Here is a 144,179-nt window from a genome sequence, read left to right as displayed (position 1 = left end):
CGTTGAGGTCGGTCATCACACAGACTGTGGTCTGGGTGCCCTCTTCACCACATTCCTGTTTAACTAAATCAAAGATGTCTCTAAGGGTATGTTTTTAAAAAAACAATTTGATGATTGAAATAGTTTCCTCAAGCTTAATACAAATAAAACCGTTCTCCGGGCATGTTAAGATCTGAATAACGTGTCGTGGGTAAAAACAAAATTCATTAAATGATCGGCCCCTTAAATATACTCCTCCGAAAAGGGAAACTCATGAGCTGATTTTAGAATGGAGAAAAATAAACATTTAATAAACATATGAACAGTGTCCAATTAGAAGACATGACACAGGTCAAGGCCATGTCCACCGTTAGCTGCTGCCTGTCACCTCCCACCCAGGACGGAAAGAGTAGGGGTCACACGCAGGGGAGTGTGTACACAGTTTGCCTCTATGTATTACTTGTGCAAACTGTTCAGTGGTTAGGTGCAGGATGACGTACCCTGCAATCTGAGTTTGGCTGCATCTTGCTTAACACCGCTCTCTGTAGTATTCCAGCTATATGACGGCGGGCGGTCAATAATCGAGTCTGGGCCAGACAATCCAGTGATTGACTTGAGCATCGATCTACGCAGTTAGGATACGATGACATGCATAAACCAAGTCGGCGAGCCTGACCATCAAATCCCGATCTGATGTTAGTTATATAGGCACATATAGCAAAGATTTGCAAGATTCAGATTATACTTACCATCGATGATGTAATCCTTTGGCACCTGTGCATCCGGGGGACGTTGTGATAAAGCCGTGGTCTACACAGGAATATAGGAAAGTCCATATCAGAAAGATTCGTTCACGATCGACAGACTCTCAACCCTGTGCTGCATGCGGTCAAGTTTCCGCGTGTTTAATTAACTCCACCCATTGAACCACTGCATCTGGAGTGCCATGCATCGCTTCATGTTAAAACAAACAAATAACACGCACTGTCTAAATACGTTTTAATATGATTTGTTTGTTTGTTGATAAGCGCCGCACTCTGCAATATTCCAGCTATATGACGGCGGTCTGTACAAAATCGAGTCTGGACCAGACAATCCAGTGATTGACATGAGCATCTTGAGTGAATGAGTGAGAGAGTTGGGTTAACGCCGCTTTTAACAGTATTCCCGTTATATCGCGGCGTGTCAGCTCAATGTTGGAGGAAAGCCTGAAGTGATGCAGGTCTCGGACGTTTACCACTTTGGTGAGTGAGTGAGTATGGTTTTACGCCGCTTTTAGCAATATTCCAGCAATATCACGGCGGGGGACACCAGAAATGGGCTTCACACATTGTACCCATGTCGGAAATCGAACCTGGGTCTTCGGCGTGACGAGCGAACGCTTTAACCACTAGGCTACCCGACCGCCCCACCACTTTGGTGAAACCCACAGGCATGACCATGGTGATGATAACCCTAGAAACAATCAAAGCGAACCTGGGACCGGAACCCACGAGGAGAGGGTTCAGTGTTGTCTGATGCTGGGCCATCCGTTCCTCATCCTTGATACGTAACACAGTACATGTACACCATGTAATGGTTATCATACCCAAACAATTAAAGTCATATAATACGTTCAACCAAGGATTCAAGGTACGCTATCAAGATGTGTGTTTACAATAATTTTAAGCTTTAAGACGAAGACTCATTTGAATATATTTCATCTGCCTTGCTAAACAGGCATGATGCATTCACATCATTCAAAGCTGTCCTTTTCAAACAGTTATTGTAGTACCGCATAAGAAATACCTGTCTACTTACCAGAAAAACCAGGAGCGCCAAAGCCTCAGAAAAAACAGCCATTTCTGTAGCAAAAAACAATTACCATTCTGGTATGACTAGCATATGCGTGTTCTCCATTCTCAAATACTTTTGACAGAGGTGAGGTGAATTGGGGTTTAACGTCGCGTCCAAGATTATAGTACTTATATAGCGACGTGCATGTATATGTGTGTATACTGACAGTATACCGAGTCCGAGCCGACCAGTCATTGTTTTAGCCCCTTAATGCGGAGCGCCAGACAAGCTAACAAGTACTATCTTTCAGCGCCTTTTGGTATGACGCGGCCGGGGATCGAACCCCGTACCACCCACACTCCGGGCAAACGCTCTACCTCTAGACCACGGAGGCGGTTTACTTTGGCAGAAAAAGTGTTGATGAAGTTGCTTGGGCAATAATGGCGACTTTCGATCATTACATCTTCATTTCTACAGAATCTGTGCTCCGGGTAGATGCCGTATCGGCGTATTGTACGCTTGTACGGATGGACTCTGGTCAAATACGCGGCAAACAATACTACACTCTCACATAAATAATTATTACCGTACCTTGTCTATTCTCAAACACATCAAAACATCGTTAAAATTCCGTTAATAACCCACTCGAATTCTCCCGTCTCTGTAATGTTTACCTTAGTTTGGCACCAAAATCCGAATGAACAACACGAGGTTTTCGAATTTTGGTGGCGCAAAGCAATGCAATACCGGAACACGTCAATTCTACACAAAAAAAGCAGTACAGAGCTTATTGGTTTGAAATATTATGCTTGGTACTCGTCGGTTCTGATAATGATCACTACTGTGCTCACATGGTTGAAAAAGTATCTGGAGCACTGGAATTATAGGTCGACGATGTATAATACCGCACAAATAACCATCCTGGTAGATTCTACTCGAAAGTGATGTTGGGTAAAAACTTTTTTTCTATGAATGACAAGTGAATGACATTTTATAAATGAGTTAATATACTGAGACGAACATGTTTCCTTGTTGAAATATGCTGTTACACATTTCTCATTTAGATATAATCTGAACGTCCATCAATTACAATGTGGTGTAATCGGCGTTTCCTCTATGAAACGCTCGTAAAATCCTTCCAGCGCAAAATATGATAAACGTGACAATCTCGTTCATATAGTGCAAGCTATGCTAAAATGTCAACATTGGTACTATGAGATTAACCATCACCAGATTGGGGATAACTACAACTAATACGTATAATACGTCAATCGTAGTATCACACTCCAAATGACGTATTGAGTATATACCGGTCGGCGGATAAAATCAAAAACACATTGATAGCTTCGATAGCACTATTTCAGGGTTGCGAAAGTAGCCTTTTATACGTGTATATCTTGCACACCCATTCAATTGCGAATTATTTATATAGGGGGTAGGCATTTTCTCGAAACTCGCTGGTTCATGGTGCGGAAGAAGATGCTATATCCCCTCACCCAATCCTCGTTTCATACAAGATTGTTGTTTTGCCTCCACTGGGGGCTACGGAACATCCCGTAAGAAAAGTATGTCAGCGTGTGCTGTTTGATTTACAGCACACCGCTACATCGACTGGCTACAAGTCATAATAAATATTTCTTACATCTTTAAACCAATCCCTTCCTAAAACACTTACCTCCAAATACTAATACTTTATTTCATCGACTGAGAACTTTGAATAAGGGTTCCAGATCGAAAACTAAAACTGGTACGGTTTGGGGAAACATAATGGCGGCCCCTCGAAAACAACACCACTTTGTAATTATTGTTTGTTAAAATCCTGTAATTTTATATATTGAAATAAATAAAATATTTATAAACAATTTAGTTGTATTTTGTAGGTATTCGGGTCAGTAACACACATCACAAGAACCGGAAAGTTTTAATTCATATGTTGGATAAAACATTACGACAAATACGAGATAGACCTCACCTGCCACCTCTGGAGTTGCACGTGGTGCACGTGTTTTGACGTGAGAATGTCACGTGAGATATTAAAGTATTGTCTGCACAACATTTTACAATAATTGTAAAAAGAATATTCGTAATTGTCATAATCTTACTAGTATTCATGTCGTATATCTATTAGACGTTTAAAGCCATACGGGTTTTGAAAAATAGCAGAAAGGGACAGTCCGGCATTTCAATTTATTGACGGCATTATTTAATAACAAAGTTAGTACATTAATATGTTTTCAAGGAAATATTATCGCCTCACTTTCACAATCTGATTCAAATCTGTTGAGAAGTATATGACTATATGACACTGATTATTTATTGTGGTTTGTAATAGAGAATAACGACCAACTTCTATTCAAGAAGACTAATGACGATCTTGGTTCCCAAACAAACACATGTTGTCATTGATAGAAAAATCGAACGTGAATTCAAAAAAGGTGAGGTGAAATGGGGTTTGGCGTCGGGTCTATTGCACATACATAACGACTGTACTAGTCCGGACTGATGCCAATTTAAAAGTGCAAGCCCACTGAGATATTATGCTGCTGTTTAACTTGAATACTTCCTCAGACACAGTATACTGACTCCGAGCCGACCAGTCCTTGTTTTAGCCCCTTAATGCCGAGCGCCAGACAGGGTAACAACAACAGACAAAGATCTACACACACGCAAGACGGCGGCTTGTAAATATTCGTGTCTGCGCCAGACAACCCAGTGACTGATATTTTGAACGCCGATCCACACCGTCGACCGAGCCTGACCACCCGATCCATTTTGATTTCTCGGGACCAATTCTTACATTGAAACTTTGTGAATAAAAAAGATAAACAATATATTATACTTTATATTATTACATTGTTCATGCACTGCGGGGCGGTTGGGTAGTCTAGTGGTTAAATCGTTCGCTCGTCAAGCCGAAGTTTGTTGTTTAACGCAGCACTCAGCAATATTCAAGCTATATGACGGCGGACCAGACAATCCAGTGATTGACATCATGAGCATCGATCCACGCAATTGGTATACGATGACCAAGTCAGCGAGCCTGACCACCTGATCCCGTTAGTCGCCTCTTGCGACAAGCATAGTCGCCTTTTACGGCAGGCATGGGTTCACGCCGAAGACCCGGGTTCGTTTCCCGACTTGGATACAATGTGTGAAGCCCATTTCTTATGCCAGGCAGTTTAGTAACTATCGATGTACAGTCTTCTGTTTCCGTATACAAATTTCAACTTAACAAAGACACAATAATCATGTTGGTTGGTTGGTTGGTTGTTTAAAGCCGCACTCAGCAATATTCCAGCTATATGACGGCGGTCTGTAAATAATCGAGTCTGGACCAGACAATCCAGTGATTGATATCATGAGCATCGATCCACGTAATTGGGATCGATGACCTGCATCAACCAAGTCAGCCAGCCTGACCACCCGATCCCGTTAGTCGCCTTTTACGACAAGCATAGTCGCCTTTTACTGCAAGCATGGGTTGCTGAAGACCTATTCTACCCCGAATCTTCACGGGTCCAATAATCATGTGAAACAAAGATATAATAGTACAGTGAGAATAAACACATCGCTATGTCAGACTCCCAATCTAAAATAATCAGGACCGCCTCCGTGGTCTAGTGGTAGAGCGTCCGCCCGGAGAGCGGAAGTTCCGGGGTTCGATCCAAGGTCGCGTCATACCAAAAGACGTTAAAAGATGGTACTTGTTGCTACCCTGTCTGGAGCTCGACATTAAGGGGCTAAAACAAGGACTGGTCGGCTCGGAGTCAGTATACTGTGTCTGAGTGGGGTATTTGTGCTTAACTGCGGCATGGTATCTCAATGTGCTAGCACTATAAATCGGTATCAGTCCGGACTAGTACAAGCAGCCACACACACACGTGCATGCACGTCGCTATATAAGTGCACTTAATCTTTGACGCGGCGTTAAACCCCATTTCACCCCACCAACCTAAAGTAATCAGGAAACTAACAGTTTGGGAATATAACCTTTTAAAGGCGCTTCATTAACTGCCGACTTCTGACTATTGAAGGACAACTTAAACACCATAAGAATATGCACTGGGATTGCCATTTTCATTCTTTTTCATTCTTGTCAAATAAAACTCACTGAGTCGCGGCAATACGCTGTGCAGAGTTGAGTCCCATGGACACGCCAGGAACCTATGATCGTGGTTTTGCCCGGATTAAGTCTTTAGGTTTGTGGGGACCATACATGTGCTAGTGGGTTTCACCGAAGTGGTAAACGTCTGAGACATGCATCACTTCAGGATTTCCTCCCACATAAAGCTGACACGCCGTGATATAACTGTTAAAATACTGTTAAACACGACGTTAAACACAACCACTCACTTACTCGTATTTCACTGAGCTGTATTTCAGAGGTTACGTTATTTCTCATTTTTCTGAAAAGAGTCAATTTGGATTTGTAGGAGTCCGCAGTAAAGATGTGTGTCAGTTGAATTAACCCATATCGCCAAGGCTAAGTGAAACACGCCCTCAAGAACCAGGCGAGAAGTAGTCACCCATATCGACCTGGATCTATAGCCATATTCGTCGCATTACACGACATGGCTTGAATGTTTTCCACATCATGAATAACCACGTCGAATGTATTTCTTCCATCTTGTATGCTTTCTAATAGCCCGAAATGCTTAAATCTAAACTATTTTAAAAACTCTATATTGTTCCTGAAAGTTGACATAAAGTATGTTTATCACTTTGATATAAGTCCGACAGGCGTTAAGTTGTCGTATTAAATGACGGATTCTGTATCACTTTCTGATTGGTCAGTTGACAACAGAAAAAAGCTAACCAAGAGGAGACTAATATGACTGGTAGTTTCGTTTAGTTCCTGCCTTTCATGACATAGAAATACAATGTTACAACGTCAGGGATGATGATGGGGCAGATCATGATCAGCACCAGTCCTATACCAACGCTCCCTATATATGTGGATTTGACTTGTTTGTTCGACACGCTTATCTTCGTGAGAAGGTACCTTGAGACGTTTTTCCTCTCTAGAAGCAGTTCCTGCTGCAACTTTTGACTCGCAGAACGAGCCATGACCAAATCTCTCGGGATGGACACTCTACATCGACAGATACACATATGAGTTGTGGTTGCATCGTTAAACGTTTTCGCGAGAGGTGGGACGTTGTATTCGGTTGAGGCATGTACTAGCGATGAAACTGGAGAAGTCATGACGGATTTCACAACATCATATATCAAATCTGTTCCCTGAGACACAGGAGACAAACATGACGGTTGATGGTCAGAAGAAAGTGTAGTTAGTACATGACCAGGAGTAGACGAAGGAGACAATTTAGAAGGATCGAGTAAATGGGGATCGACCGAAGGTGTTACTAGGACATCGCCAGGAGTAGACGATGGCGGCACTCTAGAAGGGGTGAGTGACGGTGGGTATCCAGAAGGAGGTGTTACTAGGACATCGCCAGCAGTAGACGATGGCGACACAGAAGAAGGGGTGAGTGACGGTGGGTATCCAGAAGGAAGTGTCACTAGGACATCGCCAGCAGTAGACGATGGCGACACAGTAGAAGGAGTGAGTGACGGTGGGTATCCAGAAGGAGGTGTTACTAGCACATTGCCAGCAGTAGACGATGGCGACACACTAGAAGGAGTGAGTGACGGTGGGTATCCAGAAGGAAGTGTTACTAGGACATCGCCAGCAGTAGACGATAGCGACACAGTAGAAGGAGTGAGTGACGGTGGGTATCCAGAAGGAGGTGTTACTAGGACATCGCCAGGAGTAGACGATGGCGACATTGTAGAAGGGGTGAGTGACGGTGGGTATCCAGAAGGAGGTGTTACTAGGACATCGCCAGCAGTAGACGATGGCGGCATTGTAGAAGGGGTGAGTGACGGTGGGTATCCAGAAGGAGGTGTTACTAGGACATCACCAGTAGTAGACGATGGCGACACACTAGAAGGAGTGAGTGACGGTGGATATCCAGAAGGAGGTGTTACTAGGACATCACCAGGAGTAGACGATGGCGGCACACTAGAAGGGGTGAGTGACGGTGGATATCCAGAAGGAGGTGTTACTAGGACATCACCAGGAGTAGACGATGGCGGCACACTAGAAGGAGTGAGTGACGGTGGATATCCAGAAGGAGGTGTTACTAGGACATCACAAGGAGTAGACGATGGCGGCACACTAGAAGGGGTGAGTGACGGTGGGTATCCAGAAGGAAGTGTTAATAGGACATCGCCAGCAGTAGACGATGGCGACACAGTAGAAGGGGTGAGTGACGGTGGGTATCCAGAAGGAGGTGTTACTAGGACATCACCAGGAGTAGACGATGGCGGCACACTAGAAGGAGTGAGTGACGGTGGGTATCCAGAAGGAGGTGTTACTAGGACATCACCAGGAGTAGACGATGGCGGCACACTTGAAGAAGTGAGTGACGGTGGGTATCCAGAAGGAGGTGTTACTAGGACATCGCCAGGAGTAGACGATGGCGACACAGTAGAAGGAGTGAGTGACGGTGGGTATCCAGAAGGAGGTGTTACTAGGACATCGCCAGCAGTAGACGATGGCGACACAGTAGAAGGAGTGAGTGACGGTGGGTATCCAGAAGGAGGTGTTACTAGGACATCACCAGTAGTAGACGATTGCGACACACTAGAAGGAGTGAGTGACTGTGGGTATCCAGAAGGAGGTGTTACTAGGATATCACCAGTAGTAGACGATGGCGACACACTAGAAGGAGTGAGTGACGGTGGGTATCCAGAAGGAGGTGTTACTAGGACATCACCAGGAGTAGACGATGGCGGCACACTTGAAGAAATGAGTGACGGTAGGTATCTAGAAGGAGGTGTTACAATGACATCACCAGTAGTAGACGATGGCGGCACACTAGAAGGAGTGAATGACGGTGGGTATCCAGAAGGAGTTGTTACTTGGACATCACCAGATGTTGACGATAGTGACACACTAGAAGGAGTGAGTGACTGTGGGTATCCAGAAGGAGGTGTTACTAGGACATCATCAGTAGTAGACGATGGCGACACAGTAGAAGGAGTGAGTGACGGTGGGTATCCAGAAGGAAGTGTTACTAGGACATCACCAGTAGTAGACGATGGCGACACAGTAGAAGGAGTGAATGACGGTGGGTATCCAGAAGGAGGTGTTACTAGGACATCACCAGTAGTAGACGATTGCGACACACTAGAAGGAGTGAATGACGGTGGGTATCCAGAAGGAAGTGTTACTAGGACATCACCAGAAGTAGACGATCGCGACACAGTAGAAGGAGTGAGTGACGGTGGGTATCCAGAAGGAGGTGTTATTTGGACATCACCAGTAGTAGACGATGGCGACACAGTAGAAGGAGTGAGTGACGGTGGGTATCCAGAAGGAGGTGTTACTAGGACATCACCAGTAGTAGACGATGGCGACACACTAGAAGGGGTGAGTGACGGTGGGTATCCAGAAGGAGGTGTTACTAGGACATCACCAGTAGTAGACGATGGCGACACACTAGAAGGAGTGAGTGACGGTGGGTATCCAGAAGGAGGTGTAACTAGGACATCACCAGTAGTAGACGATTGCGACACACTAGAAGGAGTGAGTGACTGTGGGTATCCAGAAGGAGGTGTTACTAGGATATCACCAGTAGTAGACGATGGCGACACACTAGAAGGAGTGAGTGACGGTGGGTATCCAGAAGGAGGTGTTACTAGGACATCACCAGGAGTAGACGATGGCGGCACACTTGAAGAAATGAGTGACGGTAGGTATCTAGAAGGAGGTGTTACAATGACATCACCAGTAGTAGACGATGGCGGCACACTAGAAGGAGTGAATGACGGTGGGTATCCAGAAGGAGTTGTTACTTGGACATCACCAGATGTTGACGATAGTGACACACTAGAAGGAGTGAGTGACTGTGGGTATCCAGAAGGAGGTGTTACTAGGACATCATCAGTAGTAGACGATGGCGACACAGTAGAAGGAGTGAGTGACGGTGGGTATCCAGAAGGAAGTGTTACTAGGACATCACCAGTAGTAGACGATGGCGACACAGTAGAAGGAGTGAATGACGGTGGGTATCCAGAAGGAGGTGTTACTAGGACATCACCAGTAGTAGACGATTGCGACACACTAGAAGGAGTGAATGACGGTGGGTATCCAGAAGGAAGTGTTACTAGGACATCACCAGAAGTAGACGATCGCGACACAGTAGAAGGAGTGAGTGACGGTGGGTATCCAGAAGGAGGTGTTATTTGGACATCACCAGTAGTAGACGATGGCGACACAGTAGAAGGAGTGAGTGACGGTGGGTATCCAGAAGGAGGTGTTACTAGGACATCACCAGTAGTAGACGATGGCGACACACTAGAAGGGGTGAGTGACGGTGGGTATCCAGAAGGAGGTGTTACTAGGACATCACCAGTAGTAGACGATGGCGACACACTAGAAGGAGTGAGTGACGGTGGGTATCCAGAAGGAAGTGTTACTAGGACATCACCAGGAGTAGACGATGGCGACACACTTGAAGAAATGAGTGACGGTGGGTATCTAGAAGGAGGTGTTACTAGGACATCACCAGGAGTAGACGATGGCGGCACACTTGAAGAAATGAGTGACGGTAGGTATCTAGAAGGAGGTGTTACAATAACATCACCAGTAGTAGACGATGGCGGCACACTAGAAGGGGTGAGTGACGGTGGGTATCCAGAAGGAGGTGTTACTAGGACATCACCAGGAGTAGACGATGGCGGCACACTTGGAGAAATGAGTGACGGTAGGTATCTAGAAGGAGGTGTTACAATGACATCACCAGTAGTAGACGATGGCGGCACACTAGAAGGGGTGAGTGACGGTGGGTATCCAGAAGGAGTTGTTACTTGGACATCACCAGATGTTGACGATAGTGACACCCCAGAAGCATCAAGTAATGACAGATCTTCAAAACTGACAGATGATGACAGAACGTCATGGGCCATTGATGAAGGTACGTCAGATGATGGAACACTTGATGGAACATCAGAAGATGGAAACGTTGATAGTTGCAGTTCATGATCAGCAGCAGAAGGTGCACCAGTAGGTAACCACGAGCTTGCCACAGAGGATGCTGGTGTTGGTTGAAAAACAGATGTGGCAGATAATGTGCTGGTTCCACCAGTGACTGCTGCAGTCCTGCTAGAAGCTCCTGGCGAAGTTGGGGCCACTGAAAGAAACATTCAAGCCAGTATGTGAGAGTTCATTCCAAGCATACTATTATACTCTTTAAAAAATAGGGATCATCAAATATAATTTTTTATACTAAGTATTAGAACAAAGATAAGAACTATGCAAGAACGTTTATGTCTGTAAAACTTAACTCCACAACACATCCTCTAGTTTGCATGTGCTACACGCAAGAGCGTCACCCACTCGTAGGCTGTCATTCCTCATTTTGAAACTTCCAAGGGAGGGCGATTAATCTCTCTGGACCATTATTTCTGTCAATCTTATTGATTCTGCTTGTTGTGAAAGATGTGATTTATTTCATTTCCTTCATTGTTTGTGTATGAACTTGCAATGCGGCGTCTGCAACGCGCGGAGCGTCTGCGGGATGTTGGCACGCTGGAGACTGGCGGAAGTCAATGTTTCACAGCCTGTGATTGGCAGACTGTGGAACAGGTACCATCGAATCCAAAATGTTGTCCAGGTCAACGACAAGAGTACAGGATCGATTGATCCGAAACCAAGCTCTACGAATAATAATATTCTCACAATTTAAAAAAAAAAAAAAATCCTGAAGAATATATATTGTGGAGTAAACATAGAACCACACGTGTGTCCCTTGACGAAAATATACAAATTAAGTGAGTAGTTTGGTTAAACGCCGCTTTGAACAGCATCTCAGTCTGCAGTGAAGTCCGCACTCCAGATTATTCAATTCTTTTCTATGATAGTGGGAGCCACACATAGCTTTTCAGGACATCCAGGTGTCCAATGAACGATTTATTTTTTGTTTTAAAATGATCACGTTCTGTGATGTTTTCCGCGTCATAATGCTTAGGCGTCCTCTCTTTAATGACATGTACAACTTAGAGTTGCAAGAGTCGTCGCTTCATTGTGTATAGTGTGGTCCTTCGAAGCAGCATTTCCAAAGTATTTTGTTAAAAGGACTTAATCCCTTTTTAATAACTTCAGTTTTATGGTGAACATTATTGTTTGAGACAAGCCGATTAAAGCTCATTATCATTGTGAATATTCAGTAAGTCAAAATATGATATCACTTCACCAAAAAGGCTTGCGATATGTTGGTTCACTGTTGATAGGCTGTGTGATTGTTCCATATGGCGATTTCGAACTCAATTTTAGAAATATCATCAAAATAATAATACACTCAATTATATCTTTTCGTTTTGAGATGGATAACTTCAGGAAAGTGGATGTGTATGCTCATGACTGTTAAGTTTGATATAATCATAGTCGAGATACAGTCGAGATGTGATAAGGAGGACCTACCTTGACTTTTGCTGAAGATGAACAAAGTCATCATTATAACGACCGCGAACATGCTGATACGTCATATGTTCAGTTGAATGTACATCGACACTGTTCCTTCTGACTGTAAATGTTTGTGTGTTTTGTCAGTTTGTGATTTAGTGCTACAAGGATCTACATGACAATGTCTTGGAAATGCACCAATATATTTGCTTCTAAAAAAATGGCAAAATCAATGTACGCAAATGGACTCTCATGTTTCTCACACATCAGTACCTAGTGACTTCTGTTTTTATGTCTTTGTGGTATGTATCCATAGAATCAGCGTATACATCACTGGTTCTGTGAATAAAGTAGAATTGATATTTTAAGTGTACAATAAACTCGTGTACATGGATAAAACCATTTGATGAGTACTTCAGGAGGGCATCAGAAAATCAATTCGAACAACCTCTGAGAGTAGTGCCGCTGTAGTTCACCTGGATAAATAGTCAACGACTGAACAGATCACTTACTAAACGATTCAAAATCTAGAAAAATGATTTCGAAGAACATGTCTTTCATGTCTTGGTATACACATGCCTCCTTAGAAGATGCTAAAATAAATACACAAGTTCCATCTTTGATGCCTTTTCACAGGTCTTTAGCAACCCATGCTAGCCGTAAAAGGCGACTATGCTTGTCGTAAGAGGCGAAGCGGGTGGTCAAGCTCCCTGACTTTGTTGATGCATAGCATCGATCTCAATTGCTTGGATCGATGTTCATAATGTCAATCACTGGATTGTCTGGTCCAGACTCGATTATTTACAGACCGCCGTCATGTAGCTGGAATATTGCTGATAGCGACGTTAAACAACAAACAAACAAACAAAACACATTGTTGATCCGCTCAGCTTTTCGAGGACACCTGGTGTCATAACTATCTTTAGTGCTCTTGATACATCAGAATCGTACAATCGAGTCTTCTTATAAGCATGGATGTTTTGTGAATATGGAAAGGATTTTGTAGAATTTGTTTATCTGAACAATGGTAATTCCAATCAGCATCTAGTTTCAGCACATATGGGCCTGCAAGTTGAAAACCGAGGTGATGCAGGTTAGCGAAATGCCTCTTCTGAACGCGTGTCCGGCATAGATCTATTTTCCAAAGCGTCCTTGTCCTAGCGAGTTCTCGATCTATATAATCGAATCAGATGACTGTTGTAAATGAACTATTAGATGGGACTTGGAAAAGATTTCAATCCTGAGTATTAAGGGAATGTGTGTGTGAGTAAGTGAGTTGGGTTTAATGCCGCTTTTAACAGTATCCCAGTTATATCACGGCGTGTCAACTTAATGTGCGAGGAAAGCCCGAAGTGATGCAGATCTCAGACGTTTACCACTTTGGTGAAACCCACGAGCACGGGTATAGTGCTGACAAACCTAGAAACATAATCGGGGCGAACCGGGATTCGAACCCACGATCACAGCTTGCTGGCGTTCCCAGGGGACGCAACTCTGTACAGACGCCTGGACGCGTGATTCAAGCGTGTAATATTGTCGGACGTAGTTGTTTGCCTGATGTCATAAGAACCGCACACAGAACAAGGGAAACGTCCAGGGCATTTATCATAATAAAATGGAGATATAATACACCGGATAAACGAGGATGGGTATTGTGCTTACATGAATCATTATCAGAGCCATAGACTTCTGACACCCCTAAAGGACGCAAGACGTCACATTCATTCGCCACATAACATTGGTTCACGCAATTTATGCAGCATATACTCGGTCAAAGAGACGGTGGTCATGTGATAGGCGGTTCCTGAAGCCTATCCGTTTTCCAAAAGTCTTACAGACCCTGCCTATTGTACTGATTTGTCACAGCTAAACAAGTTTTTGTTTGGTATACCTCAAGGACATCACGTAATGTCCACAAACAATTCACTATTACGCAATTCCTTTAACCCTCGTAGGTGTAAGTGAACTGATGTTAGATACAACAGTCCAGTAGCATACAGTATCGACGTCTCGAGAAAGAAATAACATTTATCATCTCGAATTAGTTTTACAAAACGGATATGTCCCACACAAGGAGTTTGCACGTTATGGTCGTGCTTTCAGATCTCAGAGTTTATCAAAAGCACACTTGCAAACATCATGTACTCAACATTGTTTATTTACTTTTAGTTAGGAGATATGTTCTTGTAATTCAAAACATGTCACATGACGGTTCCTCCACTTATGCATCAAACATCGCCATTGTGCCTGCCAACCAACATCAGGTAGATCAAACGATTTCCTATAAAGGGTTTGAGAGGACGATCGCTTGAAGTGAACGATCGCCTGATGGTAAAATCGAAAATCCGGATATCTGACTCTCAGCTCTTAAGTGCAACTGTTACCAGACCGCGGGGCGTACGGCTCCAGGTTCCATGAAGTGCCGGCGGTTGGCGTTGTAGTGTGACAACCGATCCGGGATGAGAGATAGTCTTGGTTTTAGATACCAGATTTCCTATCATGGGTGGGATATAGACCACCCAGTGCGATGACTCTCGTCCATGTACTAAACAGTGAGTGAGTGAGTGAGTATGGTTTTACGCCGCTTTTAGCAATATTCCAGCAATATCACGGCGGGGGACACCAGAAATGGGCTTCACACATTGTACCCATGTCGGGAATCGAACCCGGGTCTTCGGCGTGACGAGCCAACGCTTTAACCACTAGGCTACCCGACCGCCCCCTGTACTAAACAGACAGAAAAGATTCCTTTGGTAAAATATATTAACTGACAACGTAATAACTGTATAATGTAATACCTAAATTTTAATTCTCTAGCCATGGTGGATGTTCCTACAAAATAGTGCGTTGGGGCTCCTTCCTTCGGTGAATACATGATATGTTTTGAAGAGCAGGCAATACTTTAATCGAAGTCCAATATGTTTAAGGCATTATCTGTTATCTAAAGGGTGTAGTAGGTTCACCAGGGCTAACGGCTAACATTCAAACAAACAAAGGTTCCACAAGTACCATATCGACTTATGTATTTATATAATAGTCGAAAGAGCGCTTGAAATATAGACAGCATCAATATATCAGATATGGGTTGGTTACCCGTTGCATGAGTCCACAGATTGGCACCTGCTGAGAAAATAAATATCACTGTAAATATTTCCATTGAGTGTCAGTCAATTTACTTCGAGAAATGCCGAATGATGCTTAGACAGAAGATTCAATACACCAAGAGAAGCAAGCATACCGTTATGATGTACATGTCTCCCAATAACTTGAAGTTCCGCTGATCACAAAGGTTTCCTTCTGATCAGCAAAAGTAGTTGACCATACCTCCGCATATGCCATTTGAAAAGGTGTAATCAGAAAATAAAGCTCCTTTTCAAATGTAGTGAGTGAGTGAGTATGGTTTTACGCCGCTTTTAGCAATATTCCAGCAATATCATGGCGGGGGACACCAGAAATGGGCTTCACACATTGTACCCATGTCGAGAATCGAACCCGGGTCTTTGTCGTGACGAGCGAACGCTTTACCCACTAGGCTACCCGACTGCCAGTTTTTTTCAAATGTAACTTAATGTGTTAAATGATAATATTTATGACGAAACACACCATTTGTGATTGCCAGGTCCTCTAGTATATCAATTACGGTGGCATTTAGTCATCGCGTGTGTAAACAGAATAATGTATAGTCCTCACAATTCGGTTCTCGATATCACTAATTGACTTTGGTCACTGATACTCTGCATTACTGTTATCAACACACAGACGTAGAACCAATTTCTAAGTGGCAGTGGTAAATGTCACGGTCCTCAGTACAAAGACTCAGTTCTAGACTAGCTCTTTGACTAAACCAAGATAAACATTTATTTCAACCTTGATATTACACTATCGATTTGTATATCGATTGTCACATATGTGGAATAGAGCCTGTTGTCGTAGAGAGGTAAATTGTTGCCTCAACGAGCGATATATGTCGTGTTTAGATAAAAAGAAGTTTAACACCCGAGTCGCACCGATGAACATCCTGAGGCCAAACTCTGAACCAGTCGAGCTATCGTAGTCACAGCCATCGTTAGCGGAGTTTTGTTCTTGGTATACTGACAGGTTACGTCAGAACCACCTTTTTCAAATTTGATAGACAGTTTCCTGTAACGTGTTTGGTCGTTTCATTAGAGTGTAAGTCTCATACAGCGGGATATAGACTCAATTCGGAATACAGTCGACAAGTCAACCTCGGGGATCATCATCGAATCCCTTTGCAATTCTGTGCAAAATGTGTTCCGTGAAAGTCCTGGCATTTGTTTGTATGATGATTGGATCAGTTGGATATAGTACAGGGAGGAAGGCGTGTGCAATACATCCTCAAAAGTTGAAGTTATTTAGAAAAGCACGCCGGATGGTATCTCCGGAGCCAATCCAAATTTTTCGAGAAACTGAAGGACCTTTGTCGTGTGTTCTGAAGTGTCTTAACCATCTGGCTTGTCACTCTGTGTCTTACAATCATAGCAACTCGGTGTGTGAGCTGAATGACTCTGTTTTCAATTCATTGACGTCTGGCTATGCAATAGTGGAACCAGTGGAAAGCGTGTGGTATACTGAGATGGCTGCTTGGCCAGATAGGATGGCTGGACCCTGCGCCAGACACAACTGCTTGTTGGATCAGGTGTGTAGTAAAAAGGCAAACACATTTAACTGTGAAAATATCTTGTACTGGAATCGCAAACCTTAACGGTTTCAAGGAATACATATGGCGGATGATAAGATGGTTTATGCAAGGCTTCAAGGCTTGATTTAATTTCAAAGATTTTTTTATCAAGGTTACAACATTCAATGCCACAGCAAATATTTCAAGAGGTTTTATGGAGACATGTGGACGAAATTTCCAAATTTGAGGATGTCCGAATCAATCTTTAATTTGACCTGTACCAAAAGTTCCCGTCTGTTTTCCCTTGAACAGTTGACTTGCCTTCGCATGTGTTTGTGACGGGTGACACCAGTGGGCAGGATACGTTCACCTTTTCGCGAACACCTGGTATCGTCGCTATTTGATACTGGTTCATAAACCAACAAACTTCTCATATAGTCGGATTCGTGCAATGGCTGAGATGTCTTATGGTGATGGAGTCTTCAGCAACCCATGCTTGCCGTGAAAGGCGACTATACTTGTCCTAAGAGCTGACTAACGGGATCGGGTGGTCAGGCTCGCTGACTTCCCAATTGTATGGATCGATGCTCATGATGTCAATCACTGGATTGTCTGGTCCAGACTCAACTATTTACAGAGCGCCGTCATATGACTGGAATATTGCTGAGTGTGGCATGACACAACAAACAAAACTTATGGTGATATAAAATATATATATCATTTTATTTTGAAAGAAACCCTTACCCTTGGGGGATCGAAACTTGATCTTTGGCGTAAAGAGCGAAGGCTTTACCGACTGGGCTACCCCACCGATCCTTTTATGTAGAAATCGTATATATGTACTATCAACCATGCAAAGACCAAACATTTCATGTACTCTGCTTTAAACAGTATTCCAGTTATATCACGATCCTGAGGGGAGATAAAGATTTGATTTGAGGAATTTGATCAAACATTAATTAATATGGATATTGCCGGTTGACATCACGTCTTACAAAGTTTTCAGTTGCTGGTGGATTGTTGAGATAATTGGTGAGTCATTCTCTTCCCGTTTGGGAATAGCTGTCACATATCAATAATACATGTAGTTCACCCTCAAGATTATCAAGGACCCAAGCAGCATAAATAGTGACGTCCTTTAATTTATTATGGGGTCTTTGTACGACGGCAACATTCAACTGCAAGTCTGAAGATATTACACCGAAACATGATTTCCGTTGACAAGGAAGGTCACAGGTTAAATAGGTTTTCACATTTAGTGAATATTAAAACTGAAAATAGTAATTGTATTTTGATGAATCCCAGAGGGAGTGATGATGCCAATATTGAAAGAAGCAGTCATAAAATCCCTGTTTATAGATTACCATAAAGGATATGATGCAACAATGTGTTGAGTCAGCCATGTAAATTCCAAACCAAATTTCAAAATATAGTTTGTATATATACTACTCAAAACAAGTTAAAGAACACCCTATTCTTTCATATCACCGTAGTTAATCTGTCATGTCATGACACAATAACGATGGTCATATGAAAGAATTGGGTGTTCGTTATCTTCTTTTGAGTAGTTTATATGTTTACCATTATCATCAAAAGTTCAGTGGAAGCTGAATCAATCTGCACCAGTCCTTGACTGCCCTTAATGTTTAATGATATTGCAGACTCTGCCACATTCTTCCAGGGCCATACTGTTGTTGGTATAATTGTGAACTCTCAGAAATGGTTTGCAAACATGTCTGAACAATTATCCATGACACGATAGGTGAAAAAACAATATAGCAAGATCTGTACATGTTGGCAACTTTTATTTTTTCCTCATTTAGGAGCCATTTTCATTTCTGCGGAGAGGACAGCACTAAATACCATAATTTTAGTCTTGTTGATATTTACTTTCATTCCAGTTTCTGCCCTAAAATATTCCAAAACAGTCATTTTCTTTTGAAGCTGTAAAGCAGTGTCAAATACAGACGTTACATCACCATCAAAATAATAATGAAAACACATCAGAGATATGAGGACATATAAAACACCTCCCCTACCTTCCCCTCCCAACATTGTAGTAAGCTGTTTGATGAAAATGATGAAGATTTGCGGGCTTAGGATACACCCTTGGGGGGTGCCACTGCTACATTTGAAGTGTGTTTATAAGCCAGAATCAGCTCCCAATAAAGCACACAGTGATGAATGCAAGTCCACAAGAAAGATTTTTCCTTTAACACCAAAGTCTAAGAGGCTTTTGTAATAGTTATTCATTTATACTGTCAAAGGCTTTGGAGAAGGCAATAAAGAGAAAATATTTTGATTGACCTTACATGTTCTTGGCAATATGTGTGTTGATCAAGGCTTGCAATGTAAATATAGGGTCAGTGGTGGGATAATATAATCTATAATAATATAGTTCAGTCCGGGAATTTGTTATTTTATTGTTTTTATCACACCAATGTTGCAATCTACTGTGTATAACTGAAGTCGAAATCTTGCACAGGGAGTTGATCAAAGATATACCTCGAAAGTTGTTTGGGTCTAGTCTGCTGCCAGGTTTATGTAGAAGGCAACTAAAGCTTCTTCCCCAACTCTCACTATTCACAAAAACACATTCTGTTTGTTTCCAAAGTTTAGTGAGTGAGTGATCGTGAGTTGGGTTTAACGACGCTTTTAACAGTATTCCAGTTATATCATGGCGTGTCAGCTAAATGTGGGAGGAAAGCCCGAAGTGATGCAGGTCTCTGACGTTTACCACTTCGGTGAAACACACGAGCACGGGTATGGTGCTGACAAACCTAGAAACATAATCGGGGCGAACCGGGATTCAAACCCACAATCATAGGTTTCTGGCGTGCCCAAGGGACGCAACTCTGCACAGCGAATCGCGGCGCCTTGCGACTAGGCCACCAGTGCCCCCTCCAAAGTTTAGCCATAGCCGACTTTTGCCATACCATTGAGCACTCGTCGATCTATGTCGACTAAGACGAAGTTTGCTTATTTTTTGAAATACCAAAATATTTTAATATATATAGACTTTTGGGTAGTGCTAAGCTGCTTGTGTGGCATGCGACTTTAACCTTCACTTACACATGTGTTGGTCATCGAACATGAGCTATGTCGAACTATTCATATGTTGACTGATCGAATTTTAATGAAATCCCATTGAATCTGTTCACATCAAATTCCGGAAATAGAAGAGACAATAGGCGGATAAATTGTGCATCAACACAAAGGCTTCGCCTGACGGAGATAAGCACAAGACAATCTTTAACTACGAATTTATTAGACTTCCAGTGGTCAAGAAGGCTTCAGTTTGAACAGTGTTTCTGTCTTATCCTGGACCTGCCAGCTTAACTTGATTCTTGCCTAACACTCTAGTGGAGATAACGGAAGAGTACCGACAAACCAAGGATCACAATCACGACGAATCTAGCGAATATTGGATGCCGTTGTACAAAGCGATCTTAGCGCTAAGATGATCGTGAATCCATAGAGAAAGTATTTTTTTAATCCAGACAAGTTGACCCAGTGGCGACTCCGGTGTAGGAATGATCCCCCGTATAGTATGTTTGTTATATGATACGGCTCACCTAAGGATCAGCTTGTTGCAATGTCCTCATCACAGGTCGTGGTCACAGACTGGCATGATGGCACTCTCAAAGGGAGGTGTATAAGCTGGATCTACTTTCAAATTTACAGTCCCGTCCAGATAACACACAACACATCTTCCTTTACAAGTTCCCTCTATGATGCGATGATCCTCAGATACCGTGACGTTAATGGATCCTTCCCCTGAAACAATCCATTCTCCAACAACATCAACAATGAATCCAGTTCCAGAGAGATTGAGCTTGAAGAAACTTCGGCCAACATCACAGGTGGCTTTCTCATTGCTGCAATCCCCAGTGATCAGAGGTGGATATTTACCGTTGCCATCATGAAACATCTTCTTGACATAACTAGATACTTTCATATTAAAAGCAGAAATCTTTGATATATTTTGTTGTCCAGACACAACTGTGCCGGCTTTGTTGGCTTGACATTGGTCTGGAGGTCCTGCCACGACCGAGGTGTAGTTTTCCAACAAACTCACATATGGATTCCATTTCCCAGCATCGTTGAGGCAATACACCTTTACTGTGCTATCCCCATTGTTCCTCATGAATAGCCAGTATTCACCGTCTGTGTAAGAGGAATTGCAGTCAGGTAGTTGTAAACAACTGTATAATTTATTACAACTGAAACCTGACCAGGTTTCATCTTCACGACATTGACGTTTGCCAACAGGTCGATGCCCGTCGTGGCACTTGTACTCCACCACGACACCAACCGAGTAATTCAAAGCGTTGTTTTCTTCGAACAATGGATCAGAATCTTTTACTGAATTTGGGGGTGGGCACTGAGGTGTATAACAACTGTATCCGTTTTCATGAGCCTGACAAATCGTGTCCAGTGGACAATCATGATGAGCACATTCACCAGCCATCCTTTGCGGCCAGGAATTGACGCTACTGAATACGTCACCGTTACCTTGGCCTTCAGCTATTACAGCATCTGACTTGTGGAGAGCACATGTAGCGGTCGTGGTATTGTAGGAGATATTCCCACAATGTGCCCTCAGTAGGCACTCCTTGACACACTTCAAAGGACCAATATCTTCAAATGTTCGAAATGGTTCACTTGCAGCCGTCACATTGTCAGTAAACTGCGGTAAGCGTCTTGGGTCTGTACACACCAAACAAGCCGATGAGACAAAATGACATAAACCAAATATCAAAACTTGAAGGCTTCTTAATTCCATGTTTCCTTATCTTAACTGAGGAAAAGGCAAAGGCGTTTTGTCTTCTGTAGCCAACCCAGTGAGTAAGGTTTCCACTGGAAACTATTCTACACCAATGCGATTTATAGGTGCTCTTGAAGGATAACTGGTATGTATGTAGAGATATTCAGTTTGTTTGTTATGACCGTGGCTCTGGTTACCAAGGAAACGATGCGCAAAATCATTATTTACTTGTTAATACTCGTTTTTTTATACAAAGAACTTTTGTGAAATCGAAAGTGGCCTTATTTGGTGTACAAAAGCAATTATCAAATAATAAACCTAATAATTCAATAATGTTACAATTACTTAATGTTTTTGTCGTTGTTTAAACATTGGCTATCTTACGATCTTTTGTTGGGTCATTACGTAATATTGACTGATTCCTGACAACGTATCGTGATAGATTTTTAATATTTCCGTCGTCAGCGCAGGTCGTAACTGGATAGGTGTTGAACACATAATACCTCTGTACGTTTAGCGTTTATTTGATCAGCTGTTCATGTCATGTGAAAAAAATTCCTGATACTAGACTGAAAGATAACGTCTACTGTATTTGTTAGCTGCAACTTTCCGGTATTGATTGAAACCTATGGAGTCATGTTATCTATTTTGATATTGCCCAGTTGTCACTTTCATCATTCCATTTGAGGCGATCCCTTGAAGGTGAAACTTGTGAGACGGTTAATGTTTTTTCAGCTGCCCTTCATTAAATGAGGATATGCAGAATAATTATACGTATATTTTATTGGATATGGGTTCCAGTTAACGACATTGATCAAATATATAATTAATGGTCATACGGACCAGTAGCCGTTGAAGTACAAGACGACTGGCGCTATGGTTTATGTTATGTTTACACCACACTATTTCAAGTGCCTCCAATTGAGAAATTGTTCTTCCTTAAAAATTGCTTTTATTACCCAAGCTACAATGATTTTGTTACTATTGACTTGCACACTTTGTCAATATCCTAAAAGTCATATCACAAGTTGCCTGTTTTAAATTGATTTATTTCGATTATTGCTTCTTTATAAAACTTCTGAAATACAAAACAGTTTCATGTCATTACTGCAGTCTACCCATTATATTAATATTCATGCTTCTCACGAATACTAAAGCATAAAAAGTCAGCTTCACAGTTTGTATCAGTTTTTAAGGTGTGCGTGCTTGTTAGGACAACTACATTATTTTTTTCGAAACCTCGCTTATTAAGATGTATTTATTGAGGCATGTTTGACTTAAATGGTTGCCGAACAATAGATCAATATTATGCCTGTCAAGTGTGCACTCGAATTGCATTATCAGCTCCCTGTGGAGAATGCAAACCAAGCTGCCTTATATATAAATTAGATTAGAACTGGATGAATTTATGAAGTTGGAAATCACAGCTTGATCGCTTGATCATTACACTTTCGGTGACGAGATTAGTCATCTATAACATTTTTTGGTATTTAGTTTTGTATTACCTGTTTTTCAAGAAGAGGAGATAGTCATAAGAATGTTACTGTGTATATAGTTTAGACTAGGTTAAACTATTTCTTATAACATTGCTTGGGACAGGATACGCTCTTCAGTAATCTTCTAGACCATCAAAAGCATATTTGTTTACACCCTGTTCACAATTACTCAATATCACAATTACTCAATATCACAATTACTCAATATCACAATTACTCAATATCACAATTACTGTCAGTTCAAGTTTCATTTAATCCTCGTAAACTCAAAAAATGTATTTTTCGTTACAAATCCTTTTTTCAGAATTACAAAATTAACATGACAGCTGGTTGTATGGACCATTGTTTTCAACACACACAAAAGTCATTTCGTTAAAATGATAAAAATACATTCGTGATTAACGCTACGACGTTATGTTCATTATGTTATCGATTTTATTGACTGATTGAGCAATATATGGTCAGTAACAGCTGCGAAGCTGTATCAAACGCAGTTGCCATGTTGAGGAAATACATGCGGCAGTGTCTCGTGCTAGAGGTTCACATTGAAAATCTATTTAACTCTACCCACTGCTTTGATGGATAGTATGTGGTGGCAATATAAACCAAAAGGACAAATAGGAATCTCAGAACCAACTCAAATTTGAATACATGTATCTAAAACACACAAGGATTAATGTTATTTTAACAACATATTGGTGCAGATACCATTTAAATAGTCTGTACAAGACAGGCTCCCTGAATGGCTTGGTGGTCGTTTTCGTGACATTTTTATCACTTGGATGTGGAGGAACAAAGAAGATGTGTGAAAAGTGTCCTGAGATCATAATGTCAGCACCCCTGAAACTTTGACATGACAGGACAACATTGGGGACAACGGATGGATTAATTAAAAAAAAGAAGTGAAGTATAATTGAAACATTATCTGGTGGCAACTGACACGATAAAGGATATATGAGTAGCTTTCTGGACACTATATAAAAAGATAATGTCTTCAAGTTATTAGTAATGGGGTTTATTGACTGTTCGCTCTGAATGAACATGACCGAGAAAGACATTTTGGTCCCTCGGTGATGATCTTTTAGAGCGAAAAGGAACAAAATACATGCAACTCCATTAATGATAACTGGAAGACATTACATACTAATATTTAAATAGTGTCCAGAAATGTCAAAGTTACAAGGGTACTGACATTTGATACAAAACCACACTAATGTGCCGGGCAAGACAAAGTATAGTGAGTGAGTGAGTTTGGTTTAACGCCGCTTTTAACAGTATTCCAGTTATATCGCGGCGTGTCAGCTTAACGTCGGAGGAGACCGAAGTGATGCAGGTCTCAGACGTTTACCAATTAGGTGAAGCCCACGGGCACGGGTATGGTGCTGACAAACCTAGAAACATAATCGGGGCGAACCGGGATTCGAACCCACAATCATAGATTTCTGGCGTGCCCAAGGGACGCAACTCTGCACATCGAATCGCGGCGCCTAAGACGACTGGGCCACCCGTGCCCCCAGACAAAGTATAAATGATGGTGGCTAAAATAACACAAACAAGAAATTATTATTAGATTGTGATGTATCGAGGTTTTACACCTTAATATTGCAGTGTTTCAGACACTGTTTTCAGCCTTTTGATAACGTTTGTATATGTTCAGTCAAATTCATTTTTCAAGTGTACACGTTCTTGTTCTCGGAAGTGTATTACTTCTATAATATATCAAAATCATAGGTTGAAGAATATAACTACACTGGTCAGACGTGCCAGAAACTTATGATCGTGAATTGGAATCCAAGATTCGCAGCAATTATGTTCTAGCCTTGTCAGCACCATGTCCAAGCTCGCGGGTTTCACTTGTGGTACCACACAGACCTGCATTTAGCTGAAACGCCGTGATATAACTGAAATATTGTACAAAGCGGTTTTAAACAAAAATCACTCGCTGAACATGCTGAATGCATCTGCTTCTTGTTATATTCCTTAGGACTTCGGAACGGGGTCATACTGGTGCTATTCTGATGTAATAAAAGAAAACCCCAAATATTGTTCACATATATTATATGTTATTGATCGTCGTATTAAGTATGTATGCATCAATATTCATAAGAAAAATATGTTGGTTTTCAGTAGCTACAATAATGTTTTCTATCATACAATGTAACTATTATTGTGTGTTAATTATAACTGTGCTGTTGATGAGGTGTACGTCGGCTGATTATATGGATAAGTGAGTAAACATCTTTACAAAAGCATTCCTCACATTTCTATAGTACTATATATACAATTGTATAAGGCAAAACAAGTTGGCTTCATCACCTTTTATTTGTGGAATTATACAAAGGTATATGTGAACAGTTAACACGAATTACTTTTGGAATTGTACAAAAGAATGTGCAAAGATATACATATCAAAAATATGTCATATGGTACGCAAATCCCCAATATTTCAAATAGTCACATACATTTTGGTGGTGGTGCTTAGCTTCTTGTGCGGCGTGCGCCATCATCATGCGGCCTTTACCCTTCTTTACACATGTGTTGGCCAGTGTATCACCACAAAGGCCTAACCTGAACGAGCTGTTTTTCAGTGTATTTCGGGGTTGAATATCACAGTTCTAAATGATAGAGCTGAAAGTTAGATGACTAAAACAACTGCTTTTTATGTGAGCTATACTTTTTGTCTCAATACAGAGTTTCAATTAATTTAAATATCGCTCGGATGGTGGAGTTTTCCGACACCTGACGTCCGGATAAATGTAAATTGATATTCACTTCATCAGGTTTCAGTGTTAACAACACTGAAACAGTAGTCTATCTGTCTTAAAAATTAATATTTTGCCACGATGAATCCCGTTTTTAATTAATCGAGAACACGTTTGTACTCACCTACAGTTGCCAAGAAGGGCTGATGAAAGTACATTATTACAGTATGCACATTGATAAACAGCTTCTCGTGGTTCAACAAAAAAAAAACATAGACAGAATATTTGTGAACCTTATCACCTACTGTTGTAATATATGCAAACATCCCACTATTGTCCTCATTTAAATGAAAGAGACAAAACCCTTTCCATAAGCAAAAGAAATATCTTCTAAAAACAGAGCCAATTGTGTGCTTCCGACGATATATATCTATATATATATATATATATAGAGAGAGATATAGATATTGATATAGATATATATATCTATATATATATAGATAGATATAGATAGATATATAGATATCTATATCTATATCTATATATATATATATATATATATATATATATATATATATATATAGGCGTATATATATATATATAACGTCAACGCCAGAGAATAACTAGTCGCGTCTACCACCCAAAACAGATTCCGTTAGGTGTAGGCAAAATAGCGGTGAAAATAATATGACTAGATTACTGAAAATCAGTGATAATACCAGGTGTACGCGAAAAGGATAAACACACCCTGCCCTACAGAAAAGCATGTGTTTATGTGAATCACCGTCAGGAGGAACCCGTCATAAAGACAAGTAAAAGGCAAGTATTCAACACGGGAAACATAGTATGGTACAAGTCAAATTTGGACATTGCATCGGACATTTTTTTATACGATACCCATCCATTTATATCTACAGTAAAATTCTTATTTGTCCTGGTTCATTGATTGCCACTCAAACCTTGCTCAATCATCAGTACATATAATGCACATTACAGGAATACATCACCACTTTAAACAGCATGTCTGTCCTTTATCTAGTGTGCCATCTTAATCTGATGCCGGCGTTACATGTTTACCACCAAAGTTAAACCAACGATAATGGAATAGTACTGACAAACAAAGGTTCACAATCAGGACAAATCTGGGATTCGAACATGCGATTAAAGTATCCAAGTATATCAATTACTGTTCACAGTGAATTGCAGTACCTTAGAATACTTGGTGTAGTTGTACAAAGATATTCTACTGCTAAGATCATCGTAATTGCCTTACCTTGACATTGACTTACAACAGTCGTAGCGCTAAGCTGGTTTTGTACAACGGCACCCTGGCCACCAGTGCCCATTCATAAGCCATACAGAACACAAATCGATACAGAAAGTATCCAGACAAGTTGGGGATTCCGGCGACGGAATGATACCCTATACATTATGCCTCCTACAAGAACTTCCTAAAATAAGGATCAGCTTGTTGCAATGTCCGCATCACAGGTCGTGGTCACAGACTGGCATGATGGCACTCTCAAAGGGAGGTGTATAAGCTGGATCTACTTTCAAATTTACAGTCCCGTCCAGATAACACACAACACATCTTCCTTTACAAGTTCCCTCTATGATGCGATGATCCTCAGATACCGTGACGTTAATGGATCCTTCCCCTGAAACAATCCATTCTCCAACAACATCAACAATGAATCCAGTTCCAGAGAGATTGAGCTTGAAGAAACTTCGGCCAACATCACAGATGGCTTTCTCATTGCTGCAATCCCCAGTGATCAGAGGTGGATATTTACTGATGCCATCATGAAACATATTGTTGACACGATTAGATACTTTCATATTAAAAGCAGAAATCTTTGATATATTTTGTTGTCCAGACACAACTGTGCCGGCTTTGTTGGCTTGACATTGGTCTGGAGGTCCTGCCACGACCGAGGTGTAGTTTTCCAACAAACTCACATATGGATTCCATTTCCCAGCTTCGTTGAGGCAATACACCTTTACTGTGCTATCCCCATTGCTCCTCATGTATAGCCAGTATTCACCGTCTGTGTAAGAGGAATTGCAGTCAGGTAGTTGTAAACAACTGTATAATTTATTACAACTGAAACCTGACCAGGTTTCATCCTCACGACATTGACGTTTGCCAACAGGTCGATGCCCGTCGTGGCACTTGTACTCCACCACGTCACCAACCGAGTAATTCAAAGCGTTGTTTTCTTCGAACAATGGATCAGAATCTTTTACTGAAATTGGGGGTGGGCACTGAGGTGTATAACAACTGTATCCGTTTTCATGAGCCTGACAAATCGTGTCCAGTGGACAATCATGATGAGCACATTCACCAGCCATCCTTTGCGGCCAGGAAGTGACGCTACTGAATACTTCACCGTTACCTTGGCCTTCAGCTATTACAGCATCTGACTTGTGGAGAGCACATGTAGCGGTCGTGGTATTGTAGGAGATATTCCCACAATGTGCCCTCAGTAGGCACTCCTTAACACACTTCAAAGGACCAATATCTTCAAATGTTCGAAATGGTTCACTTGCAGCCGTCACATTGTCAGTAAACTGCGGTAAGCGTCTTGGGTCCGTACACACCAAACAAGCCGATGAGACAAAATGACATAAACCAAATATCAAAACTTGAAGGCTTCTTAATTCCATGTTTCCTTATCTTAACTGAGGAAAAGGCAAAGGCGTTTTGTCTTCTGTAGCTAACCCAGTGAATAAGGTTTCCGCTGGAAACTATTCTACACCAATGCGATTTATTGATGCGCTTGATGGATAATTGGTACTTCGGTGGAGGTGATCAATTTGTTTGTTATGATCGTGGCTCTGGTTACCAAGGGGCGATGCGCAAAATCATTAATTTGTTAACCCATGTTTTCAGAACTAAGAGCTTTTGTGAAATCGGTAGTTTAATTTTTTAGTTTTTATTAGTTATTATCAATTAATTGTCGCCTGATTATTCAATAATCTCTTCTTAAATGTCTATAATTTCTTTTGAAAAACAGAGGCTGTAGTACGATCAATAATATTTCAATTGTAAGCGCACGACGTCACTGTAACAAATAATAATTCTGTACACTTTACCTGTCAGTGATCAGTTCCTGATGACAGACTGATGGATGACAACTTCTGTATTTGTTAACTACAGCCTCTCGGTGTTGATTGAAACATATCCAGTCATGTTATCTATTTTAATATTATTCAGTTGTTTCTTATATCATATGCCATTTGAGGTGATCCTTTGCAGGCGAAACTTGTAAGAAGGTTCAGGTGTCCTTGATTAGATGAGTATATGCAGAATAATTAGCTCCTGTTGTTGAAATTATACGAATATTTTATTTGATATGTGTTCTTGTGTACGACATTGCTCAAATATGTATTTTTTTTGTCATACGGATCAGTAGCCTTTGAAGTCTAGGACGACTGCCGCTATTGTCTTTGTTACTACACTATTTTGAGAGTACCTATACTTGAGAAATTTCTCTTCTAAAAAAATGCTTTTATTCACACAATACACAATGACTTTGTTACTTATAACTTGCACTCTAACAATCATGTCACAATTTAGTGCTTTACATCAATTAATTCATTTCGATTATTTAACTGCCTCGAAGTGATACAGCTGAAATACTCCTCAAGCGATGTTAAAACCATCTCACTTATTAAACCAATACACTCACTCACTCACTCACAAATAGGCCGAGTACTTAATAAACATCATACACAAGATAATAATCATAATTTGAGTGAGTGAGAGTGTGTGATTTTACGCCGCTTTTAGTAATATTCTCGCAATATCACGGCGGGGGACACCAGAAATGGGTTCCACACATTTTACCTATGTCGGGAATCGAACCCGGGTCTTCGGCGTGACGAGCGAACGCTTTAACCACTAGGCTACCTCGCCGCCCCCTTTTTCATAATTTGACTGCAGCATACCTAATACATTAATGAAGAAAATTTAGAATACTACTAGTTTTAAAGTTGTTGGTGCTTCAAAAACATTCTTTTTTTAAACATCGCTCATTTACATGTTTCTGCTGAGACAAGTATGAATAATATGGTTGTCGAAAATAGATGAAGATGTTCAAAGCTTTACATTATTATCCCTATCACTCGATAAGTGTGTACTCGACTTTCATTCTAAGCTCTTGCTTGACAATAGTGTAAGGATCTATACGGTAACGTTGCATCATAATAGAAAAAAGAAATTGTCTGACCCCCTTGTCAGTTCAGTAAGATCTGGAAAAATACAATAGTGGAACCAGTCGATGGTGTGTGGTATACTGAGATGGCTGCCTGACCAGGTTGGATGGCTGAAAATTGTGTCGTACATAAGTGCTCGCTGGATCAGGTTTGTTGTGAGAAGGGAAACGGATTTAGTTGTGAAAATGTCACAACCTGGAATCGACAACCTAAATAGTTACCACTGGATAGTTATAATGAAAATATTGGAATATTGGGCCAGCCATTCTTTGCGGCCAGGAGGTGGCGCTACTGAATTCTTCACCGTTACATTAGATTGTCGAATAACATTTATGTGAAATTTGCAGATAGAACATAAAGGTGAGTATCCCCATTGGGTCCCCTTCTTGCTGATTTGTTTCCTTATGAAAAAAAAATCGGGGTTTCTACTCGGATTGGCGAAATCAAAATATGGGAATTCTTGTCAAGAAGAGTAACATTAGCTTCGGGTATAATTGTTATCTGATATTGTTCAACAATGGTCAAATAGCAAATTCCCTTCAACCGATTTATCCATCTGAACTAACAACAAAGGAGAGCAATATATATTTATTTGTTTAGATATATGCATCAGGATTCAGAGTGACAAAACAAATTTACAATATTGTTTGACAAGAGGGATGTCATTTGGGACATTTCTTATTATTAGAGAAAGTGTCGCTTACATTTTAACCTTCCAATAGTAAACTTCCCTTTTATGTTGAACAATGTTCGAGCAGCTCCAGTCTGTGGTGTCAACTTTTTTTATTACGATCAAGTAAGATAACAAACTGCGCCGTACGACTCAAAATGTATTTGTTTAGGATTACAGCATTCAGGGCCTTTCCAAATTTGACGCATCGGTGACCAAAGTGATGTTTGATACAAGTCCTTACTCTGACTTGTACTGTATGTTCCCGTGTTCGTTGAACGCTTGACTGGCCTTGGCATGTGTTCGTGATCCTGCCATCGGTGAGGCAGGATATGCTGACCTTACCGAGAACACCTCGTATTATCAGTATATCGTAGTATTATAGTTAAAATCGATAGAATTATCATTAAACCGCCCGCATGTTTTCAGAAACGAGCGTGCCACTATAACTTCATAATGCCCTCATATTGTTTGATGACGGGCCATTATCACGCCCGTTGTTAGGAGACGTCATAGGGATAGTGACGTCACTTTCAATAATGAGGTCATCTTGTTTGTTCTATGACGTTTCTATATTTGCAAAAGTGGGTCAGTGACATTCGTGTTCATTGCAGTAACTGTTTCAAAACCGATAGTGTTGTTTATTTTTATTTGATAACAAATTCTATCCATTTTAGCTATAATAACGGTAACGGTATTTTTTTAGGGCATTATCATTTGCAGAAACCCTCGGTCATTTGGAAGACCTCGGGCTTCTGCAAATGAGAATGCCCTGAAAAATAGCGTAACCCGAATAATAATTATTCATGAATACATGTTTATGATATACATATATTCGGAACCATACAATTGTCTCTGTTATAAGCAAAGGTTTATGACAAATTATTTGTCGTTTTTATTTGTATTCGATGAAATTTCATTTATTTAGATTTGATTTACAATATAATTGTAACAGTGGTTGTTTATATTATATTTATATATATATATATATATATATATATATATATATATATATATATATATATATATATATATATATATATATATACACTTAAATACTTAAATATACACCTAGTCTGAACAATCATGAGCCAATAACCAATTTGTAAAATCCAATTTTAAAGTGTATACAACTTTCTCCGGCAGTTTGTTACTTCTGTGATATATCAATAAGTGGGTTGAAAAATAGAACTACACTGGTAAGACGTGCCAGAAACCTATGGTGGCGAATTCTAATCTAATCTAATTCAAGATTCGCAGCAATTATGTTCTAGCCTTGTCGGCACCATGCCCGAGCTCGTGGGTTTCACATGTGGTACCACTCAGACCTGCATGAAGCTGACACCGTGATATAACTGAAATATTGTACAAAGCGGCGTTAAACCAATCTCATCTGCTTCTAGTCATATCCCATGGGACGCGGAACAGGAGCATAATGGTTCTATTCTGATGTTATACAATTGCTGTTTACATACTTTATATTTTATTGATCTTCGTATTCACTATGTATGCATTAATATTCATAATTGTAGGAAGGTATTTTAGTGTTCAGAACTCACAATAATGTATTCTATCATACAATGTAACTATTGTCGTGTATTAATTATAATTGTGCTGTTGATGAGGTGTACGTTGGCTGAGCATTTGGATAAGTGAGTAAACATTTTTACAAAATCATTCCTCACATTTCTATAGAAATATATATATAACTTTATAAGGACAAACACTGTGGCCTTATCACCTTTTATTTGTTGAATTGCACAAAAGAATGTGCCAAGATATATATCACTAAAAACTCTTAGCGGTACATAAATTCCAAATATTTCAAAATATTCCCAAGCTCTTTGGTGGTGCTCAGCTGCTTGTGTGGTGTGCGATCTTGACCCTTCTTTACAAATGTGCTGACCATCAAACATGAGTTATTTTGAACAATTCAAATATAACGGAGAGGCGAGAGAATGGATGAATGGCGCTTCACCACAAAGGCTTCGCCTGAAGGAAATAGGCACAAGACAACGTTACATTACGAGTTTATTAGACTTCCCAAAGCCAAGTCCGAAAAAGCTCATTAATGCCGTGGTACTGTGGCGCACCTTCTTATACATATAAAACAGTTATTTCCTTGTAAGGAAGCAAATAATTGGGAGCTGTTTTAAGTGTATTTGGAGTTGAATAACAGATTAGCATGATAGAGCTCGTTAAAGTAAGATGACTGAAACAAAGGCTGTGATTAGTTTCTCCTCAGACCTCCCGTGTTGGTAGTTATTAGCACTGGCTCTGTCTGAAGTGAGTCAAAAATTGCTTGTTATTACTTTAAGGTAACTAGTAGATGTTTCTAGCAATTAATCGATATTTTTTATATTTATCTTTAATTAACAAATTTGGTGTGTTTCCATCAATTTCAATATTACTCGGATGGTGCAGTTTCCCGGGCGCCTGTCGTTCGGATAAAAGGGGGTTCGCGGAAATATGATCTTCACTTCAGCAGGAGTAAATTAAGAAAAGAAATATGCTTACATAAGTTTATTTGCTTTAAATATCAATAATATGCTTCGATGATCCCATTATACCTTCAAATGAGAACAAGTTTGTATTCACCTACAGTAGAAGGGTTGATAAAAGTACATTATTACAGTATGCACCTTAATAAACAGTTTATCGTGGTTCAAAAACAAACAAAAGAATATTTATGAACTACTGTGGTAAAAAAATGCCCCATTTGAATAAAAGCCCCATAAGAAAATGAAATATTTCTTAAAAACATTGTATGATTCCGACGATATATAAACATGCCCTTCTCCCTGAAGATAAAGCTGAAACATATTGGAGAACAATCCGTGTCGTAAGTTTGTGAAGGCTGCAACTGCTGGAATATTGTCCGACATATAGGGAAAGTGACTGTTGCAATTGAAATCTGACTTGTCCTGATTGACGGATTACTACTCAAACCTTGCTCAAGCATCGGCACATGTGATGCACATTACAGGAATTGCGTTTGTTAGGTTCAACCTCTGGAACCTCTGGAACCTCTGGAACTGCTGGAATATTGTCCGACATATAGGGAAAGTGACTGTTGCAATTGAAATCTGACTTGTCCTGATTGACGGATTACTACTCAAACCTTGCTCAAGCATCGGCACATGTGGTGCACATTACAGGAATTGCGTTTGTTAGGTTCAGCCTCGCTTTGAGCAGCTAATGTACTGCATGTCCTACAGGGTTACCACTATATTGAAACCAACGATAACGGAATAGTACTGACAAAATAAGGATTACAACCAGGGCGAACTGGGATTCGAACATGTGATTAAGGTATCTGGCACGCCATGGAACGCAACAATTACTGTGCACAGTGAATTGTGGCACCTTGGACTACAGGGTGCCCTCATACAAAGCGATCTTTTTGTGATCGTTACTCCCTAACCTTAACATAGACTTACGACAGTCATGGCGCAAAGCATCCTGACCACCAATGCCTCAGCATACATCATATACACCGAACACACATAAATACAGAAAGTATTTCTTGAACCCAGACACGGAATGACACCCAGTGTATTGTGCTTGCTAAAGAAGAAGCTAAAATATGGATCAGCTTGTTGCAATGTCCGCATCACAGGTCGTGGTCACAGACTGGCATGATGGCACTCTCAAAGGGAGGTGTATAAGCTGGATCTGCTTTCAAATTTACAGTCCCGTCCAGATAACACACAACACATCTTCCCTTACAAGTTCCCTCTATGATGCGATGATCCTCAGATACCGTGACGTTAATGGATCCTTCCCCTGAAACAATCCATTCTCCAACAACATCAGCAATGAATCCAGTTCCAGAGAGATTGAGCTTGAAGAAACTTCGGCCAACATCACAGATGGCTTTCTCATTGCTGCAATCCCCAGTGATCAGAGGTGGATATTTACTGTTGCCATCATGAAACATATTGTTGACACGACTAGATACTTTCATATTAAAAGCAGTAATCTTTGATATATTTTGTTGTCCAGACACAACTGTGCCGGCTTTGTTGGCTTGACATTGGTCTGGAGGTCCTGCCACGACCGAGGTGTAGTTTTCCAACAAACTCACATATGGATTCCATATCCCAGCTTCGTTGAGGCAATACACCTTTACTGTGCTATCCCCATTGTTCCTCATGAATAGCCAGTATTCACCGTCTGTGTAAGAGGAATTGCAGTCAGGTAATTGATAACAATTGTGTAATTTATTACAGCTGAAACGTGACCAGGTTTCATCCTCACGACATTGACGTTTGCCAACAGGTCGATGCCCGTCTTGGCACCTGTACTCCACCACGTCACCAACCGAGTAATTCAAAGCGTTGTTTTCTTCGAACAATGGATCAGAATCTTTTACTGAATTTGGGGGTGGGCACTGAGGTGTATAACAACTGTATCCGTTTTCATGAGCCTGACAAATTGTATCCAGTGGACAATCATGATGAGCACATTTACCCGCCATCCTTTTCGGCCAGGAAGTGACGCTACTGAATTCTTCACCGTTATCTTTGCCTTCAGCTATTACAGCATCTGACTTGTGGAGAGCACATGTAGCGGTCGTGGTATTGTAGGAGATATTCCTACAATGTGCCCTCAGTAGGCACTCCTTGACACACTTCAAAGGACCAATATCTTCAAATGTTCGAAATGGTTCACTTGCAGCCGTCACATTTTCAGTAAAGTGTGGTAAGCGTCTTGGATCTGTACACACCAAACAAGCCGATGAGAAAATATGACATAAACCAAATATCAAAACATGAAGGCTTCTAAATTTCATGTTTCCTTATCTTAACTGAGGAAAAGACAAACGCTAGTCGTCCTCTAAAGCCAACGCAGAGACGAAGGTTTCCACTGGGAACTTTTCTACGCTTATGCATTCTATTGATTCACTTGATGAACCATTGGTTCTATGTTGGAGATATTCAGTTTGTTTATTATGATCGTTATTTTGGTTACCAAGGAGACGATGCGCAAAGTCATTCATTGTTTTTAAATCTTTCCATTTTTAAACAATTGACTTTTGTGGAAACGGAAGCATCATCATTTGGATTATAAAAGCCTTATCATACAATAACCTGAAAAGCCTTAAACGTGTTTTGATTTTAAAGAGAGTGAGGCAGTAATTCGATCTTCTCTTAAAGTGACCGATTCAATATTATCTTAACATCATGATTGATTTTAATACTTCCATCGTCAGCGCAGGACGTAACTGGATGGGTTTAGAACAAAAATAAATCTGTAGTTTTTGCCTTTCAGTGATCAATTGACGTTGTTTATGTCATGTGAAACACATTCCTGATGACAGACTGATGGATGATATCTTCTGTATTTGTAACAACAATATTTGGGTGTTGATTGAAACATATTCAGTCGTGTTTGCCATTTTGATATTGGAACCTGTAAGAATGTGCATATTCTTTCAGCTGTCCTTCATTAGATGAGCATATGCAAAATAATTACCTTCTGTTGTGAAAATGATACGTAAATTGTATTGCATGTATTCCAATGTACGACATTAATCAAATCTGTAAATATTGGTCATACGGACCAGTAACTTTCGAAGTACAAAATGACTGCCGCTATTGTTTTTGGCATGTTTGCATCAAGTATACACTTAGGCAATTGCTCTTCCTTAAGAACTACTTTCATTCGCTCAAGGCACAATGACTTTGTTACTTATTACTTGCATACTTTGTCAGTATCATAAAAATCGTGACACAATTTACGTGCTTTAAATTCATTTATTTCGATTATGACTCTTCTCAGCGGCGTTAATATCAACTCACTCAATCAATCCACCCGCTCACTCACTCACTCACACACAAATAGTCTGAATAGCTCAGAAAACTATCTTAAATACAAAACATTTTCATAAGGTGACCACAGCCTACCCAGAACATTAATGTAACAATCTTATTAATACTAAAGCGTGACCAGTTACAATAACAGTTTGTGGTCGAATGTAAATCAATATCAAAACTTTTCACTGCTATCCCCATCAATTTTATTCTCAGCCCCCTAGCGAGTATACAAACCATGTTTTATATAGTATAAACTAGACCTCGATGAATTATTGAAGATTGAAATCACAGCTTATAACATCGCTTGGTCATTATAGTTTAGTATCGTTCACAAATGCCCACAATCTAACACAGCGTTTGGTTTTGTATTAACTGTTTTCTCCAGAAAAGGAGATCATCAAAAGCTTGTTACTGTGTATATAGTTTAGACTGGTGCATGAGGATTGCAAATCGGAGCTTATATGGAGTAGGATACGCTCACTTTTTCTCGAACACTTCCCAATAGTTGATATCAGTGATTCATAAACATATGCTCAAGATATAATCGGAATCTTACAATCGACTTTGCTTTTAGCAGCGACTTCTTGTGACTGTGGAAAGCGTTTTTCCGCATTCATTCGTAATTTTACTTTCAGTCATGACATTAGGTATTGTTGTGTTTGGCAATGGTAAATATCCTGTATTAGGAATAAACATTGTATTTAGCGAGCCTTTATTGGGTCTATCAAAATATATTTTTAAAAACGATACCTATATCATTTAATAATCTTACAATTCTTAAACGTGTTTTACTTTTAAAAACTAAGGTCGTAGTTTGATTTTTGTGCCATTACCTAATACTGACTGATCCATATCAATTTATCGTGATTCTAATATTTCCATCGTCAGCACATGATGTAACTGTAAGGGTTTTGAACAAATAATAACAAATAATAGTCAGTTTTGTTTGTTCTTCATGACAAACGGATGGATGACAACTTCTGTATTTGTTTACTACAGCCTTTCGGTCTTGATTGAAATATATCCAGTCACGTTACCCGTATTAATATTGCCCAGTTTTTACTCATATATGCCAATTGAGGCGATAGCTTGTAAGCAAAACTTGTAATTTTCTTTCAGCTGTTCTTCATTAGATGAGCACACGAAGAACAATTACCTTCAGTTGTTGGAATTGTACTTATATTTTATTGAGAATGTGTTCCAGTGTACGACATAGCTCAAATATGTCATTATTGGGCACACGGACCAGTAGCCTTGATGTACAAGAGTGAGTGAGTGAGTTGGGTTTAACACCGCTTTTAGCAGTATTACAGTTATATCATGGCGTGTCAGATTAATGTGGGAGGAAAGCCCGAAGTGATGCAGGTCTCAGATGTTTACCACTTCGGTGAAACCCTTGAGCACGGGTATGGTGCTGACAAACCTTGAAACATAATTGGGGCGAACCGGGATTCGAACCCACAGTCATAGGTTTCTGGCGTGTCCAAGGGACGCAACTCTGCACATCAAATCGCGGCGCCTTAGACGATTGGGCCACCCGTGCCCTTGAAGTACAAGACCGCTATGGTTTATATTATGTTTACACCACACTATGTATGTGAGTACCTACACATGAGAAATTGTTCTGCCTTAAGAATTGCTTTGATTATAAAACACAAAGCTCATAATCATATGTAAATGAAATACTCAGCATCCATCTGTTTGAAACATATATCATCTTCAAAAAAGTCTCGACTGCAATCTGGCCTCAAATAACAGTATTCCTTGTGCAAAGCCATAATCTTTGACATCGAAACATGAGCGTGGTAGACAGAATCACTGTGTTGACAAGGCTATTGACTCCACCTGTTCCGCTGTGATATGGGTGAAACCATTGTTGACTGTGATCTGGAAAATGTCCATCAAGAATCATTCACCGTTATTTGGAAACAAATACAACATATATTGTAATAACCAAAACTGACGAACAAAAGAATCGTTACCAACCAACATTGTTTGTGCCTGGAAACAGTACTAATGTCAAGTAAGATACTTGTATTGTAAAAAGACAAGAATTATGACAATCATGCATGTTCTGCCGTGAAAAAATTATGGTATTGTGTCAACAGTTTGTAGCCTGGGATCGGTTGTTCAGTAATCTAACAACCATCAATGCTGAAATCAGCACATGAAACACCCTTATATTTTTCAGAATGTCACAAATGTCAGTATCATGTATGCCTACCATGGGCACAATGCACGACGTGATACGTCTGTTCACAAGAAATGGGATTCGACGCCATCCTTTACAGAGGGCCAGAGCCAACTGATCCTTGTTTTTATGGCAACCTGGCCGTGCTCTAATTTGACGATCAGGGGGATCCCACAAGTCTTCTATAGGTGATGATATTAAATCTGGTGATTGTGTTTGCCAAGGAAAGATGTTGTATTGGGCCTTGTGTTACCTTATTGATACATGACATGGTCCTGAGATGGGTGATGTTTCCTTACAGTATCACCAGACCTGTCTTGACTTGTATACAGATGCCGCATTGACTTGGCTACAGATGTACTGTGTGAATGAACAGTACATCATTCCTTTTATACCCACATCTTTGTGGGTTGGTAGCCAAAGTTTCACTTCAAACTCAGGTTCCTCTGTTCTGCCTACTGTAGCATGTACATTCCTCAGCAAATTATGTTGGTTGTGTTTGAGCGATTGATTGTCAACCATGTCGTAACACTATTCAGGGTTCGGACCCAACGTGTCCAAATTTCAGTTTTTTAACTTGTCTACGTCAGTTTATATCAAAAGTTATGCTATCCATAAGTCCATCATCCACAATTTTTGTAATTGAAAAGTACATTCCTCCAACAGTTGGGAGTAAAAAATATGACCAGGTCTCTGTCAATTGGAATAAAAATACATACTCACCTTTTGCTACACATGGTTTTGTAAAAATAAATTGTCAATGCAAGAGAATAACCAGTCTAGATTATCCGCCGAAAGCGATTCCATTCGGCGTGAAAAAGTGCAAAATGGCTGTGAAAATTATATGAATGGTAAAAATGACCCTTTATTAAATAAACATGCTTGATTATACTGCTATTCTCATTGTTATGTTTTAAGAACACCAACATCTGCACTGTTTTAGTGATCATTGAGAAAGTTTTAACTTTACTTCCATCCATATGTTGAAATTGAAATGTGAGGCAAAAAATCTTAGTCCCTAAAAATCAAGAAAAACGAACATGACTATGTTTTCAATACACACTAAAGTCCTTTCGTTTGACGTCATAATTGTACATGCATGGATAACGATAACGCAATAACGTTTGTTATGATCTTTATGTCATCGATTTTCTCAAATATTTCCGACCGAAAATGTGATTTGTAGAATGTAATAATGAACAATATATGGTCAGTAATATACATCAATGAAGCTATATCGAAAGCAGTTGTCATGTTAAGGGGGGAACGCGACATAGTCTCGTGGTAGAGGTTTACAGTGAAGATATATAATAACTCTTCAAAGTGCTTTGAGGGATATAATCTGGTGGCAATATAATCCGAAAAGACCCGAGTAAAGAGCGTCATTGGAATCACACAATCGACACAAAATTTAACACATGGGTCTGAACACCCAACGATAAGTGCTACATAGAAAATATATTGACACCATAACCGTTTAAATTATTTTTTGAAATTATACAAGATGGGCTCCCTGAATGGCTTGATGATTTGGTGATCGCTTTCGTCATATTTGGATCACTTGGGTGTGGAGATATACAGCAGATGTGTACAAAGAGTCCCGACTATCTCTCTTTGTTTAATAGGATGCAGCGGATGTCTTCGCCAGAACCAATCCTGATTCTTGAAACTGAAGGACCTTTGTCCTGTGTTCTGATATGTCTTCACTATCTGGCTTGTCACTCTGTGTCATACAATGGTGACACTTCGGTCCTGGGGGCTACTGAAATCATGTTAATGGCAGAATTGGTGACTATATTGTACAAACTCAAGGTGCCAGGAAAAAAACCAGTCATTTTATTCAGATATGACAAGGAATATGAACACAGGTCTGAAACTGTACCACCAAAATAATTGCTACTATGGTTCCTACTGAATCTGTTCCAGATGAATGTTATTCTGAATTTACCAGTGAGCATGTTAAGTTTGATGATTTGGGTGAGAAGGCTAGCCCTGTCTTAAACATTTTGAGGTGTAAAACAATCTTGATGTGAAAGTCCCTCGCCTTACACCAGAACAACAGACAGTTGCCAGATGTAATTCACGACCTTGTCCATTTGTTTCTGGATGCTCTTGGTCGTACTGACTTCGTTAGTCATGGCATACAGGTAGGTGATGCGTTGCCTGTGAAACAACATCTGTCTTGCATGAACCCACTCAGGTCGGAGCATCTCCTAATAGAAGTATATGATGGAGAACAAGCACAGCATCATCAAACAGTGATAGGGGTTCACTATGCATCGCATGTTGTCTTATGGTATTACTAATGTAATGGTAATTACATTATGAATGGCTGAGTCAACTTTGTAATGTTGACCACATCCTCCAAAAAACAAGAAATTGGCTTAGTACTGAAGAGAAGAGAGAGAGCAAACTCGCTTTATTCTCATTATTTAGGCTTCATATTATTGTAGAGGCGGTCGGGTAGCCTAGTGGTTAAAACGTTCGCTCGTCACGCCGAAGACCCGGGTTCGATTCCCGACATGGGTACAATGTGTGAAGCCCATTTCTGGGGTCCCCCGCCATGATGTTGCTGGAATATTGCTAAACGCGGTGTAAAGCCATACTCACTCACTCACTCATATTCTTGTACAAGTGTGTAGTGTAGGCACGATAACATAAGTTGTCCATGACAGTTGAGACCTAGAGCCATGCGTCAGCCTGCAGCATCTTTACCGTGTATGCGTAGATCAATTATGTACCGCCCGTGGATATTCCAGATTAGAATATGTCCCAAGGAACATATTGTAAAAGGAAACCTTATGAATCAGGTGGTCCAGCTGGGACTCGGCTGATGGGGTGCCATCGTACACCGTGGATCGTTGCTGATAACATTAACCACTCGGTTATTAACAGGCCGCTGTCATATAGCTGGAATATTGCTGAGTGCGGCGTAACATAACATACATGTACATTATGCATCTTAAAGAATAAGTCAGGAAGTGAATAAGTCACTGAAATGTAAATTACTCCGGGTATATTTTGACGCGCATATGAACTACATCACACACGCGTTTCAAATTGCATGTATTCATCAACATCCAACAGATCTACATGTTTGTTAACTGGCATGTGTTAATTAGTTGTCCTGACCTTGGCTCTTACAATAGCTGGCAACTATAAAAAGAGAAAGTACTTTAAGGTTTAATAGCAAAATAGGAATAATGTTTTAAAAAAACAAGTAAAGTAACAGAATGTTTTGCAGAATAACCTCATACGAGTGTCCGAGCTCTTTGATTGAAGAATAAGGAAGCCGCCAGTCAACGAAGGCTATCATCGCACGTCTGAATATACACATCGATGGCGCTTGAAGCCGTCGCTGTTGACGCCAAGACACAGACGAGGATGTCTTCATCATAAATGGCAACATTGCTACCTCCGCAATCAGCATCTGGTGTGGTTTATTAACGCCCGCAGGGGCCAATTTACAACGTCTAGACAAGGAATAGCTCGTGAGGGCATAACATACACAATGTCCCGGTTTCCCCTCATTTCGTTAGAAATGACAAGCTCTCGTTTTGAGATCTTCCAGTGTTGAAGTAGCTTTCGTCCATCAGAACCTCTGTGGGATATCGACTAAGTATATAGGTTCCCAAAAGCCTATGCTGGTCGTAAGAGGTGATTTAAGTCGTTGCTCACAATTTCGATGACTGGATTGTCTGGTCTGATTCACAGATATCATATCCCACCGGTGGTACCCGTCACAAACACATCCGAAGGGAAGTCGATTTGTCATCTGAAAACAACACCTTGGAACTCTTTAAGTATCGGATATATTACGCCACGTGAAGCGATTCGGTGCTGCAAGCAGGGATTGCTGTGCTGATCCATGGCACCACTCCTACTTTCCTTTATCCATTCGAACATAATGCGAACATAGGCAGCTACAGTAAAGTACAGTTATAACGAAGTCAAAGGGACTACTAATTATAGTTCGTTATAACCGTAGTTCGTTATAAGCATATATACAGCATAACTACAGCAAATAGTCGGGACCAAAAAAGTAAATTCGTTATATCCGCCATTTCGTTATAAGCGTGTTCGTTATAACCGTAGTTTACTGTTGTTCAGTTCTTTTACCAACCATCGACCCCGGTGAGAATCCTCGAAGGATGCACTCAACAAAGAATTATGTTTAAGGGTTAACAACACAGAATGTAGTGCTTCAAATTATTTATTATTATGTATTGGTTCATCAAATGACCAGAGGGTATTTACAGGTATGTAACGGTACTAAACTTATGTCTGAGGGAATAAATACTATGATTTTGTATGACATGTTCCTATGTGAACATGTAAAACAAACTATCGCAAAATGATGTTATTTAATCATTACATTTGGTATACTGCTTTTTTATTTAGTTGTGATTGTTGTCAGCACCAAATATTGTTTTCAGTCACTTTCTTCACGATATAAAAAAATCCGAGGAGTCCAACAATTTTTTTACAACACTTTCTTGATGATATTCAGCATGTCCAGAAAACAAGTTTCTTTTGGGTACATCATTATACCTCCACGCAACCCAGTCTTCAGAATAGATCTGGCAGCCCATGCTTGTCGTAAGAGGCTGAGACCATGGTTGTGAGAGGAGACTAAAGGGATTGGGTGGTCAGACTCGCTGACTTGGTTGACGCAATCCCAATTGCGTAGATCGATGCTCATGATGTCAATCACTGGATTGTCTCGTCCAGACTCGATTATTTACAGACCGCCGTCGCATACCTGGACTATTGCTGAGTGCAAGAAACAATAAGAAAGAAACGAAAGGAATATCAAATAGTCGGTCCCAGAACAAAAGGTGATCATCCCCATCAATGCTAACTATAACACATTATTAGCCGTGGTCACACACTGGCATTGTGGCACTCTCCAAGGGAGGTGTGTATGCTGGGTCCAATTTTAATGTAGCCCACCCTTTCAGATAGCACACGACACAGTCTCCTTTACAAACCCCCTTTATAACGCGCTGATCTTCGGACAAGGTGACACTGATTGATCCATTTCCGGTAGTTGCCCATTCTCCATGTCTGGTCAAGACTCGTTTATTTACAGACCGACGTCATATAACTAGACTATTGCTGAGTGCAAGAAACAAGAACCAAACAAAAATGTTGGGTTCTCAAGGAAGAACGACATACGCGGAAGTAGGGAAAGGAGCCTGCCACTTGACCGGCCGTTTATTCAAGACTGTGACTTAACAACACGTGATTGTGCTTACCTGCAACTAATCACATTACAAAAAAAACGGACATCTGTTGGCCTATCATACTATCACACACTTGCTAGTTTACAACTACTGTATTTCAATTACAGAAAAAGGAATATCAAATAGTCGGTCCCGAAACAAACGGAGAAAATCCCCATCACTGCTGACTATAACACATTATTAGCCGTGGTCACACACTGGCATAATGGCACTCCCTAAGGGTGGTGTGTATGCTGGGTCCAATTTTAAAGCAGCCTTCACTTTCAGAGAGCACACGACACAGTCTCCTTTACAAACCCCCTTTATAACGCGCTGATCTTCGGACAAGGTGACATTGACTGACTCATTTCCGGTAGTTGCCCATTCTCCATTAATGTCGACGATGAATCCAGTCCCAGTGAGATTGAGTTTGAAAAAGCTTGGTCCATCATCACATTCGTCATGCCGCTCACTACAATCCCCAGTGGTAAGAATAGGGATGAAATTGCCTGCTCGGAAAGCAGGATTAATTGGGCTGGTCACATCTGAACCCATTAAATTAATCTTCCATGCTGTCATTTCACCTTTAACGGTCACATTGTCTCGGTTTACCCCACATTTGTCTCGAGGTCCTGCCACGACCGAAGTGTAGTTGTCCAACAAACTAACATACGCTGACCTTGTAGAAGCCATGTTGAAGCAGTAGACCTTTACTTTTCCAAACATAACCTTCCTCCTGAATATCCAGTATTCACCGTCTGTGTAAGACGAATTACACATTCGTACACCCACACAAGACTGTACTTTATAACAGGAGAACTTTGTCCAGGTTCCATTTTCAAGACATTGCTTTGTTCCGACTGGGCGGTGGCCATCATTGCATCTGTATTTCACGACGTTACCTACTGTGTGGATTTGGATTACAGGACACGATGATCGTAAAGAGCGACAAAACAGTTTCCATATCCAATAGAAATCTCTGCATGAAGGAGGGTCGATCGTCCGATTCCGACTGTGTCAAGAGCATGTGTTAATGAATCACTATCAAATAGTAATGATGCCAGGTGTTCGCAAAAGGTATCCTGTTCACCTGAAAAAGCACGGAAACATATGCTACAAGTCAAAATAGGGAATTGCATCGGACATAATTTTGGTCACTGATGCATCAAATTTGGAAAAGCCCTCCACATGTCTATCATAAAACTTTTTGAAAACTTTACTGAGGCCTCGAATGTTGTAACCTTGATCAATAACTTCTGAGTCGTATGATGCTGTTTGAAATCTTGGAAGAAAGAGCATGCTCGATTGTATCTAAACAAATTGAAATGTAAACACCAAAGGCTGGAGCTGCTGGAATATTGCTCGACATGAAGGGAAAGTTGACTGTTGGAAAGTTGAAGTCATCCTACAGTCTTGTGGAAAGTGTTTTGTCACTCTGAATCTTCATGCATAGATCTTAATATGAAACAGATGAGGCGGTCTCACTTCCTTAATTTCTAGTTCATGTGTGTGAAATAGTGGAAGGGAGTTGGCTATTTGATTGTTATTGAACAACATCACGTCATAGATATACCTGAAGCTATAGTTAACCTTTTTGGCCAAATTATCTTCTTTGACCTTGCCAGTCCGAGCAGAAATTCCGATTCATATGCATAAAGAAACTGATCCGCAAGAAGGGGAGCACAATTAGTGCCAATTGGGATGCCTATTTTTTGCCTAAATGTCTTACCCCAATATTTTACGTAGATGTTATCAATTAGGAGGTCCAGCATTTGACATATTGTTTTCTCAATAAACTTCAGATGGCATTTGCTTTCGTTTTCACAAATTGTCCTGAACCTCTGAATATATAGATAGGTAACTGTATCTGTGTTCACCACGTTTAGTAACAAAAGCCAATGGATCAAGGAATAAAGTATTTTCCTTCAGTTTTTCATGTGGGATAGTGGTGTACAAAGTTGAAAAATCATCACCAGCCGTCTATCCAATTCATCCCACAGGTGCTCTATCGGGTTCAAATCCGGGGATCTGGAGGGCCAGGGGAGAACATCAACGCTGTTGTTGTGTATACAGGCTCTTGTGATCCGTGCTGTATGTGATCGACCGTTGTCCTGCTTGAACACACCGTTGCCGTTGGCTGCAATTAGGAGGACGTGTGGTAGGAGAATTTCGTTGATGTATCGTTGAGCCGTAAGTTTGCCCTGGATATGGACCAAACCTGTCCTGCCATGATGAGAGATAGTCGTCATTCACTTCCTGTACGCACGCCGCGATATAACTGGAATACTGTTTAAAGCGGCGTTAAACCCAACTCACTCACTCACTCACTCACTCACTTCCTGTACGCAGTTTCCGGCGTAACTTTCTCCCCGACGTCTGTAGACCCGTGCTCTTCCATATCCTCGACGGAGGAGAAATCTTGATTCGTCGCTGAACCAGACATCTCTCCATCCAGCTGAGGCCATACCCTGTGTTGACGACACCAATGTAGTTATTGTTGATGTTGTCGACCCAATATGACGCGTCGAACAAGACGCCTTGCTCGTAAACCTGCTGCTCTTAAACGGTTTCGTACAGTCTGGCCGGAGATTCGGTTGAGGTGGCTGTGGTCGTCCTTTCACGTTGGTGGCGCAGTCGGATGTAGCGATCTTGGGCGGGGGTGGTTACTCTTAGGTCGTCCCAACCTTGTGATGGTGCTGGGCGCTACATTGAAAACCCTGACTTCAGCTGATCGGGATTCCCCTGCCTGCAAGCGGCCCATGACGTTGTTTCTTTGCATTTCTGTTAAGCTTGGCATGTTGTCGAACTGTCACTGTTCGATTGACGCAGATGCCAGGCAATCAAAACCTCTGCACTTTAATACCACTCATAGTGCTGCTGTACGTGCAGTACGTGCAGCTCCATGGCCCTTTTGTTAATGCACTCGGTGCGGTTTTTTCCCGATTCGTACATGTTTCCCGACTAATTGTTTGCATGTCCTTTTTGTGATCATTTGGATCCGGGAAATTTGTCACTGACACTATAACACAGTAAACCTCTTCATTTTGCACATCTTGGTCCGCTAATTTTGCTTTGGCCAAAATATCCGTATTGCGTTTCTTTTCTTTTTTTTGGAAGAGTATATGTGGCTTTATTTGATATGTCATTTATACCAAGTTCTTTCATCAAACAATTAATGCAGTGATGCTTGCATATAATGGTTATGTTATTTGCTAGTGGGAACAACTACATACTTTTCATGTTGGGCAGCCAGATGACAGCTGAAACTTTGGTAGACAAGAGTGGAAACATTTCTGTTGATGCCAGATCTTTTCTGGCTGACTCGTGTCGATAATTTCCAACATAAATCCATCCAGAAAGGGTACATTCAATGACATGTATGACCTTTTTAGTTTGACATGATAGATTATAACATTATTATAAAAGAGTCATCAAAAGATGACAAATCTCCCCGGCCCCCACAAATTCGAAAGAACAAACTATCTGATTGTGACAGTAATGAGTGAGTGAGTGAGTTGGGTTTAACGCCGCTTTTAACAGTATTCCAGTTATATCACGGCGTGTCAGCTTAATGTGGGAGGAAAGCCCGAAGTTATGCAGGTCTCAGACGTTTACCACATTGGTGAAACCCACGAGCACGGGTATGGTGCTGACAAACCTAGAAACATAATCGGGGCGAACCGGGAGTGACAGTAATGTCCTGCAAGAGTGATTTTAGTTATACGACGATCGTAACTCCCGACGATCGTAACATACGCGTTAGCTAGTCGTAGCGCTGAGATTGCTTTGTGAAACGGAGCCCTGGGCCCCATTCCACAAAACAACCTCTGTCTGTACCTTGTTCATTATTCCTTGCTTCCGAAACGCCGCCCTCGCCGTAAATGAAGAACCAGTTGATGTTCTAATCCTTATTCGGAAGCAGGTCCGCTTAAGTGGAATCTCATATATCCAGATGGCCACTTAAAGATATGAAGACTTTTTGAGTTGCATGCATCCGAGGTGCAAGATAATATATAGCCATATACGACCAAGCAGATCAGCGTAAGGTTTTGATCGTAACTTAAGGTTAACAACCTCAGTTGAGATTGTTTCGTGAAAGTGGACATCAATGTTACCAAACGTCTAAGGTTAAAACCTTTCGACTTAAGATTACATAAATTGTGTCTGCTTTGTCATCTATCAACTTCTGAGTAATGCTTATCAAACAATTGATCTGAGGTTAAACCCATGTCCAACGCGTTTATCTCGTTATAACTTTGTGCTGACGATTCATTAATCTGGAAATTAAAGCCGATTTTACAGGAAAAAATAACACATGGATCTACTCGGTTTGGCCGGAAGAACCTTTGTTCCTCATAACACGACCAAAACTGTCCTCTGATTTGATGAACCGTTCAGGCATTAATCTGTCCGGTCCAGAGATTTCATTATTTACAGGCCGCCGTGACTTACCTTCAATATTGCGGACCGCAGTGCTACACACCATTAACTCGCTCAAATGCACATATTCATGCTGATTCGGTAAGATTGACGTTTGAAATCTGACAACACAAAAAAGTGTTCCCGATGCTTCCGTCTCCTCAATCAAAACTTGAATAAATATTATCAAACACATTTAAAAAATTAAATTTACATTATGTTGACTTTTCGCGCGTGAAATTAATACACAGTCAAGAGTTCACAATCGAGCTTTATTCTTTAATCTTGATATTTCCAACAAACTGAAGAATTATCATCTCTCAGATCTAGCGAATCCTATCGGGTAAACAAGTTGTATAACCATAAATTATTTATCTTTCGCATCCTTGTCTTCGGGTGAGATTTCGGTGACAGTGCTGATGGCAAAGCTAAACTGAGCGCCATAGTAGAGGATCATCACGAGACACTCAAGGGATCCCCCACCAAGGGAATATGTATCGATAACAATGAGAGTATCTGATAAGATGAACAAGGCAGCGCCTACTATTCCCCACAAAGCAGAAACAGATCTCTCCTTCTCGTAGCGACATGACGTCATTGCTCCAACGGTCATAAGCAGAGCAAAATATCCAACAAGGGATAACTTCGTAAAAGTAGAGTCAATTGATTCGTGGTAGCCAAGAAACATTACAACGAGGAGGTTCACAAAGAGGTACACGGACTTCCGGTTGTCCGAGTCTTGCTTCCCGCTCAGGCCAACAATGTACATGAAATGCGCTATGGAGAAGACGAACACGCCAAGAGGAAGAAGTGACGAACGAAACAGCATGAACACGTCGCCTAAACTCGACACCAGCAGACCAATGAGCACTGAAGGGATGTAGTGGTCGTCGGTTCCGTTTGGGTGCAGGTGTTTCTTGTACACGAAGCCGGCTAGACACAGAACCGGAAGTGCTTTGAAGAAGGCGGCCACGACGGATTCCTCAGGCAGGTCAACAAATGGTTGGAAGACGACGAAGAAGAGGGATGCTGACAGATAGAAGGGAACAAGCAGAAGGTCGGAGGCCCGCGCAAACACTTCCCTGTAAAGACAAAAGGACACACTCATAAATACTGGTACTATAACAGTGGCAAAATTACTAATATTTCTCTTCAAGTTTTGATCAAATTCAAATATCAAATATACTTTATATTTAACATTGCCGAGTCAGTAAATGCTACATAGTTTTCGAACTTGTATAATAATACGTAACGCTGCAAGATACAAGCTGTAACAACCGGTCAAACGAGCTGGTAGGCACTTATCAGATAAGGCTATTGACATTCTAGACACGGCTGACCAGTTCTAGACACGACTGACCAGCCTAGAACAACTAACAAAGCAAACCAGCACATCAAAACTTGTATAATATGACCAACATGTGGTAAGGCATTTGTAAAGATTCCAAACTGGACAGACGGGTATTGACTTGCTTTCAACCGTGGACAGAGGGGCTAAGGTATAGATACGAGAATGGCGAGTTGAGTGATTCCTGCTGTTTGCCTGAGAACCTGAAGGCGTGGAGATCCCGGAGTTAATTCCTCGCCACAATTCTAGGTATACATGGTCCTTAAAACAGACTGTTTCAATACAAAGTGAGTGGTTCTGACGCTGTGTTACAGCGCTGTTACATGTACATGCAGCCAGCTGACTTGGTTGATGCATGTCATCGTATTCCAGTTGCGTGGGTCGATGCTCATGATGTCAGTCACTGGATTGTCTGATCCAGACTCGATTATTAAAGACGTTAAACAACAAACAAACAAACATAACTGTATGTTCTGGTCAATCACTTGATTGCATGGTGTGTTTACAGGCCGTCGTCATATAGCCGGAATATTGCTGTTTTCGGCGTAAAACACAAACAACAAACAAACAAAGAGTGTAGAATAAAAAAAAAACGCGGACAGGTTAGCTACAAGCAAGTTCGGATATGAAGAAGGCTTCGTCTGATGTTATTTATCTCACGAGAATCAATTACGCCCGTGAGTGAACGGGCACACCTCAAGTTAATGATGTAGGAGAGCAATGTGGTGGTGACTATGGTTACGACCTAAACAATCCATCTTCGTGTTTTCCTTCTAAAAAATCCCTGAGGTCGGAAACACAGTTGTGTGCATAGTGTACGAGTTCGATAGCGAAAATGTATAAGGGTAGGTATTCATGCTGTAACTAAGTAAACAATCTCATCTGAACATCCCTGAACATCTTTCCAGGATAATTTTTAAACTAATGTGGGGGTATGTTTGGCTCAGTCGTCTGACGGGCCGCAATTCGCAGTGCAGAGTTGCGTCCCTTGGGCACGCCAAAAAACAAAATATGATCGAAGGTCCGAATCCCGGTATGCCCAGATTATGTTCTATTTTTTTCCAACATCAAACTGACACGCGCTGATATTACTGGAATGCTGTTCAAAGCAAAGTTAACCCAACTCACTCACTCACTCAAATATATCAATATCGTAACATCGTAATATCGTAATATCAGTATCGTAATATTGTAATATCAGTATCGTTATATTCAGTCAGGTATTATGTGACCTGTAAGTGACATTTTCACTCGCGAGTGCGCCACTCATATCAGGTTCACCCAATGAGATAAACATGTAATTTGACAAGAAAAGACAAATATCCTGGATTCGACGTCAGTAAATCTCAATATGCTGTCAAGATATAGGTGAAGTAATATCTAGAGGTCATATGAAGACCATTAGTTCCTGAACTTATAACACATGTACATATATATGACCGCGTCACCTCTTAAGACACCATAACGACACATCAATCAGGCCCTTGTCTCATAAAATGGTGTGCATGCGATGGATGAGTCAGGACCCGCCTGTTTGGTTTGTACGAGTCTCTTATTGGTGGCAGAGGTGCTGAAGTTGCCAACGTGACCGCCTGGCTCCCAGTGACGTAATGCATGTTCTCTGTGTACGCTCGATTTAGATTCCAGAAATTGCAATGACGGAACATGAGCAATCCCTGGGCAACGATTACCCCATCGGCCTGTGCTTTGTCGCCGCTCTGAGCAAATTCCCTTAATTTATCAAACCCAAAATGCATTTGTCCAATAGTCAAAGGGGCGTCTTTAATAAATATCCACGAGCTAATTCATATTTGCATACCGCAAAATCAACACTCAAGATGGTAGCTACGCTGTTGACATGAACTGGCTAGGCCGTATGATAGATGCTTTAAACCATTTTATATAGTGAGTGAGTGAGTGAGTGAGTGAGTTGGGTTTAACGCCGCTTTTAACAGTATTCCAGTTATATCACGGCGTGTCAGCTTAATGTGGGAGGAAAGCCTGAAGTGATGCAGGTCTCAGACGTTTACCACTTCGTTTACCAAGGGACGCAACTCTGCACAGCGAATCGCGGCGCCTTAGACGACTGGGCCACCCGTGCCCCCCAGCCCGACGGTCGGGTTTTATTTCATATGTGAAAATATTCTAAATATTCCCGATGATAAGCATTAATTCAAATATAAAGATGAATGATAAAATGTAACCAAAAAAAACCCCGTTAGCTTATCCTGAGAAACATATGATTATAGTGGGCAGGCAGGTTTTGGTCAGGGCTGGCAAGTATTTCAGCTAGCCAGTCCTGTGGTCTGGCTGAAATTTTTGGGAGTTTCATACCCTGCTATGAATATCATCAGTTTTGGAGTACACAAATCAGTGAACAACAACGTGAACATTTATCCAATATTGGGTACGATGACACACCAGTGCAGCCAGCTGCAGTTGGTGTTTTCATTACTAGTACTGTTCACATTCAGTACCACCCAGTCCACGTTCACGACGTTGTCCCCTGTCGATATTCTGGTTAAGGGTAGGTTCGCAATACCACGTCAGTTTAGCATCTATTACGTAGCAAAAAATGTAAGTGCTTACACACTGAAATCGTTACAACAATTAAATAAACAGCTAGCTTGCTTCCAGTTTGAAAAGGTCCCACATTAGTTGGTTCGATACTGTTGTGTTTGCTTGCTGCATTAGTTGTTGATGATATCAGGGTTTGATCAACATGATTAAACCTGTTCTACACTAAAATGTGTTATATCTTGAAAGAGGAATGGATATCTTTCTGATATCTTTGTTTCAGACATGTTGAAATTGTTGCTTGTGTTTGGACTGTTTTTGACAAGCCGCATAAGTTAAGAAATACATTCACTGCAACATGTTTGGTTACAATTTAAGTTAAACTGAACTAAACTAGACTAAACTAAACTGGGGATCGGTGGTCAGACTGTGTTTGATTTTATGTCATCGTGACCTATGGTGTGAATCATTGCTCGTGACTTCGATCACTGGTTTGTCTGGTCCCGACTCGACCATTTCCAGGCCGCCTTTCTTTAGATGAAGTATTACTGAGTGCATTCACCCGCCTTTGCCTATAAAGCATATGGGACACGGGTATTTTTCTTCTCCGTATCCTACAGTGGGACTGTTAGTGTTCAAAATACCGTACGCCTGTTAAAACAAATGTATGTATGAGTATTTATATTTCTCCCTTCTTTTTGTAAGTGGTGTTTTAATGGTCGTGTCAATCAGTTTGACGGATGAGTTCCTTTGTTTAACACTGGGTGAAAATACGTGATGAATGTAGGTCACACATGCAGCTATAGGTTACAATGAAAATCGATATGTGTGAAAGTAGCCGACAGAAACTATACTACGAAATAAGCACGCCAGCTGACTAGGAAACAGCCACGTGTTAACTCTATGTACACACTATGGCAGTAGGAACGAACAGCTGTCATATCGCATCACACATCTGTCAACCCTTGTTTTCTAATCGTTTTCGTTATTAACCTTCCTGCCGTGAACAAAAACCATTATGTATGACTAGTAATCAAAATATTAAGTAAAATAGTTTAAACAATATAAACAACACTCACTTTTGGGAGAACATGTTTCCAGTAATGCGACGCCCGTCTCGCTCACAACTACAACTGGCCTGGATCTATTTTTAGCGCGTAAACTCGTCACAGCGACCCGTCAATGACCCGGTGTTTGCAGATGAATATCTACCTTAACATGTACGATTAGTGGCCTCTGGACGTCTTGAGTAACGGAAGATCACTATAATTGGTATGTTGACCTGTACTGAGGCAGTGAAATGTCGGCTCATTTATATCCAATATTAAGCTTGACACGGACTCAGCTCAAAGGTCATGTTTAGAGGCACAATTTATTTCCTTATTCGGTTTCAGAACATCCTATTTTCTGTAAAAAAAAATAATTCCAGAGAAGAAAATTTAATATGAGCTTTGGTTTACAATTTTAGTCAATATGTCCTTGGTGCACTCGATAAACGGTGTAAAAAACTAAGCCACCACACACCCTTAAAATGTGGCACCGTGTGGTGTGCCGCAATGCTGTACAGAGTTGTATCCCTTACATGTGATAGGATCCGCTGAGCTTGGTTTCGAATCCCCCTGGTTATGATCCTTGGTTTGCCCGCATTATACCCGTTTCACCAAATGGTTATTTAAGCGTCTAAGACCGGCATCACTTCGGACTTTCCTCCATTAATCTGCCACGGAGTGATACAACTGGAATACTGTAAAACCCACAGTTTAAAGCGGCATTAAACCCAATTCACTCATTAATAATATAATAAGCACGACTTGGTTCGTCGGAAAAAACACCCAGTGTAACATGTAAATATGCTCTTTAATCGACGTGTTAAGCTTCAGCTCGAAAAAATCAAAATATATCATATATTTCTGTATATTTATTATTGTGGGTCCAAAGTATAGATCCCTTGTTCTGTATATGGAGCTATGAAGGAATGTGGAAGAACAGGACCGAGCGAGTTTTCCTGCACATATGTATATAATGATATAATGTGGTACCGCGACATTTTCAGTGTGGGTTGATATGATTGTACATTCATTAATTACACAAAATTGTTTGTAAATGATACCATAATTACGTTGTTGAATGTCAAATATGCAGTTGGATATCCATATATCATGGGTGAACAAAGTATTCGTAATTAAAACATCTCGATAATAACGTGCATAAAACGTCAACATTGTTGTCAGAGTTTATAAGATTTATACACTTCAGCTGCCCCCTAGATCGTTTGACTGTCCTTACTATTGCAGGATTATATACGAAAGCTCAAATTGTTTGTTTGTTGTTTAAGGCCGCTCTCGCTGTCATTCCAGCTGTATGACAGTGGCCTGTAAACAATCGAATCTGGCATAGACAATCTAGTGATTGATATTGTGAACAACGGTCCACACCTTCGTTGCTGGTGATATATTCTAAATTGAAACCTTCAGGGAGCTACGAAATTTCAAAACTGAAAACACCAATTAAGTGGTATTGTTTCGGTATTAATGTGGGAGGACATTCCGAAATGATGCAGAGATGCTTACCCCTTTGATGTAACCACGAACGGACATGGTGCTGACAAACCAAGAATAATAATCAGGGCAAACTAGGATTCGAAACCACGATCCACGGATACAGGCTCCTTTAAGGGACGCAACTCTGCAAAATGAATTGCGGCGCTTTAGACGACAGGGCTACCCGACCCCCGAAATTCTTATTTCAAATATGCTACCTCATTCATGTACTGAATTCAGTGTGCACACAGCAACATTCCATCTATATGACGGCGTTCTGTAAATGATCAAGTCTGGACGAGGCAATCCAGTGACTGACATCATGAGCATCGATCTACGCAATTCCTACATCATTACCTTAAGATGTGCCAGTTCACTCACGGGCGTAATGTACATATAAGAGCATTTTTGATTCTTCGTGAGATAAATGACATCAGACGAAGCCTTTTTCTTATCCGACTTGCCTGTAGCTAATCTATCTGCGTTTTATTTTAACTTCGTACTCACTTGTTTGTTTCTTTGTTGTTTAATGCCGCACTCAACAATATTATATCTAGTAGTATATGACGGCGTTACTGTAAATACTCAAGTCTTGACAAGACAATCCAGTGACTGACATCATGAACATCGATCGACATGCACCATGCTCTTATGCCTCTCACAACAACCACGGGTTGCTGAAGACCAATTCAAGACCGGATCTTCACGGTGATTAACTGTGAAAACACAGATCTTAACACGTTAAACGCCTTTTCCCGAGAAACCGTTATAACACTACTATTGAGATTATCTTCTAAGCATTTAAGGTTCTGACAAACTATTTGAAAATATTTAACAAATTCGTAGCCGTGGTCGATTATTAGTGGAAACTAGACTTGTATAGTCAGTTAACGCCCTTGCCTCGGGAAGATGCTTTGAGTGTCCAAACAAAAATATTTCCGTCACTTCCAAGTGTACATTACTTGGAACATGATTCAGTATAATGTTGGTCTGTATAATTTACAACAACCTGTCGATTCTTGTAGAATATTGAATCGTTAAAACAGTAGTGACGTCCCATATGTCTTTTAATTCCGTTCTCAGGCCTACTTTCTCTATCTGTTATGTTCGATGATTGCGAAGTTGCAACATTATCTCGGCTGAAGAGTGGCGCAAAGTTCATTCAACATATGCAACGTGCAGTGCTCAACATACACTCTTTAAAAAAAGAAATGCACTGGGAGTGTGTAGTTCATTGAACCTGACTACACAAAAATATCGGTATATAAATTGGATATATGTTATACAGTAAACTACGGTAATAACGAACTCAAAGGGACTACTAATTTTAGTTCGTTATAACCGTAGTTCGTTATAAGTACATATTCAGCATGACTACAGCAAGTAGTCGGGACCAAAAGGTAAGTTCGTTATATCCGTCAGTTCGTTATAAGCGTGTTCGTTATAACCGTAGTTTACTGTAATTGGAAAATGTTGGTCGCCTGAGATTCGACAAACGGTGTGTCAAAACGCAGCCATTGTGGGTTGGCATTGTTTTCACACTTGTACAAAAATGTCATGGAGGAAAACAGTAAAGCAAAATTCACGTACAAGTTATGACATTCGTAACTCGTGGTAGTGGCTATAAAAAGGCAAGCATAAGCCAATAACTTGTCATTCAACTGTCAACATTTTTCAAGTTCGATAATGCCAAGACTCGGCGCTGCCGATCGGAACATCGCCATTGGGCGTATCCAAAGACGGGAATCGCAGTCTTCTGTTGCACGCCACTTCTACGTCCACCACAACACCATTTGCCGCCTTTGTGACCTATACACACAGTTCACTTCCACTGCAGACCGTCCGAGAACCGGCCGACCAAGAGTTACCACCCCTGCACAGGATCGCTACATTCGAGTGTTCCACCTACGCCATCGCAATGCCACAGCTACGGAGACTGCAGGACGCATCCCTGGTTTGAGGAGGATATCGAACCAGACATCTTCGCAAGGCTGGAATCCGACCCAGATGACCAGTTTTCGTCCCTGATTTGTAACAGATCCATCGACAGCGACGTTTTCGTTGGTGCCATACCTTACAGCCTTTGAATTTGAGAAACTGGAGACGAGAGTGGTTTAGCGACAGTGTTTCAACAGTAGACAGTGTCACAGTAGACTACCTTCATAATGCCAACATCAACGTCTTCCCCCGGCCGTCGAGATCTCCTGATCTCAACCCAATCGAACACCTCTGGGATGAACTCGATCGACGTCTACGTCGTCAGAACACACTGCAGACACTCCCACAACTGGCAACGCGTTACAAGCAGAATGGCGCAGAATTCCGCAGGATAGAAATCGTACACTTATCCAGTCAGTGCCGAGGAGATGCAGAGCCGTGATTGCTGCCCGGGGACACGAGATACTGAGTTCAGCGCTACCCTGTGGCCTTATGTGACATGACAATGAACAGTTTTCAATGCCTTTGCACAACGACAACATGTGACTATCAAGCTCCAAAATTTCATATTTGTATCGATGATTTTAAATTAAATATATCGACTTTATTACGTACAATAAATCTAATAAAATGTACCTGCGCGTTTGTTGTTGTTGTTTGGGGCCATTGAAAATGCAGTGAAAACATATCTGTTTCAGACTTTGAAAAAAATAGAAATTGTCAGTCACAAAAAATACATTGTTGCAAGATTATTATTTTTTAAATAAAAAGGTTCATAGTTTCAATCAACAAAATATCTGGTTTTGCAGCTCTAGCTGAAACAAATATCTGGTCGCCATACAGAATCCAAGGCCCCAGAATATCAAATGGCCGGTCCCTAATCATCCTCCACGGGTATTTATATCATTCTTAGGTATTGGAATCACATCCTTGGGTCCAGGACTTTGGTTTAACCAATGATTAGCCATTTGTTAAAATAAATGTGTTTAGAATGGAGTTTCAGGCGACTAATAATCTGTATCTCTTCATTCAAACATGACAAGTGTGTCACATAAGCTCACAACAATGATACATGTCTCCGTTACAATATGCAAGATAGCGCGATAGTGTCCTCCCAAAACGCAGACCTAACATAATGCAGACACTTGTAATCAGATTACAGTCGTCAGGCTCGCTACATTAGTGGAAGCATGTCATCGTATCCCAATTGCGTAGAGCGACGCTCATGGTGTTAATCACTGGATTGTCTGATCAAGGCTCAGTTATTTACAGACCGCCGTCAAACAGCTTGAATAATGCAGTGTGGCGTTAAACAACAAACAGACAACATCTAGTACGTTCATTGTTTGCACTAAGGGGGATTACTCCTATACAGATTTGAATGACCGTCGGAGTTAAACGTGTGTTACGTGTTGCAAAGACCACAGTTATAGTCTGTGTGCTTTGTTGGTTGCTTTGTTGTTCAACGCCGCATTCAGCAATATTCCAGCTATGTGGCGGCGGTCTGTAAATAATCGAGTCTGGACCGGACAATCCAGTGATTGAAATCATGAGCATCGATCAACGCAACTGGGATACAATGACATGCATCAAACCAAGTCAACGAGTCTGACCACCTGATCCCGTTAGTCGCCTGTTACGACAAGCATAGTCGCCTGTTACGGCAAGCATGGGTTGCTGAAGACCAACAGATTCTAACTGAAGCTGCTTATATTACATACAAGCATAAAGGGACATAATAACATATTCATTTGAAGTCATTAAGTTAAGCGCAGTTAGACTTTGCTGATGACTACGAGAGATATCCATTGTACATATTAACCAGTGAGACTATTATTTCAAACATGTCAAACACCCTATTCTTGACTTGCACAAGTCTGTAAGGCAATCATAGTTAGTTTAAAAAATAAGTTCTAGATTATGTAAATAATAAGAAAAAGTTGTCCCTTTTAGAGACTGGAGTCCTTACTGTCCACATATCTAGACTTACACATCCATGGACTTTTCTTTCAGTACAGCCTTCGAGCAAGGCTAACCCCATTCCTCCGTCTCTCTGTCAACAATCTCATTAAAATCAGATCTTAGTTCTCGCTATCGCTAAACAAAGATCTGAGGACATCCCATTACGGGTAACGTCAGAACGACCTTTCATTCGACCAATCAAAGCGTCGCTTACCAGATCATGAAAGTGACAGTCGGAATGTGTTTTCTAAACATGCAACCTCGAAAACGTTGACACGGGGTATTCCGAATGACAGTTACGGTCCGTACGACTGATTCCGTCAAAATTATCGTCTGATAAACATTTGAACGGAGGAGGCGTTGCACAGTACGTGGGAAGCACTGCCATACAATCGTAACCATATATTAGACATTCCGGATTGTTCTTTTGTTCAGTTTTCAAAATTTTAATCGAGAACTGTGTCAACATATTTTTCAAGCGTAGTCTGAAATGGAAGTCGGCAGGTTGAAACGAGTGCCGTAAAGCTCGAGAAAGATGCTTTCTCATTGGCTGATATCGACTTCTTGTTATTCGTTTCAGTGGTCGGTCAAAGTTCGCGAAAAGTCGTTCTGACGTGACCCGTAATGGGATGTCCTCGGTTCTTTGTTTAGCGGCAGCGAGAACTTAAATCTGATTTTAATGAGATTGCTCTGTCAAATTCCACAAAGCGATCTTAACACAGCAAACCGCTGTGTTAACATGGACTGGGGTGTGTGAGTAAGTATGTTTTACGCCGCTTTTAGCAATATTCCAGCAATACCAGAAATGGGCTTCACACATTGTACGCATATGGGGATTCGAACCCGGGTCTTCGGCGTGACGAACGAACACTTTAACCACTAGCCTACCCAACCGCCTCTGTAACACGGAAGGCAAGATAACCTTGGAAAGATAAACATCACTCAGCCGTCTCATAATCAAGTGAAATGTGTGTCAGTATATGTGAAATCCGTTCTCACACACCAACTATCAACGCGCTCTATTACTGTAGATCAGCAGCTACACACACCGCCTACACTGAAAAGTACATGCGACTTGTCCATCATTATGTTGATGAGCGCCAATATCACAAGGGACATGCGCAACCCCGAGCTGATAAAACAACACTCGTCTCCGGTTTTCTGTTGAACTCCAGGATCAATTAAGACAATGACGCTGTCACTTACAGGCTGTATATTGGGTATGTACTGCACGAGAAGGCTTTATTCCAATCGTTAAATGTACAAAGTGCTATTTCGATGGTGGTAATGGTTGCAGTGTTTAATCAATACCACGTGTGGATGGAGGTATTGATCAGTGTAGGCATTACCTTGTGTAGAATCGTCTTGATGCGATATTACATAATACTAATTGGTGTGTGTCCTTGGAGTTAACATGTAATGATTGATAGTGTTATTGTTTTTAATTCCGAGGTCAGCAGACATTTAACCTTCGACCTGTGTGATTGGCCAGAAATCAGAGGAAAATATCATACAAGGGAGACAACTCTTACAAGCTTATTGCCATGGGAGCTGGTTCGCAGATCGTTTCAAGGTTGGTGGAAATGGTCAATAAATTTTACAGGTTTAAAAATAAGTCGAACTTCAAATGGTATCTCGATACTGATTAATATGCATGTTGAAACTGTCATTAATGAGTTTTCAAAGGCAAGTAGCGATATCATATCAAATCGTTTACACTCCAAGAACGAGTGTGCAAAGTGTAGCCACTACTGGATTTATACCCGGAACCAAGGTCAGATGTAACAGCGCTTTATCAACCGGACGGCTATAACGCACTGAGTGTCCACCTTTATTGTTGCAGTTAGACATTATGTCATATGTTTATTAAACAGGGCACTAGGAATAAAACTAAACATATCGGACGTTAGTTCTGCTTGACCTATTTGACATGTATCTAATGTCAGGGCATATTTGATTAATTCTCGGAGAACACGCCAGCCTTGTTTCTCTGAATCGATTCCAGAGTAATGAAGTTGTTGGTTGATGAAAAAAATAAGGGTTTTTTTATTTCTTGATTGCACGAACATGTCCAAATGAGTAACTAGAAGTGTTCTTTTTATTTTAAATGTTTTTTAATCACATGCATAGGATGTTTACAATTGTCCCCTCTCCCTCTCTGCCCTTTGTGGATTTTCCTCCAAGCCTAATGAAATAATGTTGACGAAACTTACAACCGTTTAGACATTTCGCACTTTTATTTACACGTGTCAATAGGAAACACAGTTGTTATTTGGATCAAGGTTTAACCGGACCAACAAATTCTAATTTACAAAATCCCGACTTACTCCCAGTGTTAAATCATCTAAGGTTAAAAAAAGTAATGCTTTTTATTATTTTGTCCTCATCTAAATTAGGGCTGATTTTGCGACAGGATATTAGTTGTTTGTTTTAATCATGGAATTCGGTATGGCGGGGATACGGTTGGTTGGTTGGTATGTTGTTTAACCCAGCACTCAGCAATATTCCAGCTATATGACGGGGGTCTGTAAAATAATCGAGTCTGGACCAGACAATCCAGTGATTAATATCATGAGCATCGATCCACGCAATTGGGACCGATGACATGTATAAACCAAGTCAGCGAGCCTGACCACCCGATCCCGTTAGTCGCCTTTTACGACATGCATAGTCGCCTTTTTACGGCAAGCATGGGTTGCTGAAGACCTATTCTACCCCGGATCTTCACGGGAATACGGAGGGTGTAGGAAATGGGATTGGATGCTGCTGTGAACAGTAGGTCAGTTATATGATAAACTGCCAAAAGAAAGTACAGTAAACTACGGTAATAACGAACTCAAAAGGAACACTAATTTTACTTCGTTATAACCGTAGTTCGTTAGAAGCATATATACATCATGTATACAGCAAATATACAGCAAATGGACAGGATCAAAACACATTTCGTTATATCCGTCAGTTCGTTAGAAGCGTGTTCGTTATAAACGTAGTTTACTGTATACACCCATGAGTGATGGTAGCTAAAAATACAACCAACAAGAAAAGGTTATCAAGTGTGAAGTGTTTCTGCGACTGTTTTCACAAGTATCTTTTTCATGAAGTATGTAAATATTTGGTCAAAACGAATGAGGATTCTTCTTTTGCCGGACAGTTCATATATGTCGACGACCACCACCCGCCAACATCGAACTACTTGCGCAAAGCTGTCTTAGCTCTAATGTGTAATTACAAAGCTCCCCTTTCTGTCATTTAAAAGAAAAATCTGCTATGTCAAAAAAAAGACCAAAAAAAAGCGGAGTTTACCCCTTCAGTTTCACAATTCATATCAATTGACAACAAATACCAGAGTGGCTTTTATATTCAACAATTATCTTCTCCAGGGCAAGAATGGCGACTAGTCTGATGGACATCCGGCTCATTCCATTCTATCTAAGCGTCGGGGCGTATTTCGCCCTATACCGACCCTACCTGCAGTACCCACCGGAGACGATGGACGCGGCCATAGTCAAGGCCATCCCCATATGGTCGTTAGCATTTTTCATCCACACAACCAAAGATTCTCATCAGACGATATATGCCAGGCACTTCTTTGTGGGCCTGTTCTTCTCCAGCCTCGGGGACATGTGCCTAATATGGCGCGAAACGCTGTTCATTCCCGGCATGCTTTTCTTCGCCGTCGCGCATGTGTGTTACATGCTTGGACTAGCTACTGACTTTAACTTCAAGAGAACCAGATGCGGTGTGTTCTTCACGTTGCTAAGTATGTGTCTGTACCTCTTCATCTCAAGTGGTATCAGCTCCATTGTCATGAAAGTTTTAGTGCTGGTGTATCAAGGTCTAATTTTTGGGGTTGGGTGGTTGGCTGTGGAACACTTCATGTATGATCGGACAAACTCGGCTTGTTACGGAGCCTGCGGTGCTGCGCTCTTTATGTTTTCCGACTGTTTGATAGGGCTGGACAAATGGAAGTTTCGTGTTCCTTTGGCTGAAGTGGTAATAATGGCCACCTATTATGCTGGTCAAATGTGCCTTGCGTTGTCCACTGTAAGAAATTGAGGTTGCGAGTTCCGACTAGCTGCGATATCGTAACTGTACTGTCCGGTTTTTACTATTCGACATCTACTGGTCGCAAATTAATACATACGAGGGTTGATTGAGAAGCTCTGAACCTCACATGGAAGGACTTGCGTTATAGCGAAACCTTTAGTTATGTACATTATATGATGCCATAGAGACTTGTGTCAATGGTGCAAATTGTTACACTGTGACAACTAAGCAGGGATCTGCGATATTAGGAAAATGGACAGACTTGAGGAACGTGCAGTGATTCAATACTTGCACGTTTAGGGGTAAACACTTAAAGTCATCCATTAAGATATGAGTACAACACTAGGAATGGATGTCCCTCCCTATGCCACCGTAAAGAGGTGGGCAGCAGCGTGGCAGAAAGAGCCTTGAAGACGACCCCTGTCGTCCTGTGACGTCAACAACACCAGAGATGATCCAGTGAATCCACGATATTGGGATGACCGAACGACGAATGACTGAGGCTAATATTGCAAGATAGCCATTCCCAATAGAGAGTACATCCCATCCATAGAAACCTTAGCAATGAAGAAAGTAACAGCTCGTTCTGTTCAATGGCTGGCGCCATCTCATCCAAACGCACCACGCATAACACGTCTCTTGGTAATGTAGCTCTGTTTGAAGCTGAACCAGAAAGGTTCTTGCAGCAATTTGTGACTATTGATGATACCTGGGCTCACCACTTCCAGTCTGAGTCCAAACAGCAATCAAAACATTTGAAGCACTTGACATCACCACCACCAAAGAAAGCGACGACTGTCCCATCAGCTGGAAGGGTTATGGCATCTTTTTTTCTGAGATGCTGAGCGTGTCATCATAATGGTCTGCAAAAAAGACACTTACAGATTGTCGTTGACACTTTGTGTCCCCTAGTTATCCAACCATTTCTTCAAGAACACCAGATCTTCCGACTGAAAATGTAATTGGTTAAAGGTAATGACTGTGAACACGAAGGGAGAGCATTCACTGCCTCGGCCGCTGTGTCTACAAATGTCCACGATTTTCAGTAACTTGCACTCTCACGGAGCTTGTGTCCACGATATCCTGTAACTTGCATTCTCACGCGTGAACCGTATCCCTTTATTAGCGACCAGAACATATGTCGGATAATAAATGCGAGGCAGGACACAGCTACGGCTTGGCCGCTAGAGCTGGAGGAAATGCACACACATGCTTGAAGTCTTTCAACCTTTGCCTTATTGTGATTATGCACAGTTGTGAGCTTATGTGTGGTGTCTGTGTGCAAGAGGACGTCATACGGCGATTTCACATGCAGCAGCCTACAACTAACAGCCTACAGTGACGTACATCACCTGAATTTAAGGGTCGACATTTTGGGGGTTGGGTGGGAGATTCGGGGTCCTAGGATATAAAGAAGATTGTTTTCCCGTAAATGCTGGGGTAAATATCAATTGTTGTCATTTTTTGTACAAAGATATTAATCGTTATAAATAATGTTTGTTCTGAAAAATTTGCTGTTGGTATAAAATAAATTGTGATTAGATTAACAATAAGTTGTACAATAAATAGTCATCCCCTTTCAAGTGAAACGATCATAGAAATCGCCTTTGTAAAATGACGTCTTTCATGTTCCCTTGGCAATTTCGAGATCGCCTCCACGAAAACAGTTCATTTTGTTGACAAGACGAAAGTGCTCAGTAACACAAAATTACCGATTAGTAATGCATTAATTTTTGTTCTGTAAGAGGAAGAGTGGGTGCTTTGAGTTGGTAGTGAATCGTGTTTGTTGTGATCCAGCAAATGTTCATCTCCCCGTGTCCATGTTGTGCCAGAAAGGATGTTTGACTGCTAGAGATACCGATCAAACATCATCGTCAATACTTCATCAACCGTGAATACGGCCGCTATGCGGGGAGTGAGTGAGTGAGTTGGGTTAAACGCCGCTTTTAACAGTAGTTCAGTTACATCGCGGCGGGAGGAAAGCCCGAAGTGATGCAGGTCTCAGACGTTTACCACTTCGGTGAAACCCACGAGCACGGGTATGGTGCTGACAAACCTAGAAACATAATCGGGGCGAACCGGGATTCGAAACCACAATCATAGGTTTCTGGCGTGCCAGGGGACACAACACAGCGAATCGCGGCGTCTTAGACGACTTGGCCACCTGTGTCCCCTGCTATGCGGGGAAATAGTGACGCATGTCAACTTTATGTCAGGTACTGACATGTGTCAATGTGTGTCTAAGGGAATCCAAGTATGCTCACTCTGTGCATGGAATTCCTGCGATCACAACCGTCACCTGATACTGAAACACGTGTTTTGTGGATGATGGTAAATAGAGCGACTGCACCGCACACTGGCCGACTGTATTCACGGGGGGTGGAGGAACGTGTAGTGTAAGAGCCGTGAAGTATTGACACATGTTAGAGTGTAACGAATGAGCATGTAACTGTTCAAGGAATAAAGTTTTAATGTTGCTAATACATAAAGTTGTTGATACTTTCACGTGCATAGTGGACGGTGGGTTAGCCAAGTGGATAAAGCGATAGCTCGTTACGCCGAAGGCCCGGGTTCGATCCCCACAATGGTTACAATGTGTGAAGCTCATTTCTGGTGTCCCCCCTCAGTGATGTTGATACAATATTGATATAAGGTCATAAAACCATACTCACTCACTTACATACAATAATTACTCTTGTTGTCCTTAGGATTCAAAATAAGCGAGTTGATACAAATTTTCACACGTGTATCAACGATTCCGAATGTCTGATAGCAAATGTAATGAACTATTTGTTCCCGAGAATGCAGGGATCATTAATTTGTCCTAGTTTTGTTCTTGAAAACAGTGTTTTGGGGTCCAAGATCTACTGCTAGGCTCCTCCTTTCCGAGCACGAAATGCTGACGCACTTGGTGAATTGGAAATTAGAGGTATCTAATAACAGTGAGACTACCTCCAATTTCAAAGCACATTTGGTTGATCTCCTAATTTGATGGCGAGTTTATTTTGACACTAACCCTGACTTTGAAATGGAATGGCAGGTCATAAAGGTATAAATATGGGCGCGTGGAATATAAAAGTATAACTTCATCTCTTTTTCTATGAAATAAATTTCAAAAGTTTAATCACCAAAAGGAACCACTTGACTGCTCTTCATGAGGATATATTGAATGTTATCAATATGTGTTTATTCATAATACTGAGAGGCCACAGGCCTATAGTACATGTTATAAAGTAATTGGTGTATATACATTTATGAGGTAACACATCTGGAACTTCTTAGCTTCATAGCATGCAATATGTACATTGACAGTTTTTTCGTTGTTATTACATTACGGACGGAAGACACTCTTATGTCTAACACATGAAGTTAAGTCGATAAATAAAGGAGGGCAAACAACAGGAATGGATGGAATGGTAATGTAAATGCAAAACCTAAAGCGCTTGGCAGGCAGTTTTGTTTTGTTTGTTTGTTTGTTTGATTGTTTGTTGTTTAACGCCGCACTCAACAATATTCCAGCTATATGACGGTGGTCTGTAAACAATCAAATCTGGACTAGACAATCGAATGATTGACATCATGACCATGTATACTCTACAAAGTCTGAGAACGCACACTGATTCGTTGACTGGTTTAATAATGTAGTGCTAAGAGCATGCATTGATACGGACCATTATGGTCTTGGTTTGTTTGTTGTTTTACGCCGCACTCAGCAATATTCTGGCTATATGACGGCGGTCTGTAAATAATCGAGTCTGGACCAGACAATCAAGTGGATCACATCATGAGCATGTATACTCTACAGAGTCCGAGAACGCACACTGATTCGTTGACTGGTTTAATAATGTAGTGCAAAGAGCATGCAGTGATACGGACCATTATGGTCTTGGTTTGTTTGTTGTTTTACGCCGCACTCAGCAATATTCTAGCTATATGACGGCGGTCTGTAAATAATCGACTCTGGGCCAGACAATCAAGTGGATCACATCATGAGGATCGACCTACGCAATTGGGATACGATGACATGCATCAACGAGTCTGACCACCCCGTCCCGTTAGTCGCCTCTTACGACAAGCATAGTCGTCTTTTCCTGCAAACATGGGTTGTTGCTTAGTATTTAGCAAGAAACATGGGTTGTGACTTAGTATTTAGCAAGAAACAGCGTAAATGTTAAGCCTACGTTTGCTTACAACGCTGGGCCAAAATAACATGTCCCTAACCAGGAATTAGGCCCAATCTTTATTTTCTCAAAGCATATACTTGGTCGCCCACGTTGATTTGTCCCTCCACATCCACGGCACAGTTAACACCGAAAATAGGAGTCTCGCCGTATGCCGGGAAACATCGAACACTGAAACAAGCAGGGTATTATTAACATACACATACACAACCAGTGCCGTAGCCAGCCGGGGGGCAGGGGGGGGGGGGGGGGGGGGATTGCCCCCACCCCCGGATTTTTTTTTATATAAAACAGTTTTATTTGAATCATGAAAATACAAGTTGGGGACAAGTGATACTTGTACAAATATTTGCCAAGGTCCAAGTTACCGATGCTTGTCGTAATTGTTTATTAGGATTTTAACGTAGGATTGGGTGGTTGCAACGTCCGACTGGGCAAATTGCATGTCATCTTCCCCAGCTAGCGTCGAGTGTTGCTCATAATATCAACCATTGGTTTGTAAAACGCAGACTATGATTTATAGACCGCCGCGAAAAAGCTCGGGTACAGATCAGAGCGGCATAAATCAACATCCATTCACTCTTACCGTTTAAGAGTCGCTAAGGGTTCGCCGTCTTTGGATTTCTCTCCCACTTCTCCGTTAACTGTTGTCATGGTACACCTACAGAACAAAGATCAAAGATGAAACGAAAACCTGCAGGATGTCAAAATTCAAAAAGTAATATCTGAGCAGTGGGTCAAAATAATTATATATTTTATATGGTTGTCGCGGCCGCTTCGAAACGGATCGGAAACGTTATGACCAACATTAACATCCAGTTCAGGTGAGCTAACAACGGATCCATGTGGAGATCCCACTTACCTCGTACACGGGTCCAGCACTCTCATGAAGGCTGTGTCCCCTATCTTGATCTCGTGCCAGCTGTCCTGAACAGAAAGTCACATCGGAATGTTTGTTTGTTTGTTTGTTGTTTAACGCCGCACTAGCTATATGACGGCGGTCTGTAAATAATCGAGTCTGGACCAGACAATCCAATGATTGACATCATGGGCATCGATCTACGCCATTGGGATAGAACGACATGCATCAACCAAGTCAGTCAGCCTGACCACCCGATGGCGTTAGTCGCCTCTTACCACAAGCATAGTCGCCTTTTACGACAAGCAAGGTTACTGAAGACCTTTTCTACACGGATCTTAACGGGTGACATCAGAATGTACATTGTTAGGAGAACGGAGAACATCTCAAAAAGTATGCGTGTCAGTCTCGACATTGTATTGTCAACCACACATCCCGTGCATTATGAAATGTGAGCCTTGTCGGTGAGGTGTTTGTATTTCTATGACCGCTTCCTTGGATATTTTAATTTTACTCCGTAACTTGACTATGGGTGGGCGGGCTTCAATGTTAGAACTAAACGGCGATTGGTATTTCACGTAAACATGCCACAATTTATCATGGCGATACAGTTTGCGTCTTATAGCTTTTACGTGTTATAAACTACACGCCAAAAGAATGAGTGAGTGAGCTAAGCTTAATGCCGCCTTGAACAATGTATCAGAATATGTATCAGTGTGTGTGTGTGGGGGGGGGGGGGGGGGGGGGGGGGGGGGGGGCACCCACCTGCACGGGTATGGTGCTGACAAACCTTGAAACATAATCGGGGTGAACTGGATTTCGAACCCACACTGTGAGGTGTGCCTAAAGGACGCAATTCTGCATATTGAATTGCGGCACCTTGGACAATTTGGCCATTCGTGAGCCCTCTCCCATATCTCACTAGGCATCCTTGGAGCGGTCGGGTAGCCTACTGGTTAAAGCGTTCGCTCGTCACGCCGAAGGGCTGGGTTCGATTCCCGACATGGGTACAATGTGTAAAGCCCATTTCTGGTGTTCCCCGCCGTGATATTGCTCGAATATTGCTAAAAGCGGCGTAAAACCAAACACACTCACTCACTGACACCACCTAGGCATTGACATTACTAGCAATCTGGGCCTAGAATGTAGACCCAAGAGCTACATATTCCAGTGACATCGGGAACTATGTGTTTTCCCAGGATGCGTTTCTTAAACTGGTTGGGCCTAAACTACACATGTGCTGAAACTATGGCCACGCCACGTTTCTACCGACGTCGTCCATCCAAAACCAACTACAACATTAGTCTTAACGTCACATCAGCATTTAGGGAAAGGTTATAAACGTCGCGGGCAATAGTGTGCCTGCTATATTTCTCCAACCATGTACAAACAAGCCATCGCTCGAGTAAGGACGCCGTGCAATATCGGTACAAATATTTATCCTACACTGTCAGAGCCCAAAGGTGGTCGCTCAGGGGTTGCCCATTTTGACCATACTCAGTAGCCATTTTAGTCATCGATCATTTAGTCATCATCATCGATCATTTTAGTACTCGGTCAGTATGGGAACCGTGATCTGTGACGGGTTTGAACCTCATTTTCTGGTGATCATGTTCATACCTCATCGAATGCTTCTTTGGCGCTGACGACGATGTTGGGTCTGAAATTCCGCATGGACACTGGCTTGCTGAGCTTGGTATTTAGGAAGCCGAGAGACTCATCCGACAGAAGCATATAGGCCCCAAAGTCACTGTAGGCCGCCTGTAACAAAAATGAGTTTTTACGCCGTTTATAACACTCTTCCGGGAATATCATCGCGGTCTAGACACTATAAGTTGTCAACCGATCTCGAGGGGTATAGGGGGCACGGGTGGCCCAGTCGTATAAGGCGCCGCGATTCGCTGTGCAGAGTTGCGTCCCTTGGGCACGCCAGAAACCTATGATTGTGGGTTCGAATCCCGGTTCGCCCCGATTATGTTTCTAAGTTTGTCAGCACCATACCCGTGCTCGTGGGTTTCACCTAATTGGTAAATGTCCGAGACCTGCATCACTTCGGGCTTTCCTCCCACATTAAGCTGACACGCCGTGATATAACTGGAATACTGTTAAAAGCGGCGTAAAACCCAACTCACTCACTCACTCATTCGAGGGGTATACGGTGTGATGTTTGTTTGTTTGTTGTCTTAAGCCGCACTCAAAAATATCCCTGCTGTATGACGGCGGTCTGTGAAGAAGCGAGTCTGAACCAAACAATCTAGCGACTGACATCATAAGCATCGATCCGCACGCAATTGGAATACGATGACATGCATCAAGCAAGTCAGCGAGCCTGACAACCCAACCCGTTAGTCGCATCTTACCACAAGCATAGTCGCCTTTTACGGCAAGCATGGGCTGCTGAAGACTTATTCTACCCCGGATCTTCAGAGGTCGGTGTGATGTACCCTGTGTGTGAGACTATGTACCCGAGCCGTCGAGGTATATGGGCTCACACACAGGGTACATCACTCCATATGCCCCGAGGGATCGGTTAACAACGAGCTTATCTTACCGTCATTCCTTTAATACAGGGTCACGAATGCATGAGTTACTTCCCTTTACCCAATGCATTCGAATAAACATCGGTTCATTACAACTGAACGATACTTATTCGAGATATGCATGTTACCTGATAAAGGCCAAGCGGGACACATGAACGGGCTGCACGTGCAATAATTGCCCCCTCCTCAACCAATCAGAAGCTAGTGTTTTAAGGTGGGATAAAGAGGACTGGCTTCATCAATTGTACCTGTGTGATCGAATGCCGGTGTTTTGTTAACATAACGAGACAACTCTTTAACCCCAGCGCAGTGGTCACTGCATGTAAATACCGTGAGTTGGTACGCTTTGAACAGTATTTCAGTTTTTTCACGGTGAGTCAGCGTAATTTAGGAGGAAAGTATCGCAAGTCTTAGATGTTTACCACATTGTTGAAAGTTAATCATCTCAGCAAATACCTTCCACATATGTAGTTATACCTCTTTATCTTCCCTTACATGTAAACTGCTTTAGTTATATTGGCCAATGACGTCCTGTTGAATTCCCATGAACCCCGCTATGGCGTGTAGTACTGGAAAACATATTCCCCGCCGTCAAGGAAACATACATTTTCCGATCTCTGTAAAATTATGCTCCTTCCAGCTCACCTGGCAATATGGCAACAAACACACGCCTAGCATCTCAATCTTCAATCAATTTTCAAATTGTAATAAAGGATAACCATGCGTACACACAGAGTCAAATAGCACCCAAGTCGTGATAAGCCAACAACTTATAATATTGCAACTACGGTTATCATGGCCATTACATATGTCAGTCTGTGAATGAGTGAGTGAACGCTATTTCAGTAACATCACCGTGTGTCAGCCTAATTGGGAAGGGAAAGTGACGCAGGTCATTTAAGTGTGTTTTTAAACCAAAGAGTGAAAACAAACGAAGGAGCAGTGCCAATCTGGAAGTCGATACTAAAATCATCGGATCCTGACACGCCAAAGGGAGGCAACTGCACAGCAATCGACTGGGCACAATGTGAGGCTCAATATTACCTGGTCGCCGAGAAGGGCAGGATTACCCCATGGCTTGAACTCGTCGCTGGCGTCCCTCTTGTGCATCCCCGGGGCCGAGAACAGTAGCCGGAGTCCCTCCAGTCCCAGGAATGAGCTGACCCAGTCTGCGGCCTCCTGCCCACAGTCCAGCCCCTCCGTCCTACACTCCCACACACTGCAAGCAGGAAGAGCGGGGGTCGGGTATGTGTGTGTGTGTATACATGTGTGTGAAGTTAACAATTCAAATGCGACACACTGAACCCCAAACTGAAGTCAAGACTCTTACTCCCTCCTAACTGTAATACCCCCAAAATATATTCCTACATACCGACATGTCTTCACTTGGGACGGGACAACCGGGGGATTGATGGGTACTTTCAGTGTTGGCACTCCTGGTCCGTCAATAAACACCTGGTCTCCATGGATACTGACTTTCAGCAACGACATCTTCGGGGCCTGCCTTTGAGACAGGAAGTCGCCATTCGGCCTCGTTACCATCCAGTGTCTGTGAACACGAGAACGAACACGTGTCATGATGTATCTATCGTTTGTTACCATGGGTGGCATCATTTTAAGAACGAGGAATAGAATGAGAGACAAGGGCACTTTTCGGCACACTCGAGCTACATAGTTCAGAAAACGTTTAGGAATCGCCATGAAAGTTATCGGTTGTGTTCATATAGAGTGAGTGAGTTGGGTTTAACGCCGCTTTGAACAGTAGTTATATCACGGCGTGTCAGCTTGATGTAGGAAGAAAGCCCGAAGTGATACAGGTCTTAGACGTTTATGACTTTGATGAAAACCAGGAGCACGGGTATAGTGCTGAAAAACCTAGAAATTTAACCAGGGCGAGACGGGTTTCGAACCCACGATAATAGGTATTAGCACGCCCTTTTTAAAAGGGGTGCAACTCTGCATAGCAAAATGCGGCCGCTTAGATAATAGGACCACCTCAGCTCCCGTGTTAGTATAGAAGATGATAAGATTAATTTCAGACTATTGACAAAACAAAATACAGAGAAAAGGTTAACATGTGTCAAACAAGTCGATATAAGGGCTTTTCGGGGAGCGTTTTTAACATTTGAACACGAGCAGGTCCTTGAATAGGACAAGTACAAACAGTATTGTTCGATTTTACCCAGAAGCTTGAAAAATCGCGTACAAATCATAGTTGTGAAAACAAACGCCATAGAAGTCTAGTTGTCGGTCTTGTAACACGCCCCAGACAATGTACTATAAGCCTTTGGCCTCATCAGTAGCATGAATAAAGACTGATTGATATGAACATAACGACGACTTTCATGGAAATGATCTTAAGTGTCCCCTAACTTTAGATGGTGAGTGGGACTGGGTGGTCTCCTGCATATACTCCAGCGCATATATTTAACAAAACAATCGCCCTCATTTCATGAACCCTCCAGTAGTGTGGACCCCTTGAGCTGAAAAGGGGGATGAGTATATGCTGCTTGAGCTGGGAAGGGGAAGAGTGGGAAACTAGTGAACGTAGTATTAAATAATTATATGTTCTGGGGTCTGTAAGAGAGACTACCTTCTCGGCTCTGGCAGCCTATTTACTCATCCTATACTTAGCTCTTTCAGCCTATACTTATCCCATTCTCAGTTTCTTAATACTCGAGGTTCTCTTAGAATTATAATTTTAGAATTACAATGTCCAGGTCGATACTGAATATGGGCGACAGACCGTCGAGCGGAGTCCATTTAATTGTGTCACCTCGGGGGGCCAAGGGACACATTTCGTCTTTCAATATCAGTTGAGGTGAAATGGGTTTTAACGTCGCGTCTGCTGATGTAATGCGTGGGTGGCTGCTTGTACTAGTCCGGACTAATTTATAGTGCTAGCCCACTGAGACACCATGACGCAGTTTAACATGAATACCACACTCAGACACAGTATACTGACTCCAAGTCGACCAGTCCTTGTTTCGGCCCCTTATACCCCTTAAACCGAGCGCGAGACAAGATAACAACAAGTACTATCTTTAAACGTATTTTGGTATGACGCGGCCGGGGATCGAACCCCGGACCATCCGCTCTTCGGGCGGATGCTCTACCACTAGACCACGGAGGCGCGCACAGTATCAGGCAACAAGGTTAGTTGTTTTCACATTCTCATCATTCGGATTCTGTGTTACCAAATGTGAGACATTTTCCTGGATCGAATCATAACAATCTAACAAAAACATTCATTCAAATATCTACAAAACATTCATCAGTCACAAATTTTCAGGGAAGTGTTAATCATTGTTCGAGGTGAGTTCTTTTCGTTATTTGTTTCACCATAAATATATTTATTTGATCCGAAAATGGTGCGGTGCTTTTCTTCGTGTGGCTGGATAATATTTCTGTTTAAACCATCTACCTAAACCTTCAGTGTACTAAATAGCTTAGTGATATGTTTATCTGGAGCGCTAGGTCAGCTGCTCAGACCAGTAGAATAACACTGTCGTCGTCTATTTCAGTCGACATCAGCAATTGACTCCACAATGTAGGACGAGGACACCAGGCCATGATGAAATAGACATGAAATAACAACATCGACATAACGCAGTCGTTGACAGAAATGCAGATATCAAATAAATGGAACACAGTACAAACAAGAAAATTAAGTAAACCCTACTCTTAAATATACTGAACAAAAGGGTAAGACTTTCGCCCGTATCCCCCCTCAAAAATATATCTGCTTAAAAGGATTGGGCGGCAATGCATACATATAAAACATTTGAAGGGCGGATACAGACGGAAGTCTTTCCCACAAACAGTAAGGGATCATTGAGGGGGTATTTTTGGAAATAAAGACTGAGTTTCGGTACATAAAAAGATTTCATGATCCTTAACTGTTTGTGTTTAGTATATCATAGATCACGTTTTACACAAGAAAGGTTGTCATATCTATCATAGATCACGTTTTACTCAAGAAAGGTTGTGATATCTACCATAGATCACGTTTTACTCAATAAAGGTTGTGTTATCTATCATAGATCACGTTTTACTCCATAAAGGTTGTGTTATCTATCATAGATCACGATTTACTCAAGAAAGGTTGTGTTATCTATCATAGATTACGTTTTACTCAAGAAAGGTTGTGATATCTATCATAGATCACGTTTTACTCAAGAAAGGTTGTGTTATCTATCATAGATCACGTTTTACTCAAGAAAGGTTGTGTTATCTACCACAGGCCACGTTTTACCTTGACCAGTCGTGTTTAGATGGCATGTACTAGTGAGTGGAAAACTTAAAATGTGCTGATGCGGCATAGGATATATGTGACTGTGTTGGTTTTAATATGGTACCTTGTTAATCCCCGTGGAGACTCGATCTCTCCACTACAACAAAGCACCATATCTTGTTGACACAACTAAATATATTACATGTATTCTTTTAACAGATACACATGTCAATGGAATTTTCTGACTTAAATTAAATATGGGGCTCAACACTATCATGATTTCTTTATCATGAAATGGCAAACGCATCAACATGATAAAGATCCTCAGTTAATAACCTATATTTCCTCTTTAATCACAGAATTCATGCCTGTTGAAATTACTGTAACATAATAACATCTTTGTAAATGCATGAAAACAATATCTGTGATGTTTACAGTTTGTAACAGTTGTATCGTATTGTTGTTAATACATAGTATCCTTGTGTATTTTTGAGCATAATTAACAAATGTAACATAAACATTATGGTTTTCCTGACAATCAGTCACTTACAAAACAGTTTGATTCTATCTGTGATAATAACATTTAAAAGACACTAAAGTATATTGTTTTGTGTTATTCTTTGACGAATGTACTAACACAAATATTACTGCAGACATAGCAGGACACCATGTTTGTGTGTTACTCTCTGCCTTCCTGGGGCGGTTGAACTAGATGTCATCGAAGAGAGTGCTTATCTCTCTTAGGGGCCAGTTTTAGATATCACATTTCGCATTCTCAAAGCGAGGCCATTAAAACGCGGGAAAATGAAGAAAATGGGGAATACCCTGCTGAAAGTGTAGACTTTGTCGTGAAATCGTATTCGTATTGATATTTGGACTGAAATGATCAAACTCTCAACCACTCGTTTGGCCGGTCGAGAACTGATTATCAACAAGTTGATGTTGTTGTGAGTTGTGGTGTGAGTTAATCCTACAAAACTTACTGACATCATAATCTGTTTCCAAGTTGTGGCAGGACATTTACAAGTCTGATAAAGCATTGACACAGATACGGCAAAACATGCACCTAACCACCAGGGTTATACATGATGCAGAAACGTGCGGCCAGTATGCACACATATTATGAATGGATGCAGAAAAAAATGGGTCGCATCCAAAGGGACGCACAATAATATTCATTGTACCAATTCTGGACACGAACTATTAAGGTCCAGTAATTTAAGTAAATATCAAATCTTGCAGTACACTACACCATTTCATTACATTGATCACGGGGTTCCCTAGACCACGGACCTAAATAAATATATATTTAGGTTAGTGCCTAGTCTGTCTTACAGACCCTGATACAAATATATCAAATACAGCCCATGCAAGTCTATAATGTTTGGCAAGTCTAGATTACTACAGTATCGGGAAATGAAGAGAGTCTCTGGGCTCCATTTTATTTTTATTAAGATATTTTAACAACTGCTTTTTTTCTGTACGATATATTCATTTAAGAGACTAGATGTTAGTCTAGTCAGTGTCAGTAAAACCTTGTGCCACCTTGACACACATAAAACACTGTCTTTCTAAACTGGTTCGTGAATCAAAACATATCCATGTGGTGATACAATTATCCCTATTTATTAGCGTAAGTGAAACAGATTATTTGAAATAATCAACGTCCTTTGCTTTAAATTTAAGCAGCCAATTTCCAGCTGATGTGACACCGCTGACAAGTCAAATACAAGTATTTATGTCTTATTAATATTATCTAAATATTAATTTAAATATGAGATACGTTACATGGTCTATATCACACGACAATGAACTACCATAAATAAATAATAAACAGTTATTACACAATGGGTATTGCAACAGAATCATGCAATCCATTCATAAAGTTCAAAATCCTTCACCTGTCTGTGACCCCTTGAACTTTCAACCCGAGGCGACTGCACAGCGCGCGCTGAACTGAGATTCCTCCGCACGACTTGACTGGGAACAGATTCAATGCGGTAACACGCCCCACCAGCTGAAAACGTTGTAATTTCTGCCATCTTGTGTAAGCGCCAAATGCATATTTTGCAGCGGAGGAGATGGCCAATGTTCCGAATATAAACGCTGACTCGCTGATCTGATCTCCCGAAACCATCTTCGAACCATAAGCCTCGTTATGGGTCTCTTTAAAATCCACGTGTCCAAGTTAGGAGACTGATCGATAAGTCCTATCTGTGTTGAGAGAGGGGCTCGGTAAATATGGGTTACAGGCTAAAACGCAGTCGGAACCCTGTGTGTGTTTAAAAGCTGAGCGGGCTGATCACGTGGTGTAACAAAGTGGGGTTGCGGATGTGGAGTTAGGGGATTGGGGTCAAGCTAACTAACGGTAGAGGTATGTAGCGACCAGGGCCCGGTTGTTCAGAACCCGGTTAACTCTTAACCAGCCGTTAAGTCAGTGTTAACTCTCCGTTAAATTTAACCAAATGGTTATGTTGTTTCCCAAAGCATGGTTATCTTTAACGACTGGTTAAACACCCGTTAAAGTTAACACACCTCCTGACCTCTGTTAAATACTTAACACCTTGGTTATCTTTGAAACAAAATGGCGTTCATGGTTAGGCCTAGCGCCGCTTTCATGGTTCCAGAGGTTAATGCGAGACAACAGAAGCGATTCCGAGCTGTAAATTTTGCATTAATAAACTACACAGACAGTGAACTTTGTGATAGGTACAGATTTGGGCGGGAATCTATCAACTACATCGCCAATATACTGAGGGAAGATTTGGAGCGCCCTACACAACGTAGCCATGCTCTAAACGTCAATCAACAACTGATGATAGCTTTCCGTTTTTACGCAAGTGGTAGTTTCCTTCAAGTGATTGGTGATACGATAGGGGTGGACAAAAGTACAGTTTCACGTGTCATAGTCGATGTGACTGATGCCTTGGTTAAAAGAAAGAACGAATTCATAAAATGGCCAACACGAGAATGCTACATACGTCAGGTTCAAGATGGATTTTTCGCCCTTGGTGGTTTTCCGAGTGTCCTAGGTTGCATTGATGGTACGCACATACGTATTCAGGCACCGACCAGGGATGAACCAGCTTACGTTAATCGGAAAGGATACCACAGTATCAACGTACAGGCAGTGTGTGACCACGAAGGTACGTCTTGTGAGATTAGAGTACTGTCCCTTTTTGCAATTAGAGTAGCTTCCCTTCCAAGGTCTATAAAATTCCGCATTAAAAAGATTCGGAATTAGATAAATAATGAAAGGTTTGCGTAAATGCTCTCATTACTCTTAATAAATACAAATGGGATATTCTAGTCAGCTAACAAGGGATGTTTTTAAAGTTCTTTTCAGCTCAAAGCTGTGTCAAGAGACTGTAATTTTAAGAAAATATAGCTGTAAGAAGTTTGTAATATATAATATATATGCCTATAATAGAAAATCCATTAATCCATCACGAACATTGCTTATTGTTTTAATTATTGTCTAATTTGTAGGTAAATTTACGAATGTGTGTGCTAAATGGCCGGGATCAACTCATGATAGCCACATATTTAGAACCTCTACTTTGTGTGAATTCTTAGAGAGGTCGCACACTTCAATATCAGATGGCTTTCTATTGGGAGACAGTGGATATCCTTGCAGGCCTTTTCTCCAAACCCCATACATGACTCCACAAGGCAATGCTCAGCAGAGATACAATGACAGCTTGTGTGCTACAAGAGTTACAATAGAAAGAACATTTGGTCGATGGAAAAGACGGTTTCATGTACTTCATTCTGAGGTAAATATGCATAGTATATTTGTGTACTTAATTTGACCAATGTTTTACTTTTCTACATCTAATCTTGATTTTTTTTCATAACTTTAAGGTTTGGAGTCATGGTGTTGTGTGTTCCAATGGTTCACATTTTACATCGACCACATAGCAGAAACAAATAATTTTCCAATAATCCTAACTAACATATCCAATTACTAGTAATTATATTAATAATTCAAAGAAGCAAACAAGTTGCTTCTAAAATGTAGATTTAAATGTGCCATTCTGTATTTATGTATTTGACACAAACATTTCTTGTTTATTCAACAGATAAGGATGAGTCCACGCCGTGGGTGTCAGATTGTCCTTGCCTGTGCTGTCCTCCACAATATATCCATATTACTGAATGAGCCATTACAAGATGACAACGACAACCCAGATGAACAGCCAACAGTGGACACACATGGCGGAAGGCATGATGGACGAGGCATTAGAGATCATATTGCCAATACCTTCTTCTCCAGCTAATAAACTACAAACAGAGGACACAAGAATTAAATATAGTGATAATTAAACTGCAGGTTTATTACATCATAGAAAGTAACAGTTGAGATGGACTGAAATTGTCAATATCATCACGTTGTAGTATTTGCTCAAGGAGTTGAATTTGTAGCTTAAGTTTCTTTTTTTCCATTTCCTGTTTTTCTAGCTCTCCTGATAGAACTCTTTCCTGTAATTGGTAGACTCTTTCTGAAGAACTAAGTTTTGTAATTTCTTTTCTGAACTTGAGTTGCCTGGCTGGACGTCCGTCATCAAGTCTTGGTGCTGCTTCACTGTGCTCTGTTTCTTGAGATTCTCTGACTTCAGGACTTTGTGATGTTGGGGTTGAGGTAGTAGCTGCTGGAGTAGGATCTGTGGCACCAGTTGGCAACCCAGGATCAGCCACTGATGAACGTTCAGCACAACCTGGAGGAATAAAAAATTATCAATAGAAATATTTATGGTTTTGTCTGTGTTTCTATTAGGGATTACGGCTTAAGAAAACTTATATACGGATCTACTCTTGTTTTAATCATTTATGATTCAGAGAAAGACAATATACTTTGAATGGTATTGGGTATTAATGTATTGACTAACATCAACAGAATATTCACTTCATTGCAAATTCAGGAGACCGAAATTATGTTGACTGTGTCTTTATGGCTCTGACTATTCGTTTCGTTTTAATGTGTGTAACTGAATTATTCATTTTATTATATTTTCATTAAATTCATTTTACTACCGCTTCACAATAATTTACCTTACTGACCTTGACCTCTACATATGGAGGAGCGGAAGCGTGCTCATAAATAATCTTTGCTCACAGATGAATTTGTGAAATATAAACGTGACCAAGTCAGGTTTGTCATAAGTTTTTGGAATAGCATTACTTTACGTATCCACTGTTACAGCAGATATCCCGCTCTTGCTAAAACAATAGGCTTTAGACTCGATGTTGACACCACAGAAGAGAAATTGCGTCACATTCCGTCGCCTGATGGAGGCTCACGAAATTGTGTTCAACAATCTTATATTCGTTTCTACGGTTTACAGCATCGTAGACTGGGTTGATATAATAATAATACTCGTGAATCTCACGTGAATAGTAAAAGTTCATACAAAGTTGGCTGCATTGTTCATATATTGTAGAGATGGGAGGCAAACACATTCTTTCGAAAAAGTTCAAGGTCATGTCTAAATATAGAAAAGGGATATTCCGTGTCAACATAAACAGACGACTTTCGAACGTATGAAAATGAGTAGGCGGCTTAGTACAATTCCATAGATATACCCTTATTTCAGCACAGATTGACAGCTTTTATAAAATATGTTACTATGAAAGCACTTACTTGGAAGAATTTCCGATTCTAAGCCCCCTGATATCCCGCTGAAACTTGCTGAATCTTGCATTATCTCAATAATTCGAGAAGTAGCCTGACTCGGTTCGGATGGTGGGGGTCCCCCTCCGGTCTTCCTCTGTTGCAGCCTGTAGTCCGTGAAGGTTTTCTTGGCCTTTCTTGTCATGTTGCTCCATTTCTCCTTCACCTCATCAACAGATCGAAGCGCTACGCCCTTCATGTTGACTGTCTTGGTGATAGCCATCCAAATAGCAGACTTTTTCTTATTGGTAACTTCACTGCTCAGTTTTTCATGAAGTACTTGTGAATTACTCTCCACCATTGACTGGATGATATTTTCTTCATCCACAGAAAAATTCCTGTTTCTTTTCTTTCTTATTTTTCTTGGAGTTTCCTCAGTCATCGACGCTGTTTCGGCCATTATTCGATACGACACAGTGACGGAAGTACTAACGCTTGGAATTCTGGGATAATATTTACCTAATCGGTGCTTTAACCAAGATGTTAAAATTTAACCGAGTGGTTAGCTAACCTAATGGTTATCTATTGATCCTGCAACAGTATTTTAACGGCTGGTTAACTAACGTGTGGTTAAATATTTAACGGTTGGTTAGGAGTTAACCTGACGTTAAAATAACCGGGTTCTGAACAACCGGGCCCAGAACTGGGATAAACAGTCCACAATTTCGCAAAACCCCATTTACAGCGGTAATGCTTTCGGTTAGCTCTAAAACACATGGCGATATATATGCGGAATATGATTTAGTTTATAGGGGGGGGGGGGGGGGGGGGGGGGACCGTACTGAATATGATCTTTTGTATATTTCCATGTCCCATTCCAAATAAATAACGCACATTAAATTCTTCACTATAAATTGGAAACATCTTTAGTTATTATTATTTTTTTGTTATTTTGTACTTGACAAATATTCACACGCCTTTCTGTGCGGCAATTCACATTTATGCACAAATGTCACAGTGTCTGTGCGATATTTCTTTTAACAAATTATGTTATAATTAGATCAATAATTGAAATCAAGGATGTGTTTCTACATCACATTGTGGTCACAATAGTGTATAGAATGTAATGGAATCGGCCATATTACAAAAGTAAAAGCGGTAACTCGAGGGGTTTCTGAAATATTTCGGATTGTGGCCGTTAAATAAAAGAGCCCCGACACATTATGCATTCCATTTAGATTTTGTTTTGTTTGTAACTGTAAACAATTTTCCGTATTCTGTTTAATTTAACGTGCGGTCTCCTCCAATCCCACGATCTGAATAGAAATGCAAAACATGTATCCTCATTAATTTATTTAATGTAACTGCTGAAGGGAATCCTTGTAATTCACACATGAGTAGATGTGAGAAATCATATTTATATAATTTCAAAACAATTATTTCACATGCCTCTGTATTTAGACAAGCTCTTTCCACTTCTTTTAATTAGTTCGATGGGTTAATTGTATATGGTTTGCCAGAAGACTGAGGCGAAAATTACACAAGATGAAAGTGTTTTATAATTCTTCTTTACAAAGTTACGGGGAAGTACACAGGTACATCGGACATAAAATATACATTACTCAGAATGAAACGCGGGGTGTGGGGATACATCACTCAGAACGATAGATAACGATAGAGGGTTTGTATCGGATGTATTATATTTTACATACTTCAGAATGCTGTAGATGCAGACCAATGTAAGCTTTGAAACATGCTAAGAAGTATCCAAGCTGGATATTGACGATTGTTTCAGAATGGCATTCTACCCACATATACAAGTTAGTGGTAACCTCAAATACCTCCTTAACTTAACCCTATCACATATACATGATGCAGGTAATGCAAGCTCAGAAGTTTGGTGTGCAAATTTATAATGAATGTATAAATATAAATGTATAACTAACAGATATAGGCGGTAAGACGGATATGACTCTTACTCCATAGTATTTTAGGAACCAGGCAGCTTCAATTTGAAATAAAGGAAAGATATATTGAAGCAAGTCGAAATAATATATTTATATATCTAGCCTAAAATCACGATGATCCATGGACAGTGCATTGTGTATGTCTATGTTGGGCATTGCTTAAAATATACCCACCGCTTCGCTTGTCATGTTAGGCGACAATCGATGGTTGGTTGGTTGTTTAACGCCGCACTGAGCAATATTCCAGCTATATGACGGCGGTCTGTAAATAATCGAGTCTGGACCAGAAAACACGGACAATCCAGTGATAGACATCATGAGCATCGATCCATGCATTTGGGATACGATGACATGCATCAACCAAGTCAGTGAGCCAGACCACCCGATCCCGTTAGCTGCCTTTTACGAGAAGCATAGTCGCCTTTTAGGGCAAGCATGGATTGCTGAAAAGACCTATTCTACCCCGGGTCTTCACGGGCACCACAATCGATGGACCGGGTGGGCATGTTTGTATAGTGACTTCGTTAATTGTGTGTCATGTACCCCGATATAAATACATGTAAATAAACGATTGGTTTAAGTATGAACAACGTCCCACGCCGACATGTACGATGTCTCGCAATCAACCAAATAACGAACCTGACTACCCGAGGCTCGTTAGTCGCCTCTCATTATACGATTCTAAGCCGGACTCCCCATCCGATCAAGAGAATATTACCTGCATGGTCAGCTTTGCTGTTACTGGTTCTTGCAGTAAAATGTTGGTCCACATGGGCAGAGAGCAAAATAGTGATTGTAATTATAAGCAAACATCCAGCACGTCGGAGGACGTTGAACCTCCGATCCATGAAGTCACCTAGTAAGACAATTAAAATTAAGCATGTGTTGCTGGGGACCCCTTCTACACGAAATCAACTGCCTGAGTGGTCTAGTGGATAGACGTCTGCAGAAGGAGTGAGTAAGTGGGTGAATATGTATTTACACTGCTTTTAGCAGCATTCCTGGAGTATCATGGGACACCAGAAATAGGGTTTACTCATTGAACACATGATGGGAATCGAACCCGGGCCTTCGACGTGACGAGCGAACGCTTTGACCAATAGGCTAACCAATCGCACCCCTGACAGCGGAAGATAAAATACACGGAATAAGATAGTACCCGTGCTTGGCGATTGGCATTACGTGGATAAACGTGGATAAACACAGTACATATTCTGTTTTACAAAACTCATGTAAGAATCCATGTATTACCTTCACCCTCACTCGGTAAATACAAGAATTTCTGAATTCTGACACTCCTTGTGTAACACACTTACTGGTATAATACTGCTATAAAAGTACCAATCATGACCTCCCTCAATATTATCTAAGTTTGTGGTCCTAATCACTTTCAAAAGCTAAAATTAATTATAAATATTCAACAGTTAATAAATTTTAAAGGTGTTATGCCGCTTCTGCACGGCTTAATTACAGTAATACAAGGGTAAATATCTAATCGATAATTAATAAAAATCAGCTACAAGTATTCCATTATTTGTACATGTGAAAGGGCTATCCCATTTCTGGTCAAAGGGACATGAGTGATAATATAGTAAAAGGTCTCTTATAAATAGCAGTATTGACCCATTACATTAAGATTCAGTCCACAAGTGTGAAATATTATTTACTATCATCAACCGAGAAGAAATCTTTAGATTCCATTAATTGTAGATTTTAAAGGCATTATCCCACTTCTGGTCAAGGTGATATGAGTCATGATATAGTAAAAAATCTCTTAAAATTAGAAATACTGACCCATTACATTTAGACCTTTGTTCATAGGTTTGAAATGTTATTTACTATCATCAACCGACAAGAAATCTTAAGATTCCATTAATTGTAGATTTTAAAGGCATTATCCCACTTCTGGTCAAGGTGATATGAGTCATAAAATAGTCAAAAATCTCTTACAATTAGTATTATTGACCCATAACATAAAGATTCTGCTCACAAGTGTGAAATATTATTTACTATCATAAACCGAGAAGAAACCTTTAGATTCCATTAATTGTACTTTTAAAGGCATTATCGCACTTCTGGTCAAGGTGATATGGGTCAAAATATAGTCAAAAATCTCTTAAAATTAGAAATATTGACCCATTACATAAAGATTTTGCTCACAAGTGTGAAATGTTATTGACTGTCATCAACCGAGAAGAAATCTTAAGATTCCATTAATTGTAGATTTTAAAGGCATTATCCCACTTCTGGTCAAGGTGATATGAGTCATGATATAGTAAAAAATCTCTTAAAATTAGAAATACTGACCCATTACATTAAGATTCTGCTCATAAGTGTGAAATATTATTTACTATCATCAACCGACAAGAAATCTTAAGATTCCATTAATTGTAGATTTTAAAGGCATTATCCCACTTCTGGTCAAGGTGATACGAGTCATAATATAGTAAAAAATCTCTTACAATTAGAAATATTGACCCATTGCATTCAGATTCTGCTCACAAGTGTGAAATGTTATTTACTTTCTGCAGCCAACAAGAAATCTTAAGATTCCATTAATTGTAGATTTTAAAGGCATTATCCCACTTTTGGTCAAGGTGATATGAGTCATAAAATAGTCAAAAATCTCTTAAAATTAGAAATACTGACCCATTGCATTCAGATTCTGCTCACAAGAATTTACTATCAGTAGTCGTGAAGAAATCTTAAGATTCCATTAATTGTAGATTTTAATGGCATTATTCCATTTATGGTCGAGGCAATATGAGTCTTAATATTGTCAAAAATCTTGTAAAATTAACAGTATTAACCCATTGCATTCACATTCTACTCACAAGTGCGAAATGTTATTTATTATCATCAGCCGAGAACAAATCTTAAGATTCCAACTGTAGATTTTAAAGGTGTTATTCCATTTATGGTTGAGCGAGTAAGTTACTATGGTTTAATGCTGCTTTTAGCAATATTCCAGCAATATCACTGGGGGACACCAGAAATGGGCTTCACTCATTGTACCCATATTGGATATCAACCCAGGTCTTCGGTGTCACGAGCCAATGTTTTAACCACTAGGCTCTCCCTTTTTCTGGTCGAGGCCATATAAGTAATAATATATACTAAACAACAAAAGATCCTGTGCAATAAATAAGATTTAATGCAAAGTTATGTTTTTTACCAAATCTGAAACAATTTCTGTTTGCAACAGATAAAAGACTCCAGTAAATGTTCAAATGGTTTAATTTGTCATACTAAATGTTTCTGAATCAGCTCCAAGTCATATGGTCTATGGCGAATGTGGTAGATACCCGTTATATATTTGTTCATATTTACGTTTACTCAGATACTGGCTCAAAATAACAGAGATGTCGTGGGAACGAATCCCAAGAAAATGCTACGAAATGCTTGTCTATCGTGATAGTGTTGGTTACGTAACCTGGGCATCAAACATTAAGCATTTACTCTTCTCTCACGGCTTTGGATATGTTTGGCTAAATCAAAGCGTTGGAGACAAAATGTATTTTCTTAGCTCTTTTAAGCAGGTAGCAATTGATATGTTTACTCAAAACTGGAGGTCGTCACTAGATAACAGTACACGCTACGACGTCTATAAAACCTTTAAATATTGTCTAACACCAGAGGTTTACCTGCATACTATAACAGAGAGAAAAATTAGAGACACATTTATTAAACTCAGGCTAGGGTTAAATGATTTGATGTGCAACAGGGGTCGCTTCTCCTCTATTCCTAAGGATATGCGTTTTTGTCCATTCTGCGAAAACCATATTGAAAACAAATTACACTTTTTGTTTATATGTCCAATTTACGACACCCTAAGATTGAAATGTATGCCTGATATCACTAAGAACCACTATTCCATGAACAAAATATTATCTTTTAATGGTATCCCTAGTCAAAAATTAACTAAGATATTACAATACATCTATAAAAGTCTACGAGTGCGTAGTAAATTACTTAGTAAATCCGATATGTCCAGAAATAATTAGTTGTTTTGAAACTTTCGCATCTAATTCAGGAGTATCTACATTTCATTTTTGTCTGTTTGTTTCTACTAGAAATGCATATACATCTAAATTGTCAAATTGTCATGACATGATGAGTATATTACTGATAGATCCTTTTGTATTGAACGTCGTGCTATGGCTGAAAGCCTTTGCGACGTAAAACTTCATATTTCCATTCCATTCCTTTTGTATTCCTTTTGTATTTTATACTACTACTGCTGCCACTGTGGTTATTACCACTGTTATTACAATACCTCTATTACATGTCAAGCATCATATTAGTTATCCAATAATTATATAATGCGCTGTACAGCTGTAAATGATATTGTTTATCTGTATGTATATATGGGCAAATGGCCTTTCATACAATAAAGATTGATTGATTGACTTCAGAAAATGCGTGATTTCATAAAAAACATGAACATGCCAAAATGTTAATTTACAAATCAATAGTGTGTGTGTCCACCTCTGGCTGCAATGCAAGCAACACGTCTTCGTCTCATGGAATAGACCAGGCGTCGCACAAAGTCCTGTGGGATATCTGTCCATATCTGCTGGAGCATGTTTGAAGTTCCTGCTGTGTCTGTGGAACACGTGGTTGACGTCGAAGGCGCCGATCCATCTCATCCCATATGTGCTCGATTGGTGAGAGATCAGGGGAGTGAGCCGGCCAGGGGATGACAATTACGTTAGTTTGTTGAAGAGAATCCTGAACAAGTCGAACAATATGAGACCGGGCATTGTCATGTTGAAAGGTAATGCCTGGGCCATGACGACGACAAAACGGTAGAACAACAGGGCCAGTGATCTCGTCGCGGTAGCGCTGTCCATTGAGATTTCCCTCTACCACTATCAAACAGGTCCTCTGTCTTGCTGTAATCCCACCCCATACGGATTAATAAATAATATAGCAGCGTATAAAAGTGGTAATGCGGAACTAAAGCGGAATACACTTTCTTCTTTTATGCATATCGCTCATGAAAAAATGCAATTCCTATAAAAATGGTCGTGTTGCTTATTATCTGTAATTACTGCCCATTGCCAAGTTTAATTTCTAACCATGATATCACTCCCAAATGTATTATTTAATTGTCTATCATATCATAACCTTTGTGAGGTGGTGACATGTTTAATAACAGAGTAAATTTTCTGTTAAAAAGCTATCTTGGCCACTTCTGAACACAGTGTTTCCTATAAAATAGCAAAAGCCAAATGAAAATAAGATTCCATTAATTGTAATTCTCTACGGTGTTTATCCCAGTTCTGGTCGTATCCCAGTTCTGGTCACTACAGACGTACTTGTGAAATGTAGGGCATACGTATCATGATGGATTCCTAGCAACCTGTGCCTGCCATACGAGGCGACTGGTGGGTGGACAGGTTCGGTTACATCGTACGCGGGCATCGAGGGGATGTTGCTCAAAATAACTATCACTGGTTTGTCTGGTCAAGACTAAATTATTAACAGATTGCCGTCATGTATGATCATATATATTACTGCAATATTGCAGAGAGTGACACAAACAAACAAACAAACACCAAATGTTTTATGAGAATAATGGTAGATGTAGTAAAAGGTTCATACAATGGACAATCATTTTACTGATGAAGTATTAACAATTTTATTGATATATTTAGCGCCATAAGGAGGGTTAAATAAATAACACAAATTACCTTTCCTGTGTATTAGCTGAGACATAGATGAAAAATATTTAGACTGTCATAAAATAGACTAACAATAATCGCAGAAATAAGTATATATATAAATATAATAAAATAATTTTATTATGAAACTGATATAAAAAAGATGATGGACTAACATGGACTTTATTATTTTATTATATATTACATGTACACCGAGTGATCATTTATCTCATTTTGGTATATATATATATATATATATATATATATATATATATATATATATATACCAAAATAAAAAGTAAACTCCAAATGGAGCCGAGAACTATACTTAATTTCCTTGAGCTGAGGCAATATAGACTTGTCAAATCATTCCAGACTTGAATTTTCAGAAATCATTTGCATTAATTTTAATTTTCCATCACAGAACAAAATATGTAGTGTATGTGTGGTCATGTATTTTAAATTGTAGTCGACTTCAAAGTGAGGGTAGAAGAGGAGGGACATATTTGTCCCCGTGGCATCCAAGGGGTAATGCGAATATGTAAATAAGTGTTTAATGAAACATTGAGTAAAAACGAAACGCTAATTTATTGTCCGACATTGCTCATCCTCACGATATGGGTGAGGAGGGGAGATAATACAGATTGTTCCACTCGGTGATTCCCCACGAAAAGTATTTCCGGTCAAAATTAGTGTCAACCTCAAAAGGTGAAGTTTATACTTTGAAAATGAACGGTTCATATGATCAGCAATAAACCAATCACATCACCGGAAATCCCTTAAATTTCAAAATAAGAATTTATATATAAATACGTTATTTCACTAACCTAAACTGAGAAGCAAACGCAACGTTGCCAACCGAACTTGTTTGTTCTTTAAACCAGAATATGACCAATGTCAAGGTAGATGCTTGTATAGTCAAAAGACTTGTAATTAAAACTGAATTAACAATATCGTTACAAGTCATACCTTGAATTTGAACAAACATGAAGGTATTGTGTCTACGGTTTGGAGGAAGAGGTCACAAACATGAAGGTATTGTGTCTACAGTTTGGAGGAAGAGGTTACAAACATGAAAGTATTGTGTCTACGGTTTGGAGGAAGAGGTCACAAACATGAAGGTATTGTGTCTACGGTTTGGAGGAAGAGGTCACAAACATGAAGGTATTGTGTCTACAGTTTGGAGGAAGAGGTCACACACATGAAGGGATTGTGTCAACAGTTTGGAGGAAGAGGTCACACACATGAAGGGATTGTGTCTACAGTTTGGAGGAAGAGGTCACAAACATGAAGGTATTGTGTCTACAGTTTGGAGGAAGAGGTCACAAACATGAAAGTATTGTGTCTACAGTTTGGAGGAAGAGGTCACAAACATGACGGTATTGTGTCTACTGTTTGGAGGAAGAGGTCACAAACATGAAGGTATTGTGTCTACAGTTTGGAGGAAGAGGTCACAAACATGAAGGTATTGTGTCTACAGTTTGGAGGAAGAGGTCACAAACATGAAGGTATTGTGTCTACAGTTTGGAGGAAGAGGTCACAAACATGAAGGTATTGTGTCTACAGTTTGGAGGAAGAGGTCACAAACATGAAGGTATTGTGTCTACAGAATGGAGGAAGAGGTCACAAACATGAAGGTATTGTGTCTACAGTTTGGAGGAAGAGGTCACAAACATGTAGGGATTGTGTCTACAGTTTGGAGGAAGAGGTCACAAACATGAAGGTATTGTGTCTACAGTTTGGAGGAAGAGATCAGTTGTTCAGTAATCGATCAACCATCAAGACAGAAATTAGCACATGTAAGTCACATGTAAGTCACACTTGTCAGTCTATATCGCGTATGCCTACCACCCCAACTCGACAACGGGCCGAATATGTGATTTGTTTGTTTGGGGTTTGTTTTTGTTTTTTTTGTTTAACGCCGCACTCAGCAATATTCCAGTAATCGAGTCTGGACCAGACAATCCAGTGATTGACATCATGAGCATCGATCCACGCAATTGGGATCGATGACATGCATCAACCAAGTCAGGGAGCCTGACCACCCGATCCCGTTAGTCGCCTCTTACGACAAGCATAGTCGCCTTAAAATCTAACTGAAATCAGATCTTAGTTCTCGTTATCGCCAAACAAAGATCTGAGGACAATTTTAATCGAGAACTGTGTCAACATATTTTTCAAGCGTGGACTGAAATGGAAGTCACCAGGTTGAAACGAGTGCCGTAAATCTCGAGAAAGCTGCTTTCTAATTGGGTGATGTCGACTTCTTGTTATAGTTATTTCAGTGGTCGGTCAAAGTTCGCGAAAGGTCGTTCTGACGTGACCCGTAATGGGATGTCCTCTGATCTTTGTTGAGCGGCAGCGAGAACATAGATCTGATTTTAATGAGATTGTATTCCAGCTATATGACGGCGGTCTGTAAATAATCGAGTCTGGTCCAGACAATCCTGTGATTGACATCATGAGCATCGATCCACGCAATTGGGATACGATGACATGCATCAACCAAGTCAGGGAGCCTGACCACCCGATCCTGTTAGTCGCCTCTTACGACAAGCATAGACGCCTTTTACAGCAAGCATGAATGGTGATTTTAATAAGGAAATTAAAGGAGGTAATGTGTTCATAGACTGGTTGGAACAGCAGCTATTGCCCATTTTAAACAGCCTCAGTGTCATTATCATGGATAAGGCCAGTTAATATAACGTCTGGGAATCAGATACTGTCGCCCAAACCATGAGTAGCCTGAAGGCGACCATACAGCAATATATGACATTGTCGACTTCAGACCATATGAAACGAAAGTTCAACTTCTGGAGAAAATTCAGCTGAATAAGAAACCAGTAAAGTACAAGACATATGTGCTGGTGGCACAACATTGCCACGTTGTCTTACGTACGCCAGTCAGACATTTTGAGCTCAACCCTATTGAGCTTACCTTGGCTAACTGTAAAGGGTTCGTGGAAAGACACAGCACAACATTCAAACTCACACATGTCAAAGGGAGGATCAACGCAGTCTTTGATAGATATCAGCCTTGTTGAACCAGTTATCACACCTTTGGGTGATAGTACAGATTCATATACGTCATCAGCGGAAGCCGGATCTTGTCTCTCATACTGTCCAAGATACAAAACTGACCGAAAACTGCCAAGCTTATCTACACAACACGCCGACATGGAGCTCAAATATTGCTGAGAGCGGCGTTAAACAACAAACAAAATGTATGTACTCGAACATACCCAATATCTGTGATATCTGCCAATATTTGTACAAGTATCACTTGTTATCAGCGTTATCACTATCCCCCTCCATGGGCCACATTAGAATGTTTTTTGTTCATATAGTAGTGAATATAAATTATTAAAAAAAAGAGTCCTACCTTCTAAATCTATGTGTTCTAATATTGAATACTGGACGCGTCCACACGTTCTGCCACAGAATACGAATGTTCTATTTCGGACAGTACGTGTTCTATTGCTGAACGCCTATGATCTGTTGTAGAACGCGCGTTTTCTTCTGGAAGAGCTCCATGCACATTAGCAGAAATAATGTGCTGAATATCGTCAGATAAATTAAAATTCGACCATATATTTGTGTTTTCGGAATATCTATTTTTGAGAAGAAGAGAGGCTGCTAAATTGTAAGTCAAACAGATATTGTGTATAGCAAGGGTGATATTTTAGGTTTGATGAATAATAAATAGTTTATACACAAGGCATACTTTGTGTTAATAATAACTCAAATGTAATCTGACTAAATACAAGAACATTATTGAAATACAGCTCAGTAGTAATCCATGGAAATACCTTGCCAGCATTGCGGGACATTTACATGTATCAGAACACTGTCATTCTGTTGGCTAATTTTACCTCGAGCATTATTGTGTGCTATGGAACGTATTCGGTCTGTTTGCTGAACACACGCCTTCTCACCTAGCAGCACACTAATGTTATACGCGAGAACACGTGTTTCATTAACAGAACGTCAGTGTTCTGTTTTTCTAACTAGCATTCAAAGCTGCCCATGCCCCGTGAACCACATCCGTTACGTGAGAAAACTGACGTGACGTCGCATTTATTTGACGCTACAATTTCCTATCATCTGTGGGGTATCTGTGGTAAGTATCCTTCCAGGAATACTTTTGTTTCATATTTGATCCTTACCCGAAATTGTGTATTATTTCGGCTTTAAAATCATATGACATCACATACGAAGTAAAACATGCATAGCAGACGACATATTCCCCACCATTTTAACCGTAATTTCTGTCTTCGTTCCACGTGCATTATTCGCAAATTGTGAGATGAAATCCCAATCCAATTTGCACTTGTGACTATTTGAAAGTTTCCGAAATGATGTTCAAGTAAAACGAATATATATTTCAGGTTCTATAAGAACCCAGACTGATGTTCGTCTTTGAACATGCAAATGCATCGACATCGACGGAGAGTTGTGTGAGTATGTAATGAACAAAAAGAACTAAACATGCACAGGACATGGTTTTTTTGTTATGATGTGAAATATGTCAGAGAAACAGACTCACGTTGTTTTGTTGTTTCTATTACAGAGTGCATTGCAGAAAATCTGTACCATGGACATTACTGAACATAGCACACGTCTACGCAAAGGAGGAAAAGAGTGAGTGAGTATGCTTTTACGCCGCTTTTAGCATTATTCCAGCAATATCACGGCGGAGGACACCAGAAATGGGCTTCACACATTGTACCCATGTCGGGAATCGAACCTGGGTCTTCGGCGTGACGAGCCAACGCTTAACCACTAGGCTACCCGACCGCCCCAGGAGGAAAAGAAACAAGGAGTCAGTTTTGTAAATCAATTAAGGTACTTGTGTATAATTTGCTCTAGTCTATATCCCAGTAAGTGATAACTTTGTTAGTCAAATGTTGGCAAAACATTTGGCAACTTGTAAATAATGAAACAAATGTGATTGTCACGGTAATCTTGCGTTTACTACCGAACATTCATTAGAATAATGTCTTATGTTTGTTTGTTTTGTTTGATAAATAGATGACTGTGACAAAATAAATGTTTGGTGTTGTAGTAGAATGTTGCGGATTCATATTTGACATGAAATTTTCCCAAGCATGCTATGGTCATGTCGCTGTTACGAACATCCTTTTTGGGGAGATGTATCTGCGAAGTGCATGCGCTTCGTGAAAGACTTGAAAGTATGGAAGTATGTTTCAATTTTCTTCACGACAGTTTGTTTCATGAAAAGCTCTGACTTACATATTTATGGGACTTGAATATCCACATGATCATGACAAATATAGATAATAATGAATTCGTGGTTACAGTTCAGAATTTCGTCCGTGTGATTTTATGCCACAGAATATGAATGGATGTGAGGCTATGGTTTGAATTCTTACGCCTTGAAAAACCCTTATATTCGACACGCACGATCATTTGTCATTTCACTATTGTGGAAGCACGTGTCTGAGAACGTGCAGTGTTCTGCATCTCGGTCTAGAACGCATTACAGGCGTTCTAAAAGTGTTACACCGGCACAACACGTTGAAACGTTCTAATGTTCTATGTTTGTAGAACACTCCTATTCTGGGTCGAGAACATGCCGTGATGGCCGTTCAGAATATTTTCACATGAACGCGTTCTAAAAGTGTTAATCCATGTGTTCTGTCTTGTGTTCTGAAGTAGAACACCTTGGTTTAGAGTGTATATAAAGCAGAAGAAGAAAAATGATTAACTGTGAAATTGTTACACAAAAAAACCTTCTCTTGAAAAAATAATTTATGGTACCAATTCTCGATCTCTCGTATCTCTGAGATAAGCTTGCAAAGTTTCATTCATGTAATGTCAGTAGATTCTGAGAATACGTGTCCCCCATTGCAGACACTATGCACTAAGTTGAAAACATGTAGCAAGAGAAGTACCTCTGGAATAAAATAATTTACGGGACCAATTTTCGAATACAGTCTAGGATAGGATACAGAGGAGGATAAACTCAAATCTGAGGTATGAAGGGACACGGTTATCGGTTATCCTTCTGGTAGAAGACCTGGGTGCCATTACAAAAAACAACCTTAGCGCTACGACTGTCGTAAGTCTATGTTAAGATATGGGAGTTACGATCACCTCAGCGATAGGATCGCTTTGTAGTGTGTACAACGACACCCTTGGTTGCACACAGCTGCTTTGTCCTTGTGTTATTTAATGCATCCTTTGTGATTGAAACAAGGGGGGATAACTCTAAAAAGCGTATATCGGATCCCCGACCCGGACCACGCCTGGCGTGATGAACGTGGCGTTTACACCAAAGGCAGGCTTCACTCCATATGGCTCCTTCCTCCGGAATCTGAAACAGAAACAGACTGGACCTCAAACTTCTGAGCCAAAAAATATTACATCTCTTCGCTTTCAAGGCACTGATAGCAACGGTCGGCCACCTGTGAAGATCCGGATTAGAATAGGTCTTCAGCAACCCTTTCTTGTCGTAGGAGGCGACAAACTGGACCGGGTGGCCAGGCCCGCTGACTTGGTTCATGGATATAATCGTATCCCAACTGGATTGATCTATGTCCATGATATCACTTACTGGATTGTCAGTTCCAGACTCGACTTTTTACAGACCGCCGTCTTATAGCTGGACTATTGCTGAGTGCGGCGTTAAACAAAATGTACAGCCAAAACCAAACTTTCAGGTTTCCTAAAAAGGTAATATTAATACAAATTGAAAATATCGTTATGTTTCTCTATTTAACTGATGTTAATCAAAACTCGCAAGGTTATTTTTAAACATTATGTGTGCGATCACATGACTCACGTTCTGAGCGTTTTAAGAGGTTCCTCGTCTTTGTCCTTGACCCCTTTTATCTGGTCCACCGTGGTCAGGATACAGCGCGTGCAGGCGTCCAGCGTCCGCAGTCTGGCTTGACCAATATGTATCTCCTTCCAGTCATCCTGTTACAGATATGTCATTATCACACGTTGCCACAATGGCATCAGGAGGATGAGTGAAGAGGACTTGAGTCGTCAGAATACCATCCTCGATTAGCCAGTGCATTAAAGTGAGTGAGTGACTGAGTTTAACGCCGCCTTGAACAGTATTCAAGTTATATCACGGCTAGTGAGCTTAATGTGGGAGGAAAGCCCGGAGTGATGCAGGTCTCAGACGTTTACCACTTCGGTGAAACCAACGAGCACGGGTATGGTGCGGACAAACCTAGAAACATAATCAGGGCGAACCGGATTCGTACATACCACCATAGGTGTCTGGAGCCCCAGGGGAGGCAACTCTGCATTGCGAATTGCGGTGCCTTAGATATCTGGGCCACCCCATATCCTTATAATGTGTGACCTGTATGATGGTGAGTGCCCTGACTTTGCGATTGCTCTCAACCACTGGTTTAGACTGGATAATTTACAAAGCACCATGGTGTATCTGGATCAATGCTATCCCTAATGTTAAACAACAGTAACCGGCAACTGGTTCTACTGGAAATATATGAATTTGGACATACAGTTTCACATTTGGAAGTTTTGACTTCAAGTTTTAGGAGTTTCCACAAGGATGGGGATGTCACATTGCAACTTGTACATTCAGTCGGGGATCACTATTGTATACTATTCAAAAAGCTAAAGGCCACCAGGTTCTTTCATACTGCTATAGTTAATCTATCATCGCATGACTGATTAACTTTAGTGGTATAAAAGAATCGGGTGGTACTATTTAGTAGTATACATGAGTATTTCAATGAAACGAAAGAATCATTCAGGTTGAAGTTTTCTGTCATTGGGGTTTCCAATCCGACATGAGTGAGTGAGTGAGTATGGTGTTAACCTGCTTTAACCTGCAATATCAGAGCGGGGGACACCAGAAATGGGATTCACTCATTGTACCCATGTGGGGAGTGACGAGCGAACGCTTTTACCACTAGGCTACCCCACCGCCCCTCCCACCCGACGAACCCCACCTGGATCCCCCGGTGAAACCGGTACAGGTACACATGGAAACTTGGGAAACACATAGGCACTGTTGCATCTTATTCAATCTCACGATGTGAAGTGCGTTGAGTATCTGTCTCAAGTATCTGCCTCAAGTACCTCTGCAAACGGACCACAGTCGTCCACGATGATGTTGGCTCTGAAGTTGAGGATGGGCACGGGGCTTGCTAGTCTGTCGTTGAGAGCTCGCAAGGAGGCGTTGGAGAGGACCATGTAGGAACAGTAGTCCGAGAAGGCTGTCTGGAATACATTGAGAAAGACGGTTGTTAACCTCGCAAGTCGCATCGAAAACGAAATAAGTGAAATAATGGAATTCCTGAAAAAAGAAGTGTTTTCCACTATAAATCAATTATTATTGAGCTCCGATACAGAAGAATTCTCTTGATATATATCAATGAGTCATGCAGAAATCCGCAATAATTGAGTTGAGATCTGGAGAGCATAGTTCTCTTCGATACCCCAGTCACCATATTTCCACACCGACCCCCTCTAACCCGATCTTTAACAAGCCCAACCTCACCATATCTCCACACTGACCCCCTCTAACCCGATCTTTAACAAGCCCAACCTCACCATATTTCCACACCGACCCCCTCTAACCCGATTTTTAACAAGCCCAACCTCACCATATTTCCACACCGACCCCCTCTAACCCGATCTTTAACAAGCCCAACCTCACCATATCTCCACACTGACCCCCTCTAACCAGATCTTTAACAAGCCCAACCTCACCATATCTCCACACTGACCCCCTCTAACCAGATCTTTAACAAGCCCAACCTCACCATATCTCCACACCGACCCCCTCTAACCAGATCTTTAACAAGCCCAACCTCACCATATCTCCACACCGACCCCTTTTAACCAGATCTTTAACAAGCCTGACCTCACCATATCTCCACACCGACCCCTTTTAACCAGATCTTTAACAAGCCCAACCTCACAAAATCTCCACACCGACCCCCTCTAACCAGATCTTTAACAAGCCTGACCTCACCATATCTCCACACCGACCCCTTTTAACCAGATCTTTAACAAGCCCAACCTCACCATATCTCCACACTGACCCCTATAACCAGATCTTTAACAAGCCCAACCTCACCATATCTCCACACCGACCCCCTCTAACCAGATCTTTAACAAGCCCAACCTCACCATATCTCCACACCGACCCCTTTTAACCAGATCTTTAACAAGCCTGACCTCACCATATCTCCACACCGACCCCTTTTAACCAGATCTTTAACAAGCCCAACCTCACAAAATCTCCACACCGACCCCCTCTAACCAGATCTTTAACAAGCCCAATCTCACATATCTCCACACCGACCCCCTCTAACCAGATCTTTAACAAGCCCAACCTCACCATATCTCCACACCAACCTCCTCTAACCAGATCTTTAACAAGCCCAACCTCACCATATCTCCACACCGACCCCCTCCAACCAGATTTTTAACAAGCCCAACATCACCATATCTCCACACTGACCCCTCTAAACAGATCTTTAACAAGCCCGACCTCACCATATCTCCACACTAACCTCCTCTAACCAGATCTTTAACAAGCCCAACCTCACCATATCTCAACACCGACCACCTCTTACCAGATCTTTAACAAGCCCGACCTCACCATATCTCCACACTGACCCCTCTAACCAGATCTTTAACAAGCCCGACCTCACCATATCTCCACACCGACCCCTCTAACCAGATCTTTAACAAGCCCGACCTCACCATATCTCCACACCGACCCCCTCCAACCAGATCTTTAACAAGCCCAATCTCACCATATCTCCACACTGACCCCTCTAACCAGATCTTTAACAAGCCCAACCTCACCATATCTCCACACTGACCCCTTTTAACCAGATCTTTAACAAGCCCAATCTCACCATATCTCCACACCGACCCCCTCTAACTCGATCTTTAACAAGCCCAATCTCACCATATCTCCACACCGACCCTCTCTAACCAGATCTTTAACAAGCCCAACCTCACCATATCTCCACACCGACCCCCTCTAACCAGATCTTTAACAAGTCCAACCTCACCATATCTCTGTGGCAGTGTTGTATATGTGCATATTTTCTGTATTTTATATATTTGTATACATGGTATACATATAATGTTTTGTAATGAAATGGTGTTTTAACCTTTAATTATGTTGAATTAAATAAACCTGTATGGCTGCTGTATTCTACAGCTCTGTATAACGACTTGTTCTCTGCGTGGAGTTTTATTTTATTTTAACTTCTACTGGTTGTGGGGTAGAGTAGGTAGCTTGGGTCGGTCCTTTGTTTAGTATAGCTTGCGCCTGATTGGCCTTGTTTCAAATACTAACACCCAGCATTTAACCAGCACACCAGCCGCTACACCTTGCCATGCGGACAACAAATTTCTGCTCTGTGTAGTATTTTCATCTGAGACCGTCCAAATAGATGCAGGCACCATAAGTCCTGTCACATTGCGTTGGTGAACACAGTTCCCGCCCCAGTTTCACCTACAGGGGCGATTGTGTGTTCTGATAATAAATCCTCACGACAATTAACGACCTGTGTTATTCATAAACACCCCCGGTTACATCTCCACACCGACCCCCTCTAACCAGATCTTTAACAAGCCTGACCTCACCATATCTCCACACCGACCTCCTCTAACCAGATCTTTAACAAGCCCAACCTCACCATATCTCAACACTGACCCCTCTAACCAGATCTTTAACAAGCCCAACCTCACCATATCTCCACACAGACCCCCTCCAACCAGATCTTTAACAAGCCCAACCTCACCATATCTCCACACCGACCCCTTTTAACCAGATCTTTAACAAGCCCAACCTCACCATGTCTCCACACCGACCCCTTTTAACCAGATCTTTAACAAGCCCAATCTCACCATATCTCCACACTGACCCCCTCTAACCCGATCTTTAACAAGCCAAACCTCACCATATATCTCCACACCGACCCCTTTTAACCAGATCTTTAACAAGCCCAACCTCACCATATCTCCACACTGACCCCTATAACCAGATCTTTAACAAGCCCGACCTCACCATATCTCCACACCGACCCCTTTTAACCAGATCTTTAACAAGCCAAACCTCGCCATATCTCTGAATGACCCCAACTCGTCAGATTTTTAACTGACCTAAAACCAGGCCTCTAACTGACCCAAACCCCTACTCGCCAAATTTCCAACCATTCACGACTCACCAAATATCCAAGTGACCCCCTTTTTACCAGATCTCCAACTGACCCCCCTTACCAAATATCCAACTAAGCACAATTCGACAGACTTCCAACTGATCAAAACTTATCAGATCTCAAACAAAGCCCAATAGGCCAGGGACCCGTTCCTCAAAGCGATCTTAGCACGAAGGCGATCGTAAGGCCCATACTTTAACATGATGGTCGTGCTACGATCGCTTTGAGGAACGGGGCTCAGGTCTTAAACTGACCCCAGCTTATCCGATTTCAAAATAAAATCAACTCACCAGATCTCCAGGTAATGCCGGATGCTCCCACAACTTTTTGCCATAGTAGGAGTCTCTCTTCTCCAGTGAGGGCGCAGAGAAGTGGAGCCTGAGACCGGCCCTGTTGAAGTACTTGCACAGCCATTGGGCGGCCTCCGCCCCACAATCTAGGGAGTCAACGGTGTCCGTCTTTACACTGAACATATCAAACGAATCGGCCTTAAGTTCATGCAAAGGTGTAACTTTTTATCTTGACCCTTACGTTTGATGATGGATATCACATTTGAAATGATAAAGACATATCTTTTTCTAAACCACGCCCCTAAATAGGGTTCGTTTTGGAAGCCGATTTCCGAGCTTGTGATTTCAGCCCTTTCACTTGGGCAACTGAATACTTTCTATCAATGTTATGAATTATTTCCTCTGAAATGATCTTATGTATCCAGGAAAATTGTTATACCAATCAGTGGATTTTCTGTTTCAAACCTAGTCCTTGTTGTTTATAACGATGTCGTGTTATGTTTTGTGAGAGTGTTCTTTAAGGCCGCGCTCAGCCATATTAAAGGTAGATGACGTCGGCCTGTGGAGCCTCGAGAATGAGGTGAGGTGAGGTGAAATGGGGTTTAACGTCGCGTCCAAGATTAGAGCACTTATATAGCGACGTGCATGCACGTGTGTGTGTGGCTGCTTGTACTAGTACGGACTGATGCCGATTTATAGTGCTAGCACACTGAGACACATGCCGCAGTTTAATATGAATACCCCACTCAGACACAGTATACTGACTCCGAGCCGACCAGTCCTTGTTTTAGCCCTTTAATGCCGAGCGCCAGACAGGGTAACAACAAGTACCATCTTTTAACGTATTTTGGTATGACGCGGCCGGGGATCGAACCCCGATCGAACCTTCCGCTCTCCGGGCGGACGCTCTACCACTAGACCACGCCTCGAGAATGATATGAGCAACGTCCCACGCTGTCGATGTCTGATGACAGGCGATGTGTGACGTCCCCGAGCAGCATGTCCGTCAGATCCAATTAGTCGCCTATGACGATCCAGGTTTCTGGGGGCCCATTCTAATACCGATTCCCAAACAGGATGTTTTCATGTTAAGTTATAAAGGAACTTTAAAATGGATGTTTTGAATGGTGGCACAGGTCTGATTCCTCACTAATAATGCACCGCCACCCACCCTCATAGCCACCTCCCCAACTACCAGAACAAACAAACACCACCTTCATCAGGTTACTCACGTGACTTTCTTGACCATAGTTGGTGTGACCTCGGGATTCATGGGTACTTTAAGAGTGGACATCCCCGGTGCGTTCAGGTGCATTATGTCGCCATGAATACTCGGCTCAATGAGCGCCATGGAGGGCACTTGCCGCTGTGTGAGGTACATGCCTGCCTCATCGGCCACAGTCCAGTGTCTAGAATAACAATCAAACTGACCAGTCCACGGACGACTGCGAGAAGAGTTGAGGACATTGGGCGAAGTCATCAATACGACGTTTAATTCCTGACCCCTACCCCATTTGTGTTCTTATGCATAGTATGACATAAAATAGGAATTAACTTCCAGTATCCTAACCTCTATTAACCAGTTTATTATATCTGCATTTATCATAGTGAGTTGGTGAGTTGGGTTTAACGCCGCTTTTAACAGTATTCCAGTTATATCACGGCGTGTCAGCTTAATGTGGGAGGAAAGCCCGAAGTGATGCTGGTCTCAGACGTTTACCACTTTGGTGAAACCCACGAGCACGGGTATGGTGCTGTGAAACCTAGAAACATAATCGGGGCGAACCGGGATTCGAACCCACAATCATAGGTTTCTGGCGTGCCCAAGGGACGCAACTCTGCACAGCGAATCGCGGCGCCTCAGACGACTGAGGCCACCCGTGCCCCCTGCATTTATCATAATAATAAGACGTTATACATTGGATGGATTATTATCGACGGATGTGCCTATGACTCCCATCAGCTTAGAGTGCTTTTAACATATATATATTCTGAAAAAAAGGGAATTTTCATTTAACAAAACATAAATACTGCAGAACTTGCATGTGCATAATTCGGATAGATTTTGAAGCATGTACTCATCACGTATGTACAATGTGGTATAATATATTATATCATATTAATGCTAAAGGGGTTGTTGTCGGCACAGGTAGTACAGATATGTACCCTTCTTTATTCTGATTTTGGTTAGGGTACATTTCTGTATACAGAAACGTACCTGGGGTACATATCTGCAGTACCTTGTGCTGACAACGACACCTTCAGGCATATTACCGTTTCGTTTCATAGTCATGGGCCTTTGTGACTTGGTCCCCATGACAACCACTCAACGTAAGCACAACGAGATCGTGGCTTATCTTGAAATGTCAAACAATAAACACCAGGGCCCTTCGCGTGACAGTGAATAAATAACAGCACCCTCCTGGGCATGACCCACTTTCCCAAGCGCCCCGGTTATATTAAATAATTTGCGATTAAATATTTACAGAACGTAAAGAGTATCAGTTACATGAAAGTCTGCATTGGTGTAGAAGTATATACCTGTCGGTGAGGCCCTTGTACTTGAGCCCAAGACGGGTGCACTCAGCCTCCATAACATTCAGCCCCCGGAAGGATTTCACTGGGTAGACATATAGAGCGGACACCGTTCCGACTCGTCGAAGTTGATGGCGACGGTTGTATTGAACCCAGTAACCGATGGCGTATTTTAAAGCCGCCCCAGCTGCTAGAGTTAGGAATATTCCTGATGAGGAGTCTGATGATATGCTGTCCAGGAACGTCATTGTCCAGCTGCTGCAGGGAAACAAAACAAACGGCCAAACAGCCAGGTGCGCAAGCAGCGTGCGTTGTTTGTTCAGTCCCCGGTGAATAAGTAAATAATTCCTGCGTTCTTATGCAGTGTCAGCGAGCAGATCGGTCACGGATGATGAAGCGTGACTCATCACGTGACATTGAGGTTTACACGATCTGCTCTGAGTGAATGGCCATGTGTCAGATGTTTCGCAAATAAACTATCCAAGTTGGTTATTCCATATACTGTAGTGTGGGCCTTAGGAAGGGATTTCATTGTGCGTGTGTTGGGGGTGGAGGGGTGGGGGCTTTTCCTGACCCCATATTCAATCGTGTGGGACGTGTGGTGTCTGTGTGCACGTGTGTGTGAAGCCAAATCTGATGCCAGATCAGTTCAACTGAGTTATCATTGAGAATAGATCTCATTCGCTCTTTGGTCTCGTTTGTTGGTTAACGCCGCACTCAGCAGCGCGCTTTAGCTTTATAAGTGTCTCTGTAAAGAGTGAGTGAGTATTGTTTTACGACGCTTTTGGCAATATTCCAGCAAGATCACGGCGGGGACACGAATAATGAGCTTCACACATTGTAGACAAGTGGGGAATCGAACCAGTGTCTTCGGTGTTACGTGCAAACGCTTTAACCATTAGGCTACCCTCATCGCCCCTCTCTTTAAAGAAACGGTGTCTAAAATGCTCGGCGACTTCGTTGACGACGTCTTGTCATTGTAGCTCATTAAGTCAATCGCTGGTTTGTCTGTCCCATACTCTTTTATTTACAGACAGCTACCACATTTAGTCTACTGTCCTTGGCGGCGTCGAAATAACATGCACAGACCAAATAACCCAGTGAGGATTACCGGTTAGAATTGGTTGCCAGCAACCTATATGGTTGTTGTACGTTGCGATTTATAGAATTTGGAGGTCAGATCGGTGACTAACTTGATAACAGCATACTTGACCCCGAAGAAGAAGCTCATTGCTACAAAACAGTCGCTGGCTTATCTGGCATAGACACGATTATTTGTGAGTCTCGGTTATAACGCCGCACTCTGCAATATTCCACCCACGTGACGGCGACCTCTACCGGGGCTTCTAACAACTGCTGTATTTCAGTAAAGCTAAGGTGTTATTTTTTTAAACAATTGTTTAATGTTACATTTACACGGTAAACGGATTTTCCATTGGACGAGAAGGCGGTCACGTGACCGTTAACTGACAATTTGATGTTCATACGTTTTCCTTTTTCACGAGACTTCTTAAAATGACAAACACTGATCGACTGGGCCTACTTTCACATTCGTGGGGAAAACCCAGGGAATTCCCTAGCATGAATACATACAGAAGCGTTGTTACTGAATCGTCTTGAATTCAGCGTTTTAGAATACATTGGTCAGTCTATCGGAGAGTTTGACAGCATGCCTGTGCACGAATATCCTCGCTGCGACCGATCCTAGTGAACAACACGAAGAAACGCACACCCAAACTATCAACTTGATCCCTGCCTTGACCGACAGCCTACAACAACCTCTGAATTTACCTCAGAATCTAACACAATTTTAAAATCACCTTTCAATGATCGGCCAACTGATCCATGACGACTATTTATAAATACCTAAATACAGGTTCATTACAATTGAGAAGTCCCGCGAAGATCCGAGTTAGAATAGGTATTCAGCAATCCATGTTTGTCGTTAGAGGAGACTAACTGGATCGGGTGATCAGGCCCGCCGACTTGGTTGATGCATGTGATGTATCCCAATTGCATGGATCGATGCTCGTGACGTCAATCACTGGGTTGTCTGGTCCAGATTCGATTATTTACAGAACGCCGTCATATAGCTGGAATATTTCTGAGTGCGTGGTTAAACAAAACAAAAAACAAAAACAAAAAACAATCGAGAACATTGCCCGTCACTTTGATCTTGTCGGCCATCTTGACGTCCTGTACCAGCATGACCTCATGTTGAAGAAGGGCGGCGGAGGGAAGGGCTGGGGATTATGTTAGTCCCTGAATTCCTCAAGAAATATATACAACTTCCAGTATTAAAACGATATATTCTTCAATGTTGTTGTGTCAGTATATAATTTCAGATGTTTCGACAGACCGTTATGTTTAACTGTGGCACTGCGAGGTGGAACAACTCGGCACAGATGCTTCCAGAGTACGGACATCGCAAACATTTATTTCCAAGGACCGTTCCAAGACATTCAAAACTGCATTGCATAGACATGTTATTTTCACACTTATTGAAAATAATTTGCCATATAACGAAAATCCAGTATCTGTGTATATCCGCTGTCACACAAAACAAGCGATGAGTAAAGGGAAACAACTCCGCTTCGCTTAAATATTGGCATTTGTTTCGGTTTTCCATGTGAGAATTTGCCATGGATCACAAAACATTTCTTTTGTCGTTATTGTTCACAATTAACCAGACTGTTCCAAAAGAAATATTTATCACAGATCACAATTGCTACGAGACATGTTCATATAATTTTGGTTGCCTTAATCAAAATCTCTCTGAAACATACAAAATGAGGTTTGTACCATCTTATTCTTTCGTGAGGAACGGTGCAATACAATTGTTGTTAACAAAGTTTCTGCAACTCAACAGAGGTGGATTTCGGAGCTATCGAAATTCTTCTTTCTATTCCTATGCTTAGGTAGTTGACTGAATTTACCATTTTGACAGATGACCAAAGTAACGCGCACGGTTTACGTCAACGGCATCGTGGGAAATATTTAGGGAAACCAGAATTTAATAGTACGTTAATGAAAACACTTGCATTTAGCCGAGGTTGGGATTTTGGAGATAAAAGGTTGGGAGGAGGGGGTAGACATAATACCCAAGGGCGCAGTTAATATGTAAGGAGTCTAATAAAAACTGGGGGAAAACTGCGCAATCGCCCTTGTAACCAACATCTAATACACCAAGGGATTTACTTGATGTGATACCTGCCGTTGTAGCGATTGTAAAGGGAAATATATTGCATTTCATCAAATGGGAGATGAAGTTGTCAACCATATTGAATGATTTTATGAATGCTTTCTCTGCTGACTCGCACATGCAGTTGGTTCCTTTTAAGTCTGAAGTATGTTTTTGGCTTGTTGCGCCATAAATATTCAACCTTTATAATGGATAAACTGCTGCCTTTGCTTGTATCACAACAGAACGCGACGCTTTCTTGATGGAACTGATCGCATGGAGATTCCTTGGCCCTTGATTCAAACCCTGGTCGTGCTTGTTGCCAGCAAATTTAATCAATAATCACTGGGTTGAACCTATTACTTTCAGAATCATATCTAAACGCACTGAATAAGCTGATTTTTCACCCATTCTTTAATCTGATGGCCACTTATGATGGTCTTTCCAATCAGCAAAAACCTCATGACATGATCTTGCAAAAAATTCCATCAATCCTTCCAAAACATATGTGTAAGATTGATCTTCCTTGCAAAATCTTACTTGTTTTATTTTTTTAAGTCGACGTACCCAGTAACCAAGTTGCAGATGAGAGGAAAAAATGACTGCAAATCATAATTACTTCACAGTAATAAACATTAGACCATTATTCCAATACAATACATGGCAGAAGACAGCAAAGCAAGATGTATATGAAAATCTGTTTATTCAGCCTTCAGCTTTTGATTGTTTCATTGTGGGTCAGTGTCCAAGTCATGAGCGTTCATTAAGAAGACCATGCACTTAAAATAACTAAACCACGCCTTCAGCATGGCATTTATTTAATTAAACATGAATATGTTACATGATAAAAATTTCAGTCAGCTAAAATGGATTTTCTACTTCACATGTATGGGGATACTCATCACTTTGAATTGTATTGTAATAAATTCTTCCACAAATCTGTATCCGCACTCATAATTACCCATTTGACTTCATTCCCCTGTCACAAAAATATATGTACAAAGACTTCATTCTCTCTGCAAGAATTAGGGACGCCGTCATCCCCAGGATATCTCATCCCTAAAATATGTTGTTTTCTTTTTACAGCTGCCTGGTCAAGGATCTTGGATTTAAGTAGCTACATCAGAAAGAGACATCCTTGCATGATTAGCCTCGATATTTCCAATATTTACCTTGCAACCCAGAAAAGAACAAATCCATATATATATTTCAAGAATATACACACAACCCTTCTGGTAATTTTTACATGATTCGAATGCCATTTCTACATAAAAATAAATCCTTTGTTGTACTGTAGGGTGCAAGTATTATCGTTGAAACAAGTGAGATTGAAGGAATTGGTGATGTCTGCTTTTCTAGGGCAACGTTTTGAGAAAATGTCGGGGCTGAAGAAATATAATTTTTGCTAATGCTAAAATTTGAGAAGTTAAGGATTATGTCGTCATACTTTGCATCTCTTGAAAATGGAGAACACTTATGCTGTATGAATGGTATGGATTCATATAAATAAATTCACACATTCCATTTACAACACATTTCAATGATGATGGCTGTTTCAGTGAATACAATGACAAATGCTGTAATCAATCACAATATAATAAAGTCTCTCCTTTAAAAAACAAAAAACAACGTCTTTGTGAATGGTCCGATCTTACAAGCACAGGTTTCAAACCTCAGAATCTGCATATCCTTTGATTTCTAAGACAAACCATTTTTATACAATCTATTGACATGTCTTTGGTTCACAATCACATTAAACACATGCACTATTTTGACCAAGTTCTACAAGTCGGATTCAGCACAGGTATTCAAACAGCTGGTCATGGAATTCCTGAGGCATGATCCTGATGCACTAGCAGCCTTCAGCAATATGATTGGTGGAAAACTTGTTCTGCAATGTTTCATCATGATTGGTTATGAACAGCTCTGCTTGTCACGGGCACCAGGATTGGTCAAGTACTACGTATACTCCCATTTGTCTGGTGTGGGAGGCCATCCAGTGAGGGATTGTGGATCTATCACCGACTTGTCATTTCATCTGTGGAATGGTTGGTTGAGTGAGGTCAAGCAAAGGTCAGACAGGGCCCTCCCTCCATTGCGAGCAGGGCTGCGAGGTTGTGCATCATGCACGCAGTGACAAGCCCAGAACACAGTGTAAATCAAGTCCTCGTACTACTCTACTACAGAAGTTACGTCCCTAACCGCGCTCTCTTTGGAGAGGGTAATATTGTCTCATCTTCCTCCTCATCTGAATCTTCATCTGGGTAGTCAACAAGACCAACCAATGGCTGAAACACAGGAGTTCAACATCAGGTCTTGTAGTCATTTGTTAATGTGAAAGTCTTAAATTAACATCAGCTAAAGCGAATTAAAGTCAGCATAGTATGTTTTATCCCAGCCATATCATGTAAGCAGTAGCAACAGGTAACATTTTCAACTACATCTCTGGCCATCCATCCATTCACTTAAGTTGCGTCATCTTTCACAATAATGATTCAGGATTCATTCTGTCAACCTCACATGAAGCATGATGATCTAACATTTCTAATGGTTAACATACTTTTAGAGCGTGTACTTCTACATTTATCATTAAAAAAACTGGCTCCCACAGGAGATATCACAAGGGTGAGATCAAGCGAAATCTACATTGTAGATATCACTGCAATAAAATTGCATCACAATGCTTTGCAGACCATTGTGACATCATTGGTTACCATGATGTCACAATCAAATGACATCCCTAATGGCTCTGCTACTGAAGCTGTTACCAGTACCTTTGACACTAAGACACTGCTTATTACTGTCTACAAACTGAAAAAATTGGAAGAATATTGGATGATAAATAAAACCTCACCCTTGTGTCTTTTGATATCAAATGTATTAACACTCATAACATCAACACTCATTAATAAAATGAAAAACTCCTGGGCAAGCCTCAGACCTTTTCCACTTTTATCAACTTATGTTGATATATTTGATATCAAAAGACACTTGGGTGATATTCTCTATATCTTATTCTTTTATTGATACACAAGTGTGTAAGGATTGGCATAAAATATGATGTTTATGTGGGATTCAAACTTCCAAAACCATACCAAGGAAAAAATGTACTTAAATACAGATGCCTTTTCAAACAAAGAAACCTGACAAAATAACAGGCTAAGTATAGTACCTTTTTGGCGATAGCATTTGGTTTAAGTTGTGGCGATGAGTTAGGTGAACAGTCTGGTGTGGGTGGAGGTGCTATCTTGGGTGTGTTAGGACTGCCAGGGCTTCCAGGTGGGGAGTAGGCGTTCTCGGGCGAGCCTGGGCTGCCTGGGGAGCTGTTGGGACTGGAGAGGGGACTACCACTGCGTAGATTGATGTTGATAGTGGAAGTCTTGTTGAGTAGTCTGGGTGGAGACTCTCGGAGCTCTGCCTGTTCTTTGGCTGAAAGGTGAAAGATATTTTCAAATAAAAGTCAGTATTCAGATACTATGTTAAAAACACATTTGTATTTAAAAAAAAAAAAATTACATATATTTTTGTCCTCAATATCATTCAGTTCGATTGAAGCATAAAAGATTGACCACACTTCAAGCATGTTTTCAGTATAATTTGAATACATGAAGAATATAGAGAGAATTGGGGATCCTCAAAAGCAACTGGTCAAACATACATGTCATAAAATATTGGTATTTTTAAACAAGTCTATTCACACGCATTACAACCTCTCCCTCGAGTCAAAGTCAATTTCTCTCTAACCTTTTTTATTTTCTAAAATTCTATTTATTTGGTCAAAGTCTGCATCCAGTTTTGTCCTGAGGATGTCTGACATGGGAGCATGGGCCTCAGAGTCATCCATTTCCTCATCTTCATTGAACCACATTTCCTCTTCTTCATCCATGATCCGAACATCTCGGCGGAAGCGGTTCATTCGCCCCAGTGATCCTGGGTGACTGAATACAGCAAATCTGTACATGAATACAACTTACATAACTTTCATACTCGCGGAAACCCTTGTATGCACTGTAAAACCATTTCATATTTTCTTTTTTTCTCTTACTCATCATACAATTTGTCTCAGAATACATTCTACACTCATGTTAATTATGTTTTGCACATTTATATGATACTGTCCAAATCAATCAATTACACAGAGTTCACTTGTTGATTGACGATAAATTCATTTACCAGCTAGGATTCTTTGACAGAGTTTACAATTGAGCATGTGATAGAGATTAGGGCTGGGACTATACACCAACTATGCGATCCGATACGTATCACAATACCTTGTTCACCATCCAATACGTATCACGATACTTGTATGTGCCCTTATCTGTGGTTCGTAAGACATCTTTTTCATAGATAGGATAGTCAAATACCTAGCACACTGACGATTTACAGTTGACAGTGTCAAGTATGACGCAATGGATGACCATATTTACTTTTTCAATACTAATTTTCACGACTAATTAAAGTTCCGTGTAACAGCCATTAAAGTAAACATTTAAGGTATGAATCGATAGTTTTTACTTAGTGTGCGACTGTGATCTATACTTGTATCGGGAAGAAAAATATGCATCGGTGTATCGTCCCACCACTAATAGAGATCAGTATTTATGTTACTGGGTCGTTTACATAACATCAAGTGTCTCTACAGCATGACCTTACATAATTACTTTTACAAAATCCAGTCCTTTGATTTCTGACAAGTGAATTCACTTGCTTCAAATTAAATATGGTGATTATGTTTTACCAAAATTCATTCACTTTTTCAGATCAATGCATGAAACAATATTTCCATCAAAGGACTTGACATGCCAGGTAATGCTGCATGATACACTTGCAAAGCAACAAAGTTGTAGATATCTGAGCAAATTACCTCTCAGTATTTGCCCTGTCTTTCAACCTGTCTTGCTGTTGTTCGTACCTCAGTTTTAATGATTCAAATGTCTTCACATACTTCACACCATCTAGATCTTTGATGAAGTTCTCTACTATATGTGAACACAGAGACTTCACATCCTCCTGTACAAATACATACAATTTATCAGTCAAATCACATTAGAGGCAGGCATCAGGGCCCTGCCCTCCATGTCCTCAAAACAAGGCATTAACTGATTTGCTACAGAATTACAAATACATGTACTTGAAAATGTCTCAATATTCATTAATTGTAGTGATATTTATAAATAGCGAATGAACAGTCACAAGGTAAACACGTTTTGAGGCTGTATCAGATGCTTTGTATTACAATCAATTATACTTTTGATTAATCCATCAAATATGCTTTTCGAAATCAAACCAACAAAAGATAGAACAGAAAATCCAGCACCTTTTAACTTAGTTACGCTTGTAATAGCTGCTATTTCTTCATTTTTGAAAATTGCTTACGGGTGCATAATTATCAAGAAACTTGTGTTTGAATGTTAAATACCAATGTCCAAAAACTTACAGCTTTGACAAATTCAAACAATTCAATCATTGCAGAGTTAAGCAGATTATATCGGTCTCCATTGGCAACAAATGCCTCAACAATAGGTTTGAACAGGTTGCCCTTGACAATATATCGGTTGTAGAACTCTTCTTTCAAGCCAACAATCTTTCTCATAAACCTTAAGGCACCTGCAAAGAATAAAGAAATAATAGTCAGCTTATATCCACTCAAGACTTTGCTGAGCAAAAATAATACCTGACCTGTTATCCTGATGACTATGTGAAAATGAAGAATATCAGATAAAGTTGAAGCAAGAAACCAAGTATTCTCGGGTCAGTGTTCATACAGATCTATAATCATCTGCAGTGTTTCGAATTCCAGCTTGAAAGTTGAGGGGTTCATGACAAAACTCTTGGGTTAAAAACTGAAGCTGTATGGGTTCTCTTGATCCAATTTATTACAGCAAGAACCTCATGGACCCCCTCATTTGGAACATTTTGACTATTGATGTAACGTATTCTGATTTCATCCAGTTGTCAGACACATTTCAGACAATTTACTCCAGAAATAAGCAGTACAACAGTCAAATCAGTGACTATGGTTTTACACCGCTTATAGCAATATTCCAGCAATATCATGGCGAGGTACACCAGAAGAAGAGTCAAATTAACATTGTGAACAACTTACAAAGAGCAAGAAAAGAGTGTCTTGACTTGAGCAGTACGAGCACTCTACCAAGGAGGTCCTTGCTAATAACATAGTTCTTGATGTGGTACGTGTGATGCTCCACACAGAAAGATAGCAGCTCCAAAATCAGGCCTAGCAGCTGAGCAGTCTGGTAATCATCTAGAAAACAAACATCATTAAATAAGTGACAAAGTGACAGAAGCAGGGATTTAATCAAGACATGCTCAGAGGCCAACATTTGACCCAAAGTTTGCAGCAGATATCATTAAAAATTCCCAATTTGGAACTTAAAATTTCCCAATTCATATTACAATGTATTAACTAATAACTAATCATATTGCTTTGTACTTACTTGTAACAATACCATTAAATAGGGACAGGGTTTAATGCTTTGTTTTATATCATTGCATTAAAGGATCAATAATCCCAGAAAATCCTGGAGAGGCCTATAAACAATCTAGTCTGGACCAGATAATCCAGCAATTGATATAATGAGCAACTGAATAATTCAAATGTTGTTTACCTTTACTTGGCCTCTCATCCACTGTGTTGGCAAAAAGGGGAGCTGTCAAGACATGCATGCTGTGTTTGTAGAAGAAGCTCAGAAACTCAGTCTTCTCAGTCTTCTGTAATGTCAAGTGCAAACATTACATCCTACTTAGCCACCCCAAAAAGTACACTGGTACTTACATCTGGTAAAACATCTTTGTTACTGCATGTCATACACCATTTAACAGGTCTATTCCGCCTGTTTATAAATACTGTTTATATAATTTTAATAATATTACTTAAATAATTCACTTACAACTTAAATTCGTTTTTAATAAAAATTAAGTTAACACATTCATAATGTCCAGATTAAGCAAAGAGGAAGCGAAAAATTCAGCAATTGTAAGATTTTACAATATCCACTGATCTATTTCTTTTTTAATGTCATAGTTTCTGTGTGGAAAAGAATTATAAGAAGAATTTTAAATAATATCTATCAGCACCTATTTCCCGATAACAGTGGCATTCCACTCAGTACATGCGAAAACATGTGAAATACCTCGGTTATCGAAGCCTTGTACAATAACATGTGTGAAGATTCCTTTGATGTTTGGTATTGTGCGAAAGCTCTGAACATCCACAATATTAAAGTAATCTCGCCAGGGGTATATTCGTAGTTGTAACATGCATTATTATTTAATTGAAATTGGGTTCTAATTATGCTTTTTTACCGTAATCTGCTACCAGTATCGTGATTGGTTAAATTTAAGCATGTGACCTAAGAAAGCCAATCAAATTGCAGCAATGGATACCATCCTCATGTATGATGATTTCAGATATAGACGAAAGATTTTGGTTAAGTCGTGTTATTCTGAAAGTCTTAAGCATGGAATTGCGACCTACACTTAAAATATGTGTACTTCGTGGACATATCGTGCTAGGTTATGAACTGTGAAAAAGATTTCTTATGCACATATTTTGTCATTAAAGATCGTGTCCGAGCATGAAAATAGGGGCGACAAATGCCAAGATGTTGTTTGACTTAAAGAGCATCATCGCACAAAATGAAAATCTTCACTTAGATGCAAGTTTGACAACTTTTATAGATATTTTTGTTGATCATATATTGAATATATATAAGTATTTGCTTGAAATGTCTTTATTTTTCTCTTGACTTTTTCGAGAGGGATCTGTTGTCGAAGCATGTGTGCAGGAATTTCTTTTTCAATAACACTGTAAGAAATCTATTGATAAAATATGATGAATAGATATGAAATATATGTTTTTTGACATTGTGAAAAGTGATAGATTTAATAAATGAATGTTATAACAGGTAAGTTCATAAAAGTTCATATTATTGTGACGTGGCTACAGCATGGACGTTTACCGGCCTGCGGTATCTGGGGACTAGTGACGTTGTGGCCAGTACACCGGCCTGCAGTGTTGAAAGCAGGCTGAAGAGAATATTACAGTTATTGAACCTTTCTCACAATCCATTTCACTAAAAAATAGTGCATAATGAACAAATTATCACATTTTTCATTCTTGTCAACCATATCCGAATCAATGTATTAAGGTTATAAGACTTACATTGGCTGTTGGCATCATATTCTCGGGATCAAGCAGCAGCCTGATTACTGTCATGAGCTGCATGGCACCCCCCAGTTCTAGATAGCAGTCCACAATGATGAGAAACAGTATCAGATATAGTAGACAGAAGAATCACAGACACAACATACAACACTATTACTATCCCACCTAAGGGGGATTTACTTAACAACTTAATTCCATAATATCATACTTTCCAGATCTAGTATTCAATTGTGTATCTGCTTCATTCAAGTATTTGTTATTTAAACATTTGTCAGTACAAATTCTTACCTAAACAAATACAACATACTTCAAAAGTTATATGAAACTATACAAACCTCGGTACCAAAAATGTTTATAAGCCACAATTATCCCAAGATTACTTGTGGTAAAGCATGTTAAGGAAACATTGGTGCAAGCTGATTAAAGGTAATTCAGTCTCTATCATTCTACTCACCAGGATCTGCGTCATTGACCATCTGTTCAATGACTAGGTTAATCAAGAGTTCATCCTGCAACCAGAAGAAAGATGTAATATGCTTATTGCATTGAAACAACAGGTTCAAATCAACAACAAAAATTCCTACACAGCTTTCATTCCCTTTGCAAACAAAGATGATTCTTGGGGATGCGTAGCAGGGATTTAACTAGGACTCCACGGCAGGCAAATTGTTAAAAATAGTGTTATGGCACTGGCTTATCTGGATGTGAAGTCAAAAGTTTAAAATGTCAACAAAGACAGACACTTTTTATAACAAGAAAAAGTAAGCAGGGTAAGTTAGTTCAAAACACGAAAAAAAGCAATATTTTCTCAGAAAGTCCACTTATCAAAGTAAAACAAATTTTAAAGTTCACAACATGAAAACATTTTCTCAGAAAATACACATTTCAAAATCAAACGTTTCACTGTACCTCTTCAATTAGTATGGAGACTGTGCCCTAAATTTGAAAAGGATCCATGCTGTCGTTTTCAAGTTATATGTCGCACAAATGTTTAAGGAAAACAATTCAAGCAAAAAACATGGAAAAAAACTTTTTCCCCCAGAAAATCAAAATACTGAAATCACGCCAACAAAACTTCACACTGTGCCTCTCCTTTAGGTATAAAATGTGTTCACCAAGTCTTAAAAGAATCAACTCGAAATACCTTGGCATAACTCTTTACCTCCTACAATTTTAGGTTGGTAGTATAAAAAACCTTGCTGTCAGCATTGACATTCAAACAGTTTCTGCATAAATACTGAGGACTAAACACTAACGCCATAACATATTGACCTCAACAAAACATGTCATCCTCATAAGGAGATATAGCCAAATTTGCCTTGTGAGAGAATTTAAAGTGCAAGTCTCATGTGTATATACATCTTTGCAGAATTGAATAGATCATAACATTTGTTAACGATTCATGACTGACACCAGATAAACAGGCCATGACAAGGGCTCATTGGACTTTCAGTCAGTTGAGTTGAAAAATTGGATTTTTTTACATTCATATTTTCTTAAATTCAGAAATATTTTAACTTATTTTTTTGTCCTGATATCATTACATTTGGAAAGTCATGACTTTACTTTTAGAAACAAATATTCTGCTGACATTTACTGCAGCATTCGAGCAGGTCTAGATAGATCCTTGGACAGATTCCAGCAAGGAGAACCTAAACACTCCCCTTAATTTTGAACACTTTTTTATTAAGAGGATGAAGGTAATTCTACAAGTATTTTCAGACAGGACTTACGTCATCTTGATTCTGGCTTTCATGAAGTACAAACTCCCGCACCATGGACGGACTGAATTCCACTATGTAGGAAAATATGTCTATGGCAGCTGTCTTCATTCTAGCATCATCTAACCCCTGAAACAAGAAGAATGCAATTTTCAGGAAAAAAACCTACATTCACTAAAGCTAGCATTACATGAACAGATTACAGCATTCAAGATATAAGAAAATATAGTTAAATATGTTTAGGTGGCATTTTAGGAGCTGTAGTATCAATGAAGACAAAGTTAACTTACCAAATTTAACTACTACATTCTTTCAATATGATGATTCAGTACAGATGCAGTACAGATCGGTAATACCATCTGTACCAAAACACCGCATTGAAAGAATACAGCAGATAAAATCCATAATTCAAGCCTGTCTTTAACATAGTTTATGTATTTACCCAGGTCTGTCTATTTTCGAGTCCATGAAATTCTCAGTAATACATTTTGGGTGTCTAAGGCATGAATACTGGGGTCCCAGGCTGGCAACATGCGTCACATGATTACCAAGAATAAAACTAATGCCTTATAATTGCACCATCTTCCTGAGGCAAGGGAGTTAACTTTCTATAAAAGTCAAGTGTCCACCCTTGCTGAACTTTCTGGAATTATGGAGTAATAGTTTGGCTGGAATAACAAGTCTACGTTTAGTGCAATCAAATTCGCGTAACCAAATCAACATCCTGTTCACAAACTGCTGTGTATGTTTCGATCGATTGCAGGATTTGCAAAGAATGTGTACTGCCAACACGGCGTCAACAGATATTTTCCAAATCTTTTCGGGTTTTTATTCAAGGTACTTAAATGATTTGATGCAAATCACAAAGTAAGACCCATTTTTATCAAAATATAGATTTTGAATATCGACCAGATCATCTTGAGTGGGTGCCACCATTTTCTTTGAAGCAAATGCAAGTGATATAAGAGGTAGAATCAGTAAGGAGGGACAAAGAAGGGACAACTTGTAATAGCCACTGGTGGTGCCATGATCTAGCCCAAAAATTCCGGCCCTGTTCAGCAAGGGTGGAAACTGGATTTTTTACAGTCAGTTAACTCCCTTGCCTCAGGAAGATGATAATAGCACATGTTCAGAAGCCTAAGTCTGAAGACTACAATGTTGGATTGAAGAAAAATCAACCATGGACTCTTCAAGCCATCTGAGATATTACTTGTTAGTTTGAACTAAACTGTTAGTATACCAAAGAGTGTTAAAAATACTGTTGCATATTCATCAAATACTGGGAGGGTTTACATCTTTGTAGAATGAAAGAGCAGTCTGTTATTCAAGATTAATCCAGAGAAAGCAGTTTTACTCAGGTTATATACTAGTGTCTCAAGGCGCAGATTGTTAGACTAGTTATTTTGCTGTAACAAGATTCACTTATGGTCATTTCTTATTTGAAAGTGCAATGAATCTGAATAGTAAAATAACCACATCATATTGACTTAAGTTTATTTTATACATAAAACATTAAATTCATGTGAAATATCAACATCCTGCATGTTTCTTTCTCCAGATATTTTGATGAAACAAAAGAACATGGTTTAACTGAATGTCAAACAATCAGACAAAAATATTTCTATAATGTTGATGCATACTTATAGATGTATTAATTTATATCTGAAAACACAATAAACATTGAACGTGTCATAATCTAGTTTCATGCCAAACATATGATGCTAAACAGTAATATGTATTGCATCTCATTTGAACTTAAAATGTGGACATAAAATTGGCTTACCAAAATGACTTCTATTGCTGATAATACCCCAAGGTTCGATAGTGTCTGCAAAAGCAAAATGGGTCATTATAAAAAAACATAATGAGCATGGCCTCAGATATCATATCTTCCACAGTTTGAAAACATTCAACACATATTTATAATATCATTTGTTGGGTGTTTGTTTCTCAAAAGTATTGTTTTCTGTTATAATGTACATTGAATTAACTTAATTTACATCAAATATAAGATAAATACTTCTAACACAATTCAAAGTAATTCACCAACCTTAAAGAATGTTTCTTTACTGATAGGTTGTAATGATTGTGAGAAAGTGCAGAACTCTTTCAGAAATAAAATGAGATCTCGCCGATGGTCATCATCTGTTTCGTCGTCAGTTAGTTGAGCAAATAGTGTTGTCAAGTACTTTTCATCATCCTGGAAAGAATAACACTTTCATAGAGAAATAATTAATACATACAATAAAATATAACATGCTGAGTGAAGGCACAGAATTGTATTTCTTTTCCAGGGTGCCATAGAACACTCAAAAAGATGTTTAAGTGTGCCCTTTGGACGTTGGGAAATGTGCCAATAAGCACGCAGAGGGAGAATCCAAACTGGTCACACCTATGTCTTAGAGAAAGTAATACGCTAGCACTGATACTTCTTAGTATTTGACGTGTTTGTTGGCTGCATGTACATCGATGTAAATGATAAGCTACATTGCGATAGGGTATTTCTATATAAAACCTTAAGATTTATAAATGTGCCTTCAAGGTACCGGGAATCTTATTTAACCATGCTATAAAGATTTTATCCCCATGGCCTTGCATTCAAATACAGGGAAATTCAGACCCTGGAATGTGATGACTGAATTGCTAATGTCTGAAAGACATATAGACATACAATGTAGAGCTGTTCATCACGTTTTCAGATTATCATGTTTCATATGAAACCTAAATATCAGAGCAAGAGTTCTTTCCCCATATCATATGCTGTACAGCTGGGTTTCTTCATTTATATTTATTGATCTGTTATTGAGTCAGCTCGGACAACAGAAGCAGCTGGCAACATTCTGCTTAGGGATATTTTGCTGGTCAGAGAATTACCAATCAAAACAATTCCTTTATGTTCTTGCAGACAAAACAGCCAGTGAAGCAAAATCCATAAACATATATTCAGTAAGGAGACAAACCACTGAAACCAGACATAAACATGATCACTCAAATGTGTCGACATTACAAAAACATAAATCCTGTGTAGATGGTGTAAGCCAACCAATCACACAATGTGTTGGTGACCTCTTTTACCATGCTTGTAGCCCTTGCAGTTAACCTATCAAGAATTATTTATATTACGTCAATCATGCTCTATACTTGGCCCTTCCAAAGTATTCTGCTAACTTAATAAACAGAATATGATATACCAGATGTTTGAGCACTTATTTACATAGACATGATGAATGCTTAATGTCAGGAGAAGGCATCACTTTAACTCTAATTGTGAGTACTTTAAAGTGTTTGATGCATTAAGCATGTTAACAAGCAAAAAATACCCTGACCTCAACTCCCAACATCAGCTGAAGAACAATTTTGATCTTGGAGATATATTGATCAGATGCCTAAACTTTTGAGCCGGTTTCTCATAAAAGCACAACAATATAACATAGTAATGGCATGAATCAAAGATGTTCATTGGTAAGCTTTGCCGGATACTTGACATGAAAAAAGCAATATTTTCTCAGAAAATCCAAAATCGAAATCAAACTTTGCACTGCACCTCTCCTATTGGTACAGAAACTGTACCCCCAATTGGAAAAGAACCCATGAATTAGTTTTCATGTTATAGGTTGCACAAATGTTGAATTAAAAAAAATATCAAAGTTCAAAACATGAACAAAATTCATATTTTCTCAGAAAATCCACATATCAAACTTTGCATTTGCTAGGTTGCACAAATGTTGAAATAAAAAAAATATCTAAGTTTAAAACATGAAAATGAAAATAGACTGAATTTCTGGGTATATCTCTACCCCTGCCCTTTAAAATACAGAATGACCTGTCATGTACATAATAAACAAAGCTGCAAAATCAAAACACATTTTACTAGACTTCATGTACCAGCAGCTAAACTTGAATGCTGGTCATTCAACCATCTCACAGAGAAGCAATGTGCAATCTACCCCAGACTGTTTGGTGTACAAGACTAAATGTGTCTATTAGCATCATTTTCAACAAATATCACCTTCAACATGTAGGCTTTCACTACAAGTCTGAGACTGACATTTAGTCCCAGAAAAATAGTTCTCTTATTTAAATATCTATATCTACTAAATATAACATATTAAATTCAAATGGAGCCCAGAACAATCCTAAATTTTAGCTGAGTAAATCTAGGCTTTCCAAATCATTATAGACTTGAGTTGGACACCTTTTTCACTTTATTCTCTAGGGTCTGGAAACAGGCTATACTAGTCTCAACTCAGTTTACTGGACCGAAAAGATGTTGACAAGACTAGCTGTTTAAGTGGTATGTGTTTATTATCTTCCTAGGTTGACTGGTCTCCATGGTCCCCTACCTACCTTCAGCTCATATACATACACCTGAGTTTTATTGATTATTTATGACTTGGGCAACCAGTTGTTTACCAGATTGGAGTAGTCCATGAAACATAACAAATAACAAGAGGTAGCATTTGGATAACTTTCATGATCTGTAGACAATATGTCACATTGCAGAAATACTAGAATATGACGTAAGTCCAGTCTGGCAGTAAACAGGTCATGCATACTGCAACATTTACTGTAAGCGAACATTGAATATAAACATATCTATATAGGCTGGTATGTTCTGTAGTGATCATTAAGGAAGAAATAAGATACAAGATGTCTTTAGTTGGTGATTATTTTAATCTCTCTCCAACCCCTATTCCAACACAACTACCAAAAAACAGTGCTAGACGGGTCAAGCATTTCAAGAGACAGTTTGTTTGTTTGTTGTTTAACGCCGCACTCAGCAATATTCCAGCTATATGACGGTGGTCTGTAAAATAATCGAGTCTGGACCAGAAATTCCAGTGATTGACATCATGAGCATCGATCCACGCAATTGGGATCGATGACATGTTTCAACCAAGTCAGCGAGCCTGACCACCCGATCCCGTTAGTTGCCTTTTACGACAAGCATAGTCGCCTTTTACGGCAAGCATGGGTTGCTGAAGACCTATTCTAACCCGGAATCTTCACGGGTCTTCAAGAGACAGTAAGATAACAAGCTGAGGAGATATTTCTGATAACTGTCAGTAGTGGGAAGTAACCTAACCATTTTCCACAACAATCGTGAAAGGAACTTTCTTTTGATCTGGATGATAATCTTGAATCTGAAGATCATTTCCTTTTGTTTGGTCTAAGTAACCGTGGTAACAGTACAAACATTTGTATTTACAGGTGATGACCACAACATGTACAATCAGTTCCAAAACTGTTTAATTCTGCTTGCCAAACATGGTTCTTTGCAATATCTTCGGGAGATTTTGTGAAGTGAGGATATAGACTATCTTATTAGCTGTGCTTACAGAACCAAACAGAATTTTACTAGACTGACTACAGACTAGTGGATTAAGTTGCATATTTTGAACATATCAGAAATATGGTCATGGGAACTCATTTTAATCCTATTGATAGCTGTGGGACAGTGAGACTATCCCTTTCAACTGGTTGATAATCGAGAAAGTGAACAGCATAGTCATTGAAATTAAACAGAAATAATCCTATTGATGATGTAACTTTCAAATATCAAAAACTTCTAAAAAAATAATTGAGAAAGTGGGTAAATGAGCAATGGTCCTAATGCTGGTTTCTGACACTGCATACATGGAAGTGTCCATCAATGTAACAAAAAATCATGGTCAGAGCTCCAGATAAGCTGCTTATTTGCAAAATAAAGCACCATCACCAAACAAATTTTGAGCTGCTTGCTTACAAATATACCAGAAAATCATCAAAAAGCCCAATAGTTTGACAAAACTCTGCATAATCATGGTAATTATGACATTGTAACCTTTCTACTTGCGCACAATGATGATTTGTCAGTAAATACTCAATGGCTCAAATGATATGGTGCCCAGCACGGTTGTCTGGTTTATCCGTTTCAGTAGCCATCACAGTACAAAACAACAAATGTGACCCCTGCTCACTCCCTCACTATGGGAATGTCCTGTGTTATCAGCCATGAGTCACTGCCCTACTGACACAGAAATCACAACTGTGCTCTACAATACCCCTACAACTTTTCTTGGGAATAAAAATTTCAGAACAACTGCACTGTCATTGTCCTACATTTAAACAAATCCTGCGAAACATTACATAGGCTTAGCTCAGGTTGAAAATAGGCTAAGGAGGTCACTGTAACACCATGAGCACAAGCTATCATATTTCCAAGCTTGCTTCAGAACATGTTTGCACTAGCCCAAGACACCATATGGCAAGGCAGAAGGAAATGTTATATCTATCTAAAAAGAACAGTTAGCATCTACTTACATATACCTAAAGCTGAGAATTGTCTGTCAGGTATCTAGGATTCCAAACTAAGCGCCCTTGGCAAGCAAATAGGGGGAAGCTTTGTTTTGTTCAAAGTGCTGATTTTCGTCAATTCAGAGGTAGTTTAACATTGTAATTCAAACAATGTAAAACTAGGCATTAACATGATTCAAGCCTCTTCCTCCTTATCGGTACAATTATTAGTGAAATACAAGTCACCATGACAGAAGCATAACATTAGTGATAACTATAACATGAACTGGGACATTTTCTTTCCAATTTGAGAATTAGTACTGACATTTAGCTGAAGATGTGGAGCCGAATATCAGTCTCTGAGCAGACCCAGACAAATCCCTGTTTGTACAAATCAAATCATAGCTTACAAAGACAACACCTAAAGACTGATACAAAAATAATTGAATAGAAAATAGGGTAAAGGTATTACATTAACATTTAATCAATTTAATAAGTGTTGCGACTGGGACGATTGCAGCAGGATTTGAAAAATAGAAAGTCTGCTAGTCTGAGACAAGTAAGAAACAGGAATGACTAGTGACATTTCCTCATGGACTAGTACTGTTAGCTTTAAGAAAAAGACAACTCTTGCAGATCATCACCTCAGACAAGTGAAAATAGCAATTAATTTCTAATCTGCCTTGACTCAACATGCTTAACACGGCGTTAAAAATACATTATCAAGATCTGGATACAAAGCTGGTTCATAGGTTCCAATGACTTAATGTTATCAATCTCTGACACCAGTCAAATCTTACTGTTCTCAACAATGAAGCAAAATGTCAAGCTACATCAACTGACCAATCAGCATTTAAATCGCTAAAATGCACATGCAAAGACCAAAAGAGTAATTACACTCAATCTTCCTACCCTCATAGATAACAGGTGAGCAGCGATGAAACTTTGCATTCAAGAATATTTCATTTATCACCTATACAGTGATGTGCATGCAAGTGTGTGTGGCTGCTTGAACTAGTCTGGACTTATGCTGGGTTTGTATTTCACTATATATTAACAGAACCAATAAGAACATGAAGGATAGAGGCTTTTATCATGTTTATGCTTAGTTTCTAATCACAATGTTTGACAAAGTAATGTTTTTTCCCCAATTTGCCAATGAAGGGCACTTGATTACTGATTAGGAACCCCAGATAAATCCCAAGATCTGAGACTCAATAGAGACAGTGACTTTACAAAATGTCTAAGTGCTTAACACTCACACAATTGTTTGCCCCGCCCTTCACTTAAACATGATCTTGATAAATGTGATTGGTATCATGCTTGTTGGGTCAGGGGTAGATACCATTAGTAATATCCATCTAGTCTGACTTATAGCTTCAGTAAAATAAATAGTCCCTCTAGATTTTCCCTAGTTTCCAAATACCGGACTAGTGGCTATGTCTATCCCTGCTGGGTGAGTCATCACCGTTCTGCAGTCTTGCCGTAGTGGGAACACTGTTTATATGATGTGAATGACATTGACATTGCAGGCAATACTTTTGCAGTACTTTTGTACCTAATGATAACCCAGAGTCAGGCATCTCTTAACAGATAACTACACGCAAATAAAATGCAGCTGTGCATGCAACATATAGACATCAATGACTTGACTGTCACTATCTGTAATTTTTTTTTCATGAGAATCTACTGTTCACAACTGTCCCACAAACCTGTGCATGAAAGAACACAAAGACAATCTGAAAAGTAAGACATGGCCTGTCCTAAACTGGACAATGTAGTGCATTGTATCTCCATTATATTATAATTAGCATCATTGACCTATTCAGTACCTTAGTTTTATTTGGTAAGTGATGTCATTATTCTCCTGTGTTAGAGAAAAAGGGAGGTCCTATGGTCTTTGAAGTTTTCTGCTATTGAGAGTAAATCTTTCATACAAGTTGGCTTTCATATCTGTTGTACCACCAACATAAAAAATATAAAGTATCGATGAAGCCTTACACTATGGATTGGGTTATCCTTATTTGAAACCAACTATAGTGATTGAGTGAAGAAAATTGGACGTTGACAGTAATTCATGTAAAATTCATGTGCTTACTCATTTCAATTGGTTTTACTGACCTAAACAGCCATGCCTTTTTTTCATTGCATGGAACTCACACAAGTTATTTGTGTCCACTCTCAATACTCATGAATCTTGGATGCAATATTTCATGTCCAGTAAAACTCTGCATGATTAAGTATAGAAGAATAAAAAACACAAATGGCATAAAAATTCCCAGTCCCTTACAATGTCATTACATGTCCCTCACTTTCCACTCAAATGTTACTTAGCTTGTAGTGGGCAAAAGTAACTTTATGTGTGATCAAAGGGTCAATCCTTTACTTTTCATATATATAGTTGTCATCATTGTCAAAAGTCCCTTAAACCAACTTAAGGTTCGAAATTCCTTGTATTTTTGGGTCTTTAGCACAGTGAAAATCTAAATGGCAAAGATAAAAAAATTACAGATGCCAGACAGACACACATAGAACTTGTATCCTTTTTACAATGCCAGTGATAAATGTTCTATGGAAAAGTAATACATGTATGTGCAAACAGTATTAATGAAAACACAAACACTTTAACTGAACAGCAAGATTCAGAAAATAAACCTGAGGGTTCAGAAATTGAATAGGATGTTATCAATCTCAATAAAAAGAAAGGGCCAAACTTCTAATTTAGAGACACTTATTATCTAGGGCATGCTGACATGACATTTACCGTGTATGAAGATGCACCCAAAGTAAACATCTTTGTGAACTTGAAAATAAACATACAGTTTTATCCCTGCAATTCCCAGGACCTCTTTTGTCGTCCTTGTTCATTGATGTAAATATTATATAAAAAAGTACGGTTAGTACTTTATCCTCATGACACTTTTAGAAACTTTTACTGTCTGGCGAGTTTTAGTATAAGCATGCAATTTATGTACAGCAACTATGCACATACATGTACCTTCAAAGCATAAAGCAAATTACTGATCAGTTGCTTTATCTACAGGGCTTGATTTACTTATATAAAACATGCACCAGTGCAACCTATTATTGAAAAATGCAACGTAATATTTATGTCAACATGCTCCCAAGTACATGTCAAAACATTTTAACCCTGACTATCACTTAAATGTCCACACAACATTATTCTTTGAACACACACAATGGCTTTATATATAATACTACATCGCTAATCCCTGTGTTGTGTGTAATTTGTCATGCTTTCTTGGTTTTCATATCAATATGCATCTAGTGCAAGTCAAATCAAGTTCCTTTAATAAAGCCCTCATATATGACTCCTAATTCTTACACACATCCAATTAGTGACAGTCATGATGACCTGAAGATGTCATCATATACCATGTGTAGTCTGTGTACCCACCTGAATCATACTGACAATTTCCACTTTGTTGAAATAGACAAATGATGCTAATGATGACAGCATGTTGTCATCGACCACTGAAGGAGTAGGTAATATCACATCTTGAATGTACTGTACACGGTAAGTCTGGTGGATTTTGTTTTCCAACTCCTGATTGGTAATTGGAACAACTTCTTTAAATTTGGCAGTACTTTTGAGATATTCCCTGTGTTTCACTGGTGATGGGGAGGAAGGATCATACTCCAACACACCAACAATGTCAAAAATCAATTCATCTGAGAACATGATCTCAAACAAGGCGTTCTTGTTCAGTAAAAATATACTTTTGAATATGTCAAATAAATGATGTAGACCCTCCATGTTTTCCAAGTCTTCACATATGTGAAAAAGTTCCACCAGTTTTTTAATGTATCCTTCATTCTCTATGGCCACTGATAGTTTTTCCCGTCGTATAGGTGATGGAAGAACACTACTGAAGATTTCCGAGATATATTCCAACTTGCTGAGTTCACAAGGGGGCAGTTCAATTGGTGGTGCAGCATCAGGCATGTCATCAAACCTTTCATCTTCTGACTCCTCAACCACATCTTGTGTTATATCAACCGAGGGGTCTTTACCTTGAACCTGCATATACAAATCATGTAGTCAGGAAATCTAAAAACTGTTTTTCTTTGTCTGACCAATTGCAAAATTAACCCACATCATATATTCACCATTCATGGTAAACGAACATCATTAATGTCAGTTCTTTAGGCCTTAAACAAATGTTGTGGTTCTGATCAGATGGATCAATTGTTAAAGGCAAAGATTGCAATCCATTTATGTTTCCCAGATAGTCATAGGATAAGATAGATAAAAGAACTACAACATCTTTTTACATTGCACATTTGTGTTTGATTCGTATGACAGTATCTTGTTTAATTCACCTGGCAGATTTTCTCCCATATCTCATCACAACCAGCTTTTTCTTGGAAACTAAGCGCAAGATCATAGTTGTCAGCTTCAGACCACACAATCAAGGTTTCCTGCAAATATTGAACATAAGCTGCATAAATAACAACAAAACTTTAGCAAAGTTCTTCCCTTTCAAACTGGCTTGACCTGACAAACTAATAGCTTGGTAGTCACATCCACCAGTCTGAAAGTTATACAGAATTTACTAGAGCAGATAGTTTCTCCAAACAGTTTTTCTATCAATGCCATGTACATGGCCAGAATGTATACAGTGTTCAAAATTAAGAATGCAAGTGACGGGATACTTATAATGAGCCAAACGTTAAAAGATTAAGACTATGAGGGTCCCTGATTCAAATAGATTTTGTCTACCCTCAAGATAGTTTTATGTTCTAATCATTTTGATAGAATTTTCTTGTTTAATCCACTGGTAACTTTCACAGAGCTTTCATTAGAAATGGTTATATCTTGACACAGTGTTAACATCTAGCACATTTAAATCCCAAACATGCAAGAAACACAAATTCTTTTACAAGTCATACCTGTTGTTTTTGATATGCTGTATCGGGCTGTATTTTAGATTCAAGCAATATTGACCCTGAAAAATAATATTAGCATGATCATATGAAGAAAACATTTCAATTAAATTTCAACCATGGTAATAAAAGATGATATCTTCAACAGATGCTTCACAGCCTGCATTTCTGCACATTAGAAATCTCATAATATGTGCCACAACAGTACTGGACAAGCTTGTTCTTGTAAATTTTATTCAATGTTACGCCATTTTGATTGACATCAGCACGTTTTCCATAAATAGATAAGCCATGTCTATGTGAGTACTAGTTATTTACGTATCCAGGTACAAGATCCACCAATATTCAACATATTAAGTGTGTGTAGGCATAAAATAATCACCAAAATGACATTAATGGCCCTGACACGATGAAATCACAGTGTCTGCTGAGACAACAGCGGGTGAACGGATTCGAGCCAAGCACTTCAAAGAATGACCCCAGAGTATGACCCCATTTCGAGTGCACAATAAGGACAATGTGGGTTACAGGTAAAGCTTACAACGTGCGGAAAATATCTCTTCATGTTAATTGCACCTGAAAAAATATATTTTATTCATACAAACCATCAGTTTCCGATCGCACTAGCAATGCCATTCCCTTGAGTCTCTCAACGTACGCCGATGACACATGCCCTGTCCCTCGATCATCCCACTGGCGATCCTCATTTAGCATGTATAATTTTACACGTCGTCGGGTACTTGTATTATCCGCCATTTTAATTTCCTGTTGGTAGGTTTGTCACCAGAGATCCAAGAATATATGTCGCGCTAATTTCAGCTGGCGATCATCAAGGGTGGTTTAGTATCACCCAGACGCCATGAAGTTCACACATTCAAAACACCGCCACACATCGGCCCGTAAAAATTCCGGAAAACGTCTAAAACCCTCCGTTGGAAATTAATTTTATGAGCCACACATTTTGGAATGGGATAAAATCTGTTGTGCGCTAATAGATGCGCTCATAATTAAATATTAATCCTAATATTTCCAAATGAAACTTCAATCTCGATACAGGTTGAAGTCTACAATCGCCGCCATCTTGAATGGTTGATAACAAGGTACGGGGGTTACACATCACATAGCACGGTTTCCCGCCAAACTCAAATTTGCAAACTGCATGTGAAACGAAGTCGGCACGGGACCGTCAAAAAGTGTATTTAGCTCTAATTACAGTCAATGTCGACATCCAGTTTCGATTTTAGTAAATATAATTATCTAACCTGACACACTGGTATTATGGGAGGGTTTCGGAAACGAGCTTTGAATGGATTAGGCCGACTTAGCAAAGCCGGGCCTCGTTGAATAACAGAAAACGCAAATGAACAGCGAAGTGAAAACGGATCTCTTAATGGAGGACGACACAGTATCTCGTACAACTCACGTGAGTCGGAAATACAAAATGAGTCCCTCGGATCAGGTCTTTATTGTAAAAAATAATAAAATTGAAAAAAAAAGAATATTTTATCTAATTGTTTTATATAGGTCTGCATACATTTACATAAACATACATGTATACAAGTAAGGCGCATCTGTCATACGGTGACATGGGCCTAATATTCATTGCGCTTATACATAAATGCTTGTAATATGGTTTCGTTTATGTAACAAGCTAATTTGTCTGTTGGTCGGAATTATTTTATATATAATAGTAGTAACAGTATAGTACCGGCTCATGTATTGTGCACATTTCGCATTGATTTCAATGTTTAATATTTGCACTACTGTCCGCTATCTGTATATTTGTTTGTCCTAAATGTGCCGTGAGTGAGGCAATTTTTGACGAATCCATTTGACCTTTTAATGTTAATAAAATATGTTTGAAACATTAAAATTAAAACCAGCAGATAAAATAGGTTCTGGGTTATCTATCAAGCGACGAAAATGTTCATATATACTTGGTCATTCATAAATTGTTTTTCTTTTCAGCATTTGATCTTAGATGTTATTGTGGATCGTCCATTAATAGACAGGATAGTGTATCAACAGATATTGTGGATTGTGTATCGATAAACATGACAGAATATTGTGGATTATGTATCACTAGATTTGACGGGTTATCGATGATTGTGTATCAACAAACATGAACGATTATTGTGGATTGTGTATCAACAAACATGAACGATTATTGTGGATTGTGTATCAATACACATGAACGATTATTGTGGATTGTGTATCAATACACATGAACGATTATTGTGGATTGTGTATCAATACACATGAACGATTATTGTGGATTGTGTATCAATAAACATGAATGATTATTGTGGATTGTGTATCAATACACATGAACGATTATTGTGGATTGTGTATCAATAAACATGAATGATTATTGTGGATTGTGTATCAATACACATGAACGATTATTGTGGATTGTGTATCAATACACATGAACGATTATTGTGGATTGTGTATCAATAAAAATGAATGATTATTGTGGATTGTGTATCAATACACATGGACGATTATTGTGGATTGTGTATCAATACACATGAACGATTATTGTGGATTGTGTATCACTAGATTTGGCGGGTTATCGATGATTGTGTATCAACAGACATGAATGATTATTGTGGACTGTGTATCAATAAACATGAAAGATTATTGTGATTTGTGTATCAATAGATTGTGGAGTGTGTGTCAATAGACCTGACAGCCTATTATGGATTGTGTACAACATACGGGAAGGATTTTAGCACTGCACAATCCCTATAATATGTGTATTAATAAAGCCACTTTACAATAACGATCAATGTTTACTGATAGACATAGACGCAATAGCCCTTTTATGTCTATTGATAGACAATCCAGACTCGATTATTTACAGAGCGCCGTCAAATAGCTGGAATATTGCTGAGTGCGGCGTTAAACAACAAAGAAACATAACCCATTATAAAGACAATTCACACATGAAGCGTGTTGATATAGAATCTACATGGTAATGGTTTATGCGTATTGATAGACTGTCCACATTAACCCTTTCCACTATATTTATATATACAATCCCTACATAATAGACTTTCAAGTCTAATGACAATCGACAATAACATTTTATGTGTTTGCCATACACAACCCACATCTAAAACTAAATTTATCCGCACAACAATCGTGTCTGTTTATTGAGTATACAAAATAACACTATATTAGCAATATTAAAAGATAAATACTACAATAAGAAAATAATTTTTTTATCGTTTTTAATAACCTGCGTTTTGGTACCAGAAGTCCATTCAGGTAAAATAGTTTTCCAGGTGCAATTCAGTCAGTATAGATGTATTCAAGCCGACAATTCAGTCAAGGAAATATTTGAAGAAAAAAATCATCCAATGTTGTCTTGCATTTTGTATCCCAGTCATGTTGGTTGAAATAAAGAGTTTCTAAATGATGATGATACTCCTCATGCCACGAACAATTCACACTATGGAAGGCCAGCTACAGCCAACTGCACCCGTATTTGGTTGTAGATGTTGTGGTTTGTAGTAAGTCGAAACCGATCATCAGTCATATGCAAGTTGTATTATCTCGATTTGGGATTAGTTGGACGTTCAGATTCCAGTAGGGGGTGAGTGAGGGAGTATGGTTTTACGCCGCTTTTAGCAATATTCCAGCAATATCACGGCGGGGGACACCAGAAATGGGTTTAACACATTGTACCCATGTCGGGAATCGAACCCGGGTCTTCGGGGTGACGAGCGAACGCTTTAACCACTAGGCTACCCGACCGCCCCTAGTTTCCAGTAGGCCATGGGGTGGGTTTCATCTAGGATTGTAGACTGTTCTGTCAGGAGATGCTCCAAGCCAGGAACAGGGAGGGACACACCACACCTGAACACATTCCCGGTTGTATCTTGCATCTGAAAAAAATGATTTGTATAAACTTTATACTTGTGGAATTTGAATGTTATAATGTATATATTAAAAAAATGTAATTAAAATTTTCACATTGTCAACACATGTCAATTTAGAAAAGGAATTTGCATGGCAAGTGTCATCGGTGCTGTTGTGAGGTTTCCAGTATTCAAGAGTGAGTGAGTGAGTGAGTTGGGTTAAACGCCGCTTTTAACATTATTCCAGTTATATCACGGCGTGTCAGCTTAATGTGGGAGGAAAGCCCGAAGTGATGCAGGTCTCAGACGTTTACCACTTCGGTGAAACCCACGAGCACGGGTATGGTGCTGACAAACCTAGAAACATAATCGGGGCGAACCGGGATTCGAACCCACAACCATAGGTTTCTGGCGTGCCCAAGGGACGCAACTCTGCACAGCGAATCGCGGCGCCTTAGCCACCCGTGAAAATGTGCCAAAGCTATGTTAACACTTCGGACTTAGAGTCTGGTACAACAACTGACTGAAGTAACAGACCCGGCCTAATGTCGCTAAGTGAATTAACTAAGTTTGTGATTGTTGGTGGAGGTCATTGTGAAGGATTGTTGAGGTAATATTGAACACCTTTAGTGACACGAGTAGGGTTGTCAGTGTCATACCCTTGAACAACAATAACATCTGACTGAGCTCCCTTAAGTGTTTCTCCTCTTGGAAGATGCCATGTTTTCGGAAGTGAAGTTTTGTAGACATCGTCTTGAATGTCAGTTACGCAAAAAAACTTGTAGTTTGTTATCTAGTGCGTAACACAAGTGATGTGGCCACAATTATCACTCTGACCAAAGGTACAGGAACATCTAGCCGTCTTCACAGCAAGTAGATGACAACCGAAACATATATGGAGAAAAAATGAAGTAAATATTTAACCTCGAACGCCAGCACACCATTTAAGCAACTAAGGTGTTTAAATACTGAACGCCAATATGTCTTCTGTTAATGATCTCATAAACGTTGTAACACTTTTTCAACATTTGATTATGTTGAATGATTATGATTTGTTTGTTGTTTAACGCCGCACTCAGCAATATCCCAGCTATATGACGGCGGTCTGTAAATAATCGAGTCTGGACCAGATAATCCAGTGATTGACATCATGAGCCGTGATTATTGAAGCAAGTGTTAAGAACTACAACACTATGTACACACCGAGTGTGACCAGTTTCTAACCTGTCCAGGAATTCCGTCTATCATTACCTTCAGGATTGAGCTACATCATGATATGTTTGGTTAATCATTACCTGCAGGATTGATCTACATCATGATATGTCTGGTTAATCATTACCTTCAGGATTGATCTACATCATAATATGTCTGGGTTATCTAGGTAATCATTTCCTGCAGGATTGATCTACATCATAATATGTTTGGGTTATCTGGTTAATCATTACCTTCAGGATTGATCTACATCATAATATGTCTGGGTTATCTAGGTAATCATTTCCTGCAGGATTGATCTACATCATAATATGTCTGGGTTAACTGGTTAATCATTACCTTCAAGATTGATCTACATCATGATATGTCTGGGTAATCATTACCTTCAGGATTGATCTACATCATAATATGTCTGGGTTAACTGGTTAATCATTACCTTCAGGATTGATCTACATCATGATATGTTTGGTTAATCATTACCTTCAGGATTGATCTACATCATAATATGTCTGGGTAATCATTACCTTCAGGATTGATCTACATCATAATATGTCTGGGTTATCTGGTTAATCATTACCTTCAAGATTGATCTACATCATAATATGTCTGGGTAATCATTACCTTCAGGATTGATCTACATCATAATATGTCTGGGTTATCTGGTTAATCATTACCTTCAAGATTGATCTACATCATGATATGTCTGGGTTATCTGGTTAATCATTACCTTCAGGATTGATCTACATCATGATATGTTTGGTTAATCATTTCCTGCAGGATTGATCTACATCATAATATGTCTGGGTTATCTGGGTAATCATTACCTTCAGGATTGATCTACATCATTATATGTTTCGGTTATCTGGTTAATCATTACCCGCAGGATTGATCTACATCATAATATGTCTGGGTAATCATTACCTGCAGGATTGTTCTACATCATAATATGTCTGGGTTATATGGGCAATCATTACCTACAAGATTGATCTACATCATAATATGTCTGGGTTATCTGGGTAATCATTACATGTACCTACAAGATTGATCTACATCATGATATGTCTGGTTAATCATTACCTGCAGGATTGATCTACATCGTAGTATGTCTGGGTTATATTGGCAATCATTACCTACAAGATTGATCTACACCATGATATGTCTGGGTTATCTGGGCAATCATTACCTACAGGATTGTTCTACATCATAATACGTCTGGGTTATATGGGCAATCATTACCTACAAGATTGATCTACATCATGATATGTCTGGTTAATCATTACCTACATGATTGATCTACATCATAATACGTCTGGGTTATATGGGCAATCATTACCTACAAGATTGATCTACATCATAATATGTCTGGGTTATCTGGTTAATCATTACCTACAAGATTGATCTACATAATGGTATGTCTGGTTAATCATTACCTGCAGGATTGATCTACATCATGATAAGTCTGGGTTATATGGGTAATCATTATCTTCAGGATTTATCTACATCATAATATGTCTGGGTTATCTGGTTAATCATTACCTACAAGATTGATCTACATCATGATATGTCTGGGTTATCTGGTTAATCATTATCTTCAGGATTGATCTACATCATGATATGTCTGGGTTATCTGGTTAATCATTACCTTCAGGATTGATCTACATCATGATATGTTTGGTTAATCATTACCTTCAGGATTGATCTACATCGTAATATGTCTGGGTTATCTGGGTAATCTTTTCCTGCAGGATTGATCTACATCATAATATGTCTGGGTTATCTGGGTAATCTTTTTCTGCAGTATTAATCTACATCATAATATGTTTGGGTTATCTGGTTAATCATTACCTGCAGGATTGATCTACATCATAATATGTTTGGGTTATCTGGTTAATCATTTCCTGCAGGATTGATCTACATCATGATATATTTGGGTTAACTGGTTAATCATTACCTGCAGGATTGATCTACATCATAATATGTTTGGGTTATCTGGTTAATCATTTCCTGCAGGATTGATCTACATCATGATATGTTTGGGTTAACTGGTTAATCATTACCTGCAGGATTGATCTACATCATAATATGTCTGGTTGATCACTACCTTCAGGATTGATCAACATCATAATATGTCTGGTTAATCACTACCTTCAGGATTGATCTACATCATAATATATCTGGCTTATCTGGGTAATCAATGCCAATCATTATCTGCAAGATGGACCGACATCATACAGTTTGACCCAACAGACAACGAAAGTGGCGTTTCAACGACTGGAATCATATGTGCCAGAGTTTCTTCTCTCCCCGTGATAACACGGCGGGGTAGTCCCCAAGTGGGACGAGGTTAATTTCATAAAACAGTATATAAAGAACAAGTGCCACAATTATTTTAAAGTGGATTAAAATATCAACGCATAGAACGTATGAATATAGCATGTGTTAAATGCCAGTGTGGATGTATCATTCGGATGTATCACTGTCATGATGCCAAATCATTCAGAAAATATAACATGAACCAACACCGGTACCGTATTTTCAAACTGGGTGAGTGAGTGCATTGGGTTTTACGCCGCTTTTAGCAATATTCCAGCAATATCATGGCGGGGGACACCAGAAATGGGCTTTACGCATTGTACCCATGTCGGAAATCGAACCCGGGTCTTCGGCGTGACGACTGAAAGCTTTAACCACTCGGCTACCCGACCGCCCCTTTTTTCAAACTAAATGGTGTAGGTGTTATGGTAGACAATGAAAACATGTCTTTAAAATTTCATATTTTTTTTCTTCGAAGGAACCCTTCCTCTAATGCTGTTATCATAGGTGTGGAATCAAGCAAACTAGACTTGGTTAGTTTAATCTAGACTTGCCAATGCTTTCAGTAAAAATATAATATTTTCGAAATATAAATTCCACAGTCATGGCGCAGGACTAGTGTTATGACCATAATACTTTTCTCATCACATGTAAATGAATCAACTTCTGCATATTATGAAATACAATCAAGAATACAGTTAGCGAGACGGACTGAGGCAATGTTCCGTCGAATAAATTAACACGCATCGCTATTGTATTACTATAGTCCCTTGTTGTTATATCAACTGTCAGGTTATTAATACAGAACGTGCGGCACTTACCGTCATAATAACCACCTTTTTATAGGTGGTTTGCGTGTACAAAATGCAAGGCCTTGCACATATATTTGGTAGTTCGTAGTTAGTTTATTGTTTAAGCTGCACTCAGCATTATTCCAGCTATATGACGGCGGTCTGTAAATAATCGAGTATGGACCAGACAATCCAGTGATTGACATCATGATGACATATATCAACCAAGTCATCGAGCCTTGACCACCCGATCCCGTTAGTTGCCTCTTACGACAAGCATATAGTCGCCTTTTATGACAAGCATGGGTTCCCGAAGACCTATTCTATCCCGGATCTTCACGGGTACCTTGAAGCACATATATACTTGGTTTAGACGGATCTGCCAGCCTTAAATTCGAAAATTGGGCCAGAAACCTTTTAAAAGGAAAATCCGTCTATTTCAAACAAATTAATCCTCGAAAAAGAAAGCAGCGGGTGTTTAATTCTACCGACTAAGTAACATTTAACAGAAAACCTCACTTAATACTGTCGCAATCAACTAAATAAATTATATAAAATATGTTAAAAATGAAAAAAACCTCACAAGGACACTTTATAAGTTTCCTACCTGCTATTTTAAGCACATTAAATAATAATTAGAAAGTGGAATTTTAATGTTTTAAATATTGGGGCAATATCCATGTGTATTTCGACATCCCGACCAATTATTTCAATAAAAGAATCCGAAACCAACACAACAAGTAATTCTATATAGTCACATCATTAGCACGTATTCGAGAGTGTTTGATAACTACTTGCAAGGACTGCTGTTAATTAGATATCTATTGTCCTTTCAGTCAGACCACCCTACCTACATGGCTGACAAATCGATTGCATTGCCATGGTAACGCAAATGTAGTTATACACAAAACCAGCGGATTCGCAGCAGATTTTCAACTTGGCTGACAGACAGATATGGCTTTTTGACTGAGTGGACAACCAGACTTTCTGGTAGGATATCGATGTGTGTGTGTACTTAGACCAGTTTTATTAATGAATATTATTCACGAACGATGCGTACATGCAGTAATTATTGTATGTTGAAGGCGTGACGGTGAATCAACAAGGATTCAGTGTCGAGGTGTTGTTAAGGGAGATTTTTGACAGTACCCTTGTTCAAGGAAAAGCAAATGGATAACTGCGTTGTTGGAGAACAGGTGTGTATTTCTTTACGATTTGTTAACCAGCCTGTGATGTGAGAGTTTACTGTTTGTGAAGAAACAAATCGCCCATATGGCTTTGTCAGCTTCCTATCAGAGGACCCGTGAAGATCCGGGGTACAGTGGGTCTTTAGCAACCCATGCTTGCCGTCAAAGGCGACTATGCTTGTCGTAAAAGGCGACTAACGGGATCGGGTGATCAGGCTCGCTGACTTGGTTGATACATGTCATCGATCCCAATTGCGTGGATCGATGCTCATGACGTCAATCACTGGATTGTCTGGTCCATACTCGATTATTTACAGACCGCCGTCATATAGCTGGAATATTGCTGAGTGCGGCGTTAAACAACAAACCAACCAACCAACCAACCTCTCAGACCGGCGTTTGTAACAGTTTCATCTGAGTGGTAAGCGATCAAACAACATCTATGTGTTGAATAAACGATTCTACCTGGATTAATCTCATTGTCCCAGCGATCGACCGAAATAACGCTATTTTTGTGGTTTCTGTTATAATTTCTGTAAACTTGTGATATTTATTTAAAATCAGGTAATTGATAAAAACGACATATTCACTATATTCACGGAGGACGCGACACCTCCGTATGGAGTTGTTCGTGATGTAGATGTGGGCTGATTATTACTGCTACTGTGCTCATAATGCTGTGGAGCATTGGGCTACGAGATACGAAGTGTTTGCTGTGATATACTGTTCATATACCTTTCACACCCGTCATGGAAACCAACGTTGCACAAACAAGGACTTTGTGAAAAGCCATATAATGTTTTCCAATATTTCATGAACCAATTGCACCATCGACTGTATCCCACACGCATCTAAGTATCCAAGCACAGGGAGAGATGTTGTGTGGATGATTTTAATTAGGCTTCTATAAATCGGAGTGGTGGGTAGTAATGGGACTATAATTCCTCTTTGTTAGGCTTTAAAAGCAGGCGGGTATTGATCGGTAACAGTACGCTGACTTCAGTAATGGACAGTTGATGGCAGTAGGATGGGAAGGGGTATGTGGTCATCGAATTGAAATGTCTGATTATGATGGAGAGGGTGGTGATGACTGATGATGGTGGTGATGACTGTGGTATGTGATCATGTATATGAACCGGGTGAATGTGATGGAGAGGAGGGGGGGGGGGGGGGGGGGGGGGGAGGTATGTGGTCATGGGTATGTAGTGTGTGATTGTGTTGCAGAGGGTGTGTGTATGTGGTCATGGGTATGTAGTGTGTGATTGTGTTGCAGAGGGTGTGTGTATGTGGTCATGGGTATGTAGTGTGTGATTGTGTTGCAGAGGGTGTGTGTATGTGATCATGAGTATGTAGTGTGTGATTGTGTTGCAGAGGGTGTGTGTATGTGATCATGGGTATGTAGTGTGTGATTGTGTTGCAGAGGGTGTGTGTATGTGGTCATGAGTATGTAGTGTGTGATTGTGTTGCAGAGGGTGTGTGTATGTGATCATGGATATGTAGTGTGTGATTGTGTTGCAAAGGGTGTGTTTATGTGATCATGGGTATGTAGTGTGTGATTGTGTTGCAGAGGGTGTGTGTATGTGATCATGGGTATGTAGTGTGTGATTGTGTTGCAGAGGGTGTGTGTATGTGATCATGAGTATGTAGCTTGTGATTGTGTTGCAGAGGGTGTGTGTATGTGATCATGAGTATGTAGCTAGTGATTGTGTTGCAGAGGGTGTGTGTATGTGGTCATGAGCATGTAGCTTGTGATTGTGTTGCAGAGGAGGAGGGGGGGGGGGGGGGGGTGGTGTGTATGTGGTCATGAGTATGTAGTGTGTGATTTTGTTGCAGAGGGGGGGGGGGGGGTGTATGTGATCATGGGTATGTAGTGTGTGATTGTGTTGCAGAGGGTGGGTGTATGTGATCATGGGTATGTAGTGTGTGATTGTGTTGCAGAGGGTGTGTGTATGTGATCATGGGTATGTGGTGTGTGATTGTGTTGCAGAGGGTGTGTGTATGTGATCATGAGTATGTAGCTTGTGATTGTGTTGCAGAGGGGGTGTGTATGTGGTCATGAGTATGTAGCTTGTGATTGTGTTGCAGAGGGGGGTTGTATGTGGTCATGGGTATGTAGTGTGTGATTGTGTTGCAGAGGGTGTGTGTATGTGGTCATGAGTATGTAGCTTGTGATTGTGTTGCAGAGGGGAATGTGTATGTGGTCATGAGTATGTAGCTTGTGATTGTGTTGCAGAGGGGGTGTGTATGTGGTCATGGGTATGTAGTGTGTGATTGTGTTGCAGAGGGTGTGTGTATGTGATCATGGGTATGTAGTGTGTGATTGTGTTGCAGAGGGTGTGTGTATGTGATCATGAGTATGTAGTGTGTGATTGTGTTGCAGAGGGTGTGTGTATGTTATCATGGGTATGTAGTGTGTGATTGTGTTGCAGAGGTGGTGTGTATGTGATCATGGGTATGTAGTGTGTGATTGTGTTGCAGAGGGTGTGTGTATGTGATCATGGGTATGTAGTGTGTGATTGTGTTGCAGAGGTGGTGTGTATGTGATCATGGGTATGTAGTGTGATATTGTGTTGCAGAGGGTGTGTGTATGTGATCATGAGTATGTAGCTTGTGATTGTGTTGCAGAGGGTGTGTGTATGTGATCATGAGTATGTAGCTTGTGATTGTGTTGCAGAGGGTGGGTGTATGTGGTCATGAGTATGTAGCTTGTGATTGTGTTGCAGAGGGTGTGTGTATGTGGTCATGAGCATGTAGCTTGTGATTGTGTTGCAGAGGGTGTGTGTATGTGATCATGAGTATGTAGCTTGTGACTGTGTTGCAGAGGGTGTGTATATGTGATCATGGGTATGAACTGTGTGATTGTGTTGCAGAGGGTGTGTGTATGTGGTCATGAGTATGTAGCTTGTGATTGTGTTGCAGAGGGTGTGTGTATGTGATCATTGGTATGTAGTGTGTGATTGTGTTGCAGAGGGTGTGTGTATGTGATCATGAGTATGTAGTGTGTTATTGTGTTGCAGATGGTGTGTGTATGTGATCATGGGTATGTAGTGTGTGATTGTGTTGCAGAGGGTGTGTGTATCTGATCATGAGTATGTAGCTTGTGATTGTGTTGCAGAGGGTGTGTGTATGTGATCATGAGTAAGTAGTGTGTGATTGTGTTGCAGAGGGTGTGTGTATGTGATCATGGGTATGTAGTGTGTTATTGTGTTGCAGAGGGTGTGTGTATGTGGTCATGAGTATGTAGCTTGTGATTGTGTTGCAGAGGGTGTGTGTATGTGATCATGAGTATGTAGTGTGTGATTGTGTTGCAGAGGGTGTGTGTATATGGTCATGAGTATGTAGCTTGTGATTGTGTTACAGAGGGTGTGTGTATGTGATCATGAGTATGTAGTGTGTGATTGGTTTGCAGAGGGTGTGTGTATGTGATCATGGGTATGTAGTGTGTGATTGTGTTGCAGAGGGTGTGTGTATGTGATCATGAGTATGTAGTGTGTGATTGGTTTGCAGAGGGTGTGTGTATGTGATCATGGGTATGTAGTGTGTGATTGTGTTGCAGAGGGTGTGTATGTGATCATGGGTATGTAGTGTGTGATTGCTTTCCAGAGGGTGTGTGTATGTGATCATGGGTATGTAGTGTGTGATTGTGTTGCAGAGGGTGTGTGCATGTGATCATGAGTATGTAGTGTGTGATTGGTTTGCAGAGGGTGTGTGTATGTGATCATGGGTATGTAGTGTGTGATTGCTTTGCAGAGGGTGTGTGTATGTGGTCATGAGTATGTAGCTTGTGATTGTGTTGCAGAGGGTGTGTGTATGTGATCATGAGTATGTAGTGTGTGATTGGTTTGCAGAGGGTGTGTGTATGTGGTCATGAGTATGTAGCTTGTGATTGTGTTGCAGAGGGTGTGTGTATGTGATCATGGGTATGTAGTGTGTGATTGTGTTGAAGAGGGTGTGTGTATGTGATCATGGGTATGTAGTGTGTGATTGTGTTGAAGAGGGTGTGTGTATGTGATCATGGGTATGTAGTGTGTGATTGTGTTGAAGAGGGTGTGTGTATGTGATCATGGGTATGTAGTGTGTGATTGTGTTGAAGAGGTTGTGTGTATGTGATCATGGGTATGTAGTGTGTGATTGTGTTGCAGAGGGTGTGTGTATGTGATCATAAGAATGTAGTGTGTGCTTGTAGATCCGGGCGAAATAACTATTCATATGTGGCGATAAATAAAGTGTAGTAATTTCATCACTTAATACAAAATAAGTTTTGTTTTGTTACTTTTGCAATATTTGCAAGATTTTTTAAGCATTATTCTTTAGTTTCATAATGATTTGTCCAGTTGGCTAAGACGCCGCAGTTCGCCAGACGTGCCAGAAACCTAAGATAGTAGGTTCGAATCTCGGTTAGCACTAGGTTTGTTTGCTCCATACCATGCTGCATACCCGTGGTAAACGTATAAGATAATCATCACTTTTTACCCCCACATGACGTAGACACGTCATGATATAACTGAAACACTGTTCAAAGCGATGTTAACCCCACTCACTTACTCCAAATATGTCTTCGTCTGTTTCAGGATTATACACAAGAAAGGGCCTGGGACAAAAAAAGCGGACACTCATGACCCATAAAGGGTGCACTTACCTATAAAGAAATATCTATCCTGTGTGGATACCGGCATTGCTTTCAGGAGGATTTATTAAAATGAGAAGTTGATACATACATTTTTAATGACGTCTGAATTTGTGCAAAATCTTGAAAACAGAATGAACTTTTACAAGCACATGCAGGACCGCCGCCGTCGAAAGTTGCCTTACGTTCAGCGGCATAGGTCCCAGCAATTGCACAGCTTCTGGCCCACATTTCGCGGAGCGCTAGCATGGATGCGCAAGAACCAGGAGACTCTGAACACGGCGATAAGCCTCCTTGACATCTACCCAAGTCTTATACAGGACAGTTGTATGGACGTATTCTGGGAGTTCCTCAAACCCTACGTTGTATCCGACGACACTAAAAAAATCAAGAAAGTGCCTCTCGACAAAACGGACGACCGGAAGTCCCGTAGGGGTCAGAGTACAGCCAAGGTCAAACCTCCACCTATTCCGATCATTTCTGTTACAAACGACCTTGATGATGATATTGATGATCTGATAAAAGATTCTGATTTCAATCAGAGAAAAACGAAACTTTATATCAGTGGTCAGTCGCAGTCTGATGTTCTTATGTCCCCATTTTCTAAACTGACATCTGAACTGAAAGAGGAATACAGCATTCAAGCTAAAGTGCCCAGCAACTATTCCGCGCACAAGCTTTGTCAATCGTTGTCAGACTGTGAAATCTTCTTATTTTTAATGAGCCAAGAGAGTGTTTTTAATCCATCTAGCTACCGCGATCTCTCCGCTGCCTGGACAATGGACATTCCGACAGTGTTCGTGAAACCGCCAGGGTTCAAATTGCCGAGCCCTCTGCCAGATTCTGTGATCATGTACACATTTGAAAATCAAATCAAATCAAACAGACGTAGATGTGCTGATAAGTTTTCGCATAGTGTCACGCCATCGTTGGGGAGTAATTTGAGGTCGGACCAAAGACAAGCAAGCGCGTTACCAAGTCTTCGGCCACTTTCCGCCCAAGAGGTCAGTTCTTACAGGAAGCATCCGCTCGTCCACCGCGATTCCTGTGACATCGTTCTCATGCTCATCAACGGCTACCGGAATGCCACAGTGTGGGATCCCATCAACCAGGACCAATCCTTAAACGACATAAAAAGGAAAATTGAAAAAAATATTTATAAAATGGACACACCAGTTCCATCCCCCACTCCAGATGTTACTTCAGCAGGTATGTTTGTGGTCGGGGAAGAAACACGCAAACATGACCTAAAACACAACGCTGGAAACCTTTTAGCGGTACCAAACTATAACATTCATTCTCCTCTTAACATCAGCCTCGATGACCTGTCTGTCGACCATGACATACAGACACCTATCAGTCCGTCTCCCTTGTACCAAAGTCTGTCCGACCCCGAAGAGGTCACAAGTCCTGTGGAGAAGGAGACGTTTTATGTCGTTTTCAAGGACCGCCATTCTCCTGGAAATGTTGTGAAATGGCCACCTACCGACGATCAGGTCATGGTTGATGACGTCTTCGCTGATTCCCCTCTCAGTTTCAAAGATGTCGATCTAACTCTGGATATGAGGAATGAACTTGAAACATCAGACTGCGAGTCGTCAGCAGGGGCCCTATAGACTGTGGGAAGGAGGGGCGACGAGGAGGAACAATTGCCAGGATGTTCGCTTGTCACGTGAAACCTCGTTAATCCGGACGGTAACTGTTCGGATTAACGAAACTCACGTGCCAATGGTACAGAGAAATGTCCTTTGTATATTTTTAGATGTTCCCAACAGTAATCGCTTGGAAAGCAGGCTTTTTCAGATTAACGAAGGTCCCATGTTTTTAGTGCCTTGTGTGAAAATGAGTCATTTTATCAAATCATGAAACGGATTGATATACCTATACAAGACTTTGTGTTTACACATCTTCCGGAGGCAAGAGAGTTAACTGACTACAAAAATCCAGTTTCTACCCTTGTCGAACTTGGGTGGAATTTCGTGGCTCGATCGTAGAACCAACCACCAGTGACTATTACGAGTTATGTCCCTCCTACTGACTAATCAGAATCCACCTATAATACTATTTGTATTTGCTTCAAACAAAATTGCGGCGCCCAGTCAAGACTATCTGATCGATAACCAAGACCTATATTGTAAAAAAGGCGTCTTACCTCGCGAAGTGCATCAAATTACATGAGAACCTTGATTAAAAATATGAAATAATTTGGAAAATATCTGTCAACGCAGAGTTGATGGTACACATGCCTTTGAAATCCTGCAATCAACCGAAATCTGCATGTCAGCATACGAACTCGGTGTCGTTTTCATTGGATTATACATAGACTCGTTAGTCCAGCCAAAATATAACTCCATAATTCCAGCCAAGTTCGGCAAGGGCGCAAACTGGACTTTTATAGTCAGTTAACTCCCTTGTCTCGGGAAGATGATGTTCGAACGATTTGGATCAACAATGCTGGGACTGCCAACTTAGCCGAACCTAACTCCTATTTTAAATGTTCCTAACAGGATTTAGAAGCTAATGACATTCAGTCCACATTGGACATAGTAACTGCTATAGTAATATTATAAAATAAGAATGTGTGTTCGTGTCTATGCAACCGTTCTGTGATGGTTATCTAGGTTATGTAATGAACATGGGTTTGCTCCTATTCATTTTCTCATAGTCTTCTATTCTATTCTAATATTATTAATATAAAGTAATGATTGGTGTATTGTAAGGACTAAATTGTATAAAAGGTTGGTAAGCAAACATATGTTCATAAACCAATACTGAGAACTACGATTCCTTATAGTTAACTCATTAAGAGACCTTGTGTTACCCCCTGTGAAGATCCGGGTTGGTATTGCGCTTTAGCAACCCATGCGACTAACGGGATCGCGTGGTCAGGCTCGCTGATTTAACTGATGCCAGTCATCGTATCCCAACTGCGTAGATCGGTGCACATGATGTCCATCGCTGGAGTGTTTGGTGTCCATTCTCAGTCGAGGTCTAGATGTCGAAATAATAGTGTCCTGTGTGAAACCTGGTGTACTTGTCAGCTGCAAGATTGATACACGTAATAAACAAATAGTTTGTGTATAAACAAAGTGGTAAGCTTCTACATGTTTCCTTGTTCTGTAAAACCTACACACAACCCTTTGGCCTATGGCGACAACTCGGTGTGCAGTTACACGCTCATGCTAAATTTCATTATTTTGACTTTGCCAATCCGAGAAGTTCAGATTTATAAGCATAAAAACAAATCTGCAAGAAGGGAAGCACAATTGGTGCACATGGGGAATGCCTATTTCTTGCCTAAAGGTCTTACTCTCAAAGTTTACATGTTACCAAGGTGAAGTCCAGAATTTCAAATAGTGTTTCCTCAGTAAACTTCACATGGCATTTGGCCTGTAGCGATATGTAACTCCATGTTAAGTTACAATTACATGTTAGATTTACTGGAACACTGTTCCTTCACCCAGGCCAATGAATTCAGGCGACAGCAATGTGCAGTTACACGTACATATTACTCTTTACTTAAACACTGTTCCTTCATACAGCCCTTTGACCTTCGTCAAAACAGTTGCAGCTACACGTTTTAAGCACCACCCCGATATTTTCATATATTCCCAACCTCTGTGTATATTTTGGAAATATCCAATATTGACCTTTTTTTTATTGTCTAAAATGCCACCTATAACTGATGGAAAGTTGACATACAAACACTGCATGATCCTCCACATGGACACGCGGTTAAGATCACCTGATAGATCAGATGATGGAGAGTACTTCAATAACTATTGATGCTGAATAGTTACGTCACTACATGCACGATTTCTGGATCTCTATTTCTGTATGGGTATTTCACTATTCGAGCAATACAAATGTGTTTCGTCAGGAAACAAATACAGGATAATGGCTCTTTGATATGGAAATATATAGTTAGTGTAATTTAGTTATCACCTAACATAATTTGAGTACACCTAATTGACATTCTTTGATAAATAATAATAATGATGATGATGATGATGATGATGATGATGATGATGATGGTGGTGGTGGTGGTGGTGGTGGTTGTGGTCATGATTCTCTCTTGGAATTCTCTATTCTCTATAGATTTGAATCTA

The 144,179-nt window shown here is 40.2% G+C and overlaps 9 protein-coding genes across 15 annotated transcripts in view; 3 read left to right on the top strand and 6 right to left on the bottom strand.

The window, feature by feature from the left end:
* LOC124111946 (vitelline envelope sperm lysin receptor-like) overlaps nucleotides 1-3,782 on the bottom strand; it is a 15,930-nt gene extending 12,148 nt beyond the window's left edge. Inside the window, exons 1-4 of the mRNA XM_046471861.2 lie at nucleotides 3,728-3,782; nucleotides 1,780-1,823; nucleotides 729-789; nucleotides 1-63 (exon numbers count right to left, since the gene is read on the bottom strand). The exon at nucleotides 1-63 is cut by the window's left edge and continues 119 nt beyond it. Coding sequence (XP_046327817.1) covers nucleotides 1-63; nucleotides 729-789; nucleotides 1,780-1,821 — 166 coding nt within the window. The 5' untranslated portion in view covers nucleotides 1,822-1,823; nucleotides 3,728-3,782. The remainder of the gene's footprint in view (nucleotides 64-728; nucleotides 790-1,779; nucleotides 1,824-3,727) is intronic.
* A 44,844-nt stretch (nucleotides 3,783-48,626) lies between these two features.
* Nucleotides 48,627-53,525, bottom strand: LOC124111972 (lysoplasmalogenase-like protein TMEM86A). The gene is made up of 2 exons (XM_046471902.2): nucleotides 53,318-53,525; nucleotides 48,627-49,455 (listed from the first exon to the last, which is right to left on the bottom strand). Exons 1-2 carry the CDS (start codon nucleotides 53,329-53,331, stop codon nucleotides 48,741-48,743), a joined length of 729 nt encoding a protein of 242 aa, XP_046327858.2. The 5' UTR covers nucleotides 53,332-53,525; the 3' UTR covers nucleotides 48,627-48,740.
* A 6,159-nt stretch (nucleotides 53,526-59,684) lies between these two features.
* LOC124111971 (lysoplasmalogenase-like protein TMEM86A) lies at nucleotides 59,685-63,590 on the top strand. 2 transcript variants are annotated; one of them, XM_046471900.2, is made up of 3 exons: nucleotides 59,685-59,898; nucleotides 60,136-60,251; nucleotides 62,059-63,590. In XM_046471900.2, the coding sequence occupies exons 2-3, from the start codon at nucleotides 60,223-60,225 to the stop codon at nucleotides 62,732-62,734; spliced, it is 705 nt and encodes a 234-aa protein (XP_046327856.1). In that variant the 5' UTR covers nucleotides 59,685-59,898; nucleotides 60,136-60,222; the 3' UTR covers nucleotides 62,735-63,590. The 2 variants fall into 2 exon arrangements, with proteins under 2 accessions (XP_046327856.1, XP_046327857.1); XM_046471901.2 differs by having other exon boundaries at nucleotides 60,131-60,251.
* A 2,286-nt stretch (nucleotides 63,591-65,876) lies between these two features.
* LOC124111968 (mitochondrial amidoxime-reducing component 1-like) lies at nucleotides 65,877-76,814 on the bottom strand. Its single transcript, XM_046471898.2, has 7 exons — nucleotides 76,441-76,814; nucleotides 71,678-71,854; nucleotides 71,350-71,524; nucleotides 69,386-69,526; nucleotides 67,769-67,833; nucleotides 67,493-67,567; nucleotides 65,877-67,077 (listed from the first exon to the last, which is right to left on the bottom strand). The coding sequence occupies exons 1-7, from the start codon at nucleotides 76,674-76,676 to the stop codon at nucleotides 66,966-66,968; spliced, it is 981 nt and encodes a 326-aa protein (XP_046327854.2). The 5' UTR covers nucleotides 76,677-76,814; the 3' UTR covers nucleotides 65,877-66,965.
* A 38-nt stretch (nucleotides 76,815-76,852) lies between these two features.
* On the top strand, nucleotides 76,853-78,871 carry LOC124111967 (putative nuclease HARBI1). The gene is made up of 3 exons (XM_046471897.2): nucleotides 76,853-77,685; nucleotides 78,029-78,315; nucleotides 78,622-78,871. Exons 1-3 carry the CDS (start codon nucleotides 77,124-77,126, stop codon nucleotides 78,817-78,819), a joined length of 1,047 nt encoding a protein of 348 aa, XP_046327853.2. The 5' UTR covers nucleotides 76,853-77,123; the 3' UTR covers nucleotides 78,820-78,871.
* A 6-nt stretch (nucleotides 78,872-78,877) lies between these two features.
* Nucleotides 78,878-80,617, bottom strand: LOC124111969. Its single transcript, XM_046471899.2, has 2 exons — nucleotides 80,181-80,617; nucleotides 78,878-79,257 (listed from the first exon to the last, which is right to left on the bottom strand). Exons 1-2 carry the CDS (start codon nucleotides 80,608-80,610, stop codon nucleotides 78,878-78,880), a joined length of 810 nt encoding a protein of 269 aa, XP_046327855.1. The 5' UTR covers nucleotides 80,611-80,617.
* A 12,920-nt stretch (nucleotides 80,618-93,537) lies between these two features.
* On the bottom strand, nucleotides 93,538-102,166 carry LOC124111966 (mitochondrial amidoxime-reducing component 1-like). The gene is made up of 6 exons (XM_046471896.2): nucleotides 101,807-102,166; nucleotides 100,498-100,674; nucleotides 99,266-99,440; nucleotides 95,869-96,009; nucleotides 94,589-94,725; nucleotides 93,538-94,120 (listed from the first exon to the last, which is right to left on the bottom strand). The coding sequence occupies exons 1-6, from the start codon at nucleotides 102,046-102,048 to the stop codon at nucleotides 94,015-94,017; spliced, it is 978 nt and encodes a 325-aa protein (XP_046327852.1). The 5' UTR covers nucleotides 102,049-102,166; the 3' UTR covers nucleotides 93,538-94,014.
* A 3,501-nt stretch (nucleotides 102,167-105,667) lies between these two features.
* LOC124111965 (serine/threonine-protein phosphatase 4 regulatory subunit 3A-like) lies at nucleotides 105,668-127,184 on the bottom strand. Of its 6 annotated transcripts, none has more exons than XM_046471890.2 (16): nucleotides 126,680-127,184; nucleotides 126,081-126,136; nucleotides 125,511-125,609; nucleotides 124,585-125,208; nucleotides 116,941-117,090; nucleotides 116,674-116,718; nucleotides 114,903-115,019; nucleotides 113,624-113,678; nucleotides 113,167-113,255; nucleotides 111,611-111,713; nucleotides 111,088-111,246; nucleotides 110,419-110,588; nucleotides 109,846-109,991; nucleotides 108,726-108,934; nucleotides 108,154-108,410; nucleotides 105,668-107,269 (listed from the first exon to the last, which is right to left on the bottom strand). In XM_046471890.2, the coding sequence occupies exons 1-16, from the start codon at nucleotides 126,828-126,830 to the stop codon at nucleotides 107,171-107,173; spliced, it is 2,529 nt and encodes an 842-aa protein (XP_046327846.1). In that variant the 5' UTR covers nucleotides 126,831-127,184; the 3' UTR covers nucleotides 105,668-107,170. The 6 variants fall into 6 exon arrangements, with proteins under 6 accessions (XP_046327846.1, XP_046327848.1, XP_046327850.1 ...); XM_046471892.2 differs by having other exon boundaries at nucleotides 108,726-108,919; XM_046471894.2 differs by having other exon boundaries at nucleotides 109,894-109,991.
* An 8,025-nt stretch (nucleotides 127,185-135,209) lies between these two features.
* Nucleotides 135,210-143,388, top strand: LOC124111964. The gene is made up of 2 exons (XM_046471889.2): nucleotides 135,210-135,452; nucleotides 140,015-143,388. Exon 2 carries the CDS (start codon nucleotides 140,169-140,171, stop codon nucleotides 141,684-141,686), a length of 1,518 nt encoding a protein of 505 aa, XP_046327845.2. The 5' UTR covers nucleotides 135,210-135,452; nucleotides 140,015-140,168; the 3' UTR covers nucleotides 141,687-143,388.
* Nucleotides 143,389-144,179: the final 791 nt, after the last annotated feature.

The sequence above is a fragment of the Haliotis rufescens genome, unplaced genomic scaffold (genome assembly GCF_023055435.1).
Source record: "Haliotis rufescens isolate VD_foot unplaced genomic scaffold, xgHalRufe1.0.p SCAF_3, whole genome shotgun sequence".
Classification (NCBI taxonomy): domain Eukaryota; kingdom Metazoa; phylum Mollusca; class Gastropoda; order Lepetellida; family Haliotidae; genus Haliotis; species Haliotis rufescens.
This window is presented reverse-complemented; position numbering and strand designations above follow the sequence as displayed.

Bases quoted from the DNA above. Each gene is read 5' to 3' on its own strand.
- LOC124111971 (XM_046471900.2), top strand. From the start codon at position 60,223: ATGGGAGCTGGTTCGCAGATCGTTTCAAG. The intron at 60,252-62,058 runs GTTGGTGGAAAT...TATCTTCTCCAG, and splicing joins GGTTCGCAGATCGTTTCAAG to GGCAAGAATGGCGACTAGTC.
- LOC124111968 (XM_046471898.2), bottom strand. From the start codon at position 76,676: ATGGTTTCGGGAGATCAGATCAGCGAGTCAGCGTTTATATTCGGAACA. The intron at 71,525-71,677 runs GTATGTAGGAAT...TCCTGCTTGCAG, and splicing joins TCCCAAGTGAAGACATGTCG to TGTGTGGGAGTGTAGGACGG. The intron at 67,078-67,492 runs GTAAGAGTGAAT...TGCTTGTTTCAG, and splicing joins CCCTTAGCGACTCTTAAACG to TGTTCGATGTTTCCCGGCAT.
- LOC124111967 (XM_046471897.2), top strand. From the start codon at position 77,124: ATGGCGTTCATGGTTAGGCCTAGCGCCGCTTTCATGGTTCCAGAGGTT. The intron at 77,686-78,028 runs GTACGTCTTGTG...TCTAATTTGTAG, and splicing joins GGCAGTGTGTGACCACGAAG to GTAAATTTACGAATGTGTGT. The intron at 78,316-78,621 runs GTAAATATGCAT...TTTATTCAACAG, and splicing joins TTCATGTACTTCATTCTGAG to ATAAGGATGAGTCCACGCCG.
- LOC124111969 (XM_046471899.2), bottom strand. From the start codon at position 80,610: ATGGCCGAAACAGCGTCGATGACTGAGGAAACTCCAAGAAAAATAAGA. The intron at 79,258-80,180 runs GTAAGTGCTTTC...TTATTCCTCCAG, and splicing joins AGAATCGGAAATTCTTCCAA to GTTGTGCTGAACGTTCATCA.
- LOC124111966 (XM_046471896.2), bottom strand. From the start codon at position 102,048: ATGACGTTCCTGGACAGCATATCATCAGACTCCTCATCAGGAATATTC. The intron at 96,010-99,265 runs GTGAGTTGATTT...AATGTATTCCAG, and splicing joins CGGCATTACCTGGAGATCTG to ACAGCCTTCTCGGACTACTG. The intron at 94,121-94,588 runs GTGAGTCATGTG...TTTCTGTTTCAG, and splicing joins CCTCTTAAAACGCTCAGAAC to ATTCCGGAGGAAGGAGCCAT.
- LOC124111965 (XM_046471890.2), bottom strand. From the start codon at position 126,830: ATGGCGGATAATACAAGTACCCGACGACGTGTAAAATTATACATGCTA. The intron at 125,209-125,510 runs GTGAATTAAACA...TTGTATATGCAG, and splicing joins TATGGGAGAAAATCTGCCAG to GTTCAAGGTAAAGACCCCTC. The intron at 116,719-116,940 runs GTTGGTGAATTA...TTGCTTTTGCAG, and splicing joins GTAAAGAAACATTCTTTAAG to ACACTATCGAACCTTGGGGT.
- LOC124111964 (XM_046471889.2), top strand. From the start codon at position 140,169: ATGACGTCTGAATTTGTGCAAAATCTTGAAAACAGAATGAACTTTTAC.